Here is a 144,179-nt window from a genome sequence, read left to right on the forward strand (position 1 = left end):
CTGAATGATGTCTTCATAGCCTACTCCATTTTTCACAAAGTAAAACTGTTTCCTTTCAGAGATTTTTACAGTCCATTTCCCTACTCTGTTGAACATTTTGCACATTTTTCAAAGTACAATACTCCCATCTCTAGATCAATATTATTCTCTTCTAATAAATAGACACTATATTTATTTCACCTAGTATAGTACTGTGGCCAACATAACTGAAAGAAATACAAGTTCATGGGTATGTATTACATAAACAGGGGGTTGGCTGCATTCATGTCACTGGCATTTGTGCTCGTCAAAGAAACTTCTTTGAATGCTTTGAGTACATCTAAGAATATAAGTTTCATAACCAGCACTCATTTCGTAAGACATTAAGCTATAAATCAAGCGAAAGATTAGAAATTAATGCGGTATTTCACTCATGTGTGTTGAATTATTTGCAACGTTGGAGCATTATTTATTGATGTAACGGATCAGATCATCTACGATAATGATGAAGTCGATACACACACGCGCACACGCACACACAGGGTGTTTCTAAATTAGACCGACAAACTTTTTGTGATCGGATAGATGACCTACTTTCAAACAGTTTTTGTTAAGGAACCAGTGGGCTGCAACACTTTCTTTCAGAGCAATGAGCATTACATGGTTCGATCGTACAGGAAGAGATTGAAGTTTCTAGATACGTGAAAAGTGCATAAACAAATCATTAATGGTACCGGCACAATTTATTGATCCAAACATACAGAAAAACACAAAAAACAACAAACTGAATGAAGAGGAAAAACACACACTTCAGTTTAAATTAGCAGTATGGATCCATTGCTTTACTGTATCATCACTACAAGTGCTGGAACACACGTCCATTGACTTCCAGACAAGCACTGCATTTTTTATATTGATTGTATTATTTTATTTCTATTTTTACAGTTGTAATTATATTCTGTACTCTATATATCTAAATTGAAATAATAATAAATAATAAATAATGTACACATCATACTTTGTCGTGCCCTAGCCAAGACGCCAGGCATTTCCCTGAATTCAGCTACTGCGCAGACAATGTGTATTGCAAGATCTTCTTCAGAGTCAACAAGGGTTTCATAAACCACAGGTAGTAATCAAATTGGGTTAATGCATGGTACCGAGCTTAGAGAATAAACAAATCGGGTCCAAGAATGATACTTGCTCTGACATAGTAAATAAACTGGATGGTAGCGTTAAACCCCACTTGCACTGAAACGAAGCGTCCGTGCCCTTGGGTTCCTTAATGAAGTGTTTGAAAGAAGGTTATCTATCCGATCCAAAAGTTTGTCGATCTAATTTAGAAACATCCTGTATACAGCATATATAACACACGTTTAAATAATTTTTATGACGAAACATAAAATATGACTCATGATCCTGTCTCCTGAGTAGCTCTGTGGTAGCGTGTCTGCCTCCAGACCAGCCAGTCCGCGTTCGATCCCCCGCTGGATCAGACAGGCGGCGGTACACAACTTATAATCACTAGGTTAAACGCCTGGGTTAAATCCTAAATCTAACCGTAGTGGATATGAAGAGAAGGCTTATGTCACTGTTGATAGCGATTCGCCCGTCTGGAGGTCCCATTGGTGCTATTCGGAAGGAGTAGGCTACGTGCCGGCACCGGGTTTCCCCTTCTGCCTTCTGCCTTCCTCATCGTAATCATCATAATAATCACACATTCCATACACTACACTTACACGAACATTTACACATAATACACTAATCCTAGTACACGACATAAATCTCCAAAGATAAAAATCATGTACAGCGTCACCTGTCAAAGTGGTGAGCAACTAGAAAGTGGGTCACAGTCCTGCCATCTATCCGCAATACGGGGAACTCAAATCACGTAAAGTGAAGTGGGTAGGAATTGGATACTTAACATACATTCGTGATCCTCATGGGGTTTGAATATCGCAAATGCAAGAGGATATAATCTCTAAACTTGTGGTGCAGACAGAATCATTTTCTTTTATTGGTTAGACTGTGCCTTCCAGCTTTCAAATAAGTTTGCTTTTGAATATATTTTAACACTAAAATCAGCATAAAAATATCAGGTTGTGGACTGTAAAATGTGTCGCTGAATTTGTTAGATTCACAAGACTTGATAGTGTGATTTTAGATGGCTTTTTGAACCATATTATTGGAGAGAATGCGGCATCGTCAGATATGTAATAATCTACAAGATAGTCGGTAAACTGACAAATTTTTGGGCACTTTGGCTTATCTTCAATCCTATCAAATATCAAATAATAACCTACATTTTCTGCAGGTAAATAGGGCAAAACAAAATAATGTGTGTCACTTACCAGCAGGAGACGAATTGTCTTTTAACACTCTTGCTTCATGTATAGCAACTTCGAAATCTGTTACTTTTTTATAGGTAGCAGTTCCAACTCTAAATACTCGCACATTTCTTTTATGGTGTTTCACCAAGAAAACAAAACACTGCTGGAATTAATGTTCATTGTGAAGTGAAGGAAATGTAACATAACTATGCAAAGGACCTCCTCCGTCTTCTGTCTTCACTTGCGTCTTATGGTTATTTAGTGACATCAATTTTACTAAAAAATACTAACTTTTTATGGCAGATTGACGCTGGCGTAATCGCATTTCCTTGTGACAACCAGATTTATAAATTACAAACAAAGAAGAAATCTGACACAAACGTATTGTAACCGACTCATATTTTTGTGGTTAGGAATAGATTGTCAATATAGTTCAATAGTAGTCTACAGGATGTTTATAAATTAGATCGACAAACTTTGGATTCGTACAGACATTTCTTAAAACACTTGTGTTGAGAAATAAATCGGCTGCAGTAGACTATATTAGGTTTTGAATGTTGATTTTTTCTTTACTATGTTGTTTTGTTTGTGTTTTTTGTTCGATTGAATACTGTAACATTAATGATTTATTAATTAAATTAATTAAATAACCGACGACCTCAATCTCGTCCTGTAAGACTCCCAATTAATGATGTAAGTCCTTGTTGCATTGAAACGACTTCTCGCTGCATTTGTTCCTGAATAAAAAGTGTTTTAAAAATGTTATCTATGCGATGTCAAAGCTCGTCGGTTTAATTTAGAGACACCCTGTATATGAATTCAATTTCAGTACAGAATATTGTTCTCACACAGTAAAAGATCACAGAATGCTTCACTGTTATCGGCCCGCAAACATTAAAGTATACTATCCGGAAAATATTGCAAGTTCATTAAAATAATATATTTCATGCACCAAAGCAAATAATCGATTTTTAAAAAATTGGCTCTGGTAAATGAAATGGCGGAATACTCGCAATCTTCACCGCAGTATAGAATGTTTTAAAGACAAAAGTGATGATAATCACTTGTTGACTCTTTGAGGAAGCTAAATTATCTTTTTCTAGTTTATATTCGATTTAGAAAATTACTTTCCCTGAACATGAGCAATTACGACGGCAGAACATCCTCCAAGTCGCCTTGAAACATGAGTTATCTGCTACTTTTTGGTAGTGAATTCTTATCGGATTTTATAATTGAGTATGCAGACGGATTCCATATCAATAAATGTATTAATTACACTTTTTGTTACAGATTGAAAATTATAAAACTTGAGAGTAAAACCTTATTCCAGCAACTTTTCTGTAGAAGATTATGCTTCTAATAGGTCAATGCTTCTTTCAATTAGATAATCTCAAAGGTAATTTGTCATCCGCTTCGATTTATCAAGAACCATTCAGTCTTTAAATTATATATTCAAATGACTCTATTGTCACACAAACTGAACCTCCTTCCACTCCCTTGCTGAGATGTCAGGATGTTACAGGACTCATTAACTGCTGTGGATACGTCTTGTGCTGTTGAACTGAGATTGTCTGAAAGTATAAATTTTAAAATAATTTCACATTTTAGAAGAGGAACAAATTTGAGTCGTTATAAAAGTGAAACTCTAATCACGCTTATTTTAAAACGCATACGGTAATCGTGCCGAATTTAATTCACACATAGTAAAGTTTACGAATAACAGGCTGAAAAAAGAATACAGGGAAAGAAAATTTGGAAACGCCATCTCGAATGAAATGTTGGACGATATTATATAAACTCAATACAATACTTAAATACAAAATTTAATGTTAGTAATTATCAAGTAAAGTAACAAGTGAAAAAATATTTTTGGGGGTTATTTTACGACGCTGTATCAACATCTACTTTATTTAGCGTCTCAATGATATGAAGGTGATAATGCAGGTGAAATGAGTCCGGGGTCCAGCACCGAAAGTTACCCAGCATTTGCTCGTATTGGGTTGAGGGAAAATCCCGGAAAAAACCTCAACCAGCTAACTTACCCCGACCGGGATTCGAACCCGGGCCACCAGGTTTCGCAGCCAGACGCGCTGACCGTTACTCCACAGGTGTGGACGTGAAAAAATAAAGTCAAACCTAATTCACACCAAATCGTACCAGAGGGTGGTGGGATGTTAATGCTATCACCAGGGAACGGATTTATATGGACTAAAAATATATGAAATATGTAAATATATATGTAGTTATTTTTACCAAAATATGGAATTAAATATGGATTTTTACCAAAATATGGAATTAAATATGGACTTAAAATTATAAAAAAATGACTATGTACGTTAAATATTGGTACATTTTAATCAAACTAAACAAAAAATATAATGGACGTACCTTATCTTCCAATGTAGTTTCAACAAAACACAATTTTTATTGTCTGTTACCATAACAATAGGTTACAAACATTTCTTTCAAGTGCTGAAAAGTGAATCTTCTTCTATTGTCTCTGAGGATAGATTTATACTGACTAAAAGAGCGTTCGACGTCACAAGAAGTAACTGGTACATAATTCAATTTCACAATGTCTGCTGGGGATAAGTCCAAGTTAATCTTCACTGTTGATTCACCACTCATCACAGCAACAACCTTTTGTAGTTCTTCATATCCAGGGTTTTTTGAAAGTACAGTGTCCACCTTAGCTCTTACTGCATCTGCAACTTTACCTCTACCACGATTCAGTTGTTCCACAGTACTATTTATAATTTCAAAACTTTCAGATAGTGAAAGGTGCCTATTTTGGAGACTTTTGAGCGTTTTTATGATGCATGAAAATGTATGCTGAATGTGAGCTAAGTCATTCTTCACACTTATGTCACAGGTAACTGTTTTCGCAGTATCAATTGAGACTGCATCTTCAGAGTCCAATGCAAGGAGAACATTGTTAATAGAGTCTATATGTTCGGCATAATATTCAACTGCTTCTAGCCATGTACCCCATCTAGTTAAAATTGGCTTTGGTGGCAATGGAATTTCAGGGTACATTCCTTTCAACACGTTAACTCTACTGGGAGCTTTGAGAAATACTTTTTTCACTGATGAAATCAACAAATCTACTTTAGGGAAATTGTCTCTGACCACTTCTGCCACACGATGAAATGCATGCGCCACACAAGTAAAATGAGTCAATTTAGGATATACAACAGATAATGCTTGTCCAGCTTTGACCATATAAGGGGCAGCATCGCTAATAAAGAATAACACATTATCGTACATAATACCCTTTGGCCACAGGATACCCATAGCTTCGTTGAACAGTTTAACTATAGTTTTGTTATTGCACTTTTCTAGAACATCACAATGTAAAAGAATTCGTTCAGAATATTGTTCACTTAACAAACCGATAACTACATTACCAACAAGTCTACCTTCTTTGTCGGGAGTCTCATCAATGGAAACCCAAATTGAACTATCTTTAATTTCATCTCTTATCTTCTGTATTGTCTCATCGTAGATGGATGGAGCATACGTCTTCCTAAGTGTTGACTCATCCGGGATTGTATGTTGAGTATATTTTTCAAGGAATTCCCTGAAGACCTTATTCTTTAGTTTGTAGAGAGGAATATCAGCAGAGATGAGAGAACGGCACAGGTCGATGTTAAACTCAGATCTTACATTCGATGTTGTTGGTTGTGTTAAAAACAATTGTCTCTGCTTGGAATTTAGTTGTTTGTTGGCCTGATGTTTACTAGTTGTAATGTGTTGTTGCACCAGGAACTTTTGTGTAGATGATACTGCACACTGACACAAATTACAAAATAATATTTTATTGTCAGTTGATAAACCATCTTCTTTAAATTCTGAAATGTAACTTGTTAGTTTTGATTTTAAATTGACTGAATGACGTACTTTTGGCATATTTACCGTCTTTATAGTATGATTTACAAAACTGAACCTATGTGTACTCTGACTGGCATTTAACTGTTGAGCTGCACAACTGAAGTCTGTTAAAAATTTTAAATTAAATTAATACAGTTTTGTAACTTACTTTCCCATTGTTGATAGGACTGCTAATTTTCAAATAACTCTGATGTTAAAGGGATTACTGAACATGTGTTTAAATCTCTATTGTTGAAATGTATTTTTAAAAGTTAATGGAATTTTGTTTTGTTTTATTGTTAAACCTAATATAATATGGACTGTTTTATATGAAATATGGAAAATATATGGAAATTAACGAAAATATGTACTAAACTCTAAAATATGGAAAAATATGGAAAATAAAAGTAGGATTTTTCAACCCTACACATTGTGAAACATAAAGATAATGCAAAATATAAATTATATTAGCTTTATAAGTAAATATGTATTTACATATAAATCCTTTCCCTGGCTATCACCTTTACAGACAATAGGCATTAATGTTAGTAAGGATTTCAGTCCTACGTGCCCGCCGCATTTACCCCCAAAGAAATGACCCTGGTACTCATTTCTGTTAGAGGCTGAGTAGACCCCAGGGTCATAGTGCAATGAGGCAAATCCATGATCCCATCGGGAATCAAACCCGTGGCCTTCCCGTTTTATAGCGTTACACCTTAATCGCGACGATACTGAGCTTCCACAAAGTAAAAAAAAAAAACCTACAAAAGACTTCTTCCAAGAATATGGTGTATGAAGGAGAAACTACATGATTTATTTATATTATAACTAGGGAAAAGATTTTTATATGTTAAAAACATAAAAATATTTATTTTTTATGTAGCAAAAACTGGAAAATATGTAAAAAAATTGTTTCATTATTACAAAATTGTAAGTATGTATTTAAAAAAATCACTCGCCAACCATGTAGAGACAGTGGGTTCAAATGTAGCTCGCTGTTGCAGTGAACAATGAAAACTTTCTCCAAGTTTTCCATCACAAACCGATGTTTGTTGTCTTCAAACAATTGCATAAGACCAGGAGACGGAACGGGATTGATTGAATAAGTGATCCATCGTTATATGGTTCAATGCTGATATTCCTCTACATGCTAATAAAAACACCGCTTTGAAACTATTTCATTATTTTCAAGGATACCTACCACAACGTTTTCCACTTTCCTAACATTAGAGTCCAGTGATTCGCCCATTTGCTTAAACCATTTTTTTTCTTCACATTCTGCTCTGAACTTTCTTAGCATTTCTTCGTAACACACATGGACATAACTTTTTATTAATGTTGATTCTACTAGTGATTCGAAATTTGTGTATTTTGCAAGAAACTTTCTAAGCTCTGAACTTTTCAATTCATATAAAGGAATATCAGATGGAAATAGTAATATGCGTTACAAGAGCGGTATGTTGAAGTTTTCATGTTCGAGGGAAAGTTTGAAAAAGCGAAACGTAGTTGAGCTTTTTTAATTTCCGAGAATTTAAAGAAAACATACCGCTCGTGTATCGTACATTATTTTGTGCGAAGATCGTTTATTACATACCTGAAAGAAGAATTTCTAGTTAGTTGCAATGAAATCTCCATCTTGGTTTCTGTTCAATGACGGAAAATTTGCAAAACAAAAATATCTATCTTCAACATTGTTGCTTTAAAATGTTTCCTGTGTTTACTTTACTCCAGCAGGCCGTGATATACGTCTGTCTTTTTTCCCTCCCAGTCTATGATGAGTGTGGAATCTTGTTGATTTTTTCACGGCTTCCTTAATGTTACTTGCATCACGAATGCAGTAACTTTAATGGAGTTGTAGAGTTTACTTAATTTTTGCAAATATTTAAAACAATAATTAACAGTGCAATTTAGGTGAAATTGCAGTGGTAAGTTTCCAATTTATAGTTATTACTATATTGAACGTCTCTAAAAATAATATGTTAAAAGCCTAAAGCAGTAAAATCAATATGTCACTTAAGCGATAAGAAGAGGGAAATTGTTATGTGTGTTAGGTTGGGAATACTGAATGTGGAATTTTAGACTTTCCGCGGATTGGTTTTGTGCGGAAACCCTGCAAATACGCACGATCTCGCACAAATAGTTTTGTATAAATCTGCGTAATATTCAGAATTTTTTTAAAATTAGGGTATGTAAACAAGAAACTGCGTCTCTAAGAATAACTTGTCTAGATGTAGCACGTGAAATAGCAATTCTATGTTTATTACTTACTAAATGTTGCAAGACTTGAGATCTCTGATCCGTATTTACAGATTTCCCACATTTATGACATAAAAAAAATCCACTAAATTCAGCAACACATTGCTGCAAACAGGAATGATCACTTTACTTCACATTCGGCATTATATCACCAATAACTTCCGTTATGCATCGGTCCTACATAAATAGTCTGAATGAATCAAACCAACGCCTGTGACTGGAGAATATTCGAGTCGAATGAGTTGCGTCAGCCGTCATTTCATAGAGAAGGGATTTCACCTCGAGAGTGAGAGAGAGGCCGTGCAGTCAAGGTCACTACACAATAAATTTAAGAAAGAAATTCATTCACATTGTTTTTTCATGAATATGCAATACAAGTTTTTGTATTGAATTAAAAAATTATAACAGAGAAAAAACAACAATTTATGTACAGTGTTTATAGCTGAAATATTTAAAATATGTTTTACATAAACATATTACAAAAATATGTATTTTCATATGAAATAAACTTTCATATACAAATTACAGTGTTGTGGTTCGAAATTTTTGTCTCAGTTACAGCATTTAATTTATAAGCAAAAAAAGAAATATTTATTTACATAAAAATCCGTTCGCTAACAATGTTAATTTCTTCATTAAAATAATTCCTACAGTATTAAAATAATTACCAAGAGCGTGACGTACAGGTCGCCCTTAATAAAACTTAATTCTGAGCACCGATATGCAGTAATCTAATAAAAATGGCATGGTCTAAGGCGTCGTACGTTTGACTAGCTGTATAGAACAAGCGCTGATCGAAGTCCAAGTGGGATAAGGAATGTTCTAATTAAATTTCGTCCAGTATCTGAGATTGTTGCCATCCAGCATCGTGATTAATTCTGGCTGCTACAATGATTAGCGAAATAAATTCAGCTTCGTATATCAGCGGTAGAAGACTATCAAATTTACGTTTCGCATATGACATTGTATTTTCCGCCAAGTCAAGACAAGAACTACAACAAATGCTGCTCTGCGAGAAAAGCTCAAAAGTCGGGGTGCAAATGAAGCCGGAAAAAACGAAACTAATGACCAATGCAGAAAACATCCCTGTAACGATTAACAACACGCTGGAATACGTCGCCGAGTATATCCACCTGGGACAAATTGTGTCACTCTTGTGTGAGAGAGAAAGATATACGAAGAAGAATATGTTTGGCATAGAAAAAAATTCGGAACTTGAAGTTCATCCTGCAAAACAAAAACCTTAGCACCAATAGAAAAATTTCAACACATAGTTTTTGGCAGTAATATAATACGAGAAAGAACATATTATTTCATTTCACAGAGTCCAAAAGTTCAGCGGCTGTTGGTATGAAACATGGCTTCAACTATGGCTTAAAACTATACAACAAATTTGTTTCTCAGTACCCTGTTTTAGTCAACATGATTAAATTTAAACTGAAAATGAAAGAAATTATTAATGGAAATTACATAGGGTTAGATAATTAATTGTTAAATATTAGTCTTATATACTTGTCAACTTTGGTCACAGACTTTTAAAATTGTGATTGCTTTTTATCATGTAGGCTCTCGTTTTTGTAATCTGTGATGTTTTGTTGCTTATATTTATTGTTTACTTTGTCTTCTTCTTTCTGCTTATCTCCAGTGCGGTTTTGAAATCCTAATCACAAGCGTTTGCTTATTCGAGGGTAAATTAATTTAATCTATATTTCTGTTTTGTTTAATATTTAGCATGTTCAATTTTGTTTGATGCATATAATAGCATTTTAATTATTTGGTTTATATTATATTTAATATGTATTTTTGTGCTTTCCTGATTGTAATAATGTAAATAATAAATTAATAGAAAACTGAAATTCGAAATTCTCTCAACCTGCGTAATGGTGTACGGATGCCACGTTTAATTCCTGACAAAACAGAAGAAGAATCTGCTTCGTGTTTGCCAGATAAAAATGAAAGCAAAAGTGCTACAGACGACACTGCAAGATAGGATAAGGGACACTGACATCCGAAGAGTAAGTAGAAGAAGAAGAAGAAGTAGTAGTAGTAGTAGTAGTAGTAGTATGCAGGATGCAGTGATGCTGGCGCAGGGTCTGAAATGGAAATGGAGCGGACACGTGAACTGGATGGACTGGAGCTGATGGACCTATGCCTCGACCATATGGGATCAGCACATTGGAGAAAGGAACAGAAGACGTCCAAGGAGAAGGTGGTCGGAGGTTTTCCGGAGACAGACGGGAGCGCAGAGGACGAGAGCAGCGAGGGACAGGCAGCCATGGAAGAGACTGGACGAAACTATGTAGACTATGTATCATTATGTATCTGTATAGTTTATGTTATTAGTTTCTTTGTGTTTAGTTTGTGTAGTTTGTGCGTATAGTTTGTTAACTTGTAAGTGTATAGTGTAAGCTCTCTTGGACTGGTTCCCCCAAGTGTAGTAGATTTTTTAGCTCATCCTACACTATTGTAGGAGATCGTTGCCCTTGTGGAATTTCAGGCTTTTCATACATACATACATACATACATACATACATACATACATACATACATACATACATACATACATACATACATACATACATACATACATACATACATACATACATACATACATACATGATGTCACAGTTATGTTGACCACCCAAAATAACTTTGTACATAAGCACTAGATGAAAAATTGTTTCATACAAAAGGTATACAACAGAAAGGGGGAAATAATACTAATGGAGAGGCAATCTTGTTGCATTGTTTATGATCGAGATACGAGTACTAACATTGTTTTTTTTTTAATGACACTATGTATTTGCTATTCAATATTTCAATTAAGCTCACAGTGGGCCAATCTGATAAAGAGAACGTTATGGTGCCTTGATGGCATGGTTCCTGTGCTCAGTATGAAGTGGTGTAAGCTATACGTAGTAATTGCAGGTGATTCTCAAGGTCGTAACCCATTACACTTAGCTTTGGTTATATTCCGCTGAACACTGCTGACTGAGTGAGTGTTCTGTGCTGCATTGGGTTTCATGTGTTTACTGTAAACAAAAGCTAAGTGGAATGGGTTACGCGACCATTGCTATCTGAAATGTGAGCCTAATTCTATGATCTAACAAGTCTAACACACAGGAATTAGATTTATATAAAAATTTCTTAAAATTAAACGTTAAAAGTATTTTTAAAAATTTAAAAAAGGTAATACATTATCTTAATGACAGACAGACCTATTACAACAACGGTGTAGTATCATCATCAATGTCCTACGAACTGAGACACTGATTATGACACCACACCGGTGTTGAAACCGAGCCTCGTCTTCATTAAGGTATATTAGTTTTTAATAATTTTTTAATACTTTTAACGTTTAATTTTAAGAAAGTTTTATATATTGAAATAAGTTGTACAGTGAACAACAAATACAAATGAATTAAATTTATATTAAAATATATACTTCATGACAAATTTATTTTTGTACGAGTACAGTATGGAGGATATGTCCGGTACTCTGATATTCTCACATGCCAAAATTGCACACTATAGCTCAGGACACTTTGATCATAAACCATAGACTTTCTATAATGTGACAAGAGATTTACGAAATTTGGATTGATAAATTGACGAGAACCATAGTATGAAATTTCTTGTCTAGGCAGGACCTTAGTTTTTCTTTACAAATAATTTCGAAAGTAGGTTCGGGGATTGAGAAATGCGTGAACATTGAAGATGATTATTATTATTGTAAATTAAATATATTTGTAAAATTCATTTTTAAAATATCTTGTATTGGCAAACTTTCATTAATTTAACCAGATTCGCAAATCCTCTTCTTGAATATCTTTCCTGTAAGGAATGGGACTTACCAATATTCGCCAATGTATCGGTCATTGTGGTCAATTTAAACACTAACGTTACTATCAGCAGAAAAAATTACATAACTATGCTTTATAGGTACTTACTGTGCTACTTTTCAACGTAACAAATTGTTGTTTTCGTCGTTATAGGACTGCGATATTGCATGTGCATTGATGTAGATCGCGACAATGCCCATGCAATTGCCTTGCATAATTATTGATGTACACAAGGGAAGGTACGTAAATACCGGTGGGAAAGGGAATTCAAATATATGCTGCTGTATAGTATAACATGTTTCTCATGGGGGCAACAGATAGAGGCCGCCGCCTCCTCTATAGCCTCTTCAGTTCCGCTCTGTGCCGTGTTTTGATTGACCGCGATCTACCATTTAATACAGCAATTTGAATTTTGGCTGTGGGGATAGAATATATCACGGGTACATATGAAGCGGTGGATTCCAGAGTGTGCTAAGTCCTTTTTGTAAGATTTTAACTTGCTTTATTCAAGTTTTAATTTATCCTTTTCAAGCCTATACATAACTGTGTAAGTTTATTTAACAGACTCTCCTAAGTCTTGTCTTAAATTCGTTTGATGAAATACATCCAGAAACTAAGGGCGTCAAATTTATTTTATCCATTTTTGTTATAGTTCTCATAACTTGTCATTTGGACTTAGGTCAGTTTGGAATCCACATTTCCATATATAAGCTCAATATTCAAAACGATGGGGTGAAAACCCCTCAGGATTCCTTCATATTTACAACCCACTCTCATCAAACCAACATATACATTTATATAAATGTTTGTCCAATTGTTTCTAGGTTTGAATAGATATGGCGAATCCATACAGTTTCTCTTTCACTATTCGATTACAAAATGTACTGCACGTAGACGTAAAGAACTAGAAAAGTCTAGTTTATGTTGTTTCCTCTCATTTTAGTACCAGACTTTAGTTCGACATCATTTATAACTGTTGTGCAAGTTTCTTAATCCACAGAAGTTAAATTTTACTTCTAATACTGAAATTGAAATGGTGAGTTCAAAAACTCCCCAAGTCCAGAGAAATAAAATTTTCAGGAGGTGAAAGAAAGTGTATCAATCGGTATATTTTAAAACAAACTTAATTTTTCAAGAATCATATTTTAGAATGATATCATATCAATTACTCAATACGTTTTTGTATGTATTTGTGCATAAAAGCCTTATTAACGACATTTCAAGATTGTGGACTTGGGATACATTTCAAATCACAAGCATGGAGAACTCCTGAGAAATTCACGCCATCATAACATTCGAAAACTAATAGCACAAGCCCTTAGAAAAAGATCTTTCGAGGTCCATGAAGAGGTGCACTGCGTTGCGTCTGAAGGCTGCGGAATTAGAAGAGCGGACATCATGGCTCTAGACAAGACTAATAGGAAATGTTTTATACTGGACCCAACTGTTAGATTTGAGATGAGCCAGACTCAACCATCTGAGGTCAACAAAGAGAAACAACAAATTTATGAACCTACTATTCCGTATTTTCGAGAAAAATATCAGATGGAAGGCACCTTGGAAGTACATGGTTTAATAATCGGAGCGAGGGGCACCATCCCACGATCAACTGTAAACACTATCAAAAAATTTGGAATCCATGACATCATTCCAAAAATAATTACTTCTAGCATTAAAGAGTCTGTGGCAATTCTGAAAAATCATTTATACGGAATACCATAATCCCCCCCCCCCTTTCTATCCGTTAGTGCGTGATTGTTACAATATATGTACAAAATTTATTATTTCTTAAATTTAAACTCCTAGTTCACATTTCAATTTGACTCATCTATTTTACTGTAATAGTTATTCTTCTTCTATGTGTGTTATTCTGTGTTTTTGGCAACCCAGGATGCCTGGGAAGACTATTTCTTGGAAATAAATTATATAAAGGAAACAGAGGTTAATTAGTGTATTATGGGCAGAAAATTATACGGAAACATGAAGCCTATAAACTGACCTATTCATGATCATAATCTCCATCAGCATTAACAATATCACTAGTACCAACAAGTGACTGAATGTAATTCACACCAACATTATGTAAGAATTCTATCAAATATTTCACTTCTTGATTAGGCCTACACAACTTTTAACAGGAATATATCACTTGAATACCGCTGGCCTTCTGTGCTCGAAGTTGCGGCCTAGGTCAATGGCATTTAACTGTGCTTAAATGCGATAGGCTCATGTCAGTAGATTTACTGGCATGTGAAAGAACTCCTGCGGGACAAAATTCCGGCACACCGGCGACGCTGATATAACCTCGGCAGTTGCGAGCGTCGTTAAATAAACCATAATTTTATATCACTTGAATACAATACATAACTTTCACGTGTTAATTATAAATTAATTTCTAATTAACACGTGAAAATTATATATTGTATTTAAGTGAAAATTTCAAATCATTCAATTTCCTTTCCAGTCCACACTTGTGGAGTAACGTTTAGCGCGTCTAGCCGCGAAACCAGGTGGCCCGGGTTCGATTCCCGGTCGGAGCAAATTACCTGGTTGAGGTTTTTTCCGGGGTTTTCCCTCAACCCAATACGAGCAAATGCTGGGTAACTTTCGGTGTTGGACCCCGGACTCATTTCACCGGCATTATCACCTTCACCTCATTCAGACGCTAAATAACCTAAGATGTTGATAAAGCGTCGTAAAATAACCTACTAGAATAAAAATAAATTCAATTTCCTTTCATATACAGAAATCTGACCTTTGTAAGCTTCCTTGGAGGAAATTACAGGTTTAGCATTAGACTTCAATACCATGAAATATTGTAACATGATACCACTCATTGTGGTATAAACACAAACGTCATCAACATAGTCCCTACTGAACTTGAATCGTTTGCATTTTGTCAAACTAAAGTTTTCCTTATTTTTGGTGACACTGCCCTTAAAATTATTTTAAATTCATTCTGAAAATCAATTATTTCATTGCCATTTATTGTATAAACAGAGAATTTCTTTTCAACTAACTGAATCCAATCTTGATACATTTCCATGAACTCAACATTTCTTTTCATTTTTTTAATGACCGCAAAATACTGCTGGTCACAAGGGAGGAAAGAATGTTCCCGAACTGGGTACATTTGTTCCACTTTCTTCAACCTACAAATTCCTGGACTTGGGATCATATTGAACTGAATATTTCAAGGTTATCGAAATATCTGTTAGGAGCGTGGACTTCGACATTTCTTACTATAACTGGATAAAATGTGTCTAAACCAATGTATTTAAGTAAAAAAAAAAAAGCACGTTTCGAAAAAAAGATGACTGGGAGTTTTTGAACTCACCCTTTCAATTATTATAATGCACTGCAAATTGTTGGATGGCTTGCGCAACGGATTGCTACTGCGCTCGACTCCCGGCGTTAACCATACTCAAACTTAACAGGATTTCTGACACAATCATTATATTATTTAATTATGAAATAGACTGACTGTACTTTGTTTCCACTTAGCCTAACCCTTTAGTTGTTTAGTTAATTTCACTCATCACACTTAGTTTAGTTCGAAGTTCTTGTTATAGTTATTATACTGGTTTTAGTCACAGTCTTCTTACTTAATAATAATAATAATAATAATAATAATAATATGCCCCAGGGCTAAAGAACGCCCTGTAGCATGATTTTCTGTGGAGTATTAAATTTGATACAGGAACAGTGTGAGCGGAATACATGGTCTTTAGCAGAAATGTAATACAATTGCAGCTTGTGAAGTACGAGTAAATAGATGCTTAGCCAGCGTTATAGAGCTTGTTGCGCGTGTGGTAAATCACTGGCTACGATAAAAGTATTCTTACGCCACAGATCATTGCTGGACTAACCGCATTGGTCCAGTGGAACAAAGCATGCATTTTAATCGATTAAATTAAATCACGCATTGTTCGAACTCTTTTCTTACGCGCAGTCTCATTAAAGCAACTTACCACTATATTGCACTGAATCGAATTAAATGTAATAGATGTTTGATTAAGACGACATCTGTAAGCAAGTAAAATCAAAACGGGTTTTAAGCCCATCTCACGTAGTAGATAGCGTGGTCGGTACCCCGGCGGGAAAACCGATGAGGAAACATAAAAAGTATTGGTGAGGGGATTTTGGGGGTTAGTTGAGACTTACGGAGAGAGATAATCAGACGTCTTTTTGGTAAAGAAGCAGAACATAGCGTCATGGCGTCAGCGTCAGCGTCAGCACAAGAAATATCTTGTAAGTAGCTTATATACGGTATATATATATATATATATATATATATATATATATATATATATATATATACTTAATAAATCAAGTAGAGTTTTCATTTGCAATCAATTCAGTCTAATACAGTAACCATGTAGTTTTCCTATGGTATCCTGAGAGCTCCAGCTCTTCCAGTAAAATCGTTTCCATTATTGAGTAAAATGGTGGTGTCAGAAATCCTGATAAGTGTGAGTAGGAGACGAACGCAGTAGTCATCCGTTTAGCAAGTAGGCCTACTGCGATGTAAGTGACGGTCGCACAACAATAATAAATGTATTTATTCTGGTGGTGTTAAAGCCATGAGGCCTTACCTTCCACGCCACCAGAAATACACCACTCATTGTATTGGTTATACGCAGGATACATAGAAAATCTTCTTGGCTTTTTTATTTCAGGCATATAAGATTCAACATTATTTGGATTAATTGAAAACAAAACCAGTATTTATTTTTTTGAAGTAGACAGACTTTACATATTATTTACATAAAATACTGTAGTTACTTTCATTCTTGTGTCCGCCAATTGATGCGTTAATTTCTTCCGAAGTTTCTTGAAATATCTTCTTCAATCAATGCCTGTTCTCAGGTAATGGAAAACCGAAAACCTAATAGTAATGGTGCTAGCAAACTTGAAGCAAGTAATTTTTATAATTTCATTAATCTCATCTCACCATCAACCAACAGAATGCCCTTGAGATATTTATGCCCTAACAAAAGTCAAAGCGTCGTCATAATTAACTGAATACAAAGTAGCATATCTTATTATCTTTAGCAGCAATAACATTAGAAGTGAATACAATTCTGTTAACATCCCGTTATTGATAGCCAATTAGAATTAAACACGACCATGCATGACCAGCCTTACTTTGATATGGTGTGAATATTTAATTTATTTATTTATTTATTTATTTATTTATTTATTTATTTATTTATTTATTTATTTATTTATTTAATCTAACATGATTAAGGCCATAGGACATTCTCTGCCATCCTACCAGATACCACATACAAATACAATAAATACAAACAGTGACAAAAATAGTACAAATTACATTAAAGTCCAATAGACCAATAGAGGATCAACAGAGTCAAAGAAAATTATAGCACACTTATTAATCAATTAAAAGAAAAAAATAAGTTGAAATAACAGTAGTAATAATAAAGATAGTGACGATAATAATAATAATAATGATATTAGTAATAAATACATCACACATTAAGGGCAAAACTGACATCATAGTTACAATATTATATATGTAATGGGTTAAGTCGAAGTTGAGCAACCTGACAGCAGTTTAACAATCAATTCCATGATCTAGAATTCATTCATTCATTCATTCATTCATTCATTCATTCATTCATTCATTCATTCATTCATTCATTCCCTCATTCATTCAGTGTTCTGCCCAAGGGCAGGTCTTTCACTGCAAACTCAGCTTTCTCCAATCTTTCTTATTTTCTGCCTTCCTTTTATCTCCTCATATGATCCATATATCTTAATGTCGTGTATCATCTGATATCTTCTTCTGCACCGAACTCTTCTTCCGTTCACTATTCCTTCCAGTGCATCCTTCAGTAGGCAGTTTCTTCTGAGCCAGTGACCCAGCCATTCCTTTTTCCCTTCCTGATCAGTTTTAGCATCATTCTTTCTTCACCCACTCTTTCCAATACAACTTCATTTCTTATTCTGTCTGTTCAATTCACACGCTCCATTCTTCTCCATATCCACATTTCAAATGCTTTTATTCGCTTCTCTTCACTTCGTCGTAATGTCCATGTTCTGTCCCATATAATATCATACTCCATACAAAGCACTTCACTAGTCTCTTCCTTAGTTTTTCCTCCAGAGGTCCACAAAAGATGCTCCTTCTTCTATTAAAAGCTCCCTTGGGCATTTCTACCCTCATTTTGAGTTTCTGGCAGCAGATCATGTTACTGATTATAATACACCCCAATCATTTGAAACTGTCCACTTGCTCTACTGGCTCGTTTAGAATTCGAAAGTTTACTTCTTTTTTTTTTCTTCCGATGACCATGGTCTTCGTCTTATTTGCATTTATCTCCATACTATACTGCTCACAGCTGTCATTTAGTTTCAGTAGCATATACCTTAGTATCATCTCCTCGATAACAGAATATAAATGATAACTTTAATATTATTTATATCGCTAAAGAACGATAACGGTATCTAAATGATAACTGAATATTACATTATTTATATCACTGAAGAACGATAACAGAATATAAATGATAAGTTGAATATTATTTATATCGCTGAAGAACGATAACAGAATATAAATGACAACTTAAATATTATTTATATCGATAAAAAACGATAACAGAATATAAACGACAACTTGAATATTATTTATATCGCTAACGAACGGTAACAAAATAAAATGATAACTTGAACAAGGCTCGAACTCACCATGTTCGAATCACTAAGCTAGTACTCTACCGCTGCTCTAAGAGACGCAGATATCGAATGACTCCTGCTTAAATATAATAGTTCTGAAACTGCGTCAAGTGTGATTCTACAAGCGCATACATTGTGTAACATCACCGTGACCCGAAGTGGACTTAGAATATATTCGCTGTTCACGATTGCGGCCACATTTTTTTGACAGCTGTACATGTTCTGGAAAGAAAACGAGACGCTAGGTAAGAGGATTTTAAATATTGTAATAACCAGACGGAGTTGAAGTATGTTCTTTCTTTAAGTGGATTCCAAGACAACAATTCTAGTGAAGATGTTACATTATCGAATTTTCTAATGTTACAAACGAAACGAACGCAGATATTGTGAACACTCTGTAATCTGTAAGCAAGATCAGTATTTAAAAGTTCGTGAATAATCGAAATGAGGCATCATTAAAGTTTGGATGAGATTATTTTTTAGGCTAAGAGGTAGAACGTTGGTCGAGTGTTTGAGGGAATGAATCATAAAGTTTTCTTATATATGTAGGTCACCTGACTTTGAAATGTTAAATTACAATCTAAATACACTTCTAAATTTTTTACTGTTTTGCTAATGTAAATTGCATACAGGCGCCGCGGTTGAAGGTATGTCAACGTCTGGTGACGTTTGACCAAAGTTTATGGCTAGACCAGCGAATTCTCTTCGTTCTATGCAAGAGATTTTGTTCAACTAAAATATGCCTTTTTCCACATTATTATAACGCGTAACAATATAGGGAAAGTGTTGCAAAGTAGATATAAGCTGCGGCAAAATTACTATTTCAGTTTTAGTTGGATATTTTATTCTTTGGGTTAGGTTACTATCTTTTTTTTCGTGCCAGAAATACTAAGATGGGGCTATACATTTTTTGTTACTTAAAAAATACTTAAAGACGTTTTCAGTGTTATTCGTCTATATTTGTGTTTTTCACTTAGCTGAAATATAGGAACAGAATAAGTAATTACAATTAGATAACATCCTAGCTCCATTAAAACTAGTTTTGCTTAGTTTGTTTAAAGATAGCACTAAAGAATAGCCACACATGAAATAATAAGTACTAATACTCCGTTACGTTTGTTAGCTTCTTCAGCTAGCTGGCGCTGCATTTAGGAAATAGAACGAAATACTTATTTTAACACTTAAGTACTCGTGAACTATTTTGTGACATTAGTAATCGCGTGGGGGTCAAAGTGACCCCCAAGCAAAAATACGAATAATTAAAATATAAAATTCATAGTTCCACGTAAACTTTCTAGCTCATATAGGTTATTATTTGCCAGACTGTTCTTAAGTAATAATTTGCATGTATGTACACCACAAAAGTAACACTGTAATACTTGTGAACTGATTTGTAACATTAGTAGTCGCGTGGGGGTTAGAGTGACCCCCCAATTAAAATCACAAATTAAAATATGAAATATCCTGGTTCTGTGTAAATCTTCTAGCTCATATGAATCAATACTTGCCATAATCTTCTAGTGTAAAAGATTTCACGTATAGAATCACAAAAATAATGCTATACTACTTGTGGACTAATTTATGACATTAGTAGCCGCGTGGGGTCAACAGAACTCCAGCCTAGAAAATTTAAATTAACGCAACAAATGACAGTGATAAACTGGAAGTTATCATGTAATCGTATTGCCGACACCCTTTCAGGAAGGTACTGATAAGCTGGGCAATGTAGGCAAAAGCGTAAAAATAATACAAACCAACATATAACACTGGAGGTCAACATGATTTCCACGCGACTACTTAAATGTTAAAGGAGACATTTTCTTGTGATTTGTATGAGTCAATACCCCGACATCGTGTTTATATTAGCACGAAGGATGTCACAATACTGCTATTGCCGATCACATTTTAAATAAGAACAGCTTTTGCAATGAAAACTAGGGAAGTTATATGAGTATGGTTTAAAACTGAATTTTGCTGTGTGTTCGTATCTGCTTTTAATGTAATTCACAAGGAATTTCGATCCAGCATCAGTGATATTTATAATATCGGGACTCATCTCCGCAGTAACACGCATTCGCAGCGGGAAGTGAACCTTGCAACCTCCGGGTGGTCGGTGCTCAGAGGCTTGTCAGTGTCAAACCTCTTCCCAGTTGAAAGATTGTGTAGACAGATTTTCAGTAATATTATGATAAGGCACGACACAGATTGAAGCCATGATTAATATATCCTGTCTGTTATTATTGTTTATTCTGACTCATTTACTGGTGCTGGCATAAGCATATTTCTGTATGTTACATCATTTAATTTTGAATGCATTTGTTGTGTGATGTATGTAAGATTACATTTGTTTCTCTAGTTACTCAAAGATTTTCGACAGAGTAAATGGAAACAGACTTTGGCAGATACTCATACTACAGCTACACCTATAAGCTATATACATAGAAAAAAAAAACAAAATAATCGACAGCGATGGGAAGAGAAACAAAGGAAACATATTAATAACTAGGCTTCGTATTCCAGCTACCTATAAAATGGAATGAAGTTGCCTGATTCGAAGTATATGTGACGTCACAGCGCAGGTACAGGTACGTTCATATACAAAATAGTTACGCATCCTTTGCTCTCCTGCTCTATAAAGTCATAACCGGGACGCAGTCATAGTGAGTAGTCTTATCGATCACTGTTCTTACTAGTCGTATTATTCAAATAACTACATCTTTGTGGCTGATTGAAGGTTCATTGCAGAGATAAAATGTCTTAGGTAAGACGCTCAAGCGTGTAATATTGCAGGGCAAAGTTGAGGAGAGCAGAGGATGCGTAACTATTTTGTATACGAACGTACCTGTACCTGCGCTGTGACGTCATATATACTTTGAATCGGGCAACTTCATTCCAGTTTATAGTAGGTAGCTGGAATACGGACCCCTACTAGTGACTGAATCCCAAAACAAATCATGTAGCACTGTACTAAAGGAAGAATAGAGACACAGTGATCAACGAAACGTTTGAGAGACCAGTTCACATGAAGATACCGGAATAGGTCAATAAGCCTATTCTTTGATGATGATGATTATGATGATGATGATGATGAAATTAATCAACTACTTTAATGTATATTATTGATGTACCGAAGTACATATGATATTTCGATGCAGATATTCTGCGTCATCATACGATGAAAGAGTAATGGAATGGAGAAAAATTCTCTCCGGCGCCGGGATTTGAACCCGGTGGATAAAGCATCAGCACGTAGAGCTGAAAACCCGGGTTCAAATCCCGGCGCCGGAGAGAATTTTTCTCCGTTCCATTACTCTTTCATCGTATGATGACGCAGAATATCTGCATGGAAATATCATATATACTTCGGTACATTAAAATAATATATGATATGCGTAAATCACGGCGCTTATTCCGTCGGATCCCGGCCAACTAGTCACTCATAACGAGTGCACCTCAGCACATGTGTGGACTTCGGTCCTATGTTCATAGACATCTATGACGTAGTGCAGAGGGCGGCCACTAGAGGGAACCCAAGAGTTGGAACTCAATCAGAGACAATTCTGTCCGACGTCGGGGTTGTATCCGGTGTGGCTTAGTGGATAAAGCATCAGCACGTAGAGCTGAAAACCCGGGTTCAAATCCCGGCGCCGGAGAGAATTTTTCTCCGTTCCATTACTCTTTCATCGTACTTTAATGTATTCTAAAATTTTACATGGGTTTCTCTAATTTTTTACTTCTTTTGAATTACTTTGTGATGTTATGTAGGTAAAATTCTATATATCTATATTGCTAATACTCATACTGCGTATTCGGAGTTATTTAGATTAGGCGTGTGGCCAGTCAGTGATGAAGTGTGATCACGTATTCAGGTGTAAGAGAAGCAATAAGTGGTGCGCTGTGGCACAGACAGAAGCAGTCCAGTGATGATAGAAATAAACTCACAGTAAGTCTCTCCATCTCCTTCTCAACTTCTATATACGCAGCATCATCTCTTGAGCCATTGGAGAGGAGTTTGAGTAAGGCATGAGAGTTGTTGGTTTCACAAGCTTTTGATATCACATCGTCATGTTTATTTAACAAATACCCGCTGTAGAACTGAAGCACACAGAGAGCGGCTCCTCTATACCGCCACCACCAGGAGCTTTTGATGAAGCTCGGCGAAAAATAACGTAGCTCGTGCATTAGGTTCTCTTATCGTTTAGTTAGCATTAAAGTTAGGGAAAATAAACCAGCGTATAGTCAATACCGAAAAAAATGGTACTGATCTTCATAAGAAAATTAATAATAATTAATACACTTGTGAAAAGTTTAAGTGTTGTATTGACTATATGGTGTGTATTTTGTGTTGACAACAAATTCCACAATTTGAGACATCTGGCCGACATCTACGGCTGACCACTAGGATCCAGAATACAAAGCAGAGGTTAAATTAAAAATAAAATACAATATGATTTGCTGAGAGACTATGGAACAATTTCGTGTTGACAACAAATTCCACAATTTGGGACATCTGGCCGACATCTATGGCTGACCATTAGGATCCAGAATACAAAGCAGAGGTTAAATTAAAAATAAAATACAATATGATTTGCGGAGAGAATATGGAACAATTGTGTTGACAACAAATTCCACAATTTGGGACATCTGGCCGACATCTACGGCTGACCACTAGGATCCAGAATACAAAGCAGATGTTAACTTAAAAATGAAATACAATATGATTTTCGGAGAGAATATGGAACAATAATAAATTTAAAAATAAAGTACAATTTGATTTCGGAGAAAAATGAGATGAAAGTACAATGAAGAGAAATGAAATGAAGTAAAAAAAAAAATATTACGTAGTATTATACAAATGACTGTGTAAAATGGATAATGAATCTCTCAATACCATTACACAGATTTTGTTAATGTCCTCATTAGAAAATTTAAGAGAAAGAAGAATGGTTTTGGTTAACTTAAATGAAGTTCCCTAGCACCAAAAAGAAGTCCTTTCATTTCCCATGTATTAATATTCATTTTGACTATATGGCATATTTAATATTACCATACCGACGGACCAGTTCAAAACAGAAACAACTCAAAATGCAAAGTTTTGACATAACTGTATTTTAAAGTTTAATATTCCAGTGAAAAATCCAATTAATATAATTCTAATTGGAACTTATGGTATGTAATAAATATCATTAGGAGAATTTGAAGTAATTTCAATGATCTCTGGATTTTTCATACCAACATCAAAACTTTGCATTTTGACTTGTTTCCTTTATGAACTTGCCCGTCGATATAAACTAACACTTTTTTTATTAAGATCTTTATTATGATTATATTATTACTACCCAAGAAACTATATACAGTAAAGGCCATTTACATTTTTGGACAGCAGTTCTAGAAATGTTAACTTATTCCGAACGTGTTAGCCACTTCATTGTGAGCTTCTTCCATTCTTCATTATCCTAATCTTCATAGGGGATAAAAATTGTGTTAAGGGGACAGTCAACTATATTTTGGAACTTTTTTCCTATTTGACTAATATTTTTCAAACTGGAGAAAAAGTGTAATATACACATGGAAAGAAACATGCAAAATCTCAGCTCATTAGATCCAATACTTTTCAAAATAAAAAGTATTTCAATTTTTAATCAATCATTAACTGAAATATTACTTTTAATTATCATTTTTTTATATTTTTGCTTTGTGCCTTTGAGTGTGCCTTATCAATGAAGAAGGGAAGAATTCTGTGTATTGATTTAGTTCTGTCACGTAAATTAGTGTAAAAGTTTAATTTTTTATTTCTATGAAATTAAATTTTAAATTTTTTAATGATTAAAAATCATAAATAGCTTCAAAAAGATAATAGTGTAAAACTGATACATAAAATGACACATTTTCTCCAATTTTTAAGTTGAGTGTCCCCTTAACTTTGTAAATACTTACCTTACTTACAAATGGCTTTTAAGGAACCCGCAGGTTCATTGCCGCCCTCACATAAGCCTGCCATCGGTCCCTATCCTGTGCAAGATTAATCTAGTCTAGAGGATTATCATTTTATCTTTTGTTTACATTTCCTACAGTCTCAACAACTTTCTTCTCATGAAAGGATGAATTTATCAAAAGCCCATATTTAATTATATGTATTTACATAATAAGCCTACCTTTAAATAAGTAGTTCACTCGGGTTGACTCGCTAAAAGAAATTCACGCCAGTACTATAATTTAGTACTATGGATCGCGACAGTGACTAAAAGCCAATCACGAAAATACTACAATACAATTTTAGAACTAATGTCCTACTAATATCGGCGTGAATGAATTTTTTCAGGCCTGAAAAATTAAATTATATAACATTTCATTTCATTTAATATTTGACAAACGCATTTCAGTTATGTAGTGATAATATTGTATATAGTAAGACACTCTTGTAATTTCATAATAATTGTGTTTTACCTCTTAAAGTAGCGTCATTGTTATACCTATTAATTCTTTGCTTATAAGGTATTAGGCAGTTTGAATAATAATAATAGGTTTGTTACATTCATATTCAGTAAATTATCAACTTATGTAAACCATCAATTCCCAAGACTCTTCTCAATTCTAAGTTCTATAAGAATAACCGACACTTTATATCAGCTACAAATTTTTGTACCAATGACAATGAAAAGGTGTTCCATTTTGTTGTATTCATTCATTTTTGGTAATTCGATAGCGTATTTCCTCTTCTTAGTTTTCTTCAGGTTTGCTTTGACTTTAAGTGTTATAATTAATTTTTCTTATTCCGTGTTTCATTCTGCTTCTCATAATTTAATATTTTTCCTTCTTTTGTTAAATAGCAATCAATAATATAGATATGATAGAGTTTCCTTCTTTCGAGCACAAAGTTTCAAAATTTATCTATAAATCAATAATTCTTTCGATATTGTTGTTCTAGTACAGCTAATAAATTTTTTATTGACTAATTTTAATACATTTTGTTTCCAATTTACTCCAGTTATTGTCATTATCATCATCAAAATCGTCATTATGACCCACAAAAAGATGTCTTTCTGTTCACTCACTCACTCATTCACTCATGTTTAAACAAGTTTATCTTCAATAGCAATGTTTTAATCATTTGAACATCATTTCTATTAAATAGTTTGGGGCACATTTCGGAAATACTATTTCACTTAACTTAGTAGTAATGAACGAATGTTTATAAGTACGCATATTTTCACACAATATGTATGTAAGAACTGTAATATTTTAAGACAAAATTAAAATAAATAAATAAATAAATAAATAAATAAATAAATAAATAAATAAATAAATAAATAAATAAATAAATAAATAAATAAATAAATAAATAAATAAAAGAGTACCTAATAAGCGAGCAAATAAGTAAAAGATATAGGTTAAAGCTATCCCCTCCGGATGTCATAAAGGCACTTGTGGGCATGGAGGTAAAGCACCATGCTTTCCGTGACATCGGCACTAGAATGAGGTGGTGTGATCGGCGCCATGCTCCGACAACCTTTTATCCCCTGGAAATAACCGGTACTCAATTTGATAGGAGGCTGAGTGAACTTCGGGACCGTTCTGGAAGTGTAGCAACGAGAAAATCCCGTTACCATCCGGGATCGAAACCTGGACCTTCCAGTCCGTAGCCACCGTTCTACCATCTGAGCTACCCAGCCACTCGAATAAACAGGTGAATAATAAAATTAAGTAGCTAAAAAATTTAAGTATTAACTCAATACATAAATATATAAATAAATAGGCTAATGTATACTACCTTCGTTGACTGTTATTTCATTATTTAAATTTACTCGTAGGATACTCAAATCTTCATGCTGGTATATTAAATCACCATTCAATTATTTCTACTCTTTAAGAAACAATATTATTTAGCAATAATTCTTTATTTGTTTTTATGTGAATGTGAATACTAAAAATGATTGCGTGATCCTTATAAGATCATATGACCATTCTGCGTGATCCTACCTATAACAAAAATGTTCTCTACCGCCACCGACTTAACTCGGTCGGTTAAGGCGCTTCCCTGCCGATCTACAGTTACTCTCGGGCGCGGATTCGATCCCCACTTAAGCTCATTACCTAGTTTGGTTTTTTCCGAGGTTTTCCCAATAGTAAAGCCAATGTCAGGTAATCTATGGCGAATCCTCAGCCTCATCTCACCAAAATAGGCCTACCATTTCGCTTTCACCAATCCCATCGACGCTAAATAATGTAGTAGTTGATACAGCGTCGTTAAATAACCAAGTAATAATAATGTTCTCTACTATGCACAAATGTACAGTAGAATCCCTCTTATCCGGCACCAAAGCGACCAAGCTAGTTCCAGTTACGAGGTTTTTCTGGATAATTGAATAAATACCGATATATATAAAAACAGAAATTCGTATTTCATGGTGCCAAATGTTGACACTGCAGCCATGTGAAGCTTATTTCTCTATCACTCGCTCATAACTGGATAAACATAAAAACTGTGTGGATTTTCCTTATTAAAACACATCTCACAACACAAATAATACACTAAATTTAGATTCTGAATATTGACTGAAAATTAAAGTTCATGCGAACTTCCTAATGTGGTAATACTGACGGCCCGAACATAACTAAATAACCATTAAAACTGTGTGAATTTTCTTTATTAAAACACATCGCATAACACAAATAATACACTAATTTTAGGTGCGAATATTAACTGAAAATTAAAGTTCGTGCGAATTTTCTAATGTGGAAGAACTGACGGCACAGACTGTGGCAATGTGACAGATTTAAACATTTTTTTTTTTGTCCAACCAAAAGTGCCGTTGTTCTAGTATTGCCGGTTACTTGATTGCCGGTTACGAGGGATTTTACTGTATAAACATAATTCAATTGCATTAATTTTTCCTTTGTTATTAATTTTAATGATTAGAAAATCTACTTTCTCTTCTTCTCATGGCTATAGCCTATATTTCCTACAACTACTTCTATTGTACTCATATTTATCTAACGTTTATTACTACTTCTATTAAATTCGTATTTATCTAACGTTTATTACATTTAATTTATACAGGTATTAATATGGATTCTTAATAATACAATTAACTGATGTTTCTTATCTAATCGGTGAAAATCACAGAATTTGGAAGAAAAGTCTGTGTAGGGTTACGTTAAGTCGCAAACAATTTGAAGTGGTACCGTTCACACAGGTGGAGAGCTAGCAGCGTGAACAAGAACAAAATCAATTTCATTGTCTCTAAAGGAGGTGATTACACTCCACATAAGCCATTATACTTCAGTTTACAAGAGAGTCATTCAACGGTACATTGTCTCTATGTGCGGAAAATGCTAAATAATAAATATGTAGTAGCTACATATATGTATATATTGCGCCGGATAGTCATTTTTAGAAAGCAAAAGTGAAGTGTGTTGGAGCGAGTTTGGTAATTTAAATTTTACAGCTCACATAACACAGGAATATTCTCTCTCGTATGGTCGAAACCTTTCACGGTGCACTGTGTTTATTGATGCGGGAAATTAGGAAACTCTGATCAAAAACACAGCACGACCCACGTATTGAAGATCCATTAAAATCTATGATAATGAAATTTTCAATAGCTGAAAATAGTTTGCAAAAGTGAAAAAATGAAATAATGTGTTTATTTCAAACCCTAATTTATGTTCTTCATAAATTAACATCTATCTTCATAGTTACCACGTATACGTAATGTTGCCTATTAGGGGAGAAGCCCACAGATGATTTACGGTTAAGATCCAGAGGCAAGCACCGATCACTTCAGCCTTAAATGGGCCAATTTCAATTACCACTTTTACATCCGGTACCTTACACTGTCAACAAAGCTCCACTTCTTCCTTCAGTGTTTAGCTATGATATTACCCGTAATAGACCAACTATTACTTTCGTGATTTGAATGTCAGAGTTCGCTGTAGACTCACAGATATACGTATTTTCGAACGGGACAGTTAGTTTGAGTGATATAACGTCCTGTCATTTTGATTTAATTTTACTCAGTGAGAAGTTATATTTTTACCATTACGCCAATCAATTACACATAATTTTCACAGTCACTTACCTTCGGATGAGAAACTTTGACTGGTTTTGAACCCTCTAACTTGGTAACTAATGACAATCGTAATTAAGACTAAATCATCGGAGAACATAGCACAAGGTTGTTTTGACATTTACTGAATGGCGCATATTTACTGTCGATTTGTCGAAAATGTCCGGTTGGGCATTTGGTTCCGTCTAGAGCAGTGATTCTCAGACTTATTAACACTGGACCTTCTTTGTATAGATCAGTATTTTCGCGGACCCAGGGGCGAATCTACCTACTTGGCGGTTCCAGGCAGAGAAAAATATTTCCGCCCCTTATTTCGCCCTATATAATTGATTCCGCGTCCTTATTACTATTTCTAATATCGGAAACGCCTGACTCAGATAACCCACACAATCCACTATTTTCGGTACCTACTGTTCGTCACATTATTACACTCTGACGTATCTTGACTCGAAACGGAACAAGCTGGTTGTGTTTGTTTTTTTAAATAGCACATATATTTGTGTACTTTTTCTCACAATTTCCTCTCTTTATTGCCTTGTCTTTCGCGAGTTTTCTGTATTATTGTTCAGGTATGGACCCCACAAGTGACATCATCAAGACATCAACATGAGGCAACTAGGCCAGGAGATAATGGGGTAGGATGGCCAGTTCCTTTCCATTGTATACATCGCTGACTAGCTGCATATTCCACTAATCAGACATCAGATGCACACAAACAATTGCTCTTCCTCTGACACATATCGTCAAGTGAGATGTATAGGTCTCGCAAGCACGGAATACCGACGGAAGGAATGCGAATCGAACACTGCGTTAAGGAAGAGCGGGCGACAGGAAAGGTCACGAGATAGCTTGAATGATATTCAAGAGTACAGTCGGAAGAGAAATGACATCGATAAATCAGTCTTGCGTTGTGATAGTTACATTACGACTTTAGTTTGTTCCATTGCATGTGATTACGTGTCTTGTATCGCACGGTATTGTTATTTCATTCGTAAACATATGTTGCGCGTTTAATTAGCTTCGAATTTTTGTTGCTACGTTCTTTATTTCTACAATGATGTCCTCATATGTTCATCTTTTTGGAAGAGACAGTATTTCCATCGGCTCGCACCTCTCCCCACTCGGCATGCCTACATACACACGTCAAAACAGACAGCAACGCCACCATTGGTTTTCGGTAATCGTTTCTTGCGCGAGCTATAGTAACGGGACGTGTAGAAGAATATTGTGTTTTAAGACGGAGTGTATCGCGACATGATAAGTGTTAGTCATTCACACGAGCGGAATGTCTGCGGAACGGCAGCAGCGCGGCGGCCGCACCATTTTCTATGGCACACTAATTTAAATGTAGCAGTTCACACAGGACGGACAGTCTGCGGCAGCGGAACGTCTCCGCATGCCAGCCGCATCGCCCATAGTGGAACGGACGCCGCACGGTGGCCGCAAGTTCGCTATGGGCTATTGAATTATATTGTACCAATCACACGAGCGGACGCGGCAGTTTGGCGGCGAGTGTTCAGACGACATATCTTGGCTTTTACGAGAGCAGGACTCGGTATTATCGCAGCGCCAGCCACAGTAACGACCGGCAGATCAAAGAAAAGGTTAACAACAATAACAGACCTGTCGATTGCATACTGTTCTAAAGCGGTGTTGTCGCGTCTTTTTCAAACTGCAGGGCGTACAAACGAGAAACTCGACTACTTTACAACTAATATAATAATAATAATAATAATAATAATAATAATAATAATAATAATAATAATAATAATAAACGAGAAACTCGACTACTTTATAACTAATAATAATAATAATAATAATAATAATAATAATAATAATAATAATAATAAAAATAATACCTTCATGCTATCTAACTACATTAATTAAATAAATATCTAAATTACAGTTATTAATTACCTGACATCCTAGCTCTCATCTGAACTGCTTCCTTCACTGTCACTGTCACCTACGCTTATAATGAACGAGTCTCTGTCGTTTTCAGAATCGCGAACAATATATTGGCGTTCTATTTCTCTTGTCCTGTTAACACACTTTGTCCACAATTCCGAATTTATTAGTTCAACACATTCTCGTATAGTTCTGCATACACTATCACTACGTGATGGAGTCACATTTCGTTTTCGAACTTCATGTTTTAAGCGCGCCCAAATAAGTTCAATAGCATTTAAATTACAGTGATATGGGGCAACCGCAAAACCTCATGGCCGAAATCTCTTGCAATTTTGTCGATGACAAACTCTCTACTGATATTAGCTTCTTTTATTAGTTCAAGCAATACAGATATAGTGGGGAGTGGATTGGGTAATTCTAGATTGTGTTGTACCATGAAGCTAATAATATCATCCTTTCTTGTGGATCTATTTGGTAGCCTAAACTGTAGCCTGGAATGATAAGCAGCGTTATCCGTTACAATTATACACGGAGGGCTTGTTGGAAGATTTTTCATTAATTTGTTTGTAAACCAGTCCTCGAAAATTTCAGAATTCATTTCATCATGTGAATCTGCTTTGGAGTCACCTATATTTCTAGCTGAAAGGAACAAACAATTTGGAACCCAGCCGTCGCTACTACCTGGGTGAAAAACCATAATTCGTTTCCCACGAGATACAGGGGCATTGAAGGCACATGAGCAACTCCCATCATCTCAACCTTTTTTGGGGACATCATGTGTGTCATACCATGTCTCGTCCAAAAATATAATTTTATGGCCTGCCGATCTTTTAGAACGAAGTGTGTTCAAATATTTGTACCTCCACGTTACTATTCTCGACGACTCCATTATCACGCGTCTTTTGTTAAGAACTCGGAACCTGAATCCTAACTTTTTCAATAATTCTCTCAGTGTTGTTTCTTTGTAGGGGAATTCACACTTTTTTTGAAGTTCTATTAATATTTCACTAACTGTTGGCGACTGTCCATTTAAAAAAAATCATACACCGTTCGACGAATCAGATCGCAGGTGAAGTTATCAACTTTTTCAAATTTCTGTTTTTTATTTTTACATTTTTTGGGTGTTTTAGGACCTCTTTCTACAACTCTGCTTACGGCTTGCCTACTTAATCCAACAGCTTTTGCGGTCTCTGTAATCGGTCCCTTGCCCAATTTATTACTTTTGACGTAGGCATACACATTACAAATTATTTTCTGAGACTGTTTATTCAATGTCCCCATACATTTTACACCTGTAATTGTCTTACTTCTACTAGTTGAAGGAACACACGCATTTACATTACTTTCAACTTCATCATCGCCTTCCCACGGCCTCCACATCTTAAATATTAACACCAACTTATAACTTCCACTTGAAGTGCTTTACTAAACTGAACGAACATTTGTTAATAAAATTGCAAACCTTGGTTCTTACTCCACGTGGACTTGATATGTACACGTCAAAATTCAATCCTGGATTGCCATTGGCGGCAACCGTTTTTTGTAGAATATGATTGGAGCGGTGGGACTAAAAGAACCACAATCACAAGCGACAAACAATGATATATAAATATCAAAGACTCGCCGGTCGTTACTGTGGCTGGCGCGGCGATAATACCTTAGGTATGCTTTGGCCCTTTGTGTGTCTATAGGCCTATATGCGACGATTATCCAAATCTGACAGGTGACCTGAGTGACATTCGTGAATCTGATGCTGACAGGTGGGCCATCCTGCATCAGTCCCTAATAGAGGTAGGTCCCATTTCACGGCCTGATAAGTCTCAGGAGCCGGAGTCCCAAGCCCTTCCTGTCATCGTCGGCTGACAGATAGGCATCCTATATGGGCCCCAAACCCTTCCTAAATCAGCATCGGAAATCCGTAAACCCTTTTACTATTGCAAATGATAGATGAGGGGAAAGTGGAGAGTGTTGGTGGAATGATAGAGGGAAATGGCAGTGCCCCGAGAAAAACTCTCTGTAACGTCTGCTTGAGTGACAGTCGATATATCACACGTGTATTGTAGTACTGGCTGCTGCAATTTTTTTTAACTTGTAGTGGTGCATTGCACATTGTGATTGTATTCGATGAGTGATATAGATGTAGAGAAAGTTGACGTTGAGGTGATCGAGAATGAGAAATTTAGGACATTCAAAATGAAGAGTACAAGGACAGAAACAAAAAATGTTCAGCATGGTATGAAATTTGTTGTGTACTGTTTCTCACTTTCTTGGAACATTCTAACTCAGAAAGGAAATGTGTTAATAAATAGTCCTTGTCAAATATTTCTCGCATAATCCTATAAAATAATACATAAATTATTTTAATTTATGACATTTACCTTTTACTTCATTGATTTCTCTATGTACTTTTTAATAAAAAGTGATAACACTGATAACATTTCAGTTTCTGAAAATAAAACAAACGATAACCTTAACATATTTCATTCCAGTAAACTCTATTTATTACCGGTATTGATAATTCCTTCTAATCCCCTTCTACTAAAGTACCGGTAATATACGTACAGTAATATATTTTCTCCAAAGTGAATACGAAATTAAATACACTTATTACTTATTCATTTCAACAATTAAATGCATACAACTATTGGCATTAATTTGCCATAAATGTTATAGAAAGCTTTCTATTGGAGGTATAGCCAGTCTTACGTTAATACATTCTTTCTGAAGGCATTTTTCAGAGTATGATACAATAAAATTCATCGAACCTGGGAAATGTCATTTTGAAGTTAATTAAAATAAACTGATTCCTCCTTGCGCAACTAGTTAAACAACACATGAAAAGTTCCTTGCAATAAAGGACTGTTGGTTATTGGATGTACTCAATGTCTTCATCTCTACTTTTCTTATCAATAATTGCATTTCGAAGTACACTAGTACTGCACGGTGATTAGCATCTACGACGACTGTCCACCTCAAATCCTTCCGTCCGTCTTTTTTCCGCTCGTGTGGCCTCAGAATGGTGCGGCCGCCGCGCGACTGCCGTTCCGCAGACATTCCGCTCGTGTGAACCGGAAGACTGCTACGCCTGACCTCTGTGACCCAGCTCGCCAGTAGTGATGAGCAACTCGCTCTTTGTACATACTTTTTGCAGGGACCAAAATCCCTAAATCAAGCTACAAGATGGAACAAGCCTGCATGGGGTGGTCCTTACATTTCTAATTATTTCCTACTAGAGCATGGTACGATGATTATATGAATTTACAACGAATTTCCGCGAGAGAAGCAGAATGAAATATATGCACTTAACTATCTGTCATTTTTGTAGAAATTAGGACCAGTGGTTCGAACGAGAGTTTTAATTATAAATTTAGCAGACCCATCCCATTCCCCGTAAGGAAGGAGTGTGAAGACTTTCTCTCTCCCACAAGTCCAGAATGTATGACTCTTATTTCTTGTCGCAACCGTGCTTGACCAGGAATTCTCGCTCGTGTGAATGCTTGCCATCGCTTGACTTACAAGGCTGAGAACTGGAACTTGAAGACTGATGGCCAGTTTCTCCAAGAAATATTCAATTTGGCTTAACTAGTGTCAAATTAATAGCCTGTTTATTTTTAACACTTTGTTAATGTATTTTCCACTTCTTCAATATAATTTTGTTTAATACGAGTACAACCAACACTTAACTATAACAGTCGTTAACAGCATTTTAACCACTCAATAGCAGTTGGTAATGATTTTGCACATATAAGGCAATTTTTATTGGCTAATATTATTCTTTAAAATAATTCTGTATTGTAGAGTAAGCGACGAAACGTGTATAGAATCATAACCTGGTACAGTAGGCCATGATCGATAAAGAAGAAGACAAATGAAAGTTGTTATTACTAGTGAATAATAATATTATTACAAAGTAGGTTATAGTACTAATACAGTCTAGTATATACAGTCACGAAGCTCAATACGTAGGGAATATGCATCCATAGATAGTTGCTAACCACTAGAATCGCTACTATCGCCTCATTACAGACAATGCGAAATAGTACCGGCACAGTCTATTGTTCCTAGCACCCTCAACAACTTAAGCTTCGTGACTGTATATACTAGACTGTGGTACTAATGCTATGACGACTTTTCAAAGAAGCAATTTTTGCTGAAACTTTAATATTGTGTGTTTTGAAACACTATTCACATTGGCTACAGTTAGTTGAAAAGAACCAGTATCATGGAATCAAGAAAAAATAGTAGATGCTGAATTGGAGTAAGTGGTCTATTTCTGTTTGTAGGATATTCAAGTCTGGTTTAAATTTCTTGTAAAATTTTAGGACCTACTTGTTTTGAAAATCTATATTGTCACAAATTGAGTATCATGCATAGTATATAAATTATCATTCCTAGTTACCTTGCCACGTTGAGATCCCACATTTTCTAAATATTCAATATATACTGTAATAGCTCAGTATCAAAATAAGCAGCCAGTATGATAATCAGTTCACTTTTTAAGATTATCTTCCCTAACGTACTATGGTAGGAACGATCATGATTTTAAAATCAAATGTAGGAAACAGAAAACGGCTGTAGGTAAATTCTCATATTAAATAGAACTATAAATGATTGGAATGACCTACCTGCAGCGGTCTTTGAGGGCTGTCCTTCCTTAAGGAGATTCAAGAATAACTTAAAAAGTTGTGTATAAAGTTCAAATTAAAATTAAGGTGACATTCAACATTTAATTTTTTAAGGTGACGTATTTATCTAGCCTGACGAGTTTACTTCCTTGGTTTGAATTGTAAATTATTTAAAAATAGCGTGTAAGAGGGCCTTAGATTAGAAATGTTTAGTTTAAATGTAGTTCTGTTTATAAGTATGCATAAGGATGTAATTATTTGACTTATTTGAACTGTTGTATCAGTGAAGCGAGGTGAGTCAGTGAAGTTATGGTTTTACAGTGCAGTGAAAAGTTCCGATCAGTGATAATTTATAGCGTCAATGAAATGTGTTCTATAGTGTCAGTGAAATGTGTGTAAAGTGTCAGTGAAATGCGTCATAGTGCCACTACAGGGAATGAGATGAGATGAGAGTAAAGTGAAAGACTATTGAAACTTATGTAGGACCTATACATAATTATGTAGGTTGTATTGTAACATTAGGTATTTTATTTATGTTTTATTATTATTTGGTTAAATTGTATTGTGTATTCTTATTGTATTGTGTATAAAATTGTATTGTGTATTGTAAATTTTATTATGTATTGCTTATCATTTTATTGTGTATTGTTTATATTGTATATACCACTGCCACCGGGTGCTTGCCCACTTGCAGTGTAAATAAATACATACATACATATTAGTTTTCCAAAGTGTCTTTTAAATGTTATGTTATCAGTCATTCACGAAACATTCCTTAAAGAGAGACATAAAATATTATTTTCACAACTTTTGTTTGAACAGCTGTGCTGTCATCTGCAATATTTAAGTAGGCTATCTGTCAAATAAGTTAAGTGCCGAAACTCCTACATACAGACACTTAACAATTTGTGAAGCCAAACTAGCGTTGAAGACATGAAAAAAACTATATTTAACAAACTGTTTATAGTTTAACAATCGTTAAATGTTCTAACGATACTTGGAGAATTCGTCCATAAGTCTTCGTTCTCCTCCAATGACCACGGTTCATTTCAGATCCGCTTTCTAGTTGGAGGCCTGTACTTGGGCGGGTGTCGTTAGGCACAGAAGACTCTGGACGAATAAGATTGTGATCAACATGTTTTCATTTCTTTCTGTCACATTTTTCCAGTAGTCATGAAAATTTTCCGAAAAAAATTTAAATCCGAAATTAAATATTATTTAGGATACTGACTTTCCCATACTTTGGGTAATAATCACCAGTGGCGAAATACTGCGTATGCACAAAAAATCTGCTTACCTGATATCTTTTTATAGAACAGATGTTTCTGGACATTTAATCAACATTTTTTATGACACAGAACCCACAAGAAGATGATGACCACTCATTTTCATCCTCAAACATAATACATTCTGTTAGCCAAGGATATTTCTTATAGCGTGGCAATTCAAATTTCTATTTTGTCTTCCTCCACCATTATTTTAACATGTAAATATGGTATCGATCTCCTATCTTTGTAAGCACATTTTGTTTCATACATCCAACGGTTTCCCTTTTAATTCCACAAATAATGACCTCAATATGCTCTCAGTCAAGGCATTTTACACAAAATTAATTAAAATGAAACTAACATTCAACAACGCAGTGCATAGACAGATCACCAATATAGCGCAACATATTATGGTTGAGGCTAACCGCGTTTCGTACCGAGATGTAGCGAATCGATCCCCCTCTCACCGTCCCCCCCCTGAAACTTGCGACTCAAGGTCGTGCCTTTAAAGACTTCCTCCACAAGCCTCTCCTACTGAACTCTCCATAATAGAATGACTGCCAACAGTGAACTTAATGTATGTAATGATCAGAGTGAAATCAAGACGTGTTACGATACATCGTTATTATGAGCTTGCAATAGTCAGTATGGTAGTAGGACTTCTCCCCCACAGGGTTCTTGTAATGCCCTAAAGCACTGAGTTACATGTCTTTCTCTTGGAACTTGAATTTTTATGAAGCACCTTTGTTCGTACCTTTAGGGCTGTATTGTGTATTACAAATCAGAAACAGCCACTGTATTTACAAAACATGGCTACTTCGAGACTTTCAATATTGCAAATTTATGAATCAATCGCTGCTTTATTACGTAGTACAAGTTTTCAATGGTCACCGCTAGGAGCACTTATTTAAAGAATTGTTGCCATTACTTAACGAATGCCCTAGTATTTACACTATTATACACTATTTACAAAATAAGTAGGCTATAGTATTATTAAAAATTACCTTGCATTACACTGTACATAAAAGTGTAAATAACGTGTTATCAGTGAAGTCCTATATTCTTTATGATATTTTAAATAGTAAAAATAGCGTAGTCCAGTCAGTGTACACAACTGAAATAAATTAAGTTGTAAACATTCGTGTAATTGTTAAAGTGGTTCATGTTTCGTTATGCGCAACTTGAGCAGACAGTCAGGTACTTGTAACCTCGTGGGACTAAGTACGGTTAGTTATAATCTACATTACTGGGACCCAGACGTAGCCATGATAATAATTACTACGAGCATGCCTATATAATCGAAAACTACGAATGGTTAGTACGGTTAGGGTTCAAAATTCTCACAAGGACGGAGAACACTCCTCAAAGACAGATGATAATGACTAGGGCCGGAAGTTAATGCATTTGCATGTTTTTTCTTAGGGGTTAAAAATGTATGCTTATAAATTATATACACGAATTATGGAATTTTCAGTTATTTGAACACGATTTTATGGTGCATATAACTGCATATTTTCGTGATTTTGATAAATGCATAATATTTCAATATTTTAGTGCCTATATGACATATTTTAATGAGTTTTATGGTTTTTAGTTTTTTCATCTGGATCATATTGGCAGTAACGTTGCGCGTGATGATGCAACTCGTCATGTGGCGAGGAGTATTGCTGATGTGATGATGTCATGCAGTGAATCCCATGTTTCACCATCCTTCCATGTATGTGCGAAGCTGTCACCTGGCTGGCCGTTGGCAGTTGTGTTGTACTCTTGTAATGTAACGGTGTTGTGAACTGGTTGCCACCAAATTTAGTTACCTTGGGCGTATTTTGCGGACTACCGGGGCTACCGGCGGTAGCCCAAGGAAATTACAAAAGAAAAAGTTTATAATATAACATAATGTAATAATTTTGTATTATTAGTTTTACCATAGTAATTAAAATTAAAGTAATTGTTAGATTTATATGCGCTCTCTGCTCTCGAAAGGAAACAAGTTGTCAAGGCGGCATCGCTGGAGAAACCGCTTGCTACGTGAGGTAGCCTGTGACCGTACCGCGCATGCTGTTCTGTCGCACAACTGCCCGTCCCCCCCGCTTCCTTCTGTTTCTATCGTGCAGTGTAGGCGGGTGAGTTGCCGCTCTCGTGATCGGTTTCTTCGAAGGCGCGAAACAGCAATACGCTTAGTACGCTATCAATTGAATGTGATTGTGTTCTTGCAGTGCATTATTTTAAATTTGTGATTTGTTCGAGTGTCTAAGAGTTATATTAATTGTGAATTATTAAGTTTTTAATTTCCCAATTAAGTGATATTGTGAAAAATATGGCAGAACAAGTTTCTGAAGAGGTTTGTGTTGAAAATGACTGTGTAATAGAAGGTTTATTAAAAGTGCCTTTTAACCGTCGTGCATAACAACGAGAAAGTTGAAATTGTGAAAATGGAAAGACCAACTCCTGAGTTAAATTTGTCCATGGACGTAAAAGAAAAACAGCGAGAGTACACACGCCATTTCACTTCAACATCTTATGGTAAGTGGAATTGGTTGTGTGGTACTTCTAAACTGTCTAAACTATTTTGCTGGCCATGTTTGTTATTTAGCCGCGAAACTAATGTGTGGTCAAAAGAGGGGTTTTCTAATATGAACTCCCTTCGAACGGCAGTCCTAGAATACGACAAATCAAAAGCTCATATTTGTAGTAGCATGAACTTTGCAAACTTTGGGAAGACAAGAATTGATTTACAGCTAGATAAGCAAAAAGCTCTACACATCAACCAACAAAATGCCCTTGTGAAAAAAAAATCGGGAGATTTTACTGCATCTTATTAACGCAGTCTGCTTTCTAGAAAAACAAGAATTGGCTTTTCGGGGTCATAACGAGAGTGTGGAATCAGACAATATAGGAAATTATATTGAATATTTAAGTTCCTTAAGTGAATTTGACCATTTAGTGGCCAATCATCTTGAGAGTTCAACAGTATTTCACGGTACTTCTCTCGCAATTCAGAATGACTTAATATTTGCTATAAGTGAGGTTATGATAAAGAACATAAAACCTTTTGTGGCCATTGTTGTTGATGAAACAAGTTACTGCTCTAATCAGAGTCAATTGTCCACTGTTTTAAGATACGTCGACAGTACTGCCAATGTTCAAGAACGGTTTATAGGATTCACAAATGTCAGTTCGGACAAAACTGCTACGGCTTTGTTTCAGCATGTGGAAGGTGTTATAGCAGAATACAATGTCGGCAATAAGTTAATTGCACAGACATACGATGGTGCTTCAGTTATGGCGGGAAATATTAATGGCTTAAAAACAAAAGTTCAAGAAAAGTATCCTCAAGCACTATTTGTCCATTGTTACAGCCATATTCTCAATTTAGTTTTGCAACAAACTACTTCATCCATTCCAGAATGCCGCATTTTTTTCAAAACACTGTCGGGTTTAGCTGCATTTTTCTCATCATCTCCTAAAAGATCAGAAAACTCAAGGAATTTATGAACAAGAAACTCCCAAAAGTAGCACCAACTAGATTGAATTTTACATCTCGGCTTGTAAATACAGTAAAGGAATACAGAGAAAAACGGACTGCTTTCTTTAAAAATATCATTTTTAATGACTCTGAAGAAAACTGGGATGATGCTGTAAATGTGCAGGATCAAGGATATTTGAATTTTTTCACACAGTTTCAGAATATATTTCTTCTTGAAGTCTATGCTAGAGTGTTCGCACATACAGATGTGCTCTACAATATTCTTCAGACAAAAAGTCTAGACATAGCATACTACTTGCAAGAGGTATCAAAGTTAAAAAAAAAAAAATACTATATCCGAGTTCAGACGTAGTGGGTTTCCGTCCATATGGAGTAATATGGAAAATGAAAATTCTTTAGCCAAAACAATGGAACCACCATTAAAGCGAAGAAAAAGAGATGATGAATTGAAATACAGGCAGCTGTACTACAGCATACTAGATCGTATGCACATGGAAATTACTGACAGATTTTCTGATTATGGAAAGCTTCAGTTCACACATCTTCTAGATTCTCAAAAATTTTCTGCTTATAGAGAAAACTTCCCGAATGAGGCACTAAACAAATTATTTCAGTCCTATAACAGTCACTTTGATCAAGTACGTTTGAAAAATGAATTAAGTGTAATATATTCAGCAGAAGTCTTTGATTTTTCGAACAAACCTATCCATGAAATATTATCTGCCATATATGAAAACCAGCTGAACCAAGTTATTCCTGAAGTCCTTAAATTGGCAACATTAATTGTGACAATACCAGCTACGTCAGCATCGGTAGAAAGAACATTTTCTGCGTTGAAGAGAATAAAATCCTACTGTAGATCAACTCATACACAAGAACGTTTATCCGGCTTGGCACTAATATCCATTGAAAAGTCATTTCTACAGAAACTTTGCAAGTGGCCCAACTGTAATTTCAAGGAAGAAGTCATCAACGTATTTTCGTCCCAATCAAGACGTCTGGAATTCACATAAATATGTAAGGAATTTTATTATAGGGGTTTTAAAATATATTTTGTGTAATAATAGGGTCAGTGGTAGCCCAAGCCCTTTAACCAGTATACGCCACTGTTAGTTACGTGTATAAAGTGTCTGTTAAAAGTTCTTTGAATGCCCAAAATAAGGCCAACTTTGAGCGCTAGATTAACTAATTTACAGAAGGAGTTTCCAGGTGACTTACTATCTGCAGATAATAGGGTACTGTTTTGTGTGGCGTGTGAGAAAAATGTAGGTAGTGAGAAAAGATTTCAAATAGTTCAGCACATAAACACAGCAAAACATAAGGAGAATTTAACCAGAAAACTCGCAAAAAGCCTGTTCAAAACAACTAGTAGAGTGTTTAGGAAGTAGAGTTACTGAATTTTCTTACGACTTGTGCCAAGAATTTTTAGCTGCTGATATTCCCTTGCGGAAAATTAATAATTCCACATTAAAACATTTTCTTGCCGAATACACTTGACAACATGTGCCTGAAGAAGGTAAATTGCGTAAGACTTATGTAGGACATTGTATAGTAGGAGGCACCGATTTTGGCAGATGACCTCAATGACATTTCCAGTAGGCGAGCCAATGTTTTGTGAGAACTGCGAGAATGAATTGCGATAAGGCTGTCTGTCCTTGTTTATATGTTCACACTCGCCTCTCGTATCGTTATCATTAATTAATAAACACACCACGGTACAGTCCAACTCAAAGAATACCTTAAATACATGTAAATGACTTTCGTTCGCAATGATTTTACAATACGTCTCCTACATTTTCTAAATTAAAAGGAAAAAGCATTGCATTGCGCATATAAGAAGAGTCCACGGCAAGAATGATGGATGTCATTTGGAATACATTTTGCAGGAGAAGCAATTGAAAGTTTGAAATGTTTAGCGCTGAAAGCTTAACTGTGATTTTCCGATCATTATTGGACAATGACTATCAGTGTTAATGCCATATAACTCTGTATGTACATTCTATATGTCTTAAGCTATGCATTGACGTCTTGGTTTATTTTCGACAAGAAAGTGACATCCATCATTCTTGCAGTGGACTCTTCATATATATAATCCTACCCTTACCAGATCAATATACAAGATTTGTCCAGCAATAATCTAGGGATCTTCTACTGGTGGTGCGACAATTCAAATTAATAAAATTACGATTCTTCTTATTAATCAAAATATAGGCCTAATTTGGTTAATTGGGTAAAATTGCATGCTGCGGAAGTTAGATTTATATAATAATAAATAGGATTATAATGGATATTACAAGGGCAATAATTTCTTAACACGCACATCGTGAATAGAATAGAGAAGAAAGCATTTTAAAATATTCAAAATCGTACAAAATATCGGAGAAACTAATTTTCCCTGCACAAATTGCACCAATTGAAAAATATAATTACCATTCACAATAAATACTATATTTTATGGATTCTAAAAAGTTATTTATTAATCTAGAGGTATTGGCTGATGACTATACTAAATTCTAGCACAAATTTCATTCAGAATGTGTAGAAATTACACTTTCGATTTTACTAAATGTAAGCTTATAGGCCTACTATCAAAAGGTGTTACATACCTCCTTAAATACTGTGCATTTGTTACCTGTGTTTATGTATATTTGCGGTATCCGATGTTTAATTTTTTTTAAATATAATTCATAGTACTGAAACTGCCACATTGAATTCGCACAAATTGCATTATTCGTAATTTTCGTCTCGAAAACTCCTAAGATATCTTATTTAATTTTTCACCATTATTGGCCCATTCCACCACTTTAGGGACAAAGTCGAACAAAATAATACATTATTCGTATTCTGTGATCACAAAGATCCCCAGATATCGACTTTCATCGACATCAGATGACATGAGATTTCTTACTCCCTTCTGCCTTTTCATCAGTAGCTACTTAGGATAAGGTATTTAAAAATTCTAAGAATGTTTAACCAATATTGTAGAGAGTAACCTTCATTTTAAATTTTACGTTACGTCTCTAGTTAAATATACTTTATTGAATTTTTAAAATCGTCAACTCCTTTCACTCTCCTCTCTGCTTGGAAGTTAAAAAAAAAAAACCCTGAAGTTATTTGAAGGGAGTAGCCTACATGAAATTGAATGTTTTTACTTTCCTTATACATTTTAGAAACAATTCTGAGAGATGAACTGAATAGTCTAACCCAATTTTATGAGTGAATCTTTGTTTTAAATTTAAAGGCTGCACGTCTGCTGGTCAAAAAAATAAATCGGTATAATTATTTCGATTATTATTGCCTCCCATTTTCCATCTCTTAATGTTCGTATTTCGTAAAAGTCAGTCTTATCTATTGACTAAGGATTAACATATTCCCATATACATATATATTTTCATATATATATATGAGATTATATTTCCATTTCGTACAATATTCTGGTCACGAGACATAATCATATACTTCGTCTTTTCGCGATTTACTTTCAGACCTATCGCTTTATTTAGTTCAAGTAAAATTTCCGTGTTTTCCTTAATCGTTTATGGAGTTTTTCCTAACATATTCACGTCATCCGCATAGACAAGAAGCTGATGTAACCCGTTCAATTCCAAACCCTCTCCGTTATCCTGAACTTTCCTAATAGCATATTCTAGAGCGAAGTTAAAACGTAAAGGTGATAGTGCATCTCCTTGCTTTAGCCCACAGTGAATTGAAAAAGCATCAGATAGAAACTGGCCTATACGGATTCTGCTGTAAGTTTCATTGAGACACATTTTAATTAATCGAACTTGTTACTTGGGAATACCAGAGATACATATAGACTACTGTAATATTTGTTTAGTTTTTGGAGGTGACTGTCCAGATTCAATAGAACACTCGGGCGTGCGTGTTTACTCTTATGTCCTACCCATTCCAGCTGCGACAGAGATAACAGATCTTGCAGCGGTGAGGAACTCGCTCTCGAGTTCACATTAAGAAAATCCATCTGCCAAAATCCGTGGCGCGAACTTATAACACTGTTAATTTAATAGTGCATATTTATTGACATATTTTCAAGTTTTTAAAAGTATATTTGCATGCATATTTCTTTGTTTTTTAGGGCATGAAGTTCCGGACCTTAATAATGATAATACATACGGTGGAATTATTTGCAGGAATAACAATATGTGGTACAAGTCGTAACGGGTGATGATGAGAAAATTGTAAGTTTTATCAACATATTTAATGCCGGTTTCTAACATATACCTACAACACTAAGATTATTTCTTAGAACATTATGAGTGTAAAGAGCTATACGAACACCATAAAGTTTCGTCCTTTCACTGGTTTATATCCTCGTGGTCGTAGAAGCAGAGCTCCCCTAACGTGTAGACTGTGCGGAAGTTGCGGTGAATTTTGGGGAGGGAGAAAATGGTGGATTGGGGACTTCCTCAAGTGGCCACCTAACACATCGTTCCAAACTTCACCTCTATCTTATAGTATCTGTTAGCTGAGGCAACACAAGAGTGTTTATATGTATGGCAACAACTAATAAGGGAGCAGATTAAAGAGATCCGTCTCGCCACATGCACAAACTGCGTGAGTAAACGCTCTCCTCTTCATGAGTACAGTCAGCTTAAATCCAACGTGATGGGCTCACTCACTGAGCAAGTAGGATTGTGTACATAAATTACACATGAAAATATTTATGGGTTGTATAACTATACGGATTAATCATTCACACTTAACCTCATCTAGCGAGTCGAGATAGAGGACGCAAACAATATCAAGTGAGCACGCTGAATTCACATAAGCACGCTCTTTCGCTTACATAGAGCTCGGACTGTTAACGCGTCATCGGGCAATGTGCAATCTGTGTACGAAAGGTCTCGCAAAAGTTACATGAGGAGACCTAAGTATCGTGTGGTTATCATATAACAATATAAAGATATAACTAAATGCTTCAGTTTCTGTAATGAGTAAAAAAATACATAAAAAAGGTAGACCTACAATACTTAAACTACTTCTGACTCTGTCTGATATGTACAGGTACATCATTTTATTTTTACTTCAATTTTTATTGTACCTGAGTTTTTTAATGTACTTCACTCCCATCCCTCCAACTAGTGAAATTCCAGCCATCTTCCGCACAGAACCAAGGCCGCATATCGTCGTTGTTCCTGCCATAACTCCTATGTGACATACTCGTATTTATCTATTTTCAGATTTTTGCTCTATTAAATGAGTAGTTTAATATCAAAGACGGACATCTGTCGTCTCCATAGTTTTGATCTAGAGGCAGTTTTTTGTTTCACAGTGTTCTTTGTAATATTTAACACAATTTATTTTATAAATGTAGTGTTAGAGTTTCCATATGGTTTCAGTATAACTGGAAAGAGCATGAAAAATTGTATAAAAATCCACAGCTATCTAAATTTCGATCTGAGGTCAGATGTCCGCCTTTGATATTAAGCTTCTCAAATAACTTAAGTAGTGATACAACAAATAATAAAATCTCCTATTTCTTTCTTTCGAAAATGTAAGAATTCACAGTCTCCTATGTACGGCTGCCATAGGATGAAAAAATGTGTTTTTTCTTCCTACTGAAAACTTTTATATTTTGCACATAGAAGTTATTACAGGAACAACGACGATATGCAAAGTCGTCTTACGGTCACAGTAAACAGTACTGAGTGAGTGAGTATAGTACGTTCCAGAAATATGGTCGCGTTTTCCAGTGAAAAAAGCATTCATTTTATTATTTAATCACATTTTCGTACAGGTACTATGCGTGCTTTTGGTTACGTCGTATCCCGCGTTTCCTCATCCGCTTCTGCCGGGCTATCCTAGCCCTGTTTTGAAAATAGTTTCTGTTAGGGATTGGACGTCCACGTAAAATTATACAACTGTTAAAATAACTTAAATAAAAGAGCCTCGTTAAGTAATTAATTGTCACATGATTTCCCACCTTTCTACGACCCTGCGACATAACCACTTGGACGGACAATAGATAGTATGTCAGAGTAAATTTATCTGTGCGGATCGGGCAGAAGTGAAGACTGACTTTACAGTACGTAAGGTATCCTTTTATAGAGTACGTATAGAATTATAACATGGGTTACTGGTACGAAGGACGAAACCGGAAATTGGAATTAGGTACAATAGGCTACAGAAGAACTGAAGCCTCTGTCGAAATGAACAGCCACCATTTTCAACAATTTGTTTAAATATCCAGATTTTGATTATTTTTCCATTTTAATGCACTCTATATAATGTATGCTAATGTGCTACAAGACAGTATAATACACACTGCATAATGAATACGTCCGCATGGATAGCTCAGTTCGTAAGTAAAAATACGTAGCCTATTGTTAATACTGTATTGTATTTTTATTAGCTACATAAAAACCTAACGAAAATTATCAAACTCGAAAACGTAAATATCCTGGTTTAGGTACGTAAATGAATACACTAATTTTCTTCCCTCCTACACTTGTTAAAGTGATTTGTCTGTGTTTTACGCCAGTGTCATCAAACTCCGGTAGTGGAAGGGGGTAATAAACAGTGTTTCCGGTTCTCAGTCGTTAATCCAAAGGTATAGTCAGATTAATATCAGAAATGTTAGTAAAAATAAAATGATGTCCCTGTACATCTCTTATCAGTAGGGCTGGAGAAAAGTATTGATATAAGGGTAGTAAATAATTTCTGTATGCATTGTTTACAAAATGTCTGAAGGAGCAGAGAGAGTGAACAGCCGACTTTCTTCCATAGTTGACCTGCTTAAGTGGCATGAGGTTGTATCAGAATGCCGAAACAAAAATCCAACAAAGAACATTATAATAGGAGGACTGAATTCAGAAGACGGGGAAATGGTGTTTGACTTAATTGATAATAATGTTTCTTGTAAATTTAATATTAAATTTGTTCCGAGTTAATTAATTTGAAACACAAGTCAATAATCCTGTAAATGTAAACTCAATTTGAGTTCATTCATACGGAGCGGACTGTACAAGCAGCCGCTACCGTAACCAGTCGCGCGTGCACACAAGCATTTTGTAAAAACAGAGTTCTACGTACGATGCATCGTAACCTATAACCAGGTTACTACTTATCAAACAGTATCTTCCTTGACGATATGTGCCAGAGGAAGAACAATAATTCCTTGTATACATCTGAAGTCTGATTAATGTAATATGCTACTAGTCAGTGATGTATGCAATGGAGGGAGAAAGAAACCGGCCACCCTACCCTATTATCTTCAGGAGTACGATCATCTCCTCCCCTCTTCTTCTTATATCTCTTACACCGGGTTGTTATTCGCCAGATGGAACGGTACATTGGATGATTGGGATATGCGCAGTGGAAGACTTACAAATAAATAGTGTGAATTTTGTAACAAATAATGGATAACATGAATGACAGAATGAAAGTAACATCTAAATATGAAGTTAAATGAACGGAAAGAATATTGCAAATTAATCTCAATATACAATAACTTAATCACTGAATCGTCGAAACATCAAGCGAACTGGGTCAATGTACCTACAAGTCATTTAACCAATTCCAAATAATAGGTGGCTGACCTATTACACGTTTACCCGCTTGAACATTCTCCCAAAATATATACTGTATATATAGCCAACAACATATAAACATTAACATGAATGCCCAGTCAGTATGCTAACTCATAACACGTATCCCATTAGATTACCGTTACCATGAAATGCAACTAACAAATTCAACTTATGCATTGACTCAGTATTCCACAAAGAATTAACCCAATACAAACTGTCGCACGACTGATCAATGTACACATCACTAATTAAACATTAGTTTTACATAAACTCTCCATATAGTACTGATAATAATCTCTGTACTTTACAATAAATTTAATGCCCAAAAGAGAGAGAGAGAGAGAGAGAGAGAGAGAGAGATGCGGAAGATAATGTATAACCGACGATACTTTCAAATACGTATACTCGTTTGAATAATAACAGAAACTCAATACACTCGGATTCCTGAATACCAGCGTGTGCAAACTAATGATAACCAATATGGAGTAGCAAATACTAGAATATTTACGAGATCCATACTATTCTAGTTCATTACACCGCCTATTACGATGTAAGCAAAGAGACCGTAATCACCGCGATATCACCAAAACTGTCTTGGAATTTCGATTGAACCTCACACATCAAAATTATATCTCTTCACGTAATCCCAATCACTTAACCCAAGACGTATCATCAGCGAGTGATACACGATCCACCACTATAACGCAAACACATACAACCAAATATGAAAATAATATCACAAGCCTAATTTAACTACTCCAATAATAAATCTGATACAAACTTATTGCAGCACTCAATCCCAAGATATATTCCAAACAAGGTTTCATATAATCCGTAGATTTCTATGTGAAATATAATGATGCACAATTCTCGAACAATCTAACACGACGAACTTAAGTTACAAAGTGTAGTTTACTATTCGAGCCCTACTTCCTGAGTGTACGAATGCTAATTCCTATGTCTAGTTATCCGTACGCGCCCTGATTCCTGAGTAAAGTAAAAAATATCTGAGCGTAGCCAAGTAACCTCGCCTTTCTCTCTCTTTTTTTAACTAAATCAACCGGCCAATAGGAAATTTAGGTGTGAAAATGAAAGGAAATAGTGGCGCTATCTGTGATGTGCTGTCTGAGTGCACTCTGTCGGGCGAAGTAACGTACTAGGTAGATGACTGACGCGTCGAGCTCGGCTCAATCTCTTGGCTTAGTTGCCACATAAGTGGTGCCTTGTTGATATAACTTGTGAGTTTCAGACCTGTCTTCGAACAGTTGACTAAATAACAACAACAATGCTTAAACAATTTTTTATTTCAAACTATGACGTATTAAACGTCAATTGATATTTGAATTTGATGTGTAAGTTATTTTAAAAATTAATTTACACTCTTTTATTGCAAAGTACTTTAATCTCACCTCATAAGTATCTACATTTTAATCTCTGATTGCAAGAAATGACTCGAAGCATTATTCAATTCAAGCATGTTCTATGCACGAAGGCAAACCGCACAATGGAATGTTCAGGACAGATTGGATCTTTACACTGTTGCAAATTCACTTACTTTTTTACTGTTGTACGAAGGGAGAATTAAAAATAATAAGTCGCATTTCCTAATGATGTTTCTGCTTTGAGCATATTTTTACTGTTTTTGAAACGTGCAGACGTGGCGAGTTTTTAATGCAATAACTAGTAATGAGATGAAAGAATATTCAGAAAAATAATATTTACTTGGATAATGCAATAAGAATAATTTTATAATCATATCTCCTCCCATCACAAAAGATTAACGTCATTTCATGACGACTGCTATGAAACACAGACGAAAATGGCATGGAATCTTTTTCATGAATTCCCCCGTCTAATTCGAGAATCTTAGTGTTCTGCCCAAGGGCATGCCTTTCACTGCAAAACCCAGTGTTCTCCAATCTTTCTTATTTTCTGCCTTCCTCTTTGTCTCCTCATATGATCCATATATCTTAATGTCGTCTATCATCTGATATCTTCTTCTGCCACGAACTGTTCTCCCGTTTACCATTCCTTTCAGTGCATCCTTCAGTAGGCAGTTTCTTCTCAACCAGTGACTCAGCCAATTCCTTTCCCTTTTCCTGACCAGTTTCATCCACTCTTTCCAACACAGCTTCGTTTCTTATTCTGTCCATTTCATACACTCCATCCTTCTTCATATCCACATTTTAAATGTCTCAATTTGCTTTTCTTCACTTCGTCGTAAATTCCATGTTTCTGCCATATACAATGCGACACTCCACACAAAGCACTTCACTAGTCTCTTCCTTAGTTCTTTTTCCAGAGTTCCGCAGAAGGTGCTCCTTTTTCTATTAAAAGCTTCCTTTGCCATTGCGATTCTCCTTTTGACTTCTTGGCATGTTACTGCTTTTAGTACACCCCAAGTATTTGAAGCTGTCCACTTGCTCTACTGCGTCATTTATAATCCGCAAGTTTAACTTCTTTACTTTTCTTCCTATGACCATAGTCTTCGTCTTGTTGGCATTTATCTTCATTTGATACAGCTCACAGATGTCATTTAGCTCCAGTAGCATATCCCTTAGTATCATCTCATCTTCTGCTAACAATGCCATTACATCAGCAAATCTTACACACTTTATTCTTCTTCTGCCTACTATCATTCCTCCCAGGTTCTGTAAACAGTTCTTCACTAAATCCTCCAAGAAAATGTTGAACAGGGTAGATGATACGCGTCATCCTTGTCGTACTCCCCTCCCTATTTCACTTCCTTCTGACATTTCTTCTCCTATCCTGACTTTGACTCGTTGTTTCATATAAAGATCACTGAACAGCCTCCTCTCATTCCAGTCCATGCCATAGTTAAAATAATTTAAATGGTAAATATCTGTATAATTGTTGAAGTGGTCCATGTTTTATTCTGCCCAACTTGACGACCAATTGTCACGTGAGCAGCCAGTCAAGTACTTCGCTTGCACATGGAAGCGCGTCGTCCACTTTAAACCTCCAGTAATACTTAACCTTGTAGCCTCGTGGGATAAAGTATGGTCCCTAATAATAACTATCGCGTAACAAGAGGAACTGAGACTATGATAGCTACTATGCTGTATACGGGTACTTGAAATAATCCCAAGTATTTTCATTCGCAGTTATAGACTGCGAGATGCAAAGCAAGTCTTTAACAAAAAGCTTTATTTTTTTGTGCAATGACAGTACCCTTAACTTTCCGTAATCCGTCCCGACTCTACGAGCGTGGTTCAGTTCACATATCTCGCTAGCGTGGAAAAGCATGGACCACTTAGATCTTCATAGACTGTACATGGTACACCATAGGCGGTGGATCTACGTTACACATTTAATGCTTGAATGATTATTATTTTTAATATGATGATGATGATGATGATGATTATGATGATGATAATGGGGATATGTTGGAATATTATAGGGGCACCGTAGTACCCGGAGAAAACCCTTCTGTTGCCTGAATCATGGGATAACCCAACACAAATTGTAAATTTTAGTTTGGTCGCTGCGATTTCAACCAGCCGGACTCTCTAGCTAGCCCAGCGCGCCAGCTACCATGACGGTTAATTAAAAAAAGAAGTTACATTTAACATCAGTGACTGCATATAGACGTTAAGATGAAACAGAAAACTAAGAAAATTTAATTTATACAATGAGCAATGTTGACAAGTTCCGTAACGTACTACATGACGCTCATATCTCTGTTCCTCACATTACTGTGACATCTGTAAGCTTTTAGACATGTAGATCAGACAAAATGACAGCAAAATCAGATCTGACACGATTTGTTCGAGCTGTAGTACTAAACTGAAGACTAGCTTACAATAATGCAATTAAAGGAGGAAATTGAGATGTGTTGGGGATTGAACAACATAGGTATAAGAATGTAAATTTTGTGTAACAATATGAAAATTATAAACGCACATAACAGGATGTACAGAATGAGGCACATAACGATTAGTGGCTATCTCTAGGCCGATAACATGGACGTGAACGAAATTTATCGTAGGCCTAATTCGGTGTTAAAATATTGCACCTCGTTTGAGATTTACCACTGTGGACGATAATCATCTACTTTGAACAACTCAAGATCGATAATTATTCAGGCCGAATAGATGAAGGTTCAAGAAGGAATTTTTTGTTGAGGACGTTAAAGAAAAAGACAAAGTATATAACTATGACTCGTGACCAGAATATTGTACGAAATGGAACTATAAAAATTGGAGATTTATCCTTCGAAGAGGTGGAAAATTTCAAATATCTTGCAGCAACAGTAACAAATACAAATGACACTCGGGAGGAAATTAAACGCAGGATAAAGAAATATGGAAAACGCTGTTATTATTCGGTTGAGAAGCTTTCATCATCAGTTTGCTCTCAAGAAAACTGGAAGTTATAATTTATAAAACAGTTATATTGCCGGTTGTTCTGTATGGTTGTGAAACTTGGACTCTCACTTTGAGAGAGGAACACAGGTTTAGGGTGTTTGAGAATAAGGTGCTTAGGAAAATATTTGCTGCTAAGAGAGTTGAAGTTACAGGAGAATGGAGAAAGTTACACAACGCAAAACTGCATGCATTTTATTCTTCACCTGACATAATTAGGAACATTAATTCCAGACGTTTGAGATGGGCAGGGCATGTAGCACGTATGGGCGAATCCAGAAATGCATATAGATTGTTAGTTGGGAGACCGAAGGGAAAAATACCTTTGTGGAGGCCGAGACGTAGATGGGAGGATAATATAAAAATGAATTTGAGGGCGGTGGTAGATGATGGTAGAGATTGGATTAATCTTGCTTAGGATAGGGACCGATGGAGGACTTATGTAGGAACGGCAATGAACCTCCGGGTTCCTTTAAAGCCATAAGTAAGTATGGACGTTGAAGGAAAACGTGCACCGATCCCTTATGATTCTTTCCGAAGTTTTACGAACGTGAACATATGTCACCAAATACGGCAGCTACTTATGTCAACAATGTGTTAATCGTTTGGCAAGTGATAAGGATGTATTGAATATCCCCTGAACGAATGCTGCTATTTAGGTTTATTTCGATAGATTTTGTGAAGATCAAGAAAAAATGCGTTTGCATCATGCATGTTTATTTTTTAAGTTGTCTGGAATCACTGTCACAGAAAAGTGAATCTGTGCACAGTACCATAAAGTGTGAACATTCAAAATATGTGTAAGTTTTTTGGTTTGTTATCCGTGTCATGTGTATGAGTAGAGGTGTTGATGGGAAATCAGTAGATATTTTGAACTCTTGAATCATGAATGCTTAGCTCATTTAACTTCATTATGTTGCGAATATTTATGACATAGCATAATTTTTCGACATTTGTGCAATTAGTACAAAATGACTATGCTATTCAGGAAGAGAAAATCCCACTTTTAAAAATACTGCGCACTTCCCTGAGCAGAAACTCATGTCTTCTGCATCATTGGCACCGAAAAGTGGAATAAATATGGATTATGTTTACAAAAATCATAGAGACTTGCAAAATTATGTTCAATATAAAAACAAGTACAGATACAACTGTGAAAACTACCGGGACATCAGTTAAAACAGGCTATAAGTTGTTTGCCTCACGTTTAAAAGCTTGCCCTGATGGAGTAGGTGCCAGAGAACATAACTGAGCCTTATGAAACGAAGATCTTATTCAGACTAGTTATTCCCTCTTACCCAAATTACTCAAACGTATGGAAATAATACAATATAACAGTCGTCATAAAATGTACACGTAGATTAAAGACGTTCGATAAAGTATGCGGAAGAAAACTTTGGGAAACACCTCCAAATATTGGTATTTTAAAAACATTAAAAAAAGGTGGCAACCCCACCGTCCAACTATATCTGCACAGCCCTCGTAAGGCGGTCAGATGAAATCTCAATTACTGGTAAGCTACAGAATAATGGCTTGAGATATATGAATTAAACAACAAAATAGAAGAATATAGAAATACATGGATGTCTCACATTTCAAGGATGCAGGAGGACAGGATGCCATATAAGTTTTGGAAATATAAACCTCGGGGAAGAAGAAATATTGGAAGTCCAGCCAAAAGATGGATGGACCAATTTCAGTAGCTGCTACAGGAATCAATTTCCTAATGCATGAAGGATGATGATGATGATGAAAAACATTAAACAAGAAAGAGTGATATTGTTGACTAAGTCAAAAGTGTCCATTATCACTGTTGTTTTTAGTATATAGAGGGTTGTTTCCGAACTCTGATAAAGAATTTGAATGACGTCATGTGCGCCAGGAATCACACCGACAGCTGAATTGCGGCGAGAGGTGACAGACCAGTAGTGAGTGATTTCATAATCAGTGTGCACGGCGACTCACAGTAGCAATGCCTAAGAAAATCTAGCCCTTTTGGGAAGGGTATGTAACAACTCTTTCCCTTCCAAAAATACTCGATTTTCTTGGGAATTTCTGCTGTGAGTCGCAGTGCATTCTGACTATGAGATCACTCACTACTGGTCTGTCACCTCACACCACAATTCAGCTGTCGTGTGACTCCTGACGCACATGATGTCATTCAAATTCATTATCAGAGATCGGGAACAACCCTGTATACGTAGAAGAAGATATCTTAGAAACTTTGCAGGTATAATTTAATAAATTGAACATAGGAGATCATATTCTGCAGAGTTTTATTCGTAGACGGTCAAATTATTTTATCCAATTAAAGGTGCAATCATCATTCTATTAGCTAAACAATACAAATCATAATCAAATGATCATTCTTAAAGCAACATGTATAGCTTTTGCGAGCTTATATCCAATCCGAGTAAAAAGAGTAATTGAAGGACAAATTTTAGAAAAAAAATGAATTAATAAATTTTCGTACCTTCATTTTGCCATTTCTTGCCTGAAGCGAAGACATTTATAATAAAGCAAATACATTTAATTAGGTGTGTTGAGAATCAAGAGAATAATAAAAAAAACAGAAGGAAAGTTTTCTAAAGTGTTATAAATTAATGGACGTCCCCATGCTTCTTTATAGTTCTGAATTTTGGACCATTGTGAACGAACGAGGGACAGAAGCAATTTAAATGACAATCCTAAGAAGTATGAGAGCCGTATAGTATTAAATGGAAACAAACAAATGTCGTAATCAGGGGAGAAAGACATTTCTTTAAACAAAAGGAAAGAATAAAGGAATACGGAGAAAATTGGCTTGATCAAGTCAACTCAATGAGAGATCATGGAAGTTCATAATGGAAGGCCCAAAATTGTCGGAAAAAATTTTCCTGTACACCGATTTTGCCTTAAAAAACAGCAGGAGACTGACATTCCTGGAAACACCCTTAAACTCGCATTAATTATACCCTTCTCAAGGCACGCTTGGATTCCAAAATTTTGAAAGGCAGACAACACTCTTCGGAGAAAGGCGACATACTTTGCCTCCTCTTTAGACGACAAGGCATAGACGAAAGGTAAAGATAATATTTTTATCATCTTCAGGATATTGTCCGGTTCTCTTCGTTATACTTATGACAGTAAATAATTGGATAAATATTGAAGAACATACCTTGAAAGTACCATTGAGATACCAGATATCACTTTTCGCAAGAATCTCAATATTTCTGCGCGTCGCAAATACGAGGATTCTACCTCTTTGTACTTCAGTGTTGGGATCTTCTCATGAGTCGTAAGCTATATTAGAAATCATTCAATATGATGCTCATCGAAAAGAAGATCGTATCATGGACTATTTAAGAGTAATTTCCCAAAACTTAGTGATTTCCTTGGTAAATTACCTTAAAACCTTTTAACCGTGTACATAAAATTAATTGTAAGTTTAATTCAAATTAAATAAGTATAATAAATGCACAGTTTTGAATCAAACACACATTTACTAATAATAACCATTTTTGGGGGAATTAGAGAATGATAGAATTCGGGAAAAGACATTCGAGAAATGGGATTCGAGAAATTTGTTTTCGGGAGAAAAGCATTCGAGAAACAGTGCGGTAATCCAGTACATATCAGAATAGTGAATCTTCACTTGTGATATACTGCGACAGGGATACACAGTATAAGAAATAGCACGCGAAAGAGCTTAGATTTTTTCGCGTACTACCTAGTAGTAGTATATATCCTATACAAGTAGGAGCGACCAAAAAAAAAAAGGTGAACAAAATTAACATTACGAAATCCAGATGCAATAACTCTTTAGGTAAATACTTTGTTTACATACTTTTTATAAATGCAATACAATTATTTCACAGCAGAATATGTTACGTATGTACGATTTTGAATAATTAACAAAATGTTTCTTGTACATTACAGTACGGATTCAATAATTTAAAAATAACCGCGTTCACGTATACAACTTCCTTTAAGAAGACTGCTAGATGAGGCCGAAACAGATCTACAGAGGCCTAATTCGTGAAGGATGATGATGATGATGACGTATACAACTTCCGAAACTGTTGGAGCATTACATTATTGTCGTCATAATAGCAATACTGTTATGCGAAAATAAAACTTTTAATACAAAATTTCGCCAGAATTTCTTCGATTTCCGCCTCACACCAGCCTTATTACATCTCGCAAAATGTTATTAAAGGAAGCAAATCTATGCATAGGGCGCTTATCATGATCGAATTTGTTGGCCTTTAATCTTGGCTTTGTTAGGTTCATGAAAACCTACCGGTACGTATGTGCAGTGAAAATCGTAATATACTCATATACGGTGCAGCTTTACAAATTCTCGGACACAATTCATAGTTTAAGAATTTGTAAATCTAAAGCTAAAGAAGTCCTTGTCATTATACGGACATTCAGCATTACAGTATATGAGAGATCAATTAATTATAGTTGCAACTCTGGAGTCAAATTTCCTGGATTTGCGGAATGGGGGCGAAGAAAAGCTTTAATTTGTCTTGAATCATTTAGCGTTTATGAATACTTTATTTCGAAATATATATTATATGTCTTTCTCGTGTTAAATTCCATCGTACCTGGTTAACATGTTTCGGGCTATTATCGACCTTCTTCAAAACTGGCTGTTGCTGGTCTTTGCGCCTTTTTTTTTTGTTGTTTTCTGTGGGAGTGGGTGTGTGTGTGTGTGTGTGTGTGTGTGCGTGCGCGCGCGCGCGCGTGTGTGTGTGTGTTTTTTTTCTTCTGAAATTGAGTTGTGTGTTGAGAATTTCATTTGGATGTGTTTTTGTGTGTCTGTATATTTCGTATTATTCTAGCGTGTTTAGTTTCTGGATTTTTGGTTGGATGTGTGCAGTAAAATGTACTCATATCTTTTTACTTAATACAATAATGGCTTTAGAGAACCCAGAGGTCCCTCGGTCCCCATCCTGAACAACATTAATCCAGCCTCTACTGTCATATTCCACCTTCCTCAAATCCATTTTATTATTATCCTCCAATCTACGTCTCGGCCTTCCCAAAGGTCTTTTTCCCTTCGACCTCCCAACTAACATTCTATATGTATTTCTGGATTCGCCCATACTTGTTACATGCCCTGCCCATTTCAAACGTCTGCAATTAATGTTTATAATTATGTCAAATGAGAAATACAATGTGTGCAGTTCTGCGATTCATATTTAATGCATATTTCAAATATTCTTCTTCTTCTTCCTATCACGAAGTAAGCCTGGTAGCCTATTACGGTCTCACTACATCTTTTCAGCGGATAGCCCAAAGATTTTGTTCCTAAAGAACGGTAATTTAATGCTTGAAGTGGTATCCTTGTTCTAGTCATCCTGAGCATATGAGATTTCTATTTCTGTACATAATTTTGAATTTTTCCTCAAATTGGGCCAATATTTAATTCTTTAAAAATATCCTATTTTTCTTCTTGTCTAATCTAGTATAGCCAGCAGTTCTACTTAAAAACTTCATTTCATTGGCAGTGATTCGGTGTTCATCCTCAGCCTGCCAAGAGGCTAAAGGTGGCAACCCCAACACTGGACTTGCTTTCTCTGGTTAGCAATCAATTCAAAGGACTAACGAATTGCTTCCAAGTCTCACTGTTTAAAATATTAATAATAAAATATTATGGTGAAATAATGCTCAAAAATTGAGGACATACACTTCTTTATTTTTATGCACGTAATTATATTTGAAATTATTTTGAATTAAAGTGAATATAGCTTTAATGGGCCCGTTTGCTTGCTTATGATGTAATGTGTACTCTTGTATTGTTAACTAAGCCACATTAATTGATAGGATTAACGTTTTCGGCAATTGTTTGCCATCATCAGGTATCATATTATACACGCTAAATACTAAATACAAATATGAATTGAATGAAGTAATATTCGGGCAAACAAACTTGTTTAACACTTGACTTAATGAATGTCACATTGTGTTTAGTTGCGTCCTGACGCAGCTATTTACATGAATAATATTAAAATTTTGTCGTAAGTATTATTGAACACCAAATTATGACATAAAATAATTACATATGTTATTCATTCTTCATGTGGAAGTATTATGTACCATATATTGCATAAGTTAAAACAAGCAGGTTACGAACATAATTAATGCAAAATAATTGCTGTGTTTAAAAATTATGCTGTTGAAAATACATTTACATGTGTCAAGTAATCACCCGTAGTATTGCATTTTATCATAAATGTTAAAATTAAACATACAATAAATAAAATTGTGACGTGAAATGATTACATCTGCTATTGATTCTTCATGTAGAAAGTATTATATTCCATATATTGCATAAGTTGAAACAAACAGGTTACGAACATACTTAATGCAAAATAATTCCTGTGTTTGAGAATTATGCTGTTGAAATTATATTTTTACGTGTGTCAAGTAATCTTTTCAAAATGAAAATATTTTTAATTACTTAACGATATAATCAAATGCGGGCAAATATACGGTGCGTCAGCGAATTGAGAAAAATGTATTTTAATGCTGTTTTCTAGGCTTAAAATTTTTTAACAGTTTATTGAAAAAAAAGCTCCTTGTAAAGCAATTATTTCCAGAGTTATCTGAAACTCTTACAGAGTTCAATTAAATGCTGATAAATAAAGTTTAATTAACATTTGTATGAAATATTAATATTAAGTTCTTTAAGGGCATATTCACGTTGCACTTACATTATAATTTCCTGTAATGGTAAAGTCATTACTGTTAAAAATTTATTATGACTCTCTATTTAGATTGAGCTCAAAAAGTTTAATTAATTATTATTCGCATGACTATTTTCAAGCTTTTCAACAAATATGAAGTACAAATTTTAAAACTTTGACGCAAGTACCATTTTTAGTGACGTTAATATAAGGTATATATAAAACTACAATTTAAAAACTATTAATCTTAACGTCACCACATTTTGTACAGATGATAGAATTGTAGGCTCGTTTATGTAGTTTCAATTTTATAAATTCTTTATAGAAATTGTAGGAGTTTTAAAAATCATAAGCTTCCCCTTAATAGTTGCAAAATTGAACGGTACACGTAACACTTTTATAGCAAATGTTCAGAGTGTAGAACTGGTTGTAACTTGCGATTTGTGCCAGACTCCAGCTGTAACTACAGAGTATTTCAAAAGTCCGGAGACATAGACAAACTCTGTTATTAGTGCAAATTTCGAAAAATGGAAAGAAGGGAAAATTTCTCAAATACGTACTTTTTAATTTAGCATGCTTTAATTTTCAACGTAGAATGCATTGTTGAGAGTGTACACTGAACGAGTCCCTATGAGAACGGAAAATGCCCTGCTGCTTCATGCCTTCTCCTTTAAGGGGGCATTCACGTTATCTCGATCACTTTAGAGTATTAGATAAATTACGATATGATGACGATAATTAGCAGTGTTGCCAATACAAGTTCCGGGAGAGCCATCAGACAAAACTGAAATTTCCCAAAATTATTATGCTATCAATGTAAAAAAATATTTCTCTTCACTGTGAGAAGTCATGTAACAGCTAAACTCTTCATGTCAAATGTTTTTCTCTGTTAAATATTACGTATATAAAATCCACTAGAACTAGCGGAAACGTCATAGGGCCTTTGGTCCACTACGTTTCGTCCACTTTTTCTTTTGTCCATTGACATATTTGTCAGTGGCGGTTCCTTGGGGGAGGGAAGGGACGAACGTCCTCCTTACATTTTTCTTTTGAAAGTAAATACCAAATAAAATATGTGCCTTGAAATTCGAGGAAGATTCGATAATTTTTAAGTTCTCAGCCATAAGAAAACCTCGGTTGATCGAGTTTTAAACGACCCGCGCTCATGTGCTGCTAGAAAACTGTGAGAAAGTTGCGAGATTGTATGTGTCGAGGAAAGTGAATCCTTTCCTCCTTTACTGCAGTAAACACACATAGACAGCAGCGCACTAGCGGCCAGAGAAAGAAGCAGAGTTTTAAAGCAAATAAATGAACGGATAGGGAGGAGATCCTCCTCTGAATCAGCGCATGGGCGGGAAATAGAAACCGACTGGTCGTGCAGCAAGCTCGCTACCGCTGCCATCTAACGATGTTGCATTCAACCAGACTATAACACATCTAGGAGGAGGCACAATAAAAACAGTTTTAACGCAAAGCTATGAAAGAAAGACACCATATAAACTTTTTTTAAAAATTATAAATAAAAAATATTATTCATTGCACTTTATATAGGCTGCTATCCATGGTTTGAAACTTTCAAGGATATTTGAAAGTTAAATTTGGGTTTATATAAAACAAAGAGGAACAATAATGGTAGTATGACTTTACAAGAACTAACATTCTTCAAAAGCATGTGATACTGAAGTTGTAAAATGTATATGTGGCAACACAGATCACGTGGGTGAGTGCAGTGTTCCCGCTTTCCTCAGATTATTTCCCATTCCAATTTCCGTAAAACGGTTCCGATTACGTGCTAGTAGCTATAATCTCTCGAACACGTGTGATGCGGTAGTGTGCTCGAAAAATGCTGCGAGGTTGTGAATTTCATTGTGACTGTTAACTTGTGCAATTATTAAAAAATGAATGGAAGTGAAAACATAATATATTTTCAAAAATTTAGGAAACTTAGTTTATGAGAACAGATTATTGCTATAAAGAAGAGAAGGCCAACCCCAACACTACCTATTCTTACATGTATGCATGTAGGCTAATTTGTAGCATGTTTCATTCAAGAAGGTGTCATTTCGTGCTTTTAACTTCTTTCCTCTTAAGAAATACACAGGAGCCGCCACTGATATTTGTCCATTTCATGATTCGTGCATTAAGTTTTGTCCACTGACCATTAGTCCATTTTCATGCTTCGTTCATTATGTTTTCGTCCACTGACCATTTCGTCTACTATGGCAAAAAAAAAATAGATGACATGAAACATAATTGAAGAGTCCACTGCAAGAATTATGGATGTCACTTTCTTGTCGAAAATGAACCAAGACTGTCAATGCATAGCTTAAGATATATAGAATGTACATAGAGAGTTATATGGCATTAACACTGATAGTCATTGTCCAGTAATGATCGGAAAATCACAGTTAAGCTTTGAGCGCTAAGCATTTCAAACTTTCAATTGCTTCTTCTGCAAAATGTACTCCAAATTACATCCATCATTCTTGCAGTGGACTCTTCAATTCATTTGGTCAAAAGTAATTTACTTAAATTTAAATGTGCTGTTGAATGTACGTATTGTTTTTATTATAAACATGATTAATCATAATTCAGGAGGGTTAATTTTTAAACTACATAAAATTCCTCACAGATATGTTTCCAGCCGGCACAGACTCGCGTGTGTTCTCCCAACAGTTGAGTAATCACCTGCTCATTTGATTCCTGTTCATCCAGCAAGACTTCCAAAAACTTCAAAATGCTGGGATGATGAACAAGCATGAAGTTTTTAAATTTACTATTCCAACTTCGACGGCATTGTTAATCCTCTGTTCCTTACTCAAGACTCCTTCGTACACATTCCATAACCATGTTTCCAGTGTTGTAATTGTAGGTGAGAAACACAAATATGTATTCTAAGATGGACGGAAGGTTATGGAAATAAAATGTGTGGACAAAATATATGGATGAACGTAAATTGTATAGACCAATCGGTTGTGGACAAGAGAACGAGGACGAAAGGTAATGGACTAAACAAATTGTGGACAAAAGGTAGTGGACGAAAGGCCCGCAAACCAGCGGAAAATCCACTAATTTGGCAGTATTGGGACTGTCGGGTGTGTCGTACTATTCCCCATTTCAGTTTGGTTGATAGGCCTTTGCCCTCTACTCACACTCTCTACCATCAGTGAAAGGGAAGATGCTACTGTCCATCTTACTAACGTTCGACTAATTCACTTTCAACATAGAGACAAATTTTATTATTTAAAGTATTTACCGATAATCTATAATTCGAAAGTCTATACTAAGCGTTTGTATTTCATTTTATTGCTGTTTATATCAACTGGTACGTTAAAAAGCTTTGACAGCAGAAGATAAATGTTTTCTTCATTGTTAGTTGCTACTCTACAGCATACAGCATGGGACAATCTGCACTGTGCCACTCCCCCCCCCCCTGTCTTCATAATACAAACTAACATTCCATAATTTAATTATTTATTAGTTGAAAATATTTTAACGACACTAAAATATACTGAAACATGTAATTGTCAAACATCTGTGTCACTGTATTTTATATTCACTTATGTACTTTAGTTAATATTTTATTTTCTAGTGTTTACAGTTTAGGGGGTACAGGTATAAGAGGTAACAGCTACCGGTCTGTCACTGACGGACTCAGAACAAGTACAAGGGGAAGGAAATGCCTTCGCATCCTCTCAACTAGTATGAAATGTCGTTTAGTGTAGAGCCTTAACGGTGTATTCTACTTTGAAATTCAAGCACACAGACTGAAAACTACACATTTTCAACAACTTTTCCCTTTTTCCATTTTTCGCTATCTGCACTAATACCGGAGTTTGTCTATGTTGCTGGAAATTTGAATCACCCCGTATAGATTTTGTGTTTTCTTACGTTGACATTGCGTTGATCTCATGTTACTGTAATAAGACCACATGTTTTTTGAGGTTTGTGGGTTTGAAATTATCTGTAATGCTAGGATTCAAACGTGAAAAAATATGTATAAGAAAATAAGTAATGAAATACAATGTCAGAGACTAATTCGTTTGTTGTACACACACATAAAAAAGGCGATATTCTAAGAGATTTTCGCAGTTTTAATAATACAACATGTCACCGTATAATTGTTCTGTTTATGTGTAGCTATATATTTAAAGTGTGTGAAAGACAAGAGGCAATAAAATTCTGTGTAATTAATTCGTCCAGGGAGATGGTTCAGCGGGTTGTCAGAGACGCGCGGTGTATACAGAACGTGGCAGTGTGTGTTACAGTTAAGGTTGTATGAAGACTAATGCTCAACAGGGGCAACAACAGGGCGATGCCCCCTTTTTAAGTCCTCTCTTTATGAAAGATATTATGACATTTTGTAAACAACACACGTGCTCTAGCACTATTCATTTTAATGTAATGTTGTTGTGAACATTTCATGTAGGCTTTTGAAAAATATATATTGTCGTTGATAGGGGCTTAAAATAATGATATCTTATGGGGCTATAAACCGGCAGCACGGATGGAAATGATTACCGCCACCTCACTTGGGACACTATTTTGCTGTGCAAAACGCTGGGAATTTTATGCATTCAAGCTGCAATTTACATATATACATATTCCTGCGGGATAATTTACGAACATATTTGTAACATAGGGTGAAAAAATTTATTTCGACATAAGACATGAGAATACAATTTGTATACTTACAAATGACTTTTAAGGAACACGCACGTTCATTGCCGCCCTGACATAAGCCCGCCATCGGATCCTATCCTGTATAATATTAATCCAGACTCTATCATCATATCCCACCTCCCTCAAATCCATTTTAATATTATCCTCCCATCTACGTCTCGGCCTCCCCAAAGGTCTTTTTCCCTCTGGCCTCCCAACTAACACTCTATATGCATTTCTGGATTCGCCCATACATGCTACATGCCCTGCCTATCTCAAACGTCTGGATTTAATGGTCCTAATTATGTCAGGTGAAGAATACAATGCGTGCAGTTCTGCGTTGTGTAACTTTCTCCATTCTCCTCTAACTTCATCCCTCTTAGCCCCAAATATTTTCCTAAGAACCTCACTCTCAAACACCCTTAATCTCTTTTCCTCTCTCAAAATGAGAGTCCAAGTTTTACAACCATACAGAACAACCGATAATGTAACTGTTTTACAAATTCTAACTTTTAGATTTTTTGACAGCAGACTAGATAACAAAGGCTTCTCAATCCAATAATAATAGGCATTTCCCATATTTATTCTGCGTTTAATTTCCTCCCGAGTGTCATTTATATTTGTTGCTGTTGCTCCAAGATATTTGAATTTATCCACCTCTTCGAAGAATAAATCTCCAATTTTTATAATTCTTTTTCGTAGAATAATCTGGTGACGAGACATAATCATATACTTAGTCTTTTCGGGATTTACTTCCAAACCTATGGCTTTAGTTGCTTCGAGTAAAATTTCCGTGTTTTCCGTAATTGTTTGTGGATTTTCTCCTAACATATTCACGTCATCCGCATAGACAAGAAGCTGATGTAACCCGTCTTTTCCCAAATAGCAAGTACAAGTTTGTAAATTTCGCTAGATAATGCGTTTCCACCCTCTTATTAATTCTGCTGCAATATGATCGATACCTGGAGACTTGTCCTTTTCAGATGTTTTATCGGAATTTACAATTTTTGTAACATGACTAAATATTAAACGAAGCGTTCTTGCAGTATAAGTTATTATTTACCCAGAAACAATTTCGAATGTACATTTTTCGCGTCACATTTAAAGGCCTAAACTATTTACTGATTTAACCTTCAGTGCTCGAGCCGTAATTTGTAACACCAGTACTCGCACAGAGTACATTTGTAATCCATCTCTTTTTTTTTTAGTACACAATTTTTTACACATATTGATATGTAATTTATTGTAAAAACCATTAGCAAAAGCACTGTCAGTCTTGTAAGGGTCCTGGCATGAATTAAGCAATTTCTGTGCAAGACTAGTGTCCCTATTGCTGCTGTCCAATTAGCTATGTAAAAACGTCAAACATTACTCAATACCACCTAACCTAACAAGCATTTGAATGTAATAAATTTTACTTTCAATTTGAAGAAAAATTATCCTACTCCTCAGTTGTCATTCCTCCCCTGCAGATATTAGAGTAATATTATTTATTATGAAAATCCATTAACAAAAACACTGTATGAGACATGGCATGAATTTAGCAATTACGATGCAAGACTAGAATCCCTATTGCAGCTGTCCAATTATCTATATCAGGCCTGCACAAACTGTGCTCATTGAGCGCGACCGCTCCTTCGGAGCGCGAGAGCCGTCTAAGAGCTCGCCGGAAAGGTACGTCGGAATGACGTAGGCCTGCTTGAGGCAGAGGATAGTCCACGCAGCTATCTGGTGTAGCGTTTATTATTAGTAGCTATTTCACTTTGCCTATCTACGGCTACATGATGCAGGAATCTAAAAGACGGAAAAGTGATCAGGCAAATTCTTTCAATATTGCATGGGAAAATGCTTATTTTTTCACACCACCTGGAGTCAATACTTATCTGCCACAAAAGTTTGAAAGAAAGAGGAAAACATAATATAATGCGTCATTACTAGTCCACACATACAGATACGATGGTTTTGTTGGTGAAGATCGCAGTAAAAAGGTCAGGAGTTGAAAGTTGCATTATTACATGAAGTAGGGTACGTTAGAATTTATTAAGCTTAAACAATTAAATATCTCTCTTCAGAGCAAAGGCCAGCTCATTGTTAATATATTGAATAAATTACGGAATTTCAGTCGGAAACTTACATTTTTCGTAAGTCAGTTCGGGAAGATAATGTGGCTCACGTTCCAACGATAGGAACTGCTCGTGATGGAGCCATGTTAAATGATTATGTGCAAATATTAATTGAAATTCAAAATGAATTTAATTCTAGGTTTTAAGATCTTGTCTTAATTGGAAAGAAGTTTAAAGTTATCATAATAAATTCCTTCAACGCCAGTTGAAACAGTGTCATACGATTTACAGCTTGAACTTATTGATCTTCAATGTGGCCTAAGGGCTAAAGACCGTTTGAATAATACTACTAGTCTGGTTGAGTTTCACAAGACTAAACCTCAGCAATAATATCCACTACTACACAGGCTGGCTGTGAAAATGATTGCTATGTTTGGCTCAACATTTATATTTGTGAGAAACTGTTTTCTATTATCAACTTTAATAAAAGCAGTCGTCGAACATCTGTAAATGATGTTTCATAACGATCAGTACTGTTCCTTTCATCGCCAACAGCATAAAACCTCGTTTTGATGTACTGATAAATATAACAAAATGATATTGTATATTTAAGTAACTATAGAGTTTCTATTATTTCTGTAAAATAAATATTTCTTTATTAATTAATAATAGTCCAAGATAGTTTTGTAAACATTGAACCGGAATTCATTTCATGGACACTCGTACTAGTACTTTCGTGTACACTTTGTTTGAAATCACACCTTCTTCATGTACAACCTTACACAGAGCGCAGCCAATATCTGTATTCCGCTCTCAAGTTGTAAGCCGACTCGGAGAGCGCAAACCTTGTGCAGGCCTGATCTATATGTCGTCTATTATATATTCTATTAAACTGTGTAAACTCTATTTGAATTTCAGTATATAATTCAGTGATGTCAATTAAATATGTGTGTTATTATGATGCAAATAATGTAATTACAAACTCTTCTGTTCTTATTGCTATTATATAGGTTTAATTGTTAGTTATTACTCATTATGAACTGCACTCTATAGTTTTAATTTTCTACTCCTAAAATGTAAGTCACTATTGGGTTCAAGTACAGGTCTGTTTCATATGAGAAGCCATTAATCTATATGATCAAATATATTCACGTAATTATTTACCCAAATATTGCACGATAAAATAACCACTGCAACAATACAAAATACGTGTAAAAATGCTTATGAACGGCTTTTATGAATAAATCAAATTGGAAGTAAGGAAATCTGAGATAATGATCTTGTATTCTCACCTGTTAAAAACACTGGCGTTAGTACCTACTCGAGATTATTGTGTGTGTGTCTAATGCCTACCCATTTCATTTTGCGTGATTCGGGTTCCGCATACTGCGGATAGATGGCATTTTCAACTTACACAACACTTCGGCGGGTCACGTTATGCTTGATGGGTATCTGTGAAGAGTTATGTCGTGTACTAGAGTGAGTACATGCTAAGTGTTCGTGTTAATGTAGTGTAGGGAATGGGTGAGGATGATGAAGGTGAAGAAGGGAGAAGAGGAAACCCAGTGCCGGCACGTAGCCTACTCCTGTCGAATAGCCTCCAGGCTTAACGTCCCCATCCGACGGACGAATCACTATCAACAGTGATATTATGCCTTCCCATCATATGCACTGCGGAGAGATTTGGGATTTAACCCAGGCATATTGGTGCACAATTTAGTGATTAGAAGTTGTGCACCGCCGTCTCTTCTAGTCTTGAGATAGAAATTTTACAAGAAAATTTCTGATCCCGCCGGGAATCGAACCCGGGCCGGCTAGTCTGGAGGCAGTCACGCTACCACAGAGCCAACTCTAAAAACCTGTGCAGGGTGGAAGTGAAATGACCTTCCTGATTGAAAGGGGCGATTGAGTACACGTAAATAAATAGAAAAACCTATATTACGTTTAGCGATTAAATGCACGAATAATTATAATATTAAGTCTGAAGTTTCAGCAGTCCGGCACCATCATCGCTAACACTCTCTACTCGTGATACAGATGTAAGAGGTCAACGAACTCGGTGTGTCTAGGTAGGTGAGCTGCTCTCTGCCAAGACGTTGTCACTTGCTTGCATTGTGCAATGGCTTGAATTTAGAGGTTTTTAAAATTAAATTTACACGAAAATCGTGCACGTGACTGAAATATACGAGAGGGATAAATGTATTATTTTTTATTATATATCCTACCGATATGGACAAAAATCACGATCCTACTCGCAATAATACCGAATAATAAACTGTTAAAAATTTGGGAAAAACATTTTTTTCTGAAAAAAATATATGAACTTTCCGCCAATACAATATTAGGCCTATAGCTTTTTGTTACATACAACATGAGTTATTCGCTCTGGAAATCTGCAAGGTTGTTTCACTTCCACCCTGTATATTACTAACATAGAAGAGTTGCAATTACATCCAAACACTCCAGACGTAGGGCTAAACTGTAACAGGAAGGAACTGAAAATTTCAAGCTATCAGCATTGTAAATGGAGATGTGATGACATAATAAACAGGAGTTGATTACAAATGTATACCGCGCGAGTACTGGTGTGTTAATAATACTTTGCGTTACATTGTAAGAACTTTTAAATCATCATTGTGATCACACAAGTCTGTTTTAACTCTCCTAACATACAAAGTATGGAAATGAGAAATAGTATTAACTTTCCACTCGTTCCTGCTGGTGTACTACAATGATTATTACTTAAATGTAGACTAGTTTGCAAGTCAATGTTAATGTAAATATAAAGAGATTAACTTACATTCGCTCTCTGAAATGTTCAATGTTTATCACTTTCTTTAAAGTTTTCTCTCGGAAATAAATTTACATACATACATACATACATACATACATACATACATACATACATACATACAAGTGTTGTGCCCATAGGCAGGCCTTTCACTGCAAACCCAGCATTCTCCAATTTTTCCATAGAAGCTAATTTATATTCTCATAATATAATCGCTTTAAATAACTTCATTAAACACAAGTTATTTGTCAGTCAGTAGATCTAAATCCGAATTATCTTTTGTGGATAACGTCTAATGAAGAAAATTTATACAAAACATTTTCGTCGAAGAGCATGAAAGGCTATGGAAGAAGTATCTAATAATACTACTGTCTAAAATAAATATAATATGTCTAAAGACTGGTACGAATATTGAATGTCTGGATGTTCTCACCGCAATGCTGTGTAATCTGAAGGAACGCAATTCAACATGAAATGAAACACTGTTTCTATGGTTACAAATACATTAACGCAGTGGGGATGCGATGGACAAATTCTAGGTAATGATGTTTCCTTTACACTTCGTACAAAATTTTCACACTAAAGCTAACAACGTGACGGCTTATACGTTTACCCAATAAGGGAAAAGGAAGTGTTGATTCGTAACAACAACTACCATTTTGGACTCAAAAGCAGAAATGGGCGGAAAATTTACTCGCGGAGTTATTAATGCAACTTGCAAAACTGGATCACATTTGCATGGAGAAATACAAATTTTCAGACTTGGAAATCACAATCAAAATCACGAGCCGAAACCATCGCTAATAACAAGCAACGGACACTCGATTCATCAACCAGCCGCCATCGGAAACTGTGCAATAAAAAGTTAGTATTGTGCTAAGTGAGGAATCAATAACAATAATTATTTATAGGCCTAATGCGAGGGAGAGAGGTACAAGATATTACAAGAAATTATACATAAAAGTTCTCTTGTATTTTGCGTAGCCAATTCGTAAAAAGTTGTAAATTAATTTTTAAGAAAGACGCATCAAACTTTAACTATCAAACATGAAGAGCGAAAATTGATTCCGCTGCCATTGTACAGCAGAATGACGTGGAAGAAGCATTTGGTACATTATGTGAAAGAGGGTTGCATCACATATGAATGGGTTCGGAGTGGGAAAAAGAAGCAAATAATAGACGAATGTATGGCGTAATGTGAAGATAAGTTTAATTGATATCTAGAGGCAAGAAATTGAGCTCCAATTTTTTGGAAAAATCCTCATTACATTTACAAACAGACCTCATGCTTAACTGGGGGAGGTGTGTCTACATAAATTCTTGGAGCAAAGACAGTAGAGCGGGTTTGGCATGGTTAAGATTGGGGGCATGAAACGGTCATAAAATATTGTCACCGAAGAAGGAGACCGTATCTGTCCATTATGTGTGCAAAGGAGATACGAGAATACATATTAGCCCACTGTGAAAAAAAGAATATCTTCGGAGAAAATATCTACCCTCCCCCTGCTAAGTCGGATTAGGGGTTCGCTTGCATGTCTTGACCTCATGGGGAATAAAGAATAAGAACAAAGACTGGATTGTTCCTCTTGAACGCGAGACAGCTTAAAACATCGGCTGTTGAAGTTTATGATACGAACTGATCAAGAGATAATGCTATTGAATTATACACTTTTATGCCTGTTTATATGTTAGATTAAGCTATATGATATAACATGTTTTGCTTATACCATTTTCATATTAATCTGTGTGTTTTATGGAAAGTGGTTTCGATTTAATCATAGGTAAGAGGGGCGAAACCTACAAAGTAGGACTAGTTTTGTAAAGCACGTACGGTCAAAAGACCTGTGCACTGGATTTAAGGACAAATTCTGATAGTATAGTGCATCTGTATGTATAATAATGCTGAATAAATCAATCTGTCTATCTACAAATGGTGAAATAATGCTGTTGACCCTGTGGAAAGTTATCCTCCAGACATTTGAAACGTTTATAAATCTATCTTAAACCAATCTCAAAGAACCATAAATCTCTTATAAGGATGAACACTGTACATTTTAGCTGTTGATAGTATTTCAGCTTGCTAGTATTTGGAAATTATTGAAAAATATAATGAAACAACACAGAGAAAAAAACAGTTTTCATCGAACAGACTTTGATAACAATTCAATCATAATATATTTGATTCAAAAAGTTCCAGGAATTGTAATTAATAATTCATTTACACAATATTTCCTTCAAAATAGTTCCCTTCGGTTTTGACACATTTCTGCCAACGTGTGTAAAGTGTTTGGAAGCATTCCTGGAAACCATTTTGCGAAGTAACTCTCAGCGCTCTCGTCGCATTTGCAGTGACTTCTCCGCTCGGGAATCGTCTCCCCTTCAGAAAAACGTTTGTTCCAGGTAAAGACCCGCGTTCTTCTCATTGCTGCTTCACCATAAGCTCCTTCAAGCATTCTTAATGTCTCTAAAGAAGATTTGTACAAAAAAAACACAACATTTGATATTTGCGCTTTGCTCTGTGTTCCACATTCTGAAATGTGGCGAACGTATATCTAACAACAACAGCCAGTTCCCACACAACAATAATGACTATAATCATGAAATTTCTATGGGAAGTGACGTTATGAATGATTCCAATACCAGAAACAGAAATATACTACATAATATGATTGATTTCGGCGAAAAAGAAATATATATTCCGAAAACGTTTTGAACCGAATACGTATTTCCACATAAGATATAGAATAATAGACAGATAATGCTCGTGAATCATAGTGAAGGTAACACTGTTCTAGGGAAGGAACTCCAAAATAAAAAATTATATTTCCAATATGAGGTTGTTCGGAGTTTTGTTAGCTTCCCAACGTAAAATGAAACTTACTCAGAAGCTTCACAGAATAGATCCGGATGGATTACACTGTAAATCGAAATGCGCATGTCAAAACGACTCGATCTGGAATTATGAATACTTAAAAATTATATACATGTAAAGTAAAAGGTATAAGCACGAAATAGCAAGAGTTTGAAGGGGAACTAAAGAGAAAAGGAATAAAAATGACAGCTATAACCGAAACAAAAAAAAAAAAGAAGAAAAAAAGGATAAGATTAAATGTACAATAATGTAGTTGATAGTGCAGAAAAATATAGTAGTCATACTAATAGATCAAAAATGGAAGGAGAATCTGTAAGCTACTCATATAAAAATGAAACAAAACGTATTAGCGCGATTTAGAATAGAACCAAGGTATATGACAACGACAACCTGTATACGCTTCTGAACAAGGGGGGGGGGAGCAAACAACATAGTTTTATAAAATATTACAATTTGTAATATATAAACATACGGGAATCCATATTTATATCATTCATTACACTGCAGTAGCATAAGCAGTCAGGTTAAGTTACCCTATCCACTGCTATAATGTATTATGTTCCATACCATTTGAAGCACAAACAAAATTTTAATTTAATTTAATTCTCAGTGCGGTCCGAAACGTGTGCATTTTATCACAAAATTTACTGGAAAATGTTTTGTATGAAGATAAATCTTGAAGCAGTAATCATAGCGACAAGACTGTCTGTGTGTGATCGTACCCGAATTCCTTCTCAAATGGAAATGTACTCCAGGAAACCTCTGAATGATATTGCTTTAGAAGCGGTAATTCGAGAGGAATGTGGTCGAGTGCCAAATGATATGTTTGTGAGGTCAGTAAAGAACGTTCAGCCACGTCTGGAATAATCTGCAGCAAATACTGGTGCTTACGTTGAATTTTAAGTAATTCTAATGACTACTAATGTTTCATTATTATGCGATCCTTTCATGTACAGTCACGGAAGAAAAAACTGGCCGATGCGCAGCAAAACTCGTAATGTTACTTATGCCGATTTTGTTGTGATTATCACAGTTATAGAGCATTGGTCCCCAACTCAGAGCACTGTGTCGTCATCAAGCCTTGCCCGCTCGCCCGCGGAAAGTCGTAGCAGGGCAGGTAAGACGTTCAGCGGCGGGACCAAAATATGAATTTACTACATAGTTTTATGGTTGTTTTCTGATGGAAATAAAATACGGGCTGAATAGAAATAACTAAATGAACTATCTTAAGCAATTTGAAAAAAAAAAAACATTGTAGCCTATTTTCAACAAAGTTAGAAGTTAATAAATTTATAATTACTTTTAGAAATGTAATACACATTTCATGTTAATTATTCGGGTAATGCATGACAATTACTGTAAATGTGTAAACTGCTTCTGTTAAGGAAAATGTTGAACAAAACACATAAAAATCCTAGGAATAATAATGCAGAAATTTAACTCCATTCAGTCCACTCAACACTGGCATTAGCACTGATTTTTCGGGATTTGTTTAATTCTCTTTTTCCTCAGCAATTTCTCAACGATTGGAACTATTGTTTGTATAGTGCATAATGTGACAGTACATTTTAAGTTGTGATCCGATAATTGGCTTCCATGACATGGCTTGTTTATCTTCATCATAGGAAAAAAATTACTGTTCGCACAGATGGCCTACGTGAATCCGAAAAAGGATGTCTGTACAATCGGGGAAATCTAAGACATGGAAAGTTCATATAAAAGTCAGATAACTTCTTTTGCTTTGATTTTTATCCTTCAATTCACTATCGTAAAGTAAATCAATAAGTTCTAATTACAAATACTAATTGAAAATCAAATTGAAAATTTTCCTAATTTTTAAATCTCGAATCAAATATCTGGTGCAGATCGTCATGATGTGTGAACATATTCTTCGAAATCCAAAGTCTTAAGAAACTAGTATGCCTATATCGTTGTTAATATTGAAAAATGTGCTGTAACTTATCCTTTTAGTTAAGCTAACGTTCCATAATTAAAGGTGGTTTATATTAAACGCTTTCACTCTGTCATATAACTGTGTAATAATCTTGTTGTTACCATATAGAAAACAATTTTCTTCTTCCTCCGTGAACGATGATGTTTCCTCCCTCAGTTCAAAGAACCTATTCAATAATTTGCCACGACTAAGTCACCGTACTTCACTATAATATGACAGATCGCCTTACTCGCTATTGCATTCATCAAGAAAGACTTAAATTGACAATGAGCGAGACTTTTCGATATAATTGTGTTGGTGGTTTTTCCAACTGGACTACTTCTATAACACCATTTTGATTTGTTTTGCACATGATTTCTGTTGGTGTATAATGTAGTGAATAGAAATAACTTCATGGTATACATTAACGCTTTTCACTTCGTCCCTTAGAGAGATTGGCTTTCGGAATGGTTTTATTTACATTGTACAGTATTCTGTAGGTTATGCAGAGCCGGAGTTAGGTATAGTGCCGCTCCTAGGCAGTGCTAGATTTTGCCGTCCCCAAATCCCACAAACAGTTTATGGACAGCTGTTATACAGGTGACGTTCAGTTAAAGTTATTTTTAAATGAAATGTTACAATTCAGAAAACAAAATGTTAAGTGTTATGATATATTTAACGACGCTCGTAACTGCAGAGGTTATATCAGCGTCGTCGGATGTGCTGGAATTTTGTACCGCAGGAGTTCTTTTACATGCCAGTAAATCTACTAACATGAGCCTGTCGCATGTAAGCACACTTAAATGCCATCGACCTGGCCCGGGATCGAACCCGCAACCTTGGGCATAGAAGGCCAGCGCTATACTAACTCGCCAACCAGGTCGACTTCAGAAAACAGTAAATTACTGAAATCAAAATACATGCATCTTACTTGTGAATTATAAAGACTTTCTTCGGACTTTCACAGAGAAAGCAATGATGGTATTATCAAAGTCGATCTGACGAAGCATATCAGACTCGAAGCAAAGAAACATAATACTCAAACTTATTCATTGTTGAAACAAAATTTATTTTTGAAAGGCAGGCTGTGGTTTTTTTTAAGCATGGTTTCTGTTGGTGTATAATTTTTACGAGTATTTCTTACTTCGACAGGAGTATAAAATAAATTGAAAAATAAACTCCAACTCTTTACAGAATAAACCTTTCAAATCGAATTATATAGTGAACATACTGAAAAGGATTAAATAGTATTGTTGATGATATAGACCAGTGTTTCTTAAACTTTTTTGAAGTGGGGACCACTTTTTTAAGTCAGAACAGTTCCGAGGACCACCTTACTCTGTTCCCTTTGAAAGCAAAGCGTATTTTAATACCAGTATATTTTAAAACTGAATTAATTAATTAAAATTAATTTACTTCGTTTAACTTTATATTAGTATTAACTAATTAAGTTAATGTTAATAGAAAAAAATTCATTTTAGATTTTTAATAAATCAAGGTATTAGAGTTTGGACAATCTTTAACTTATTAACTAAACAAAATAAACAAATAAATAAATAAATAAATAAGTAAATAAATAAATAAATAAGTAAGTAAATAAGTAAGTAAATAAATAAATAAAATGTTGGTATTCTCATTAGTGAGATAGATAAGCCTGCCGATTCTTGCGCAGTTGTTCTATATTTTGATATATGCTGATAAGCTTAAGTCAGAGATCGTTACATACATAGAGTCGATTTCACTACTTTGGTTTTATTAGAGTTAGTGATGAAAACCCTTTCTCACACAGATACGTAAAAGCAAACTGAATTATAATCTGTAAAGCACCACTGTACAGTTCAACATATTCTCTTTTCACTTGTGTTGAGGTCCAGAAATTAACCATACTTTCTGCTTGCAATTTCATTTTAAGTCTAGAGTTCAATTAACTGTCCTCTTTCACTGAACGAAAGTTTGTTATTTTCAATATCAAGGGATCGCGAACCCATTAAATTTCGTCATATTTACATGGAAAATAAGTTTCAAATTGTGACCTCAGAGTTTCGAGATGCGAACGTATGTCATTGCATAATTTTCTTTCCAATAACGAAATCATTTTCAATCAAAGAAGACTCTAGGGTTGGAAATAGTGAAAAAACCTCTGTTTTACGGATCTGGCCAACAAACCAAGTTTCCTCCCAAACACTTTTTTCTCATACAGTCAAAGAACTACCTTGTAGAGAGAGATTTAGTTCGTTATGTTTGAGAATATATCTGGAAGATATTCCAATGTACTTAGCCACATGTCGTCAGCTGATGTGCAGGGAAAAGATGTCGAGAAACACCATGTTCATAGTGCTTTAAATCCCTCTTTTTTTGCTGAGAGTAGAGTGGGAATTCGGTAGACAGGTAGGTTAATAAATTTCATAAAATGTCAATACTGGGAGTAAAAGTGAGAGGTGACTGTCATGTGTCATTTCCAAACTCTGATATTTTCAGATAGTGTGATAAGCAATTCGTTTGGATTTGATTTTTTCTTCTGTCCTTTTTGAAGAAACACAAGGGCAAACCTCGGGAACACAGGTGGTCCAAGGACCATAGTTTGAGAAACGCTGATATAGGCTATTATATTGTGAATGTAACTGAGAGTTGTGGTTACTATTCATAGCGATAAATAGCTAATAAACAACAATATGCAATTTGATTTTCAACACTGCATTCTTGTTCATACAAGCAGTTAAATTTAAGCAGTTTCATAGTATAATAATGTGATACCGGCATTACAATATAACTATGCAGCTGCACACTTTCCTTTCACTCTTGCCACGACCGCGACAATGTGATAACAAAACGATATCTGACTTCCACAAGGTGTTCAAGAAGAAACTTCAGAAAAGATTTACCAACATGTGTTTTAAAAATAAATTTCATTGTAAAATAAAAATGAAAAAGGGAGAGAGAGAGAGAGAGAGATAAAATGCCGCCCCCTGGAAATTGCCGCCCTAGGCAAGTGTCTAAGTTACCTATTCCTGAATCCGGCACAGAGCCTATGTGTATATTTGCAACGTTTGTTGTGTTTTAGTCAACATACAGAAAGTTGTTTTGCCATTGCAGGTACGAGGAATGTTGTTAATGTTATTTTCATCCCCTCTGTTCGTCTCTCTTCACTCTACAGACATACTATGTTTATGGTTTATGACTACTGTATATTTCGTGTTCTTTCTAGAGTCCTAGGTACGTGACCCTTTCCAGCCCTATTAACAGAATTTATCTATAAATAGCCACAACCACTACGAAAATCATCATTAGTATTTCAGTTCCATAGATATGGACGTTAAAGCCAAAGTAATTGCACTGATTGAGGAAGGCCGATTTAGCACGGCTCGAGCTGGAGAACGCTATAGAGTTGCGACTAGAACAGCGTCCAGGTGGTGGGCGCAGTATCAAGAGCGAGGTTACATAACTCGTAAACCTGGTTGTTGAAGACCCAAGGCATCAACACCACAACAAGATCTTATGTTAATAGAACGTTCGAGGCGCTTTCATTTTATACTTCTAAAATATTTGTGGCCGGCAGGGAATTTCCTGCTTCCAACAGAACGCTAGTAAAAGGCTCAATAGTGACAACGTTGTGCTGAGAAGAACAGCGGTGAAGGAAGTTCTGACTGAAGACCATCGAATTGATCGTGTCACATTTTGTCGAATTCATACAACTATCATCTTTTTGGATGATATGTTTATGAACTATAGCAGGCCAGTGCACGTATATCGACCGAAACAATCCAAGAGATTTGACCCTGAATATTTGTGGTCCAGAGACAACGCAGTGGTCGTTTGTCCGTGTCGGTGTGGTACGGATTTCTGGTTATGGTGGCGGTGCACTATGGAGGATTCATGGGCATATGAATGAGCATCAGTACACCAATAAACTGGAAAATGTGATGCTACCTAGTGTTCGTGTGTTTAAGCCCGAAAACAAAATAAAATTCCAACATGACTTGTCTTCGGTACACACATGCGTCGCCGTGCAGCGGTGGTTCAACATTCACAGGGACGATGTCGAGAGGTTCCATGGGTGCCAAGAAGTCCTGACTTAAATTCCATAGAAAATGTGTGTACGGAAGTGCAACGCAATGTTAATGTGTAACTACAGAGTCGGTGTCCTAGGATTGCAGATCAATTGTGGAATCTCATTGCAGTTGTTTGGGATGATGTTGCATTGTCAGATAGATACAGTAGGTCTATATCCAAAGCCTTGTTAATTCTGTAAGTAGAAGAATGGATGCAGTGATCAATGTCAACGGTTTATGGACAGGCTATTAAGTCCAGAAGAAAACTGTTGTATATAACTAGAACTACATGGGTAGAAGAACATTTTAATTTGTGACATAAAGAACATTCGGTATTGATTATTTTACTTCAGGAATGTATTTTTCTTTTCTATTTTTAGAACAAAAATAAACACTGTGGGCCGTATTCATATACATTCTTAGCGCGGGTTTTCGGTGGATGATCAGCGAACTAACGTTTTTCGTATTCATAAACCAGTGTCAGCGATATGATATGATATGATATGATATGATATGATATGATATGATATGATATGATATGATATGATATGATATGATATGATATGATATGATATGATATGATATGATATGATATGACATGATATGATATGATATGATATGATATGATATGATATGATATGATATGATATGATATGATATGATATGATATGATATGATATGAATCCTGTTTAGCACGCTCGTAGCCCGGGCTAGCGAAATGTCTATGAATAGCACCCTGTAGTTTTAATAATAGAATAAATAAATAGGTTCTAGTAAACACTAGAATCACTTATATAATCAAACGTTTTCCTAAATTGCACAAAAATTATTTCTAACTAACAAATCTATTTGTGTTTCTCTTCCCTCATTACTAATTGTTTACCGAAAGTAATTTATAGGTATTTATTTATTTCAATTTAACTGAATGTTCACTTATATAATTTGTATTGGATTACCTTAATCAATTTATATTTATTCTACTTTAACTAACTGTTCACGTCCATATCATCTTACCATTAAGTTCGTATGTATTGTATCTATCTCAATTTTGTTTACTCTTCGTCGTCTGTTTTTCCAGGAAGATATTAAAGTAAAAATAAATCATAAATAAACGAAGTACCGTATGTCTATAGAGTAAAGAGAGTTGAATAGATGAGTTGATAATGAAATCAGTAACATTCCCCGTACTGGTAAAAACAATTAAATAACAAATTTCTGTACATCAACAAAAACACGAGAGTTTCAACCTTATAGAATGTGAACAGAAACAGTACGAAAGCCTTTCTCTCCTAGTCCAGCAACTTCGAGTAAACAGTACTCTGTACTGTGATAATCACAACAAAACCGGCATAAGTAACCAGTTTTTTCTTCCGTAACTGTACCTAATAATAATAATAATAATAATAATAATAATAATAATAATAATAATAATAATAATAATAATAATAATAATAATAATATTTCTATTTTATTATTATTATTACTATTATTATTATTATTATTGCATTTTACCTGGCAGACTTAAAGCCGTGAGACCTTCTCTCCCGCCCACCCAGGTCTACAATTAATATAAATATTATTATTATTATTATTATTATTATAGCTTATCTAAGTTACCAATTTAGCTGAAAGCATTATAAATGTAAAGATATTTACTTAGGACTACTATTTATAAAGTAAAAACGCAATTGAGGCACTCAGAAGCAAAGTGATACAAGTGAAATAAAAAAAAAAATTGAGGTAAGTGTATATTCTAAATTTTTAACGTCACTTCTGTTCAGAGAAAAAGTAATATAAGTGTAGTTCCAGTCAGTGCTGCTCCATGTTGGCGTTACTCTTGTAATACAATGCATACAGAGTTTTGTCTGAGAGGCAAACTAATACAAGTACGTTGTTTACATAGTGGTGCGTTTTTTTCTGTTTATGACTAATTCATTTGCCATAATGGAGAGAGGTAACATATTACATATTCGAAAAATCTTCGTGGAAGGCCTGCACACGTTGAGCTGGACCAACTATACAATAAGGAAAACTTTTGCTAAGTGGAGCAACTTGCAATAGCTAAAGAAATTCATCCCACCCATACACTACTCTTTATTTGATGACCTGAAGCATGAAGGATGGGCATATAATAAGGACTGCAGGATGTGGAAGAGTGCGTGGAAGAGAAAGTTCAAGGAATACTCGCGGTAGGAGTCCTACAGATGTAATATTCAACCTATCAGACACTATGTATTAAAAAAAAAGGATCTAAAAATGCGTCATTTAAAATTGCAAGTCTCATCCAGATCTCAGATGTTCTTCAAACTATCAGATAATATCGTGTGTAACTTCTACAAAATAAAGAGGGAAGAAATACCAATATATATCACAGACACCACTCATTGTTAAACTTCAGTTGTGAAAATCCTCCAGCGAAATGTGTAATTCCAGAACATTGCATACAAATTCCAGGAAATCATTCCAAAAATAATCCTCCATACATTCTTAAGCTAGATGCCATGGAACTACTCTGCAGCACATATAAGGATCATCTTCAAATTTATACAGATGGATCTCTAAACCCTGATGATGGGATATCAGGAGCAGGGTATTATATTCCAAAATATCAAGAAAGTTATTTCATACCATGTTCATCCTCCTCCGTCTTGACACTGAATTGCTAGTTATTGATGCTGCTCTTCAGTGTGTTACTCAAATTTCTGAAAAATCTATTTGCATACTTACCGACTACAAGGAAGCTATATTTAATATAGTTAAATATATACCAAACCTATACGCACATAGAATTAATCCAACTCAGAAAGAACTAAGTAAACTAAAAAAAACTCCAAAAGGAAATAACATTTCAATGGATATCTAGTCATTGTGGTATACCCGGAAACGATAAAATCAATAATGTTGCAAAATAGGCAACATATTTGCAACCAAGACCTCTTCATGTGACATCTCTATCCAATGCCTTTGCCTCAGTAAAGTCTCATTTAATAAACTTATGGATCAACAATTGGTTCTCTTCTGAAAAAGGAAAAATTTTACAGTCCGTTCAAAAGAAACCAAATAACCTGGAAATTAACAAAATATTGCCCAGACATCTTCAACATTTTTAACAAGAGCCAGAATAGGTCACATTGTCACACAATTACCTACACCGATTTCACCTTTCTGATACTTCTACTTGTCTGTGGTGTAATAATCATGATGAAGATCTGGAACACATTATTCTATGCTGTCCATCCATAAACCACAAAAGAATTAAATTAAAATCATCAGTACCAGTTGCAGAAGACACAGCTCTGTAGTATATATTGCCTACTCTGGCTACAAGCAAAAGACATCTATAATGAACACCGTTCAAAATACCCCTCACTTCTCATGAACAACAAAAACTGAATAGACTATAGTGGACTTTATGTTGTCAGCAAACAGCTGGATACGTTAAGAATATTGACTGAGTGATTCTTTCGGTTATACTGATAAATTTTGTGTTATAATATGATAATCAGAAAGTTCAAATGCTGTTAAGACAGGAATGTTTGAATGTTGTAAGGAATTTTCTTGTTCTGGTTTTAAATAATATATAAATACTGAAAACTTTTGCACTTATATTACTTCTATTACTTATATTATATTGGAATATGGGACAGGCCTATGTGCTTTTAGACTGTATGTTTTTATGAATAAAGTATATCATATCATTCCTCCACAAAAATATTTTCGTGGAAAAATAATACAAGTGACTTTAGGACCCTATTTTACCTAAAATGATTTACAATAGATAATTTCTATTTATAAGTTTAAAAATATAGGTACCAACATACACGACTGTAAATTTACAGCAACATAGTCCTGGAACAGAATTTTTAATTTCCTTTTCAACTTGAAAGTCATTTATCTCAAAACTTACTAAATGTCACTTGTATCACTTTGCTTCTGAGTGCCTCAATTATTTAGTATTTAAATATAATCAGTATTCAACATATTAAGAGAAAAGCAATTCTGTAAGCTAATCTGAAAACCTTAAATTATTAAATATTGTTTATGAGTATTACATTTAAGAGCGAATGTAATTTATTATGTATGCTGTATTAGTTAATTGTGCATTTTAATTTTGAAAGACGATACCGACTGACAGGTTGTAATATCGGCAGGAAGAAGATTCCTGATTCGATATCATTTATGTGTAACAAATGGATGAAATATTGAATGTAAGTGTGGGTCGTTCTGTATAAAGAGTGGCCTATTGATTAATAAGTGCATAATGTGAAAAAGACTGACATACCTATCCCACATACTGTGGGAACTTTTGTCTAGTTTACAATCAGGGAAAATGGATATAATTTTCAAACTTTAATCAGTGTATACATGTAGGGAAAACTCGGCTAATATAGTGAAATTTTTATTCAAATTTATTATGAAATTATACCAGCGAAAAATGTAATTCTAATGATATAGTATAAATGGAAGAAGATGCATTATAAAATTGATTTAGCTCACTGCGCTCTTGCATTGACATGAGCAAATTTTTTGGAAACTACTCGAAGAGTTGTTGATCTATAGCTTTGAATTTGTGAGTGAATAAATCTTTCGATTTCCTTTGTTAAAAGAACAGTTTTTTGCTATGGTTTGTGGTCCAAATTGTTTTCAATGATAATTACTGGCATTGTATACTTCTTAGTGAAAAATACAAACTTTTTAGTGCACTTATTATGTAACACAGCTCTTCTTGCCAGGTTATTTTCTTACTGTTTTTCTCATTCCACGAAGCCACGAATTTTTTCTATGGTGTAACAACATTCTCCGGTAGAAGAAATATCAAATGCTTGAAACGTAAAATATTTGTGTATATTCATTGCATCTCTGATATATTGTGCATGTGGCGTATGTTGTACATGGCAGATAAACGCAGGGTAAAATGTGAAAAGAAATACAGTGTAAGTGATATGAAAGAGGCAATTATTGATTGTACCTAAAACAAAGGAAACTGCCTCTCTAGTGAGTTAAAAGACGTAGACAACGAAAAGCCGAATGATAAGCCTAATTATTTTTGTGCGAGATCGTGCGTATTTGCTTGGTTTCCGCACAAACCCAATCCGCGGAAAGTGTAAAATTCCACATTCAGTATGCCCAACCTAACACACATAACAATTTCCCTCTTCTTACCGCTTAAGTGACATATTGATTTTACTGCTTTAGGCTTTTAACATATTATTTTTAGAGACGTTCAATATAGTAATAATTATAAATTGGAAACTTACCACTGCAATTTCACCTAAATTGCACTGTTAATTATTGTTTTTAAATATTTACAAAAATTAAGTAAACTCTACAACTCCACTAAAGTTACTGCATTCGTGATGCAAGTAACATTAAGGAAGCCGTGAAAAAATCAACAAGATTGCAGATGCCGATGTTATTACTGCAATATGTTATATAAATAATATTGTTAAAATATTAAAATGAAAAATAAATCATTACATAACCTTACCGTTTGTTTTAAGTTCGCATTTATAGACTGGGGGAAAAAAGACAGACGTATATCACGGCCTGCTGGAGTATAGTAAACACAGAAAACATTTTAAAGCAACAATGTTGAAGATAGATATTTTTGTTTTGCAAATTTGCCGTCATTGAACAGAAACCAAGCTGGAGATTTCATTGCAACTAATTGGAAATTCCTCTTTCAGGTATGTAATAAATGATCTTCGCACAAAATAGTGTACGATACACGAGCGGTATGTTTTCTTTCAATTCTAGGAAATTAAAAAAGCTCAACTACGTTTCGCTTTTTCAAACTTTTCCTCGAACATGAAAACGTCAACATACCGCTCTTGTAACGCATAGTACTATTGTGCGGATCTTCCTCAGGAAATTTCGAAGACGACAAGCATGGTGAAAGATAGATTCAGTGTGTAAGTTATGATCAATGGTTTCATGATAAATGTCAATATCTTTCAAAATATAGAAATAACTTTGTTTGGGTTGTAGGTATGAATCTGACTGAGGAATTTAAAATTTGACTGATTTTCCCTAAATATTTTGAATTTCAGGACTATCACGAAAATATCCTTGTACTGTCACGAAATTATATCAAACCTTCCAGAGTGATAAATTAGTTTTCATTTGTATTGCTTGTTTGTAATTATTGTATAAATTTGTTTGAGGTAAAAATTCTGACATGTAACTTCCTGAAACCTAGTAAAACACTATTTTTTTTTTAATTTGAACCTTATTTTGCACCAAAACCTTAGTATCACGAAATTAGCCAAGTCTACTCTATCTCTTACAAGAAGAAAGTTTAAGGATACTTTACGAGAACAGAATTACTAAATGTATAACTGAAATACCTAAAGATTATGACGTAAGCGAAGAATGAGAAAATGATATATTACAGACAATTCATAAAACTAAGAATTAATACTAGGTAAAAGAGAAATGTGACAAACAGAAAGACATAAGAATATAGAAGTCAGAAATGAAAAGAAATTCAAGAATAATAGATGGCGTGTAAAAATAATAAATTATTTAGAAAAGAAAACAGAGAAACCATATTAATATGAAATATATAGAGAAAAAGAAAAAATGCTTAGAAATTAAGCAGATGTGGTCACGAAAAAGCATGAAATAAATTTATAAGTGAAGTGGTACATAACGTTAAAGATAGGTAGTTAATTGGATATAATTTAAATAAGTCTGGAAAAGATAATTGCAAATATAAATTTAATTAGTGAATAATAATTGAAAAACTGTTATAAAATTGATGACGTAATAAACAATTTAAAGGAATATAGTCTAATGACAAAATTAAAATGAATTAACAACGGTTGACCCTAGAATTCTTTCAGAATTAGATATTGTGTTAAAAAGTGTATTAAATCACAAAACACCTGTATTAGATGAAGTCAATGCAGAACTTGTAAAACACAATGATATAATATGTAACTTAAAAAAAAAAAACTGTATACGTATAATTAACAAGTGGTGCAAAACTTGTCAAATGCCCTACTCTCGGTCAACAGTCTTAGTTAAAAAATGTGTTTAAAAAAGTAGGCGGCTACAATTCTGAAAATTACAGAGAAATTAGTCTTATAAATATTAGATATAAAGTATATTCGAAAATAATAAATAACAGAATAAAGAACATTCAGAATATTTACTTACAAGGGAAGTACCCCAGCTCGAACGGCTAAAACCGAGTGTAAATGCGTTTAAAATACAGAGCTGTGCTTGTTCTACCACCCATCAAGGTTATTTATCTGTGAAACTCCGCAGTCGTATACAATCAATGATTGAAGAATAAAGAATCTAATGACTAGAGAAGCGCAAATCGCTGAAGAAACAACACCGTGTAACAGACAGTTATGACAAGCAGATCCACAAAATACATAAATGAGGTATTACGTGCCAATAAGCTACACATTTGCTTTAAATAATATACGAGTATAGGGTATTTCAAAAGTCAGTTCAAACATTAAACCGCTATAAATATTATGAGATAGGGAAAAAAACAAGAGCATCACAGTGTTGGACAAACAACGGGGTTTACAAAACATTGGGAAGATGTTCGCCGTTCTCTTGTTCAATGTACAGCTTTCTTTCTGCGACACCATGTACAGCATTTTGCAGATAATGTCTTGGAATATTGGCAATTTCTTGCGAGATGGCATCTTTCAGTTGCAGTAGGGTTGTTGGATGTATCAGGAAAACTCGTTATTTAAAGTAACCCCAAAACCAAAAGCCGGCCGGATTGAAATCTGGAGATCGCGGAGGTCACATTATTGGAAAGTGCCTACTGATAACTTTGGTCGGAATATTTATAATATTTATAGCGATTTAATATCTGAACTGACTTTTGAAATATCCTATATATTAACATATGCAGTGCGTACCTGTCCGAATATCCTGAACTAGAAGTTGCTGTGTTATGGTACGTCCTTCCCTTATTCGTCACAGAGCGAAAATCTGGAGTTTCAATGAAGTGATTAAAACACAACGGAATGGAACAGTATGCACACTTGACAAGGGCAACAAGTGAACATGCTACATCGTCTTCGGTGTATCCGCACTGCAATAGTTCAATATCAGAAGCCACATCATTGCATTTTGCGCGTCACATAATCCAAAATTACCTTACAATTGGATTTCAAACGAATGCAGCTGTAACTGTTCATTAGTTTCCTGTAAGAATTGTAACCGCGATTAAAATAATCTTAAATATTGTCCAATGTTAGATCATCAAGACACTGTAGCACACTAGGTCGTGGTATTTTTGAGAGTCAAGGTAAGTATTCACTTTGACTTGCAGTTCCTTTATTTGCTGGAGAGGACGTTTCAGAACTGTTGGAACTCTCATACCCATGTGCTGTTTCTTCTCCGCCACCAGACTCACAATCACTATTCTTATCCAATATGTCGGTATCTACTTCTGATAATTCCCGGTAGCATGTTTGCATTATAATATCACGTAACATGCATGCAAACGGCTCATCCTCACTCCAATTACATCCTCATTATCCGGTATGTAAGTTCGACGTACCTTTTCGCGCAGCAGGTAAACAATGTTCACAGGATCAATTGACTTCACCCTACTCATGTCTGCCGTTAGTACGTGCACTTCACTATTGAACACCACAATGGTCTCGCTCGTACTCTCTGTACAGCTACGACGTAGTGAGGCTAGTACGTTAACTTTCAGATGGCGTTAGCGGCCGCACACGTAGTTTTACAGATGAATGGCATTGATAGCTATTCGAACAGGTACAATATTATATTTTAAACGCGTTTCCAGTCGGTTTTAGCCGTTCGAGGTGGGGTACTTCCCTTGTTAGAGAAAACAAAGCATATTAACATAACCATACATGTTTCTGAAAATTTCCCTTATCAAGAATATTTTTAGCTTAGCCATTTAGTTTTATATTTTGTTGTACTGATATAAAGTAATTATACATTTTTTTAAATATTTTAGCTTTTTATGGAACTTTTCTTGCTTACTGATTTTGCTAATATACTTATAGTTTTACAATTATACTTATACCTTTTCGTGAAAATTTCCCCTAATAATACAGCTCTTTAATTTTTTTTTTTTTTTTTTTTCCATTTTGGTGTACTGATATAATTATAAATTTTCTGAATATGTTTCTGTTTTCAAAAAAATTTTATAGCTTTGAATTTACTAAGTTTTGTAATTTTACGAATATAATTAAGATGCATTTTTCCAAAAGATTTCCTATTTTTAGAAATGTTTATTTTTTGGTGTGTTAAATGTTCCTCAATTTTTCTCGAGATTAAGCAATTTTTTTAGATTATCAATTTTGCGAAGTTTTATAATAAGTCGTCATGATTGGAAAACGAATTATTTGCTGCTTGTATAACCATCGTACATATTTTCTACATTACACAATCACATTAATATTGTATACGGGCAAATCGAAACATATCAGGATTTAAAATATTTTTTTTTTCTGGGATTACTAGACGAAAAAGTTTTATGAGACAATCATACACAACATTCAATACATCATAGAACTTCGCACTTCCCTAGGTAGCCTATGTCTTAATGGTTGAGCAGTGAATGCGTTGTAGAAATAAAGTGGGCAACCTACAAGCCTACTTACTGCATAACGAAGTCGGGGAATCATGAATACCATGTTAATATTTTCCTCTCCCAATAAATAATAATTAATTATTTTAAAATAATAAGCATATATCAGCCCTATATGGAGAAAATGGTGTTGCGGTTAATAACATTAGACCAGTTAAGTTCTCAGAAGATTACATTCGCCAGCGATTATCAGTACCGTTATGTCAGTATAAATGTTATGGCAAAACAAAATATGTGACAGTGGCCCGTGTATTGACACTATTGACACAGTCATCAAAGGTTAGCCTACATGACTTAACGAATTCCGTTTGATAAACTATAAGTGGCAAATGGGAATGTTGTGTGAGCAATACAGTGTTGCCACTTTTGGTACAATTGTACGGATCTGATAAAATTTTAAGTGATCTGTACCCTGATACGTAAAAGTAATTTTTGGCACAATTTTCAATTATTTGGTACAATCTGTACTTTCTTCTATTTTTGTTAATATGAAAACAAACATTATTATAACTGGCTTTAATATAGTTGAAAAAATTATTACGATTGCTACCAAGTTGATAGTACCAACGCAACGCTGTGATTATTATCGACAGCCGACAATCAGATTTAGCCTATATCTCACTTTAAGATCATCACATTAACAGAGAATGTAAATAATTATAGGGACAACTTAGTAAACTCAGTTGGTCTACGCATGCGTCAATGTTAAAGAATGACACAATATACTGTTTACCTCCTTCCTAATTGTCAACCAATAACGGGAAACTTTCAATAAAGTAGGATATTTTCGCATTTTTTATACTTAATAATAACTCAAAGCGTAGTAGTCAGATTCTCATAAGGAAAAAAGCGTGTTGAAGAGTAGCCCTATTGTTTGCAGATTTCTAAGATGTTTGAGTCGCCGCAATATAACTAATGTAAGATTTCTTAATTGAGGTTTTTCATACTATTGTAGTGTGGGAACAATATTTTTTTAAGTAGAAAATCAAAAACGATAATTTTTTTTCTTGAAAATATAAGTGGGTAGTTGCAGCGTATGAAATCGTCTAAATACATTATACTTTATGTTGAAAAAAAAAACATGTTAATAGAATGAGTCTACAAGATATCATCACTTGTTAAAGGCTTACGTCTGACTGCTCGCGGTCCGTCAAGTAGCGCGCGCGTACATAAACATTATTTATCTTCAAAACCCAACAGTGCTTTAAAAATAAGCATTTATTGTTTTGATCGATTTCATTTATTTAAAGGGGCAGACTGAAATGTTTAGTCAGTTGTCTTCAGTCTTTTCGATTGGATTTTTGTAACAGAAATTGGGTCTCCACTTAACGTAAAGAACGATTGTGTCGCCGCCTTTTCGCAGAATATGGAAAAGAAAACTGGGAGAAATGTGTTGAGCACGTTAAAAATAATAAAGAACAATATTTTTCTAGTGCTAATGTAATAGACAGTGAAATTGACATAATACTGTAATTTCGTTAGGAGAATGTTTAACTGATAGCAATGATGCATCAGATGACTTGTCAATCAGTAGCGACAATGGTTCAGATTAATGGAGGGAAAATCCGACTCCAACGCAGCAGTAAGGTTTAGTAACCTCCCATAACGGACTTTTGCCAGTTGTGATCCTATAAAACTGGTATTGAAATTTTATTTTCTTTCATTCACCTCTTCATCCATTGGCCATTATTCAAATAGATTACTACCATAACTGCCAATGCTGCAAAAAGGATTGGACTGGATTGGTTATTATGCTGCAGTTGTAAGCGCTTATTTGCTCAAATGACTACGAAATGCATTTTATCTTTATGTGTGTTATATTTCGAAATGGAAAACACTTTCTTTTTGCTCTTCGATTAAGACAGATGACATTTTATGAATTTTAGACTTTCATTTTTAAGAAAAACAATTCTGCAGAAGTAATGTTCCGAAACTGACTTCTTTTTTTAAAGCTCTTCTTTCACCACCACATTCAACTGCTTCCACTAAGAGAATATATTCTCACTTAAAATTAATAAAGAAAATCAAGAAATAGCTTAAGTGTTTCTTCATGCAATGTACTTTTGTTATCAAAGGAATTACTTGGTCCAAAAAGTTGTCACACTTGGGAGGCTGAAAAATCATTACTGAAACAAGTTCGGCGTTTAAATGACATGTCTGTCATATTAATTCAACAATTTCAAGTATGATATTTTAAGAGTATACATATATTGTGTTATTTTTTCTTTTGTAAATATAGCAAGTTATAAATTTTCTAAATGAACATATGTCATAACCATAATTTACTTGTCTATCAGAATGCGTATTGAAAAAAATATATATATTGGGTGTTCATTTCAAAGTGTGTCATGATGTGACTGTTGTTGGGTCACCGATTTGAAGCGAGTTTCAGCTTATATGTCAGAGAAGTTGCCTATTATTTAAGGCGTTCTTCAATCTGGACTTGAGAACGTGTACGGTATAACTTGAACGTCGTAGCAACAGATGGCGGTCTGTACGGTCTGTGTGCTACCATAACCTCTTTCGAACTGTGTTTTACGCCGGCAAGTCGTACGCAGGGTATTTGTTATCATCGGTTGCGTACGGTAACATCCCACAACACAAATCAAATGCTCCGTGTCCATGTTGACCGTCGAAGTTAATGTCAACAAATACGTAAGTAATCGTCTTAACCCTCTCCCCATATCCCGACAGTACGTATTTCCAAACAGTTCACATTCCTGCCATTACCGGCGTTACCGTACGTATCGGTACGTACTCTTCAGAATGAACGTCGTACTTGCTAGGCAACTTCTCTGCCTCATAGGTTATACACCTCTGCGGAAGTGTAGGAAGATTGAATTCTCTAGGCTCATCGGCTAGCCACATGACGGCATACAGCGAGCCATGACACACTTTGAACTGAACACCCAGTATATATATATATATATACACACACACACATATATACATACATACATACATACATACATACATACATACATACATACATACATACATACATACATACATACATACATACATACATATTCTAAATATTTCCACTGAATATTAGACGTAGAACAAACAAATATTCAGAACTCTAAACTAAGGTACTGTTGTAAGCATGTTTGGAATTGAAAGAAATGCCTTTATCAGCACTTTTTGTAATTTTTTTACAACCGCCCAATTCTCAGCAGATGTCTTAATGTAACGCATTATTATGCATGTCCTTTGTCTGTAATTCTGTATATTGTATTACATTTTTCACTGTAGCTAATTACTATTTGTGTTTTTTTTGCTGCAATTCGCAATATGTTATTTGTCGCAATGTATAGGCCTAAACACTATTTATGACTTTGTTATTCTAGTGTCCTAAATATTTTGTCAACTTTGACAACGTTGGTATGATTACTAATCTATTCCAATCGTGTATTTTTCACCAATGGTTATCAATCATCAATATTATAAGATTAAAATAAAGTTTGGGAATTTTCTTTAAATGTTTGTGGTTTTGTTTGTTAAAATAAAACATGTTTGCAGATACATGCATTCCTTATTTTCGTAGTCTTCTTTGTGTTCATGCTGCTTTCTCTGTACTTCTAAATTGTACACACGTCTTCACGAGAAAATTGGGCTGGTACAAATTTGATAAATTACAGAAAAAAATGAGTACAATCTGATATAATTTTCAGCGAAATCTGGTATATTTCATTTTTGGCTAGTGCAACACAGCAATTCATACGCAGCTCCTGACGCTCTAAGCATGGGAGAGAAGAAAGCTACAATAGAATTTTATCCGGCGGAAAACTTTTTCTCACGTCACTATGTAAGATTATGTAGGCAGCCTTCTCGTTTATTACACTCTATTGGTGAATAACTTCCGCCATAAAAAAAATTTGTTAAGTAGAATTGAAGGGTTCACAGCCATAGTGGGCCAAGCGACATTTATTAAAAACGAAGAAAGTAAGGGTTAAAGTTAAGTGAATACCATAATTTAATGAAGATTCACATATCATTTACTTTTAATATGCATACTTTATATTATTTCCTACATGTTTCATGGAATTATGGTATGCAGTTAATCTTAACCCTTGTTTTCTCCGTTTTTAACATATGGCGCTTGGTCCACTATGGCTCTGAACCCTTCAATTATTAGAATATCATTACAATTCTGATTATTGGAGTTCAAATTATGCAAAAAGGAACTGAATCTTCAACAATTACTTCTGAAATCTAGCCAATGAGGAAATATAACGCAGCAGCCCCTTGCGAATTGACTAATAAATTCCGAGGAAGGAGAGGAAAAAATCTCGTCTAGTATGAACTGGACTCTCTCCTTCACACACGTCATAATACGAACATTGGTTCTTCGTTGGTCTTATATTTCAGTAAAAGGACAATTATTAATCTAGTTTATTCATATCCTTATTATACAACCTGCCACAAGTATCCCGACTCTCGAATTGTCCTCTACATCTGGCAACACTGTCTGGGAGAAGTGTTGTGCGTTGCGGGTTGTATGTAGTACCCATGTAGGGGCAGGTCTAATAACCATACATTACTCCGGTGTCCGGCACAGAGCGGGCTCGAGTACACTCCCCTCACACCCTAGTGGAGCATACGGGTTTATTACCTTTGGGAATTTTCAGGGCAGTCATCTGGGACAGATTTGCCGATATCTCATAACATAAAGTTTACTCAATTAATGGAATAGCAATTAATAGGAAGATAGCGTCAATCGAAACTAAGAAAAGAAGAAACTACAATAAATTAGATGGGTAAGTAGTATCAGAAATTATGGAATGTTTGATAATTAAATATCATTTTTATATTCAAGGGTAAGAGAATGGAAGTGAAACAGAAATGCTGTCAGGAAACTATCACTTTAACCGCAACAAATCTCAGCAAGACCTATAGTGATCGAATCTCATGTAATTTTTTCATAATACAAAAAGTGAGAACCTATTTTTAAATTATATAGTAATAATATTCTTATTAAAATAATTATTTACGTTACTAAATTAAGATGCTATTCTATAAAGTAAATAAAATATCACATGTAATGCTACAAGCGACATTGAAATTATCGATGTCCGCGAGTCGCATTAGCGACGAGCGAAATTTCTATACTTCATGGTAAAATTACAAGTTTTTAGGACTATTTCACGAATAAAACAACAACAACAATAATAACAACAATAATAGTAATAGTAATAATAGAAAAAAATTGTAAAAATAATAATAATAATAATAATAATAATAATAATAATAATAATAATAATAATAATAGCATAAATACTCCAAAAATATCAATCACTTTTCCCATTGGAGGGAAGCTCTTTTGCATATCCATGTATCTTGAACTGGCAATGGAAATTACGGGAAAACTGCTGAACGGATTTTTAATGAATGACCCCTCATTTTGAAGCTTGGCATCCAAGGATTTGCGGAAAAATAGTAGTTTTCAATGAAATGTCAATTTTCGTACATAATTTTCCTATTTTCCAAAATCCATCTGTTGTCAATTTTGAAAACTAATAGCTTTTCAGAATAAAACAAAACAATAAAATAAACATTACCAAGGAGGCCATGCCTCCAGGATTGCCAATAGATTCTCTGACATCATAATGCCAATATGTTGATCTTCATTTGTCTAATTTACTGAGAACTTCAAACTTATTACGAAGCTTATATTATCATGAATTTACATATCGGATTTTCTGTTGTGTAATTTTCTTGGTACAGCTCTGTATAGGCTATTAAAAAGTACAAAATTTAAGGAAGTTTGTTGTCATTATCACAATTAAAAATGAAATATTACAGGTAATTCCATGGTGTATTTGTCATTAATGATACACATTAATACTATTTTTCATGATATGAAATTGAAACCTTTTTTGGATTATGTGAGCAAACTCAGAGGATATCTTACATTAAATATTAATTTCTATAATTTTCTGAGTAACGGCTTTATATATTATATGTTACTAAAAGCTACAAAACTTACATAAGACATAGGCCTACATACTGTTATTAAAGATGAAATACTTTTATAGTTATAAATCAAGTGGTGTGAGTCTTTTTCATACATAAATGGCAGTGGCTGTAGATATTTATGTGCGATTTTTTAATTATCCTAGGTAGAGGCATTAGTAACTGAGTTATCCTTTCTATTTTAGCTGCGTCTCTCAAACTACATCAAAATTGATTTCATATTCGTTTGGTTTATTCGATCAGATACGTGATCGCTGCCAAGTACATCATTTTATCGTACGAAGAATAGCAGACCATTTCATTTCTTGCTGACATGATGAGTTAGTACATTTCCCGCAACCAGCAACGAATAGAACGCTGAAACAGCTAAAATGATTTTCTATGAATAATTTTAATTATGATTTTTATTATACGATTCTACAATTCTCCTATAGCATTCGCCTTATTTTCAGTATGTTAACAATGAATTCCCCACAACAGCATCTACTGTTGAAAATACGTGGGATAATACATAAATAGTTTACATCTCTGGTCTTCTGCGAGTAACAATAAAACTCATTACGAACTTATGGTCAATAAATACGTCATTGATTGAACATATTATGCTAACGTTTTAACGTGATCAAAATGATATCCAGCATTTACTGATATCTAATACATTCCTCACTCCTTAGGACCAGCTCACCTAATGAGTGAAGTCTACTGAGCCAAGCCCTGTCAATCAGGAGGCCCTTGCCCTTACGGGATCTAGCAGGCTAAATCTTTTTATTATTTATTTAATACACTCCAAAATGTCATAATCTTGCCAACAATCCACAATGAGCTGAAATAGCTACTACTTTATTCTCACTTGAAAAAACCGCTGAATGCCTTGACAGTGTTACTTGCGTTTTCGCATTAAAACTCAAATAAATTAAGATTGATATGTCCTAGAAAAAGCATTTGACATAAAATCCATTCAGAGGGAAGTTTTTTAAAAAGATATTTTTTTTGGTAAGGTTACACTTCATTGTGTTATTACCTTACTTTCACTGTTACATCTTTCATGGAGTATGTTTCATTATTAAGGAAAATATCTGGTATTCTGCCTGGAAAATAAATCTGAAAAATCATTATTTAAACTTTTAACGAACTTAGTCTGCAGCATTTTCTGCTCAAGCCACTAGTTAGGTTATAATTTCAGTAGACATGTATTTTAACCCTTAAATTGGCAATGTAACCTATAGGATACAAGAGGTTAATAGGCTATATGCTATAATTTTAATAGAACAATAGAAAAAAATGGGAGGAAAACTAAAATTCCGCAATAATATAATATTGCACAACATATTGTACTACTAAGATTTAAAATCATCCGTCCTCAAGCGAGGTTGTCCACTGGGATCCGGAATTAACAAACATAAAAGATAATGGGAAATGAAACGGGTAAAATACGGACATTGCTATAGTTGTTTTCTTTACAGTCCGACACGGTTTTGCCAATTTAAAGGATAAATGCAAGACTTCTATTTTCATTATGTATGACCTAAGCCAACAAATATTGCAAATTGTGTGTTTCAAATTAGTGACCATTTATTAAATTTTAATATCTTCTGTTTGCTCTGCCAACATCTCTGAGGGATGATATTGTGATAATTGTGTTAAAAAATCCTGCCAAATCCTAATTAATCACATGGTGCCACATTAATAGCAATTGTAATTTTTCACGCCCTTTTCTTCGTTTCCCTTCTTTAAAATTTAATATCTATGTTTACATATGTATAATAATTTTTTTTGAGGATATACTGAGTCCGTAAGGGCTATCCTCAATGGGGGGCAGTTTACTATCATTGTTATTATTATTATTATTATTATTATTATTATTATTATTATTATTATTATTATTAGAGAGGCAGTATATTTTTAAAATATCATAATTATGTAGAAAGTCTGATCAATGTCCACACATCCTTAATGTCTATAATGTCACTGAGAAATTCCAAGGCGTCAATTCAAAAACGAATATATTGTCGGTTTACAAGCAAAGCACATTAAGTAAAAAATATTACTTCTGAGGAAAAGGCGTTTGAATGTTCTTGACAAAACTGAATCCTCAAAATAATATTTTCAGCAAGTTGTTCCTAATTTTGTGAATTTTATTTTCCAATTTTAAGTTTATACACATAGGCCTACATTCTGTACATTATATACGTCCCTTTCTCACAAGTTATTTTTTTTTTACTTAATGTGTTTTACTTGTAAACCAATGATACAAATGCTGAATCTTTAATAGTTTAATTCACGTACACAAAATGAATAATGTGAAAACGTAAATAGTGCCATACATATTAAATATTAGATATTATGTACTTTTACTCAGTTACGACTTGTCTTAATGCATGTTTTCAAGTTGAAGTTTCTGGAAAAATCCAAGAGAAAAAATCATTTCCATAACTGGCGAAAGTAAAATCTTATGTATTACAATAAATTACATATAATGAAAAAAAAACAGTAACGAATAACAATTATTGCATCATTTTATTAAAAATTACAAACGAAGACGCAAGAAGAATATATTTGACTAGAGAAATACAAAATTGAGATAATAAAATAAAACAATTTTTAATATTATTAAAAATGAAACCGATGGATATCCAAAGAATGAAAATATGTTTTAATGGAATCAATTATCAAGAAGTAGAGGATCTAGATTCTATTAAAAATTTCTTTAACAACCTTTTTATAAATGTAATAGACAATGTAATTATTCAAGATTATACAGAAAATGTTGCAATTGGTTTTTTAATAAATATATATATATGGTGTTTTAATACTGATTTTCCAAGTCCCAATTAATGAATAATAATAATATTAGTAGTAGTAGTAGTAGTAATAATAATAATAATAATAATAATAATAGTCATAATAATAGTAACAATCATAATACTACTACTACTACTACTACTACTACTACTACTACTACTACTACTACTAATAATAATAATAATAATAATAATAATAATAATAATAATGCCCGTTATTATTCGGTTGAGAAGCTCTTAGTCATCAGGTCTGCTCTCCAAAAAGTTGAAAGTTAGAATTTATAGATTAGTTATATCGGTTGTTCTGTATGGTTGTGAAACTTGGACTCTCACTTTGAGAGAGTAACAGAGGTATAGGTTGTTCGAGAATAAGGTGCTTAGGAAAATATTTGGGGCTAAGCGGGATGAAGTTACAGGAGAATGGAGAAGTTCCACAACGCAGAACTGGACGCATTGTATTCTTTACCTGACATGATGAGGGCCATTAAATCGACACTTTTGAGATGGGCATGCCATGTGGCATATACGAGTGAATCTAGAAATGCATATAGAGTGTTAGTCGGAAGACTTGAGGGGAAGAGACCTTTGGGGAAGCCAAGGCGTAGATGGGAGAATAATATTAAAATAGACGTGAGGGAGGTGGGATATGATGGTAGGGACTGGATTAATCTTGCTCAGAATAGAGACCGATGGCGGGCTTTTGTGAGGGCGACAATGAATCTTTGGGTTCCTTAAAAGCCACTTGTTAGTAAGGATATAATAATAATAATAATAATAATAATAATAATAATAGTGATAATAATAATAGTGATGATGATAATAATAATAATAATAATAATAGTGATAATAATAATAGCGATAATAATAGTGATAATAACAATAGTGATAATAATAATAATAATAATAATAATAATAATAATAATAAATAAATAATGGTTTTATTTAACCTGCCAAAGTTAAGATCGTAGGGCTTTCTCTTACACTCAACCAGGAGTAAAACTTTCTTACGTAGTTGAACATAGAACTATATGCGATTCAAGTAATTACATATTAGTCTTAAAGTACACGGATGCAATTTACACAATGGAATCAGAAGAGGCAATTTATAAAAATATACACAATATAAATAAAAATAAATATAGCGGAATAAATATTATTGTTTTTAGAAGTAAATACGATTCACTTAATAAAGTAAAAAAACAGACAATTCAATGAAATGTACACAATAAAAATAATAATAAACTCGGTGGAATGCAAATTAATGTTGTTAGAAGCAAGTAGAATTCACTTAATAAAGTCAAAAACCGACAATTCAATAAAATGTACAAAATAAAAAATAAAATTAAACACATTGGAATACATATTGGTATTAAGTTACAAGTAAATACGATTTATATATTAAAATCAGAAACCGACAATTGAATGAAATGTACACAATAAAATAATGTAATAAATAAAAACACGTTGAAATACATATTGGTGTTAAGTGATAAATAAACACGATTTACATAAAATCATAAATAAATATTTCAATAAAGTCTACACAAAAAAAAATGATCAATGTGGAAAGTAAATAGGATAAAAATTAAATTTGAAGGAAATACGATTTGCATAATAAAATTATGAAGGCAACTCAATAAAGTAATGTGAATATTATAAAACGGCTAAAAAATAAAAAAAAAACGCTTCTGTATTATGAAATAGAAAAGTTCTTAAAGAAGCCTGTTCTAAAATAATTTCTTCTCCGTTAAACTATTTATATGCAATATGGATTTGGGCAGAGACACCCAAATACTTTTAATAGTAATAACAACGAACAAAAATGAAGTTTGACTACTACTACTACTAATTTATTATGGATCCGTAACTAACAATATTTTTAAAAGAATTCGAGGACGTTATGTGTAATAGATTATATTATTATTATTATTATTATTATTATTATTATTATTATTATTATTATTATTATTTAGAATCCAACAATACATTAATAATTATACAGTATTTCGCATTTATAGAACAAAAAACAGGCGAGAATAAAGCTTTTAGGTTGGTAGACCTAAATGAAGTACTGAATTGATTTAATTCAAAATTACATGTTGGAGGAATATTATTTGATTTGGTTAAAGCACTTTACTATGTTTATCATAATATAATGATGAACAAATTGAAGTTTTATGGTATTAAAAATTAAGATATTAGGTTGGTTTACATCTTACATTATTAAGTTCAAAACAAAAATTTGAAAAAAATACATAACATTCTCATGAAGTTACTCAGAATGTAGGCATATCAATCTTATAGTTCCTCGGAAATCGGTTTACATCCGTTTCTGTTTCTAGATTGTATTATTGATTTGCCTTGAACCATTAATAATTTATCTCAGTCAAACGCATTTTCAACTGACGCAATCGTGATTACCTGAAATAAAATAATTTGAACACTTTACAATATTTCTGGTACTATATTGTTAATAAATGGATTATATTATTTATGTATTCATTATTCATTAGAATTGGAAACACGCATGAAACGTATGACTCCTAAATTAAACCTACTGTTACGCATTAAGACTCTTATCTCCTATTGACGGTATGAATACCATTGGTTGCACCCCGCATGGGTTCGTACACTAGACAAGATTGGCCCATTGTGCTCCTTATACAGGGTGATTTAGGACCTCTACATCAAACTCTGGGGATTGATAGATCTCGCAATGAGAATCATTTTTCGTAAAACCACCCATGTTCTCTGATGCCTCGTTTAGGAGCTAAGAGACATCGAAAAAGATACAGGTTTTAGTGATATTAACAATTATGAAATAAATTATTTTTCAATTATGTTTGCTGACAAGTTACATGTGTTCAAAGTGTCTATCCTGAATCTGATTACATTCATTACACCGTCGTAGCAGTGCTTATCGGCCTTTGTCTAATTTGATAATAAAGTAGCTAATACTCGCATAGTCGGTTCCTCTTTGGTGTAATTTCGAGTGGTTTATTACTTAACATGTCCCAAAAGAAGAGATTAATGGCGTGAAGTCGGGTGATCATGCTGGCCACGCAACAGGTCCGGCTCTCCTTATCCATTGCTCCCCATAGATTCTATTCAGATGTGCTCGTAAAACCAGGTTGAAGTGCGTTGGGACGTTAAATTGAATCACATGTGTCCTCACATCGTGAAGGGTACATCCTCCATGAACTGCGGAAGTGTGTTCCGAAGAGCGCTCCATTCAAATGGGGCAGCAAAAGGACAGGACACTTGTAACCTGAGCGCAAAGGTATTTGAAAAAATAAATGAATAATTAATTTTATAATTAACTGTAAATATCACTAAAAACTGTCTTTTTTTCGATGTCGCGTAGCTCCTACACGAAGCATCGAAGAACATGGGCTTTTTTTTTTTTACAAAAAATGATCCTCATTGTGAGATCTATTGATCCCCAGAGTTGTAGAGCTCCTGAATCACTCTGTATGCAGTGATTCTCCTAGTTCGATAGGTGGCCTGGGTGAAATTCGTTAATCCGACGCTGACAGGTGGGCCATCCTGCCTCAGATCCTAATAGAGACAGGTCCCGTCCTCATACGAGTAGCCTGATGAGCCCCAGGGGTCATCAGCGCCTCAAGCCCTCCCTATATCAGCATGGGAAACTCGTATACTACTCTCAAGATTTCACCCCAGCTATTCTTACTATTGCGAATGGTACATGAAATGCGGGGAGGTCGAGAGTGTTGGTGGAATATAGAGGGAAACGGGAGCATCTCGAGAAAAATTCTCTCCAACGTCTATTTTGTCCACCACAAATTTCACCAGGAGCCCGAGCCACCTGGATTTAGGCCAGCGCGCTAGCACTGTAGCCACAGATGCGGCTACATAAATAGTACCCTTACAGTGGTATATTTTTCATAGGCTTACTTTCACTCTATAATGAAATAAGGGTAATATTCTGGACTAACTCCTCTGAAGTTGAACATTTTTATCACGAAAAAAATTCTAAGAATAATGACAAGTTTGGATGAAACGACAACCTCTAAAACGATTTCCAATATTTAAATCTTTAGAACTTACCGTGTGAGTACATTCTTCTGAGACGAAGTTTTATGTTAAATATTATAAAATTCTTGAAAATTATCTTGTCAGTATATTTTTTCGAGATAAATTTTTACGTTAAAAATTAAGATACAATTATTACTAATTACAATATTTGAAGGGTATTAGGAAAAAGTAATGAATGTCACATTTCCGTAAGGGTGAGATAATGATCTAATTCATTATATTACTGCGAAATTTTTTTCTGTTCCTACTGAAAATCAAGGAAAGGATGACTACATCCGTGGTGATAATTCTCCTTTTCACCAGTTTTAATGAGAACAACACTAACTTTTGTTGTAATCTTTTGAATTAGATAATGACATCATCCTTACGGAATTTTGACATTCATTGTTCTTCCCGTGCAGGCCTACACTTCTTTTATAGTTGTAACACAAGACAAAAATAAAATCCCCCTATACTCTACGTTAGACTCAGTTTTTATAAAAAAAAGTTAATTATTCATATACCACACTCTTCAATTCACAGTCTAATTATTTTGAACCATATAATATAAATAATTGACAAAATTTCTTCATATTACTATGATGTACCGAAATACATATGGAGTTTCAGTGCAATAATTTTGAGTTTCCATGTATGGTTTAGTGATAAAGCGCCAGCACATAAAATTAGAAACCCGGGTTCGAGTCCCGGTGCCGAAGAGAATTTTTCTCTGTTCTACCGATTCTTCACCAAAATTTCTTCATAGTCGTACCTTCTACGAAATTGAAAAATTATTTGTAGGCTATATTGAATTATAATTATTTTCTTATATATACAGGTCTATATTAAGTTACTAATTGGACATCTGAAAGCTATAATGCTGTTGTGAGAAGCATGGACAAAAATAAGTTAAATTTAAGCATTATGATAAGTACCAAAATAAAATCAAATTGAATCGGTCACTTTTGACAACCTTTCAGGAGAAGCAAAAAATATTCATCTAATAACACAAATATTATATTTTTATGTTATACAAGACAAAAGAATATTTAAAAGTGTCAGTTCCTTCTTCCACTGTTCGATGCACATGACATCAGTTGTTCAAATTGTTGCATAACCCAAAACTTCATATTTTGACTTAATTCCTTTTAGCTCCGACCGATTCAATTGTATATATGTCTTATTTTAACATCAGGACAACTATTACATGGTCTTTGTACAAACCATTCGTTATTTCATCAAACCAACTTGCTACGATGGGAAGAAGAAACTAGATTGGGAAACTTCCCTCCCTCGCTACGAATTCACTTGCAGCTAGCTAGCAAAATAACCTCGACCATAAGGTTCTTACTATGAGCTACGGCACACCATGCATTGTTTCACGAGATAACGATTGACTTGTACACGTATATAATTGACAATATTATAAGATGAAAATCATCGTTGTATCTTCTTCCGATCTGCGTTGAAATCGTTTGTCAAATACAAAGATAACGAATGAATATAAAACTTGTTTAATTAATTTCTCAATTAACTATTCCGTGTATTTTGTATCGTCATTCAATATAAAAATTCTAGAAAATGAGACATCTCATTTGTGTTTGATTCAATGGAAATGACATTGTAGACCATTAGAAACTCAATGTATTATCTAGCTTCTGCTTTCACGGAGAAGTATAATGCACCTCTTCAACAGGATCAGAAGAGCTGATATTGTAGCCATTAAATCGAAGAAAAGCAAAGCTGCAATTCTCGATCCTACAGTTTGTTTGAAAACAACAAATGACAACGCAAAGGAAGTTGACTTGAAAAATAAAAGGATTTATGAACTATGTATTCCTGACTTGAACATCTGTTACGTTGTGCTTCCTAAAATCTGGTCAGTCACGGGACGGTTTTAAGACATTAAGGGTAGTATATTTAAATTTACAGAGGGCATATTAAAAACTTTAGGTATTCAACATGAAACTGTGGACAAAATTATTATAGGCATCAACAAAGATCTCTTGAGCATTTTAAATTATCACCTTTATTTTAAATCGTAATACTTCGAGTTTATATACATTTTATTTCTTATATATAAAAAATTATAAATTATGGTATATTTAACGATGCTCGCAACTGCCGAGGGATATATCAGCGTCGCCAGTGTGCCGGATTTTGTCCTGAAGGAATTCTTTTACATGACAGTAAATCAACAGACATGAGCCTGCCGCAATTAAGTGTTGTCGCATTGAAGAACACTTAAATGCTATCGACCTGGGCCGGGATTGAACCCGCAACCTCGAACACAGAAGGCCACCGCTATACCGACTTCGCTACCCAGGCCGACTGTTAGATATTATATGAAATGCGTTATGTTTTATTTAACGACGCTCGCAACTGCCGAGGTTATATCAGCGTCGCCGGTGTGGCGGAATTTTGTCCCGCAAGAGTTCTTTTACATGCACAGTAAATCTACTGACATGAGCCTGTCGCATTTAAGCACATTTAAATGCCATCGATCTGACCCGGGATCGAACCCGCAACCTCGGGAATAGAAGACCAGCGCTATATCAACTGCGTCAACCAGGCCAATGAATCTTTATTGTAATACAGTAGTAAATAGTGTATTTTATTAATGTTTTATGAGCATGATTCAAAATGTTCAGTTTTATTAGAAGTTTGCTATTAGTATTTCAAACTTTTATAATTATATCATTTACTATTCTTCAAACACTCAGGATTTTTTTTCTAGAATTCAGGATCGTGTTTTCTCCCAATGTTATTGGTCTGATGTTTCTGCAATAAAAATAATAATGCAAGAAGAATGTTGAATTAAATTGAAATAAAATTGTTTAAAATTAAATTATTCTATACATTTTCAAATTGTAGTTGCAACATGATTCGATTCTTGTGGTACTATATATTCCTGATATTTCAGCAGCGGCATTTAAAGTTCTCCAAGCATTATAAACTGACTTTATGTGAAAAAAAAAAAAATATAATTTTATAAGAATGGAAAAAATATATATATGAAAAAATGTATCCTTTATGTCAAGATATAAGACTGTATTTTTTACTTCTATTATACGTTACTGTATTATTAATTCTCTGCTCTTTTACATTTCCGTTGCAATGGGAAATTTTAATTTGCTACAGATTGTACAGGAGTTGCTAATTACCTTTGTAATGCTCGCGTGTTTCTGGAGCGTTAAAGTTATGTGTTTGTAAAAGCAACAGAATTATTTATTATAAAGAGGTGTAACAGTGTTCACATATCGCCTGCTTTAATGTGTACTCAACAGCTCTCGGCTCTGCAAGACAGAGAGAGGTAGAAAACAACGCAGGGAGAACAACACGAACATGTGCGGGAAAGAAAAGAAAGACTGTTCTATTTAGACTTATACTCGAAAGGAAATTAATATCAGTAAAATAAAAACATAAAGCAACAATAGAATTTATGTTCTAAGATGCGAAGAAACTGCGAAAAGTGAAATGGCTGCGAGAAGATAGGTGTTAAATTCATATCATTTGCATAGAATGCGGATGGAATATAATAAAGATACCAGCCATTCCGGGCAAACTAGGAATTCCAATGAAAAACTCTTTTTCAGAAACATTTGTTTACTATTAGTGTAAGACATAGATAAGACTCTAAATTTAAATATTCTAATGTTTAATTTTCAGAAAGAAAATATTTTTCAAGTTTTATGGCCATTGAATCTAAAATGGTCTTGGCTGGGTAACAGGTACTGTTTTGTTTTTTAAAGTTTGCAGCACTTACTGATAGAGAGAACAGCTAATACTGTATATTTTTAAAGGAGCTATTGTTGAAGAAATATTTTGTGAGCACTGTTAATTCCAGAGCTACAGGATCAAGAAACATTTTATTCTGTTCTATATTATTTTTACCATTTATTTCCGGTAATTTGGGTTAATAACATTAATCTTAAAGTTCAAGTGAATATTTTGACTTAGAAATGTCACAATTGTTTTGAAACTGGAAAATGAAGAACGTTAACTCAATTGTAACTATATTACGTTGTACCGAAGTACATATGATATTTCCATGCAGAAATTCTACGTTATCATTTGATGAAGGATAGGTGGAACGGAGAAAAATTCTCTCCGGCACCGGGATTTGAATCCGGGTTTTCAGCTTTACGTGCTGACGCTCTATCCACTAAACCACACCAGATTCCCATTCCGATGCCGAATTGAATAGAGCGTCAGCACGTAGAGCTGAAAACCCGGGTTCAAATCCCGGTGCCGGAGAGAATTTCTGCATGGAAATATCATATGTACTTCGCTACATCGTAATATACGATATGCGAAAATAATCACTTAGTGATTTAAGATGGCGCTTATTCCGTCGAATCCCCGCCGCCCAGTCATTCGTAATGAGTGCACCTCTGCATATTAATGTGTTGGACATTGTGCCACCGTCACACATCTGTGACGCAGTGCATGAGAGTTAGCCACTAGAAGGAACCTAAGAGGTGGAACATAAACTGAGAGAATTCAATTCTGCATCGAAATGGGAATCTGGTGTGGCTTAGTGGATAGAGCGTCAGCACGTAGAGCTGAAAACCCGGGTTCAAATCCCGGTGCCGGAGAGAATTTCTCTCCGTTCCAGCTATCCTTCATTCAATTGTAACTTCCATGACAAAATGTAACATCCGTGACATGGAAGAAACAACTGTAAAATATTTACCGATTATGTTTCTGTAAACTAATTACGTGCCATGAAATTTGCATAGCTTTCACATGGATACTATGATAATGAATATCTTTTTGCTTGAGGCAGAGGCCTGAGTTCAGAAATCTAGTAACATCCGTGATGAAACATTTTCTTTATTTTCTTCAATAATAGTACATTTTATTCAAGAGTTTCTTTCTGTAAAATTATACTGATATTCTAAATTGATTCCAATAATAAAAGTTGACAGAAGTGATTTCATTTTCAATATATATATATATATATATATATATATATATATATAGTTTAAAAATAGTAAAAATGTAACATCCGTGACAACTAGAATGGCGGATACAGAACTTATTTTAGATATGATGTGGTTACCCGTACGTCTTCGAAGCCGAGAAAAAATAATTTAGAATGAGACATTCCAAAGAATGTAAGCTTAATGATAAAGATTGGAATAATTATCTTATAAGTAAGTTGATATTGGAGAGGAATTTAACAGTCCGTACTGCTTGATCACACATCAAACTCACTGATTAATTTTGAAGTCGTCAAGGAACTCAGAACACTTTATAAATTACTGAATAATTGGTAAAAATACGATTTTAATGGATAAGTGACATTATGCAATCAAAAAACGCATGGAGTTTCATATACAGAAAGCATTAATCTATACAACAATATTACGAATAAGTTTGTCTTGTTAAATTTTGAAATAAACGTTGCGAATGGACCGCAATAGAGGAATTGAAATTAATATCATGGCGATAATTCCAACAATTCAATTGTGAATAACATAGTGTTTTCATTCTCCCGCAAACATTATACTTGGAGTTTCAAAGATTAAGACAGTATTTGACTTAATAATATATGAATTTATATACAATATATTTAAATTTTATGAAGCTATAATAATTACTTTCTATTAGTATTAGTATTAGTATTTATTTATTTAACCTGGTAGAGATAAGGCCGTCAGGCCTTCTCTGCCCCTCTACCTCTGGGTCTTTCGAGTTTCTCTACTTACCAATCTACAACGTCATCACATTAGGCTCAAATTGAGATTAATTATAACTCTCAGGATGAATTGCTCAATGTTACGAAACCTTTATTTATTTAGATAGTATCGCCTTCAAAATATGATACACAGGATATAAGGGGTATAAGTGCCGTACTTTTCACAGTCTTTGGGGACAGTCTACAGGATCAAAAAATGTTCATACAACATAGAGTCAAAACTTTATAGTTTTCCCAGAAAAATATTTCTTTCCTTAAGGTATAATATTTGTGTTATACTGCTTCTATCCTTAATAAAATTACGAAAAGAATTGGATCAGTAGGTATATCTAGCAAAGAGTTAATATTAGTTTAAATAAATATTTGTGTGTTCTATTACGTTTTCGTGAAATTAAATAATAATGCATGCTTAAATTTGTTAATATTCTGGTGTGAGAGACGTGGCAACATGTTCAGCAGGATTCATGCAACTGACTACTCTGCACAGACGTACAGATCAGCTGAGTTCAAGTTTCTTGTCCATAGATCGCCTGCCGAGAGGATGGCAGTTCAGTACAGGTATTCGATAAATAACTTACAATGTCATCCACAGTTGAGGAATATGATAATATGTTATTAATTTATGGAGAAAGTCGTTGTAATTCAAGTGAGACAAGAAGGATGTACCGTCAACGGTTTGCGCAAAGAAGGTTACGTAATCGGCGAACTTTTGTGACAGTTTGTCAACGATTATTAGAAACGAGGAGTCTCTTACCCATAACCAGAAATTTCTTTAAAAATGATACTGCTTTACGGAAGCGGAAGAGATTAAAGTTTTGTATTAGAAAAAAGTTCGTGTGATTCTGTGCAGTAAACCATTATTGTTTATTTTTAGACGTACAATAAAAAATGGAGCAGTATTGTCAAATAAAACGGAAATTTACTATAATGTTCTCTTAATGAGACTGAAAGATTGTATTTTCTGATCGTTTTTGTAAACAACAGTTGTCTTGGTCCGCCCCTGCATTAGACCAGAGCATCTGTTTTGTACCGGTATGTCTGTACCCGCTTGAGATGTACTGTGTGTTTGTAAACTCCCTCTTTCCCATCCAGCAACGTTGTCAAACGTCTAATATTGTAAACTTTAATACTTAGTTAAATATTGCAATTAGAAAAAAATTGAGACATTTTTTTCTTCCTCATGACATGAATAATCAACCGTTAAAATAATGGCATTTATACCTCTTACACTAGAGTTGGGTCGATTCGTGAACGAATCGTTCATTCGAACGACTAATAATAAAGAATCGTAAGAATCGATTCGTGGTATCAACGAATCGTCGTTCAAAAGAATTGTAACGAATTGGCATGGTATCGTAACCCACGATTCTATTTACTTGTTTGATGTAACCTGTCAACGGACATTTCCGAACCGTGCCGAATACTCCCGAGCGAGAATAAAATCAAAATACTGCAATTTTTAAGTATGGAAAATAATGAACACAAACCTGAAATTTGCATAGTTAAATAGAGATGTAATGCAAAAAATGTACTTCGTAATAAGGTTCAGTTGATAAATTATAATTTAGAAATATTAACTTGGGTAATTTTGTAGACTAATGGAGGTCATGCTGAACGGTTTCAGCCAATGAGAAAGAGACAATTCAATGTCTCGCCTCTTATGCCATCTATGCGAGACATGTAGAACGTTTTTGTTCTACGCGTGGTTTGCAAAGGAAAGTGTCCTGTAAGTCGTTCGTTGACGAATCGTTGGAATCGCAGAGTAGGAAGAATCGTGAACTCGTTGACGATTCAAAAGAATAGTTGGAATCGCAGACTGAGAAGAATCGTGAACGAATCATTAGAATCGATTCGTAATGTATGATTGAATCGTTGGAATCGACTTCTGAAAAAGAATCGTGTTGTCCAACTCTATCTTACACCCTGTATACGACAGTACTTTTATACAATTAATATATTGAAAGCTGTTACAAAATTATTATTTTGCTTAATCTCCTGATGTTTGTTTAGAGTGTAAAGTAAATATATTTTCTTTATGGAATTTCCTTCTATCTACCTTATTTTCGGTACTAGACATTGACGTGTGTAACTTTCCCCTCTTAAACGTCATTTATGACAGTTCAATGAGTAAGAAGTAATGAGGAAAGTCTTAATTTTGCTGCTTCCAGATTTATGGGCTAACCGCAGCTGACGTCTTCTCGCCAAAGAGAAAATGGATTCCTCTCTCGGTAGATGGTGTGAGATTTGTGGCGGAAACTATTGTGAGAGAGATTTTCTCAGAGTATTTCGATTTCCCCTTACTTTTGCTTGCTTCCCTCCAAATAGCCTCTGCAGATGACGGTAATTACAGATTTGCGTATTGCTTCAAGATTTCAAAGTCCCACGGCCGCTGCTGTCGGTCTGATAAGAAATAAATCGTAGCTGCCTGACTTGTGAGGATAGAAGTTCGACATAAAACGAGAGAGAGCATCAGTGTAATATTCCTTTTGTCCTTTCAGAGTGTTCCTCCAATGAAATGTTTCAAACGTTAAGTTATGAGTAATTATTGTAAGAGTTTGATATGAGAATAATTTTCACATTGACTCATTAGGAGCGGAATTTTCATCTTCACTTTTTCCACATTTTTCTACCTAATTTGGTACAAATACATCATAATCTAACCAAAATAATCAGTTTTCTTTATTTTTAACATTGTAGTATAATAGATACAGGCCGTTACCATACGGTCACGCTGTCTTGTACATGTAGGGTAAAGTTGCCTAATGCCGTGATACCCCTAATTCTGTGATACGTTTTTTTTCCACTGATAATCACGGGATTGGGTATCTTGCGTGAAAGTTCACCGATGTCTCAGAAGTAGCTGAAAGATGCACTCTTTCTAGAAAGATGTCTGGCGCTATGATCGAACGGCAAAGCTTTGACTGACATTCAATTTTAAGAAAGTATCACGGGATTAGGGCTATCACGGTATTAGACAAATTTACCCTACATTTTATAAAAGCTGATATCAACTGTAAGTATACGTTTCTTTTCCTAAAATAAATTGTTCTTTTTACATGCTTGAATCTTACTTCGTGTGGAAAGCTATAAAACATGATACACATTCTTCAGCTTCACATTTCTTGCACTGTGTGCGATCAACACTTATACAGAATTTGCCTGCACATCTCCGCCTTTTATTCCCTGAGACAAGTTCAATGAAATTACCTTTTCGATCAAATCTCACATCACCAAGAATTTTCCAACAGATTTCGAGGTTGAAGGGAGTCTGGGACCCCTAGGGATATTTTGCTAACACTGAAGATATGTTTGCGCAATTTTCCTTCTTAAGTTCAGATGACAAATATTACATCCAGTTCCTCTCATGAGTAGCCAGATATTGCACTGTCCATCATCCAGGTGAATTACAAATGAATTGTTCATCCACCTTGCCAGTAACACTCTTTAACAATTATTGTAAGTGTAGTCACAGACAACATGATAATCAAAATAATTCTACCATGAAGAAAAATTTACTCACGAAAGACTAGAGTAAACATAAGCTAACACAAGAATGTTCCTGGCTAAGCCGGACCTGTAAATTGTATTCCATCAAGTTTCATTAATCCCATTCAGTTACGGAAACTCTAAACAAAAGGATAAAAGTGCCATTAAGAATGAAAAAGACACAAGATTAAAAAAAATCACTTTTCCTCTTGAATGTGTCATGTTTCTTACAAAAAGCAGCACGACAAATCAATGATGAATAAACAAAACTTAGCCGACACTAGTAGAATGAAGGAGTTATCTTCCCATTTGACGAGACAGTTTTGCGAACATTCGGAATGAAGTCAAAACAAGTTTTAGTCCCAACAATGGAAACTAGTTGAAAAATAGTACATTATGCAACGAGCCTATAATGATGGTAATTAAGACGCAAGTATGGATATTTATGAAACGAGCGCAAGCGAGTTTCATAATTTTCATACGAGCTTTTTAATTACCATTATAGGCGAGTTTCATACGACTTTTTATGCTCGACCATATTTCTAACTTGAAATTATTCAGATATATACATTTTATTTGTATCTCACAAAATCGGAAGTGACCTTGTTCTAGATCGTGAATTGTGAGATGTGCGCAGACGCGAAAGTATTGATTTTTTCCGAGGAATAATAATGTCATTGACCTTGATGTAATCCCGTTAAACTTGATATCACCTTGATTATTGAATTCGACATTGAAAAACGAGATGACAAATTGAATTTATTTGAATATTATTTACAATTAACGCTAATTATTATAGTAACAGAACATAACCTTCTGCGACAGTATTGGATTTCCAGCCTCCGTGACTTTTCGCTAATTCTCTTTCGATTGCATATCCGAGAATAATCGATACTTGCGGTTTTATAACGGTACATAGCTGACTTCTCATTGGCTGAACACCTGTACTTTAATGAGTAGGTGTACTTTAATGACATGCATTAAAGGATTGCTACCAGGTGTATAATTACTACATTTCGGCATGGTCGAGCATGAAAGTCATTTAAGAAACGATTGTTGTACAGCTGTAACCATATCAGCACACTATTACATCATGGATTAAAAAAAATAAAATCATGAACTTTACCAATCTAATGATCCGTTTACTGGTTAAAATTGCGAATTATGAACATTATTAATAGTATTATAACTTGAATAACGAAAGATATAGGGTAGATCTCAAATAACTAATAACCTATAGGTTACAAAGTTCTTGTAAAATTAAAACTGATATTTTTCATATTTACAGAGAGAAAAAATAAAAATGATGTATGTTGAAAATGTAGAAAAGTCAACGTCTGGTCCCCCTACATAGTCAGGATGCTTATTACACTTCAGAAGTTTAATCTTGAAATTTTCCTGGGTGTTTTTATTGTGCAATCTCTTGCTTCATGTGAAAAATCTTCATCAGATTTTCATGGGTTATAATTTCATTTAAATGTCTCACTGCAAAAGCGTCCATAACTTGTAAACAAATATACAGATGACCTTCTGTTTCTTTAGTGTAAAGCTAAATTATACCGTCAGTAAATGTGGCCAAGTAACTTCTGTGTTGTTTTTAATTTGTTTTCAATTTCTGTCAGCTGTAGGGCCCAGTATAAAAAGCGCTGGACTTGAAACACACCCTCGTGAACTGCCTTAAGATTCTCCACAAGTTTCTAATACTCGTTGTTCAATTTTACTTTGAACATCCTGCTTCTGAGAAACAAAACACAGACGTGGACAAATTAATATATTAAATACAAGTATTTGCATAAAATTTTTATTTGTTTTCAAAACGTAGTACAGACAGGCCTACTTAATGCATGACCTATGGTAACAATTTACTCCCGAACTTCAGTGTCTTTGTGTCAAATAGTTACTAATGATTCTATCAACTTTAGTGATAATGTTGAATTCCTTTAATCTCTTCTTAATAAAACACCAGAGATCCTCAATTAGATTCAGATCAGAACTGGTGTCTGGCCAATTAATTATTATGTGTAAGAATTCTGAAGAAATTTCGAAACCTTTTTCGCTCTCTGGCATGGAGCAACATATTGAATGAATATGCAGTCATTATAAAAAATATCAGTCTCATCAGTTGTTATGGCAGTATCTTATTTATTTATTTATTTATTTATGTATTTATTTATTTATTTAATATTTATTTATTTTACACTTATTTTATATTTATTTATTTATTTCATCACTACTACAGAACATGTGTTCCAATTACAGCAGGATATATGATTATAACCATAACTAACATGCAACTAGAGGTTAACATATTATTATCATGAAACTGTCGCTATATATATATATATATATATATATATATATATATATATATATATATATATATATATAAATTATATTGTTATTTGTAACATAAGACACACATTTAAACATTTAAGCATAATAAAGTAAGAATCAGCTCTAATATATCTTAACAGTAATTAAATCATTGACATCAAGTAATGCTTTACATAACTTTTTCTTGTACATATTGTATGATAACGAAAAATCTAAATCCTGTTTAACTTATTTGATAGATGATTGTATGTTCGAAGAATTAATAAAAGTTGAGACATTTTATGAGATTGTGTTTTTTATGTCTGTAAATTAAAGAGAGATCGCTTTCTCAAATTTGATTTACCAATATTGAAACTAATTAGCTGTAGAAGATCAGATTGTCTATTGATATAATAATTACAATTGTGAACATTATATCCTCATTAACAAAACTAGGAATGATAAACTAAAAAATTGAAAAATAATATGATTAATCTAACGATTTGTCCACATCTTTATATCGAGGAGAGTGTTTTGATATTCATTCTAAATGTATGACCTATCTTTCCATACTAAGTACAGAAGAAGGAAAGTACCAATAAAGTGTTTTGTCGGTTTATTATTTTTGGCGTATTTTTTATTTTTATTATTATTTTTTTTTTGGCTGAAATATAAAATCTGAGCTACAAGTCAGGTCTTTGTCGGAAACCATATTATACTTAAAGGAGTAGTTTATTTTTTTATACAAGATGTATCTGAATTCAATGCTCAAACTTGTAGGGATGATACAACAGACCAAAACGAACGTATTTTGTTAAATGACCATAGGGCAGAAACTAATTATTGAATGATAAAACCAGAAACTGTACTATCGTCTCGTCGGGTTGAGTTTTGTTAATGGTACCTGCAGAGATGCGCTATGGAACTTTGTTTTGGACGGTTTGTGTGTTCACCGTCGGTGCATCGTTTAAACGAGATGGAATAGTCAATTTACATAACCAACAAGTGTGGGCAGATGGAAATCCTACAGCCAACTTCATCCGTTCCCACCAACAACAATTTGCTTGTAACATCTGAGCAGGTATTGTTGGGGATAATTTTATTGGGCCGTACATTCTTCCATTGCGTCTCAATGGTGACCTGTACTTGCGGTTACTGGAGAATGCATTGCCTGAGCTTCACCAAGACGCTACTCTTGGCATTCGACGTCAATTGTGGTTTCAACATGACGGTGCATCTCCTCATTTTTCTCGTCCAGTCCGAGAACGTTTGAACCGAAAATTTCTGTGAGCAGTGGATTAGCCGCGGTGGATTCATTGGATGGTCTGCTCGTTCTCCCGACCTCATCTCACTTGACTTTTGTGTGCATGGGGGCACTTGAAGAGCCTAGTGCATGAAAATCCAATTGAATCGAAAGAAGAGCTCGTCGATAGGGCGCTTGCAGCTGTTGACGCTCTACAGTACATGCCTTCAGTCTTAGAACGTGTATGACAGACAATGACACGTCGTTGCAGAGTTTGTACTGACGCAGGATGCCGCACTTTTGTACAGTTTTTGTAAAAGATTACAGATTTAAATAATTTTAAGGAATGAGTATCATAAGTAACATTACAACTGTATTATTTATTCCTTACAATATATACAGTTTCTGGATTTGTCATTCAACATAATTAGTTTCCGACCCATGGTTAATTAACAAAAACTTCTTAATGAATTAAATACTATTATAGTCAAAATCATGCCATGGTATGAAAGAAAAATTTCACAACCTCGAGCGGGAATCGCAGGTTCGATTCCCGCTCGAGGTTGTGAAATTTTTCTTTCATACCATGGCATGATTGTGACTATAATAGTATTTAATTCATTAATATGTCACATCAACGGAAGTTGCAAAATTGAATTTAGAAACACCCTGTAATATTCTTAGGTTAAGCAGGCCTATAGCTTTTGGGTCCCCCTTCGTTTTTTACGGTTTATTTATAGGTATGATGGCAGTATGTTTCCACTCTGTAGATTTTTTGTTTTATCTGCAAGCTTTTTTAAATATCTCTAGAAGTTTCTTTATGTCGCTTCCTATAAGGTAGTGTAATATTATGTGTATAGACTTATTATCAAGGCAGTACTTTCTTATGGTTCTGTTTACGCAAAGCATAATATGTTAGCTCTGCCTTGTTAAATTCCCTTCAAATACGTCTGTAAAATATTACGTCGGGAATCACGTGGTATCGATAATTGTGCTGTCACCTGACTGAACGGTCTTTTATGCATCGACGTCAAACTTCTAGAGAATTCGAGATTGTACTGCTCCTGTTGGCCTCTCGAAACTTCTCGAAAGCTAGAATAGAACTGTTGTGGATATACAGGAGAGCCGACTATGTGAGAAGTAGGAAACTTTCTAGTTAGGCACCTGTGCAAGTGGAGAAATTCTTTAGGTGGGCGAACAAAATAGCGTTCTCCCTCACACGTATTTTTCAGGGGTAGGTAGAAAACATCTCGCACAACAAAGGTGGCACCTCTACATCACCTGTCTACAGAACAGAAATCTTCTAACTTATTATCTTTCTATAGACAACAATAGATTCACGAGGTGAACATTCTACAAGGCAAGTATCTGAAAGTGGTTCATGGACATTACGTTGATATCTGAATTTTCACGAAACTAGTTAACTCTACATCTTATTAAATTATTTAAAATTATATATATATATATATATATATTTATTACACAACTTTTAACACTATGTCACTTCGGAAAAAAATATAATAATAACTAGTGGCTTGTACAGCAAACGCTGCTAAGTTCGTTAGACGTTCAAATAAACATTTTTCGGATTTATTTTCAATGAAGAATACCAGACATTTTGAAAGTTAATTGCTTCCATAATAATGAAGCATATTCCCTCTGAATGATTTTTTGATGAAAAATAATTTTTCTTGAACCTATCCACCTTCAGTTTTTGAGTTTCAACGTGAAAACGCAAGTAACAATGCCAGGACGATATCAATAGTTATTTCAGGTCATTGTGGATTTTAGGCGAAAGTTAAAAAATGTCAGGTTTAAAAAAATAGACATAGCATTTGGTATAGCTGCTACATGTAGAGCTTGAAATGTAAAGCGTAAAATCATTTTATCCTGCTATGAGATCTTGCTGAAATGATCAGGAGATTACAAAATTTTCTAGGCCTCTTATTTTATCAGTAAGCAATACCTTTTGGTCTTTCCTTAGGAACTGTAATTTTTCCGCTCTCTCAAGCCAATACCGATGAGAATGACGCATATAAATATCTACACCACACCGCCATTAATTATATGAAAAAGACTCAACCCCACTTGATTAATAAGTATAAAAATATTTGATTTTTAATAACAATATTATTACCTTACGTAAGTTTTGTAGTTATATATAGCCGTCACTCACAAGGGAAGTACCCCAGCTCGAACGGCTAAAACCGGCTGGAAACGCGTTTAAAATATAATATTGTACCTGTTCGAATAGCTATCAATGCCATTCATCTGTAAAACTACGTGTGCGGCCGCTAACGCCATCTGAAAGCGTACTAGTCTCACTACGTCGTAGCTATACAGAGAGTACGAGCGAGACCATTGTGGTGTTCAATAGTGAAGTGCACGTACTAACGGCAGACATGAGTAGGCTGAAGTCAATTAATCCTGTGAAGATTGTTTACTTGCTGCGCGAAAAGGTACGTCGAACTTACATACCGGATAATGAGGATGTAATTGGAGTGAGGATGAGCCGTTTGCATGTATGTTACGTGACATTGTAATGCAAAAATATTACCGGGAATTATCAGAAGTAGATACCGACATATTGGATAGGAATAGTGATTGTGAGTTTGATGGCAGAGAAGAAACAGCACATGGGTATGAGAGTTGCAACAGTTCTGGAACGTCCTCTCCAGCAAATAAAGGAATACTTACTTTCACCCCAACAATGTGACCTCCGCGATCTCCAGGTTTCAATCCGGTCGACTTTTGGTTGTGGGGTTACCTTAAAGAACGAGTTTTCCTGACACATCCAACAACCCTACTGCAACTGAAAGACGCCATCTCGCAAGAAATTGCCAATATTCCAAGACATTATCTCCAAAATGCTGTACATGGTGTTGCAGAAAGAAAGCTGTACGTTGAACAAGAGAATGGCGAACATCTTCCCAATGTTTTGTAAACCCCGTTGTTTGTCCAACACTGTGATGTTTTTGTTTTTTCCCCAGCTCATATTATAATATTTATAGCGGTTGAATGCTTGAACTGACTTTTGAAATAGCCTATACTCGTATATTATTTAAAGCAAATGTCGTGTAGCTTATTGGCACATAATACCTCATTTATGTATTTTTTGGATCTCCTTGTCATAACTGTCTGTTACACGGTGTTCTTTCTTCAGCGATTATGTGCTTCTCTAGTCATTAGATTCTTTATTCTTCAATCATTGATTGTACACGACTGCGGAGTTTTACAGATAAATAATCTTGATTGGTGGTAGAACAAGAACAACTCTGTATTTTAAACGCATTTACATTCAGTTTCAGCCGTTCGAGCTGGGGTACTTCCCTTGTCAGTAAATTATAGAAATGAAGATCTAAATTAAGATATTCTCTACATCTACTTATATAACCTCAAAACGTTTCACTTTCATATCAATATAGCATTAATATTATGTATAATTAATGAAAAATAGACGCATCATGACATTAACTATAATAATATTTATTAATGTCATCAAACCACCTCAAGTTTTGTAGATTTTAATATCCAATACACAGCTGTACTCACAAAATTATACACTGCAGAATCAGACCTGTAAATTATTTTAGTAAATCTTTAAGTTTTAATAACAAATTGAATTTGAGCTCTAAATATGTTGGCAATCCAACAGGTCATGGTCTTCGTGTAATAGCCTATTGTTTATTGTAGTGTGTGTTTTGTTTTATTCTGAAATTCAATTAGTTCTCAAAACTGACGGAAGATGGATTTTGGAAAATAGGAAAATTATGAAGGAAAACTAACGCTTCACTGAAAGTTACTATTTTTCTGAAAATCCTTGAATTCCAAGCTTCAAAATGACGGGTCATTCATTAATATCCGTTCAGCCGTTTTCCCGTAATTTCCATTACCAGTTCAAATTACATATATATATATATATATATATATATATATATATATATATATATAATCCTTTCACGTGTTAATTAACTAGGTTACCCTGTTGACTGGTTTCGGCCTGGGGGCCATCTTCAGAACCAGGTGGACTTTGCGTTTTCTGATTCCGTATCCTGTGGAGGTGCGTTTGTGTAGCGTAATATGAAGTCAAATAGTATGTGTGTTCTGAAATTGAGTTGTGTGTTGAGGATTTGATGCGGGTGTGTTTTTGTGTTTCTGTATATTTCGTATTCTTCTAGTGTGTTTAGTTTCTGGTTTTTCGGTTGGAGATGGAGATTCTACATGTCTATGTGTATGTTGATGTAGGTGTGATTGACTTTTGTGACGTGTTCTGCATATTATGTGGAAGTGTTTTGTGATATGGCTATGGCTGTGATGTGTTCTTTGTAACGTGTTTGAAATGATGTGTCTGTCCTATGTAGAAGTTGTTGGTGCTATTGCATTTGAGTTTTTATACACCTGTGACGTTTATTTGTTTGTGCTGTTTATGTGTTGAGATGCTTTTATAGCGTGTTATAATTAAAGTGAGCAAGGTTAGTTGAATAGGACACTGATGAAAAATGTGAAAATTTTACGAATATCTTCCAATTAAAAACAGCATTACTATGTGTAATTTATTCCTGCCTAAGAAATTAGTTTAATACCGCTTCTAAGTTGGTGTAAAAACGTTTTATATGTCTGTGTGGGCAATATGATGAAAATAGTACTTTCAAATTGCCATTGAACAATATGCAAAATTCAGGGATATTAACACACAATCACTATGTGTAGTTTCATTCTGCCAAAGGAATTTGTGCAATTTCGCTACTAAATTGATTTAAAAATGTTTTTATGATGTCTGTTTGGGCAACAAACTTTTAACTTGCGAATTTCCATAACTCTTTTTTTTTATAGTATTTCTGACTCTAGTAGTTTATAGTAAATATTGTCCAATCTTTATGAGTTTCAATGCGAAAACGCAAGTAACAATGTTAGGATGATCAGCGAGCTTTTCATGTGGGAGTAATGTAGTAGCTATTTCAGGTCAGGTGGGAGTTAAGAGAATTTCAGGTTGGATTAAACGAAAGAAATATGAAATTAATTTTGATTTATTTTAAAGACGCAGCTAAAATAGAAAGTGTGACTCATTACTGCCTAGGAAAATTAGAGAATCGCACATATAAATATCTACATCACACTGCCATTAAATATAGGCAGATCGACATTATGCTGCAGATCAGTTTCAGATATCGATGTTGTAAAAGTTTGTTTGTACCCGAAATAATTATATATATATATATATATATATATATATATATATATATATATATATATATATATATATATATATATATATTTGTAAAATGAAGAAAAAATGAATTACAAATTTGGAAGGCAATAATTACAAAGCTAGTGGCTATAGACCTATGGGGAAAATTATATTCGGAGTTATTTCTCTAACTATTCTGCACCACATACTAAAATCTGAATAACGGTTATTTAAATCTCACTAACAAAAAAAAGCATCATCATCAACTTCGTCAACATCAAGTAGGTTCCAAGAAGTTGGTTCACAGATTGGCCGTTCCGGTCGAGGAATAAATATATTACTTTAAATGTATTATTAAGAAACAAAGATATTAATTTTAATACTTTGAAATATTCAGTATTTCAATATGTGAATGAGAACATAATATTCTGAAAATTCGGTTGAAATCTGTAAAACAGCACAAAGGTTTTCAAAGTTATTACAGTTTCGCCGATTTTATAAAAAGCAGTGAAGCAGTTTAAGGACATAAACTCTTTGGTACTAACGTCCTGATTCTATAACACTAGTGGCTTGTGCAGCAAATGCTGCAAACTAAGTACATAAGAAGTTCAAATAAAAATTGTTCAGATTTATTTTCAATGAAGAATACCAGACATTTTGAAAGTTATTTGCTTCCGTAATAGTGAAACATAATTCATCTGAATGTTTTTTATGCAAAATATTTTACCTTGAACCTATCCATCTTCAGTTCTTGAGTTTCAATGCGAAAACGCAAGTAACAATGTTAGGATGATCAGCGAGCTTTTCATGTGGGAGTAATGTAGTAGCTATTTCAGGTCATTGCGGATTATAGGTGAGAGTTAAGAGAATTTCAGGTTGGATTAAACGAAATAAATATGAAATTAATTTTGATTTATTTTAAAGACGCAGCTAAAATAGAAAGTGTGACTCATTACTGCCTAGGAAAATTAGAGAATCGCACATATAAATATCTACATCACACTGCCATTAAATATAGGCTATTAAAAATACCCACATCACTTGATTAATAACTATAAAAAATTTTCATTTTTAATAACAATATTGTTACCTTACATAAGTTTTATAGTTTTCAGTAACATTAGGCCTATATATAGCTGTTACTCAGTAAATTATAGATATGAAGATCTAATTTAGAATATTCTTTCTCTGCGTCTACTTATATAAAACCCCAAAAGGTTTCATTTTCTTATCATCAATATAGCATTAATGTGTATAATTTGTGACAAATAGGCCTACTCACATAACTGCATTAACTATAATAATATTTCATTTTTAATGGTAATAATCCAGAGCCATCTTCAGAAGGCTGAAGAAGGCTCTGTAATAATCTCATCAAACATTCTTAAGTTTTGTAGTTCTTAATATTCAATACACAGCTGTACTAGGAAAACTACAGGTCACAGAATCAGACCTGTTAATTATTTTTTATACATTACCAAAAAATTATACAAATGAAGATCGACATATTGGCATTATGATGTCAGAGAATCTGAGCCATCTGAACTCTAAATATGTCATCAATCCTGCAGGTCATGGCCTTCGTGTAATATTGTTTATTGTAGTGTGTGTTTTGTTTTATTCTGAAATGGCATTAGTTCTAAAAACTGATGAAAGATGGATTTTGGAAAATAGGAAAATTATGTAGGAAAACTAACGCTTCACTGAAACTTACTATTTTTCTGAAAATCCTTGGATGCCAAGCTCCAAAATAACGGGTCATTCATTAAAATCCATTCAGCCGTTTTCCCGTAATTTCCATTACCAGTTCAAATTATATATAGATAACGTAACTACTTACTAGACACTATTTTACGTAGGATGAAATAATTGTTTTATCGTATTTGTTAACTTGAAACAGTAGGCACTCTCCTTTAACGTCAGAAGACGCGAATGTTCGTCACTAGTAAGCAAAGTTTAGCGCTTGTTAATATCGAGGCCTATAATTAAGCAACTTGTAAGCCTCCCCTGTTTTAAATGGCGTGAAAGCAATTTACGTAATAGCAACGTTTAAATTGTCAGTTTTAACAAACGGTAATTGAGAGTCCCTTTTCATGTGTTGGCAAAGAGCAACATATCTTCTTTCATGTGACGACTGTAAGAAAAACACAAGTATTGAGGAGAACAAAAAATCAAGTTTGGAATTCCAATAAAATTAATCAATCCTTGTGTAAAAAAGAAAGAAATTTATGAGTTGTGCCTCTGTCTCTAAAAATACATACATATAGAGACGAGCAGCAGGAAGGGCATTAAAGCTCAAGAAGAAATGACATCATATACAGTAGCGTCCAGCAGGAACGAAATGACGCAGACAAATAACTCTGCCGCTCCACTGCCCCCCCAGCAAATCCTCGTCATTCTCTCTCCAGAAGTACGAAAGAGATAGGAGAGAGAGAGAGAGAGAGAGAGAGAGAGAGAGAGAGAGAGAGAGAGAGAGAGAGAGAGAGAGAGAGAGAGAGGAGTCAACTTTTCCGTTTGTATCAAACTGAAGCTGGATGCTGAGTGGTCAAAATCGCAGCGGATGCTTCCAGGTCAGGCAGAGGGAAGTGGAACAGGAAGACTCCGAAGGACAGACAATGATGAAGGCTGAATCAAAACACTGAGCAGGTCTCCGGCACGGGGAGAAGTAATCCTAGCTTCCAGGAAAACGTAGACATGATACGATGGACTGCCTGAGTAACTAGAAGGACATTGATGTATAGGAAACTGGGCTAGGGGCGAGCGTCTAACGTAAACTATAACGAAGATGCTACTCCATTCCCGAGACTGTGTTATAATGGCAATACAAGACTATGAAACTCAATAGCGTTTTTCACTTTGGGCAATTATTTAAAAACTTCCGACATTTTTCAGTAGCCCTGAATGCACGATATTATAACTAAAGAATAACTAGTATTATGTGAACAACAAATTATTGTACTTCAATCTCGTCGATAAAATTGGTGCTTACAGTGAGTTAAGTGTGGTAGAAAGTAATGGCAGTACTCCAATTGTTATATAGTTCTAAATCATGGATTTCGACGAAAATTCCGCGTAAAATTGCGAAACAAAATTCACGGAACTGTAATCATAATTCAACATTTTTCGAATCTTTACATTGGCTCCGACTCAACGAACGCATAATTTTACACTGTCTTCCTCTTCTATTTAAAATTCTATGCACCTCAACTCCAACTTACCTGTCGTCTCGTCTTGTGTACGGTATTTATGTTCCAACCATAACCTAAATACTCGATCTCAGATCACCGGCAAATTGAGTATACCACATTATAACACTTCCCGCCAATTGCTCATCATTCAAACTCCCTACCTCATACGTTAAGGGGCTGTCAGACATTGACTACTTTCAAAAACCGGTTGTCAAATAGGCCTAGATCTTTCTTAAAATGTAATTTTTCTAATAATATGATTTTTGTTTTCAATATAGATATAAATTTTACCTATTATAATAATTTCTTCTATTCACATTGTTGTAATTGTTTGACTCTTATAATTATGGGAGAGAGGGGCAAAGTGAAATGGAAAAATTTTAAATAACTCTCTTTTGGTGTTGACATATTATGTAATCTCGCCTTCGTATTAGATGAGGAGTTTAGAGAGCCTTCAATTTATTTACTTGTGTCGTTGGTAAGTGGTGTTTGGATTATACCAGAGCAAGAAGATGTTTTCTACATTGCTGATGTAAGTTTAGCTGTTTTATTTTTGTATTAATGATGTACTAGTGATTTATATATTATATTTTTATATAATGTTACTTTAACTTGCATATTTTACTACACTGTGAAAGCTAAAACCACGTTTTATATCAAATCAAGATGGCGATACAAGCTTTTATTTCTTAATGGTGGCTGTAGGGCAAAGTGGAAGGGGCAAAGTGAAATGGAAATGAAATAATTTTTGAAGCCACAGTTTTCTATAAAATGAATGGAAATTGCAATTTAACTTAATAAATAATGGTACATTTCATATCCACAATTCCTTTTGCATATTTATGTTTTTAACTTGGTTATTTAACGACGGTCTATTAAATGAGGGGTTCTTTAGCGTCGATGTAACAGGTGACAGCGAGATGAGGCCGAGTATTCGCCACAGATTACTTGACATTCGCCTTACGGCTGAGGAAAGCCTCGGAAAAAAATCCAACGACATAATCAGCTTAAGCGGGAATCGAACATGCGCCCGAGAGTAACTCCGGAATGGCAGATAAGCGCCTTAGCCGACTGAGTTACACCGGTGGCCTAAGAGAAAATGGAATATGTTTTGCAGTTTGTTATTTTTCAATGTCTGACTTTTAGTTTCAGTTTTTCTATTGAGAATTATTGATTCTCAAAAATATAACATGATTGTCTATAATAATTTATAATAGGCCTTAATAAGTGTTAGTCCTAATACTGTAATTATTTTATTTATTTACAAACACAGAAAATCCATTTCCCATAATTTTAATTCACATATATTTTGAAATTATGCTTTAATTTAGACCTTTTCACTTTACCCCATATAGGTTTTTACTTTTCCCCATACTCTCCCCTACATGTAACTAGACTTGTCTTCATTTTGCTCTCACTATAATAATAATAATAATAATAATAATAATAATAATAATAATAATAATAATAATAACAATATATATAATTATTATTTATTACTCCTGTATTATTAATATTATTTTTATATTTGCCATATGTTCTTAAACTGGTTGAATGAAAGAGAAGACTTTATGGCCTTAACTCTGCCAGTAGAAATATAATATATTGATTTATTTCATAGCTATAAGTAAGTAAATAAATAAATAAATAAAATAATAAATTGTGTAGCCTATTTGTGGAATGGATAGTCACATTTGAAAACCAAAATCAAATTTAAAAATCATTGTAAAATTTAAAGAAGAAACACATTATGTACACCATATATATGTATATAAATATAAATAAATAGTCGTATGTATATATATGTATATATACATATATATGTATATATACATATATATATATGTTCTACTCAGATGAAATATACGAAAGATATACGAAAAATCTAGTTTGTGAACCTGGAGTAGATTACAATTTAACCAAAATAAGAACCGACTTTGATGTAAACACTGACCGAAGTACAGTATTAGGGCCGAAGGGAATAAAGAATTCTATTACTTTTTATGTTTAATTTCTTTGGCATATCAATTGTTATTTCACAATAAATTTACAGCAAAACGTGGCGTACCTTTATTCTTTCATAAAATAAAACACTACGATGTACGATAAAATTTCAAATTTTGCAGAAATACGAGTGCAAGTTTAAAAAAATACGTGCTGTAGTTTCTTCTCGGAAATTTAAAGTGCAAGTTTCATGTTTTTTTACATGTTTATTTAACGATGCTGTATCAAATACGAGATTAATTAGCGTCGATGAAATTGGTGATAGCGAGATGAAGCCAAAACGTCGCCACTAACACACTCTTCTCTCTTCTCGTAACACAGACGTAAGAGGTCAACGAACTCAGGTCTGACTGTCTTAGTGAACTGCCTCCAATCTCTCTTTCTGACTACAATTTTGCAAGCTGGCCGCATCGGTCAGTGGCTTCAAATGAGTGGTTTTAAAATTAAATTTATACCGTCCATGATATTGAAATGCGCCAGAGGGATAAATGATTCTTTATTAGATTTTCTACTGATATGGATAAAAATCACGATTATATTCGCAACAGTCACGGAATAAGAGTGTTAAACATTTGGGGAAAAAACATTTTTTCGAGTCAACTGTGGACTTTTCATCACTATGGCATTATATTTTTTTGTTACATACAACATGAGCTATTAGCTCTGAAAATCTGCAGGGTTATTTCACTTCCACCCTGTTTGCACAGGCGCACGAAGAGCTAAATCAAGACTAAGTGTAAGGATCAGTTCAGGGTCCGGCCTTCAAAAAAGCCAAGTTTACGATTTTAGAGAGACCCGATGGCACAGAGAGTGTTTCCAGTGTTAAGACGATGAACGCCCTGTGATGAAATTCGTTTGAGTCCGGGGGTTGACATGGTGCCATCGAGAGACATCTAGGTAGTGAGATCCGCTATCAGTGGGAGTTTGTGTCTATAATATAATCTGGTGGTCGTTGTAGAACCGTCTGAGTCATCCCTGTGTTATCTCTTGTGCTGAAGATCCACCATTTATCTCACCCATTGCATGGATAGTTTATCGACTATGATCTAAATGCAGATGGACTTTCGTCCGCCCCCTGTACACACACACACGTACACACATGGAATGAGAGAGAGAAAACAGATGAGATCATCTTATAAGAACGTTCGGTTTTTCGAGGTTGTTAGGAAAGAATTAATACATATTTTAATCCTCATACTACCAGAATTAATTTGTTACATTTGCTACCACTGGGGTCATTCGTGACTAAGTAAATTCATTGAGATAATTTGTTTCAAGAACTAAATTTGCATAATAATAATAATAATAATAATAATAATAATAATAATAATAATAATAATACCAAAGACGTGAAAAAGTACTTAAGCCTATTGGAAATTTGAGTTTTCATAACTTTCGGTATTGGATGGAGAATTCCCGTCATAATGTTCATTTTCATTTTCAGAACTAATACCATCTACAACGTTTCCCCAGCGTCATCAGAAGCCTCATCAATATTGATTTGGATTTCTTGAGATGGTCGAGAATCCCTGCCACAATCTTCGTCGTTTTCGTTTTTATTTCCAGAAATAATAAATAACATCTATTTCCCCATTATCAGAAGTCTTATGAGCATTGTTTTTGATTCCTTCAGGTGACCCATCATTGCCTTCATTGTCTTCCTCATCCAAAATTATTTTATATCATTCTTACACAAACCTTTCTTAGTCATAATGAAATACTGGCACTAACATACGCTGAATGCTACTGGAACTTCGTAGGCAGAGGCAAAAAATATATGTCATAGCAGAAGCAACAGAAAGACGGGAAATGTCATTTTTGCAAGTACTTTGCAAAATAGAAATCCGAAATTTTACTTTCACATTATTTCATTGTTTAGTATAACCAAATAATCAATAAGAGCGCCAAAATATGTGTGCGGTTATTTGATACCCCAATGGTACTCAGTGCAATAACAATGAATAATTTTTCATGTGTTGAAAATAAAATTAAAAGCAAAATATCTCTAGAAACATCACACTCAAAGGAAGAAAGTCAATTTATTTCAACATTTTAACAAATAAAACAAAAATGTTACGCGACTTCGAATATGCTCTTGTGGTCTTACATGACCTCATGACAGTAGGAGAGTTAAGGAATTGCTCTTCTTACATAATCCGATAAACTCTTCAGTGATGCAATATTGATTATGAATACGTGGATGTTTGATTGTGAATCATCGATGCACAGACAGTTTGCAATATGCTCTTACCTCTACACCAAAGAAGTTACATTATAATATTGCAAGAGGGGAATATATTGTGTAAGGGTCTTCCGGGAAAAAATGTATAATCTGCAGAGCCCTGGTAATTTTCATTCTTGAAAGCAGATTCTGCATGGGAAAGGAAATGACTCACTCCCCAGTACCCTCGTCTCCTATTTCCCATTGTCGTAAATCTTCCCTAAATCCTTCGTTATGGTATACTGATTGACCCTTAACAAATGCCGGGGATTTCGATAATGACAGCGGTTGATTCAACGACTTTGGGAGGAAGGATGAGCAGCGACATGGTGCATAGATCATCTGGTTCACCGCAGAATAAGTAAGCGCCCACATGTCAACTTATGCTTGCATTTTAGTTTCTAATCTGCACATTTTTATCGCTCTGGGAAATTTACTCTTCCTTATTACGCTTAAATCATGATCCCTGTAACTTAATAAGAAAGCAATCGTAGTAGCTCAGAGGATAGCGCATTTGCCTTCTGATCCGGAGTTGCGCTCGGGCATAGGTTCGATTCCCGCTTGAGCTGCTTACCTGGTTGGGCCTTTTCTGAGCTTTCTCTAATCATAAGACGAATGTTAGGTAATCTATGGCGAATCCTCGGCCTCATCTCATCAAATATCATCTCGCTATCACCAATTCAATCGACGCTAAATAACCCAGTAGTTGATACAGCATCGTTAAATAAACTAATAAGTAGTAACGTCTCATTGCAAATATTGTATGTAACATATTTAAGAAATGTGGAATATATTGGCAGGAAAAGTAAGGTAGCCTAGTAAGTTGCATCCTTTGTACGTGGGATAACAATTTATTCCTGTATTGCTTTGTTTCTCGTTTATCTAAAAAATTTCTAATTCTTCTCGGATATCTACATTTCTTTTGTGATCTCTTCTTCTGTAGCCTGGAATATTTCTTAGGAAACTCATTTCACTTGATTCAAGTGTAGTTTTGTCACTTTCATTTAAAATCGAAATCTCGATACCATACAACCTTGAAACAGACAATTTGTAAATCTTTAGGATAGTATCTTTGTATCCTTATTTGTTAGATCTCTACATACCGTCCCATTAATAAAGTTGAATTTTTCTGTTTTTTTTTTTTGTCAAGATTAGCCATGTAAGACATAGTATATCCTAAATATTTATATTTGTTCGCTTGATCTATCGTTCTCTATTACAATCTTGGATCTTACGTTGCTTTTGTTTGTAACTATGGTCATATTGTATTTCTTTGCTATTCTATTTAACTCATATACTGATATGTGTAAGTTACTTTCAGAGCTGATCATCAGTAAAAATTAGAGTCAGTACATATTCCTAATGTTCAAAATTAAATGAATAAAATTTGAACTTTTATATCCATCGTCTAGTAATTTTGTCAATACATTATATTAAATAACAGCGGCGACATACTGTAGTCTTCTCAAATTTTTAAGTTATTTTTTACACACGCACGCGCACACACACACACACACTACGTGAAAAATAGTATAGTAGTATAGTTAAAAAAATACCTGCTATAAGCTATGTTAAATTGATGGTAAGCCAAAACAGCCGTGTAACATTTTGCATATAAGCCACGTTCAATAAAAGAGATGAATTGTGCCATAATGTGAGATCGGAGTGAATTAAAAAGTACTGGGTAAGTATTCTTTATATCAGACAAAAAAATATAATAAATCGTAGTGTTAGGTGAATTATTGAACTTTATGACTTGTTCTGGCACGTCATTGTTAGTACTAGTAATGTTCATTATTATTATTATTATTATTATTATTATTATTATTATTATTATTATTATTATTATTATTATTATTACAGTGTCGGCCTTTTTTGTTGTACTTTTAAATCGTCATTTTCATAAGGAAATGTACCATTTTTGTCATTTCATAGCATTTCCTAATATTCTAACATGTGTAACCGTGTAGTAATAAAATATGAAACGATTATTCTACTTTCATTGGTGTTCGGGTCAGAGTACCTAACTCACATTTAGTTTCACTTGACTTTCCCATCAATATATCGCCTAAAAACATAAAATTATTCTTTTTTATAGTGTTATTGTCAAAAACATTATCATTTTTCACTTTATTTTAAGAATTGTGTAGATATGTAGTTTCTCTTATTTGACTTTATTTATACGAAAGATGGGATATGACAGTTAAGCGGCAGTACTTGGAACTATAGCGCTACGTTACCAATTTGGGCGAACACGCGATCAAATGATGCGAGCTACCAGCTGACGTTAGATGGCTGACGTTAAAACATTCATTGACAATTGACGCGAAGATATAACAAAAAATACAAAAACCGACAGATCATGTAACATGAAATATATTAATAACTGACATTCTGTTCACAACAAAATGGCGCCAAGAGAGCTATTGAGCACTCACCACGTGAGTAACTTACTGTAACTTTGGCAACTCAACCGTTGCTACCATAGAAAAAGGCCTCCCACGCTATGTAATAGCCAGTTGTATTTCCGACCGCAGCGCTAATGTCATGTTCCATTTCTAGAAAAAAATATATAGATGCTCTGTTTGCTCGCTTAGGAATTCTCCTGGGCAATTTAAAGCAACAATAATCTCAAAGGAAATGTATTGTGGAAGCTTAAATACACCAAATGTAAATAACAGCTAAGCAGTTGGCTTTCAAACATTATACACAGGTCTGATAGAGAAATGTGGGTGATCCTCTCGAAAAGACTGAATTCTTCATTGAGCCTAAACAATTTCTCCGCATAAGAAAATAGAAGATGGTTCACCTGTGGAAATTCCAGTCTTATGCAGTGCGTTGTTCAGTTCAGAAGAACAATCAATGCTTATTACGTGAATAGAAGATTTAATAACTGCAGGAACTTTGTGGCAGTGAGTAGCACTTCGTCTTCTTCAATATTCAGAATCATCAATGCATTAGACGAAAAGAGTTGTTTCTCGGTTCGTTTTGAGCAATTGAAGAGTGTGATCCCGAAACGTTTCTCCATTTTTATGACAGGACTGAACTATTTTTTATCCACCGGTCTACGGACTGAGAGAGTTTTCAAGTGACATGGACGATAATACAAACTTTTAGACAAGAACTGGCGTTGTTTTCGAAGAACGGAAGCGTAAAATATAATGATAGAGGTCTCAAACGAAATCATACACCGTGTCCAACTTAGAGGGATCGAGAAATAAGTGCTAATTTATAATATAAATAATGGTTTTATTCAAATTCAAATTTATTTACAATTTACATTTGAATTGAATACATATGAATAGATACCCGAAATGAGCATAATGCTCGTGCTCGGGTACAGTCCAGTAGTAGGCCTATACATAAATTTTACAGGGTTCAAATAATAATGCTGATGATATAAATAATAGTAACAATAATAATAATAATAATAATAATAATAATAATAATAATAATAATAGAATAATCGTGACAGAAATGATACAAAGATTGTAATACTAAATAATTCATTAACAATAATAATAATAATAATAATAATAATAATAATAATAATAATAACAGCCTAATAATAATAATAATAGTAATAATAATAATAATAGTGAAAAAATAAAAATGTTTACAATAATAAAATAAATACTAAGACGGATAAAATAAAATATAAAACCACTAGCGAGAGTTAACACAACTTGAATAAGCATATAATAACCGGAAAAAAATGCCAAACTCGAAAATCAACATTAAAGTTCGTTGTATCGCAGACGACATCAGCCGCCGTATTGACATTGTGTTGTGCATTAATGGTAGTAGTGGGGAGCTGAAAGTCTACGTAACTGCCGTTCTCTTCGAATCTTCTCGTAAAATCATGGGAAGTTAATGCTGAAAAAACAAAATGTCTACGAGTCAAACTGTTCATTATTACCAGGATAAATACAAATAATACTGAAATATATTAATCGAGTTTCAGTTATAGATCTCTCCTTTTGTGCAAGAGGTATCATATCAAAATATTTTATGACTGGCGGGGAAAATATAAATTTCAATAACTTTCTAGTGACAAGATATAGTGACAAGTACAATCAAGTGTATCTGTGGCGATGCTAAGGAATCATTTATTGGAGATATACACTGTTATTAGTTAAGAAAATGATCTATTTATATTTATCACAATGTTTTATCTTATAGGCTACATGCATCAGATAAATACAATAAAAATTAGTACCATATAATGCTAGTAACACTTAAAAAAAGTTATAATAAAATTTATAAAATATCATACAAATATTTTCACTTTATTTTTAAACTTAAGAATATGTAAATTGCGTAGGTCTGGATTATTTTTCAATACTGAATTGTATAGTCTTGGTCTATAATTCCTACTGTGTCTTAATCCAGCTGTAGTGTGGCATTTAGGTTCTGCCGAAAGAGTTAGGACATTTCTTCTGGTGTTATGTATATGTTTTTCAGTTATAAAATTCATTCGATTTTTGTGAAAATAAGTTAGTAGTGTATGTTTATATATTTGCTCAATTTTTAGTACTTGGAATTCAGAATAAATAAATTGTGTCGGATAATCAAGTGGTTTATGCAGACAAATTTTAATGATACGTTTTTCTAGTAATATTAATGGAGTTAAGATAGTCTTTGTCATTCCACCCCATCCTATTATTCCGTATTGGATGACTGATTGAAACAAGGCTAGATAAACTACACGGAGAACATAGATAGGCATATATGCGCGAAGAGTTACAAAGTTGTGAATTGTTTTCCGTAACCTATTGCATAAATATGTTACATGTTTATTCCATCTTAAATGTTGATCAATGACAACACCTAAGTATTTTACTTGCGTGGATTCTGTCAAGCAAGAGCAATTACAATCAATCAAGTTTATGTTACTGCAATTGTGTATTTTTAAATTTGTATCCTTATCGAGCTTGATTTTTCTCAGACTAGAAGCCGTTAATGTAAAAGGAACTGCAGTTGTTTTTGAAATGTTCAATGAGAGCAAATTTTCATCTAACCATTTCTTAATTATATTTATACCTCTATTAGCATTTAGGTAGACATCATTCCAATTCGATCCACTAAAATTTACGGCTGTATCATCGGCATATGCAAATATATCTCCAGATGTGTTTCCTATATCAATATTTAGCAAGTCATTGATGTATATTAAAAATAGTAGTGGGCCTAAAACTGTACCTTGTGGCACACCTATATTTATATTACGAATTTCACTGTGTTGGTCGTTAAATTTCGTTAATTGGGATCTGTTGCTTAAGTATGACTTAAATAAATTTAAAGCGATTCCTTTAATCCTGTAGGCATGAAATTTAGAAGTGAGTATATTATGATCTACAGTATCAAAGGCTTTTTGAATATCTAGGAAAACTCCCAAACATTTTTTACCCGAGTCTAATTCTTTGATAATCCTTGATGTTACGTTCATAATAGCGTCGTCCGTGCTCATGTTAGTACGCAAGCCAAACTGCTTTTGACTTACTAGACTGTTTTTTTCTAAGAAATTAATTAGCCTGCTTTTAATACATTTTTCTAATAGTTTAGAGAGACTTGGTAAGAGTGAGATGGGTCTGTAGTTACTGAGATTGTTTCTGTCACCAGAATTGTATATGGGTATTACTACAGCACATTTAAGATCAGTTGGAAATACACCTTGTGATAAACACAAATTAAAGACATGGGTTAGTGGTTTCGATATGGGTTCAATAATCATTTTGAGTGTTCTAGTAGTGATACCATCAACACCCGGAGCCACATTATTTTTTAAAGTTTTAGCAATAGTTATAATGTCTTTATCACTTACGGGAAACATGAACATTGATGTTGGTGGTGATGATGATGGTGATGATGATGATGATGATGATGATGATGGATAAGAAGAGGAAGAAGAGAGTCTTGTGTTTTTGTTTATTTTTGATGCTATATTGTGTCCTACGTTTGTAAAATGAGCATTAAGTTCGTTTGCAATATCATAATGATTCTTAATAATTGAGCCATCTTTATTTACTATTTCCATAATACTGCAGCTTTTATTTGTTGAAACGTTAGTAGCTTCGTTAATAGTCTGCCAAAATCTTTAGGGATCATTCCTATTGTTGACAAATTTCTCTGAGTAGTAACTAACTTTCATATTTCTTATAACGCAAGTTAGGATATTTCTGTACCTTTTATATTTTTTTGATAAATCTTCATTCAAAGGTTCACGTTTTACTTTTTTGTCTAGTCTGTCTCTTGTGCGTATTGGTTTAACAATACCCCAAGTGATCCAGGGTTTTATTTTTATAATATAAGTTTTTGTATAACTTGATGTAAAAACTCAAGTTTCGGAGAATGGTCAGTGCAACTGGATGTTTGCGCCTCGAGCTACCCTGAAGACATCTAAAACTCAACCTTCTGTCAAGTGTTCCATCACATTTGTGGAGTGATTAGTGCAGCTGCATTTATAATGCGTTGTCTCAGTTTTTCCAAAGTTTCAAATATATCACGTTGGTACACAACACTAGTCACAAAGCCCCAGAGGAAGGTGAATGGGCGTCAAGTCGCTTGACCTAGGTGCCCAGACAAGGGTTCTCCTCTTCCGATCAACCTATTGGGAAAGTTTGCAATCAAGAAGCCACGCACTGCTCCACAGTAATGGGGTGGAGCCCCATGTTGCTGAAAAACAGATTCTGGGAGGAGATGATCAACAACAAAAGTTCTGCAACATGTCCAGATACACATTCCCTGTGATTTTGCCTCGATGAAGAAGAATTTTCCAATAACGGAATGCTCTACTGAATGGCGCCAGGCTTGTTGCCACGATAAACGTTAGTGCGCATGCACATGAATATGTAACTGTTTTTAAACCGTTGATGCAAAAACGTGGACAATTTCTGCGTCTTTTCTGACGTCAATCACAACGACATATCCATCTGATTTTAAATGGTGATTTATTTCTCGATCCCTCTAAGCGGGACACGTTGTATTTGTATGAATTATAAAAATGGCTAAATTGACTAAGGGAGTTTTGAGATCACACACACTCTTCACTATTGTTCTATGCAAATGCAAGTGAGATTCCGATGATTCATCAGGCTTGTTTCCTTACGAGACAATTTACTATGGAGTTACCAGATTAAATCAATTGTCTCGACATGAACTCACAAGTGACAAATTATGCATTCTTCTTTATCTGAAGAATGTGATTTTTCAGACCTGAACCACAAATAATAATTTTACGAAACCAACTTACAGGAGTATTTTTGCAATACATATTTGAATATTGGTTTTTCAATTTTTTAAAAGGAATCTCCGCTGGTAAGCATTACAATAGCACGATACAGATCTGCATTGTATTCAATTTTCTTAGAAGACGCGCTCGGGAATCGACTTAATAGCGTCTGCTTCATTCTCAACTTGCGCCTCATATTTTCTTTATACAGTAATTCTCGAGTATGCTGATCTAGATTGAATTTTTATACACGATACCTATGTAATATATAAAAGTTAAACTATACTCGTGTCTGATTAATTTTTTAATGATTATTCTCAGAACTTCGTTACAATGTAAATTCAGTTAAATGAAATAATTAAACTACAGTCAACTCTTTGCCAAATGCTTCACAACATGCAATTATTCGATCTATTGTGGAAAGCGGGGAATTCTAAAGCTACTGCTGACACAGCGATGCTTTCCTCTATTTTACATTCCGCAATTCAGTTACACATATACAGTTGCTGTTGTTTTAGTTCTCATAGGCAATAATAACAGTATTACAGTAATAGAGGAAGTTTTACAAATGTGGAATACCATTTTGTTTTTTCGTTTTGGAACTTACATGTTTTCAATACTGAACGTAAAGTATCCTCCTGTTTATTGCTGAATGTCCCTGTGAATGGTACACCGGACTTAGAAGTTCCTAAGACGTTATAAAATGTTCGAAAAATTATAATTTCCTCAAAATCTAACATATTTTCTTCATAAAAATGGAGATACAAATATGGACTACTATTAACAATATTGCAAAGTAAAAATGACCTCTAATAGGAAAAACACAGACCAAGCATTCAGTATCTCCATTAGAAGGTGTTTTTCCAACCGTAATACCACAGTCTAGTATATACAGTCACGAAGCTTGAGTTGATGAGGGTACTAGGAACAATAGACTGTGCCGGTACTGTTTCACATTATATGTGATGAGGCTATAGTAGCGATCCTAGTGGTTAGCAACTATCTATGGATGCATATTCCCTACGTATTGAACTTCGTGACTGTATAAAATAGACAGTGGTAATACTGAATCCAGATGAATCGTCTCTCACTTCTTTTCCGGAACTTGTTTTATGGTTTCATGCATTGCCTTTCCATTCCACTTGTTTTTTTAAGTTTGTTGGAAGGTGAGGTTTTCCCTCGTCCTACAGGTGCGAATAGTAGTAACGCAACAGGAAGCCAGGGTATAAAGATGGAATATTAATAATACTAATAATTTATTTCATATTAGTGACATACTGATGTTGTAAGTCATAATCTCAAAATATATCATAGTTTATAAACGAAATTAATTAAACATAGTACATTGTTATAGACGTAGATTATTTCTCTTTACAAATACTGTATATAATTGATATTTCCAACATTGAAGAATAATAGTGTATATTCAAGAAAAAGACTTTCTTCGAAAACGCAATAATGATAAACGTTTCAACAGTTCAGCTTCTAACTGCAAACTAACACATTCCCGCGAAAAAGAGTATCAGCGCGTAGTAATTTGAAGGCTTCCACTGGAATACAACACGTCTCAGGTTCTATATCACACTATTTCATATTTTATAACATTTTCTCTAATAATAATAATAATAATAATAATAATAATAATAATAATAATAATAATAATAATAATAATAATAATAATAATAATAATTCGGTTATTACAGTTTAAAATATCCAAAATTTGTCAGTTAACCCTCCAGTATATATATATATATATATATATATATATATATATATATATATATATATATATATATATATATATTATTGTGTCATCTTCACGCAACCGCCACCAATCGTGCGATAACCGTCTACCTTCTTACAACATTGTCCAGCACACTTTCAATCTGTTCGCATGTACTAGAATATATTGGTAACAGTTTTATCTTGAATTAGTTTTGAGTGGATTACAATAATTGTATGCCACACGAATACTGACGTGAATTTCTCTATCAGGTAAAACTGAAATATATTATCATCATCATCGTCATCTCCGTTTCTTTCACGTATTTCAGGCTTACTTCCACATTTACCCCTACAACTTGCATAAATCCCTTTATCTTTCCCTATACGAATCACCATGGTGTCCATAGCTCTTAAACTGCAGTCTCACGAGCTACCATGAGCCCCAGGGGAAACCCCATGGTACATAGCACTGCCACCAACAACTAATGACCACATACCACGGAGTCCAATTTCGGTGGCGGCCTCCAACTGACATTTCATGATCTATTGCGCTAAACCTCAAACTCACATCGGCTGACTATACTAAAGTTCGCTGCGTACCGAAGTTTCAGGCAGGCAATTCCACTCCATCCTGGGTCAGCCTTCTACGTGCATCGCCAGCAGACATTCGGAAAATTCTATGAAATTCTTACAGAATGGAGAGTTGTTGACCGAATTATGTATGTGCCTATTATGGGAAATCGAGAGAACCCCAAGAATAACCGCAGCTGCGACCTTATCCGTGACAAGATTCAATTAAAAATCTCAATTGTGACCGGGACTCGAATCCGGACCGCCTGCGTCACAATTAAAGGTCTGACCACTCAGTTACCGCAGGAGAAGCTATATACTATGTCATAGACGAGACTTAGATATTTTCTTCTGCGTTTTTTGCGCTTTGACAACTCTCGTAACAGGTCTGGACAGAAAGGGAATGACAAATTGGCAGCAGTACTCTATTTGGAATATTTGTAGAAAATTTACAGCGAGTATACACACTAGACATGAACAAAACTAACTGCCACTCTCGCTCGCTGTGTTCGTTACATTTGTCTTTCGAGTTTCGTCTCGTCATTCTCGTGCGCTGCGAGTCTCGCTCATCATTCTCGAAATAGCATTTGGTCGGCGTGGAAAGACTTTGAATAACATACATCATTGAAATAAATAACATTATAAATGTTTAAATGAGACAAAAAGACAAAACAGAACAGTATCTTAGTTATCAAAATGTCCTGGTTCTATTATATTGTAAATTTTATTTAACTCAACAATAGGATTTGCTCTCCAACAATAACTCTCCACACAGTAACACAGCGTTCGTTATTGCACTCCACTGACGACAATGACAATTCACTAGGACTACTACGAACAACAATGAACTGTTATTCTTAACTAATATTTACAAAGCACTATTTACAAATCAGAACTGTCAGTTCTCAGTTCACAGTTCTTCTAGCTCAGTCACTCGAGTTCACAGTATCTCGAACCACAGTCTTTCAGAGACAGTCCACTGTACTCGAACTCAGGTCCCTCCAACTGCGGTCCACTGCACTCGAACTCAGGTCCCTCCAACTGCGGTCCACTGCACTCGAACTCAGGCCTTCAGATGCTGACACAGTTGCGGACGCACACTCGAGTCGAACTCCGATACACAAGACTGGCTTGCTTGCTCTGGCTTACTCACTGAATGGCTGAATAAACTGAAACTGCTCAAGTTCGCTCGCGTTTCTTCTTTTATAGCAAAATCATAGTTGCGAGAAATTTCTACGGATGTGCAGAGATAGCTCTCTCGAATTATCTGGATATCTCCACTTCGATGGACTTCTGGAAGAGTCGGGAGGGTTCGTCCCCCCTTCACTCCGCACGCAGCAGTTGCGCGCGCACCCTCCCCTCGTCGCGTTGACGTAATACACCCCCTCTGCCCTTCAGCATGTAAATGCTCCCCGTACCAGCGTTTCGTCTGCCGCGCGCCCTGTCGGACGCGTGTTCAAACCCCGTTGCAGCTGTCACAATATGATATTGTCTATGGTTATAAAAATAGGAAAAATAAACATTTCCAAAATAAATTTACATTTTTAAGAAACATAAAACATAGCATTAATATCTTTTTACTTGAGATTGCACACTTGATCTTAAACATATGAAAAGAAAATTCCTAGCCTTTAATAAGAGCCTAGTAATTAAATAAGACTGGGGAAAGGGTTATTATACATTGAAAGTTTTCAAATAGACTACTTGATTGTTTATACATATATAACAGTTGCCAAAGTAGATAAAAGTTCAGTCAGGTAAAAACAAATGTGTCGATTAAAGGCTTCTTGACTTCGGGAGTGATCAATCTCGAGTCTCGGAACACTCACAACAAGTCTTTACGTCAAGGACGCGACGTACTACAACATTGTCGTGCGGCTTTTCGGCTTTGCGGGTGCTGTTAGTCTCGCTTTCTCGATCGTTGTTCATCTCGAATACACAACCTGTGAATATCTAACTACTGACGAGCAGTTGCTCGCATTTCTAGGACGATGTTCGTTTAGAATGTATATTCCAACCAAACCAGCGAAATACGGATTAAGGTTTTTACAATAGTCGATACACTATAATCTAACCAAGCGAACTGGCGGATCGACTAAGGATGCTTCGATCAATTGTTTTGGCCTAGTTAATCACAACATTGCGATACAGTCTGTCTCTCGTGACAACTGAAACACTCAGAACGCCAGAACATGTTCCGTCTGTGCAAAGACATATCATGCGTTAATAAATTTACGTATTGAATTCCATATGTCTTACTATATTTATAGTGATACAACACCTTCTACTCTGCTCTTTTCTTTGCCCGCGCTGTCATTTGTGCTTCCTGTTTCGTCCGCTGTTTGTTTCATTATCGTTCCCATCAATAGCAGAATTTGTTCCACTATCGTCTTCATCTTCACTTCATCACTATGTATTTTACTATCGTCTATATCACTATCATCCATATCAATATTCATAAGACTTTCAACTTCGTCTTCTATTTAACCTTCTCGTCTCCATTAATTATCTGTTATTTTCTATACATGGGCTTTTTTTTATGCATTTTCGGGAACCTCTTGTGAGTGTCTTATTAAATTCCTTGTTTTGGAAATAAGCATTGCCTAAACCAACTATACTTCCATTTGAAAGTCCAGGTATTGACTGATTCGTTAAATATTTTGTAAAATAATTACTGTCCATTTCACTATGGTAATCAGATAATTTTGTTTTGAATCGTACAATAAAAATACGCCCGCAACGAATCCATGTCTATTCCAGCATGAACTACAATAAAACTCTGACTTGCACTATTGTTTTGTATACACCTCTGATATAATCTCGTCTTACCAACATTTCTAATCGTGTAATTTGTATGAAACCACGTTTCGTACAAATAAACTACTGTACTGATATTTTCTCTCCAGATTCATTACGTTTTAAGGCACGCAGAGAACATGTCTGCTTTGCCAAGTCTATGTTAGAGCCTTCAATTATAATGTAGCTTGTCTTTGCATTTTTAAATCTAAATGCAATCGATATGACAGCTTTCCTTAAAATTTCTTTGCGTCCACAAAACCTACGTTCTTTCTTACAAAACTATTGAAGCTTAGTTAATGTCGGGATTACTTTATTTATCTCGTAATATTCTTGAAATTTGCGTCTTATTATACATTTATCCATAACATCAAGAACAATTTTAATTGCAGGTTATATTTTACGTCTCTTTGGAGTTGAAATACTACATCCTACTTCATCTGCGCCTTATCGTCTTTTCGTACTCTGCTAGCAGTGCTCTTCTTTTTCTTAAATGCTGCAGCACGTAATGTTGCATTCTTTACAGGTATTATAAGCCAAGAAGTTTTCTCAGTGTCACAAAACTGAATCCCATTGTGTATTATACGTTTGGCTAGGCCACGCAGTTTTGTTTCTTTCGATATTACGCGCACAGAAGGAATTCTAGACTGGCAGCAGACGTGACTATACATGGTGAGTAAACACTGTTAGTATACGAACGTTCCCCGCGACGACATAGAGCTTGGTTGGTTTATACATATAATCTTGAAATTTACGCGGGAACTCAACCCGAAGAGCCATTTCAGTAGAAGAGCAAGTCCATGTTGAACAGGTATAAGTATAGGAGTAGTTGTAGCAGTAGGCCTACATGATAAGTTTAAATTAGATAAAAATAAGTCTTATGACTTACAGTTATAAAAACAAATAGCTACAGATAGTGGTGTATTGAAAATTTATTTTGTGTTTGCTACTCATGTTTATTGGTCAATTAGTATGAATTACTATTGTAAATCATGCGGTTATTGGGGTATAAAAATATCACGACACTACTACATGATTAAATTAGCGATTCATTTTTAATTTTAAATAAACTTCTTGCTTTTAAATGTACTAAACAACTTTTGTCCTATAAATATCTCATCAGCAATATTTCATCGTTATATCCTACCTTTTATGATCCCATTCCACACCACTATTCGTTTCTGATTAAACTTATTTTAACTTTATGGTTTGGATTTGGATGACCAGGCAACTGACCGGAGACACGATATACAAAGACTCTTATGTAGGTAATTGTACAGGAACATCATTTTATTTTTACTTCAATTTTCATTGTACCTGAGTTTTTTAATGTACTTCACTCCCACCCTCTCTACTAGTAAACTTCCAACCGTCCTCCATACAGAACCAAGGCCGCGTATGCAGTCAAAGTCACCTTACGGTCATAGAAAACAGTAGCCTACTGAGGTAGTCAGTATAGTACGTTCCAGAAATATGTTCGTGTTTTCCAGTGACGAAATAGCTTTCAATATTGAATCATATTTTCGCACAGGTACTGTCGTCCGTTTGCCTATATCGCATCCTGGTTTCCCCCACCCGCTTCTGCTCGCCCCTCTGTAAAGACTAGTGGCTGGCTGTCTTAGCTCTTTTCTGAAAATATTAATTTCTGTTAGGAATTGAACGTCTACGTAATACTGCATTATACAACTGTTTAAAATAACTTAAATAAAAGGGCTTATTAAGTAATTAACTGTCACGTGATTTTCCCCCTTTCTACGACCCTGCGACATAACTACTTGGATGGACAGTAGATAGCATGTCTGAGTAATTTTATCTTTTCGGATCGGGCAGAAGTGAAGACTGAATTTACAGTACGTAAGGTACTCTTTTATAGAGTAGGTACAGATTTTTTTCAACTTGAGTTACTAGCACGAAGGACGAAACTGGTAATTAGAATTAGGTACAATAGTCTATAGTGCAATAATATGCAGAAAAGAACTGAATGAAGCCTGTATCGAAATGAATGGCCACCATTTTAAAAAATGTGTTTAAGTATCCATATTATGATTATTTTTCAATTTAACTTCATTCTCTATCTATAGTGTATGCTAATGTGATGTAGACAGTACAATATACACTGCATAATGAATACGTCCGAATGGATAGCTCATTTCGTGAGTAGAAACACTTATTGTTAATACTGTACTGTACTTTAATTAAACAAAAACCTAATGAAAATTATCTTACTCAAAATCGCGATATTTCCTAGTTTACGTAAATGGATGAACAGCTTTTCTTCCCTTTTATACCTAGTAAAGTGATTTGTTTGTATTTTACTCCAGTATCATCGAACTCCACTCGTGAAAGGGGGTAGAAAACGGTGTTTCCGGTTCTCAACCGTTAATCCACAGGTATAGCTAGGTTAATATTAGAAATGTTAGTAAAATAAAATGATGTCCCTGTAAAATAAAATTACTTTATATGAATTGCAAACATTTCTCAATTTGTTATGTTTTCCATTACACTTGTATACGGCTTTCTAGAAGTAAGCATAATATTTGACGTTTTTCATCCTAACGAACACCAGATGCGGCATATTGGATGTGGATTCGGTACGATGCCGATTCTCTAATACAACGCACAAAGGTACAGGGACATCATTTTATTTTTACTAACATTTCTAATATTAACCTGGCTATACCTTTCGATTAACGGTTGAGAACCGTTTACTACCCCTTTCACAACAAGAGTTCGATGATAATGGCGTAATATAGATACAAATCACTTTACTAGTATAGGAGGGGAGAAAAGTAGTTCATCCATTTATGTAAACTAGGAAATATCACGCTTTTGAGTTTGATCATTTTCATTAGGTTTTTGTTTAATCAAAATACAATACAGTATTAACAATAAGTGTTTTTACGCACGAACTGAGCTGTCCATGCGGATGTATTCATTATGCAGTGTGTATTAGACTGTCTACAATACATTAGCGTACAATATAGAGAATGAAGTTAAATTGAAAAATAATCATAATATGGATATTTAAACCATTTTTGAAAATGGTGGCCGTTCTTTTCGATACAGGCTTCATTCTAATGTGCATATTATCGCACTATAGACTATTGTACGTAATTCAAATTACCAGTTTCGTCCTTCGTACCAGTAACTCATGTTGAAATAATTCTGTACATACTCCATAAAAGAGTACCTTACGTACTGTAAATTCAATCTTCACTTCTGCTCGATCCGAAAAGATAAAATTACTGTCCTTCCAAGTGGTTATGTCGCAGGGTTGTAGAAAGGAGGGAAATCATGTGACAGTTAATTACTTAACGAGGCCCTTCTATTTAAGTTATTTTAAACAGTTGTATAATATTACGTAGACGTCCAATTCCTAACAGAAATTAATGTTCTCAGAAAAGAGCTAAGACAGCCCAGTCACTAACCTACAGAGAATATAAGCTGGTGGGGGAAACCAGGATGCGACGTAGGCAAATGGACGATAGTACCTGTGCGAAAATGATTCAATATTGAAAGCTCTTTCGTCACTGGAAAACGCGAACATATTTTTGGAACGTACTGTTTACTATGACCGTAAGGCTACTATGACTGTATATGCGGTCTTGGATATGTGTGGAGGACGGTTTAATTTCATTAGTAGAAGGGGTGGGGGTGAAGTACATTCAAAAACTCAGTAAATATAAAATGATGTCCTTGTATATTGACACTTAAAATGTACTCGAACGAGTGACCGTATTTTTTTGCGTCAAATTGAAACTGTATCTTTATTGTTTCATACATTACAGCCATAAAACTTAATTCAAGATATACGTTTGTCTGTAATGAAATTGATTTCATTGTTTTATATTGAATTCTGAGCAACTTCCACACAATTTTTCATCGTTTCAAAACGATAAAGGCGCGGCGCACGTAAAATGTCAGGGGAGTCATTCAAGTTAATGGGACGATAGGGTGTTGTGCAGATGACTGGTCGACTCCATGCTGTGTTAGTGGCAGACGGAGATTTCGGGCTAAATCTTTTAAGCCCAAAGACACGCGGGCATGACCCTAGCAGTTTTAACCCTGCGTTAATGTGCTCATCAGTCGTGGATTTGTACCGGTTACAACAATCCCAGTTGGCGAGTGAACAACTGCGAGGATGAGCGGAGCGCTGGCTGGTTCGATAAATCTCGCCGGACTACGAGTGTCCGATAGCAGAGCGAGAAGTGCGAGCGGCATGAGATACAGGCGCCATCGAGCCGCAGGCAAGAACGAGCCCGAACAAGAATTTATGCCGATAATAAAGCGCTTGTTTCACATCGCATTACTAAATGTTTACACATAACAAGAGATGTAGCTATCTCATTTACAGACTTAAATTGTGAAAAAAAAAGATAATAATAACAACAATAATAACAACAATAATGATAATCTTATAATTCATTTTTGATTTTTCAGATAAATCAGTTCAAGATTATAAGTTTATTTTAAAATTTTCAATCATATATGATTTATAATTTTTGCGAAATTATTATTTGCTAATACATCTTACAGAAGAAATTTTATGAACGTTTTCGCCTCTACGGCATCATCAAATATTCAGAATGTTACAACGAAATCTAATGGTAAGTTCAATAGCGTGTTCACAGTAATACGCATAACAATGATTTCAATAATTAATCATGAGTTATATGTAATAAAATCTGATATTGCTGTGAGAAATGCTCAATTTGACTAATCTGTGTTGTTTCACTGACTTGTCGAAAAGTGAAATATAAAAATATAAAATATGAATGTAAATTACATAGAACTCATGTTACATTTTGTTAAATGTCACTATTATATATATAGTTAAAATTGATAAAATATAAAATATTTGTACTTAATGTCTGTGTGAGACAGATTCTACGTGATGTTATGCAAATATTACTGATGTTAACGATTAATTTGTGTATGTCTTATATGCAACACATTTGTTAAAAATCTTCTATATTGATTGTTCACCAGGTTCTTGACTGGTATTGTGTACGTGTGGAATGAGTGCGGCATTCATATATGTTAATTATTTTAAGGTATACCAAGTTTGATGATCGTTTTGGATTTGTAGTCACACTTCAATTACGCCTTTAACATGTAGGCCTACATTCCAATGACTACAAATCCAAAACGATCACAAAACTTGGTATACCTTAAAATAATTAACATGAATGAATGCCGCACTCATTCCACACGTACACAATACAAGTCAAGAACCTGGTGAACAATCAATATATAAGATTTTTAACAAATGTATTGCATATAAGACATACACAAATTAATCGTTAACATCTGTAACATGTGCATAACACCACGTAGAATCTCTCACACAGACATTAAGTACAAATTTTTTACATTTTATAAATTTTAATACTTCACACACACACACACACACACACACACACACACACACACACACACACACACACACACACACACGTGTATGTATATATAAAATAGTGACATTTAACAAAATATAACAAGAGTTCTATGTAATTTACATTCATATTTTGTATTTTTATATTTCACTTTTCGGCAAGTCGGTGAAACAACACAAATTAGTCAAATTGAGCATTTCTCACACCAATATCAGATTTTATTACATATAACTCATGATTAATTATTCAAATCAATGTTATGCTTATTACTGCGAACACCTTATTGGACTTACGTTTAGATTTCGTTCTAACATTTTGAATATCGGATGATGCCGTATAGGCGAAAACGTTCATAAAATTTATTCTGTAAAATTTATTCTGTAAAATATATTAGAAAATAATAATTTTGCAAAAAATGATAAATCATATAGGATTGAAAAACCTTAAAATAAACTTATAATAATGATAATGATAATAATAGTAATAATGATAATAATAATAATAGTAGTAATAATAACAATAATTTTTTGAATATTTATTTACTTGTTGTTTAGTCAACTGTCCGAAGACAGGTCTGGACCCCACAAGTGACACCAACAAGGGATCACTCATGAGACAACTAGGCCAGGTGATAATGAGATAGGGCGGCCAGTTTCCATTCCCCCTTTATTTACTTACGGAATGAATATATTATTAGAAGTTATCATCATCATCATCATCATCATCATCATCATCAATATTGAGTCTAGGTACTAATATTTTAATGATTTCCGTGTTTTTCTGTTTCAATGGTATTAAGAATTGAGGCAGTTCGCAATATTTAATGTTTCTGGATTATTACAATACATGAAACATATTGGCACGAAATCAGTAGGCTTGTATTTAAGACATCGGATTAGAATATTACATGTAATTTGCTTCATTGGGAGGCGATAGTTGATATTTATACGTTATTTCTAAACACAAACTAGATCAGTCCAGAGATTCGATATGTTGCCGATCGGTACTCTGAAACAAATTATGAGCTGGCTTCAATACCGAATGTGGGTCATCCTACAGATATTGGCTGCTTTGAGAAAGCTTTACAACTTCGCATAATGCAGAATAAACTTCACATTATTCGCTTTACTGGCGCATCATTTTACGTCAGTTTAAACGTCATAAATTCGTGTTAAAATTCTGGAAAAATAAAGTATAATAATTTACATGATGAAAGGCGTATTTCCTTGTAGTGGGTTACGCCTCTTTCCTCTGGTAGCATTATCTTGTATAAAATTGAAGTTATTATTCAAAGAAGGGTAAAACTCATTTTAAAATTTTACAAGAAAGACGAAAAATTGAATATCTCAGAATGAAATACCGATACAAAGTTAATTCTTTAA

This window comes from Periplaneta americana, chromosome 5 (genome assembly GCF_040183065.1).
Source record: "Periplaneta americana isolate PAMFEO1 chromosome 5, P.americana_PAMFEO1_priV1, whole genome shotgun sequence".
Classification (NCBI taxonomy): domain Eukaryota; kingdom Metazoa; phylum Arthropoda; class Insecta; order Blattodea; family Blattidae; genus Periplaneta; species Periplaneta americana.